Source organism: Mixophyes fleayi, chromosome 10 (genome assembly GCF_038048845.1).
Source record: "Mixophyes fleayi isolate aMixFle1 chromosome 10, aMixFle1.hap1, whole genome shotgun sequence".
Taxonomy (NCBI): domain Eukaryota; kingdom Metazoa; phylum Chordata; class Amphibia; order Anura; family Limnodynastidae; genus Mixophyes; species Mixophyes fleayi.
Genome location: NC_134411.1, coordinates 34,219,554 through 34,360,189, shown reverse-complemented (window position 1 = coordinate 34,360,189; position 140,636 = coordinate 34,219,554). Strand labels below are relative to the sequence as shown.

The 140,636-nt window shown below is 42.9% G+C and overlaps 4 protein-coding genes and 2 long non-coding RNA genes across 11 annotated transcripts in view; 3 read left to right on the top strand and 3 right to left on the bottom strand.

The window, feature by feature from the left end:
• Positions 1-5,612: 5,612 nt before the first annotated feature.
• CDKN1C (cyclin dependent kinase inhibitor 1C) lies at positions 5,613-12,281 on the bottom strand. The gene is made up of 3 exons (XM_075188378.1): positions 11,792-12,281; positions 9,253-9,367; positions 5,613-7,475 (listed from the first exon to the last, which is right to left on the bottom strand). Exons 1-2 carry the CDS (start codon positions 12,171-12,173, stop codon positions 9,258-9,260), a joined length of 492 nt encoding a protein of 163 aa, XP_075044479.1. The 5' UTR covers positions 12,174-12,281; the 3' UTR covers positions 5,613-7,475; positions 9,253-9,257.
• A 15,778-nt stretch (positions 12,282-28,059) lies between these two features.
• On the bottom strand, positions 28,060-62,060 carry LOC142103967 (embryonic protein UVS.2-like). 5 transcript variants are annotated; one of them, XM_075188375.1, is made up of 14 exons: positions 42,819-42,834; positions 42,628-42,716; positions 39,026-39,050; positions 38,108-38,179; positions 37,887-38,021; positions 36,755-36,872; positions 34,068-34,246; positions 32,785-32,866; positions 31,446-31,573; positions 31,067-31,182; positions 29,933-30,158; positions 28,943-29,061; positions 28,638-28,860; positions 28,060-28,341 (listed from the first exon to the last, which is right to left on the bottom strand). In XM_075188375.1, exons 5-14 carry the CDS (start codon positions 37,984-37,986, stop codon positions 28,328-28,330), a joined length of 1,305 nt encoding a protein of 434 aa, XP_075044476.1. In that variant the 5' UTR covers positions 37,987-38,021; positions 38,108-38,179; positions 39,026-39,050; positions 42,628-42,716; positions 42,819-42,834; the 3' UTR covers positions 28,060-28,327. The 5 variants fall into 5 exon arrangements, with proteins under 5 accessions (XP_075044476.1, XP_075044478.1, XP_075044477.1 ...); XM_075188377.1 differs by lacking the exons at positions 42,628-42,716; positions 42,819-42,834 and adding an exon at positions 62,005-62,060; XM_075188376.1 differs by lacking the exons at positions 42,628-42,716; positions 42,819-42,834 and adding an exon at positions 45,778-45,939.
• Positions 45,913-56,906, top strand: API5 (apoptosis inhibitor 5). Its single transcript, XM_075188372.1, has 14 exons — positions 45,913-46,109; positions 49,520-49,681; positions 51,334-51,427; positions 51,997-52,062; positions 52,634-52,785; positions 52,933-53,139; positions 53,231-53,335; positions 53,481-53,570; positions 53,833-54,014; positions 54,211-54,304; positions 54,808-54,864; positions 55,284-55,360; positions 55,517-55,653; positions 56,011-56,906. The coding sequence occupies exons 1-14, from the start codon at positions 46,041-46,043 to the stop codon at positions 56,088-56,090; spliced, it is 1,572 nt and encodes a 523-aa protein (XP_075044473.1). The 5' UTR covers positions 45,913-46,040; the 3' UTR covers positions 56,091-56,906.
• On the top strand, positions 62,040-108,482 carry TTC17 (tetratricopeptide repeat domain 17). The gene is given in 28 exon segments (XM_075188370.1): positions 62,040-62,238; positions 65,112-65,146; positions 65,148-65,169; positions 65,171-65,200; positions 65,289-65,441; positions 65,443-65,459; positions 71,905-72,016; positions 72,127-72,258; positions 72,402-72,511; positions 74,172-74,337; positions 75,056-75,195; positions 75,290-75,450; positions 76,178-76,290; positions 76,576-76,713; positions 77,645-77,760; positions 79,848-80,016; positions 80,100-80,177; positions 82,758-82,982; positions 85,516-85,702; positions 100,008-100,142; positions 100,792-101,036; positions 101,170-101,326; positions 102,351-102,471; positions 102,577-102,736; positions 102,813-102,896; positions 105,444-105,563; positions 106,286-106,429; positions 107,998-108,482. Coding segments are annotated over 28 exon segments (3,561 nt in total). The 5' UTR covers positions 62,040-62,079; the 3' UTR covers positions 108,130-108,482.
• Positions 108,483-136,041: 27,559 nt separating this feature from the next.
• On the bottom strand, positions 136,042-137,675 carry LOC142103964 (uncharacterized). Its single transcript, XR_012679476.1, has 2 exons — positions 137,257-137,675; positions 136,042-137,179 (listed from the first exon to the last, which is right to left on the bottom strand). It is a non-coding gene; the product is annotated as an uncharacterized LOC142103964 (long non-coding RNA).
• LOC142103963 (uncharacterized) overlaps positions 137,589-140,636 on the top strand; it is a 55,665-nt gene continuing 52,617 nt past the window's right edge. Inside the window, exon 1 of one of the 2 annotated variants that reach the window (XR_012679475.1) lies at positions 137,589-138,419. This is a non-coding gene — a long non-coding RNA (uncharacterized LOC142103963). Of the gene's footprint in view, positions 138,424-140,636 lie in introns of both variants that reach the window. The other variant, XR_012679474.1, reaches the window with a different exon arrangement.

Here is a 140,636-nt window from a genome sequence, read left to right as displayed (position 1 = left end):
GGAGTTTATACACTCTGCCTTCCGTCATGAGACAGCTTTGTCCCGCCCATTATCCAGCCCGTTCCCCAAGTTGGGGAACGGGCATTCCCCAAGTTGGGTGGGTATCTCATGTTCACAGCGGTGAGCGGATGTCGTTTGCTCCGCCCACTTGTGAGCATGGCAATGAATGGTTGTTTGGAGGGGAGGAGAGTATAGGCAGACATGCCCACAGGAGGTGTGGCTACATCACCATTGAAGCGTGACCACGCCCCCACTGTGACATGGCCACGCCCTCTGACCTGACTGAAGAGAGGCAAGGTGGGAAGTTATGCTTGTGTATATTATACATTGGGGCATATTCAATTGTTGGCATTACTGCCTAAAGTAATGCGGCGCGCGCACTATTACCGTCATTACGGTAATAGTGCGCGTAAATACTGTTATTATGGTACCTTTCGCGCTGGATTTCAGCTCGCGGCTCAGGGAACTGCGAGTTGAAATCCGGCTTTGTATTACCGTAATAACGGTAATACTTTATCCGCGGTGGAAAACGGGAACAATTGAATATGCCCCATACAGTCAGATCCCTGTTGCAAATCTCCAACGTATTTTAAGAGCTATCCCCTCTCACCTGTACATTTCTCTGCAGTTTAATGTAATTACATAGAAATGGTTCAGGTTACTGGTCTAGGGACACAGGCAGCTTTTTTCATGAATATTGATTCAACTTTAACATGACTGACAGCACCTTACAGAGTGTATCTTTCAGAAGTGTTACATTGTTAGAACCCTGTAGCTGTCTTCTGAATAGGTGTCATTTGCCAATAAGACTACAGTGTAGACAGTGATATATTTATAAAAATCTCCTAGAAAATAAATTATAGAACAGAAATATCTCTACAGGTTGAAACAATCTTTCAGGGTATATTTGCCATCACACTGGTGTGGATACAGCACCAGCACAATACACAGACAGCATCGTTCTGCTTTCAAAGATCTGTTTCCAATTGATTTAGGGTGAATGAGTCACATGCAAAACACCTGCTGTCATTTACACTAATTTATAGCAGACCTGGCTCAGCTCTCGGTATTGTGCATCAGGCACCATAAACAAAGTAGGTTTGGAACCGACCCCACCCATAGCATCAATATGGAATGTAGGTGTGATGAGGTCACTACAAGCTGCCCCCTAATTCCTGAATGTTTTGTAGGTCTCTACTGGCTCTGTGATAACCCTGGTAAGCAGGACCCCCTCTCCCTGCCCCCTCCAGCATCTTGGGACTTGTAGTCCCACAATGACAGAAGAGCCACAGGTTTACTCTGTCCTATGCAATGCTGCCTGGTTGTCGTCGTCCCCCCCAGACTATTTATAGTGTTATATTTGTAATCTTACTGATGCACTGTAATGTAGAGAACCTCTTCCAGACACTATAGTAGTGGTGGGCAACAGACAACCGCGCCCCCCCCCCAGCCATCTGCTGCCGATCTTATTCTCTGCATTGACGCAGGGAGGTCACGCTGGGTAACGGGGGAGGAGAGAGTGCTCCACCTCCTTCCTCACTGTGGCCCTTGGGAAGCTTGGAGGGCCGCAGATGCCCATCACGGCCCTGTTGTCTGTGGGGGTGATGAAGAAACATGTGGGGGACCTGCAGTCGCAAAAAAAAAAAAAGCCTACTTTAGTTACACAAAATACAGCCTCCCCCAAATAGTAGAAAATAAAAGTCTGGTCTTCTGTTATCCAACACAGTCTGATGCTGACCCACAAAAAAAAAGCAACCAATGAACAAATGGCACAATATATTATTATCAGATATTTATATAGCGCCACTGATTCCGCAGCGCTGTACAGAGAACTCACTCACATCAGTCCCTGCCCCATTGGAGCTTACAGTCTAAATTCCCTAATATACACACACACACAGAGAGAGAGACTAAGGTCAATTTGATAGCAGCCAATTAACCTACCAGTATGTTTTTTGAGTGTGGGAGGAAACCAGAGCACCCGGAGGAAACTCATGCAAACATGGGGAGAACATATATACTTATCCGTGAGGAGTTTGTATGTGTAATAAAGGACACATTGATCTCCAATAGAGCTCTGTTTCAGCTGGTGTAGATTGGTCTCTTTCTTTCACTGCTATCAGCTGCTGATTGTTCCTCCCTGACAGCTGTCAGACACCTATAACCGAAAGTAAACAACAGGGGGACTAATTGTAACTGTTTTACAGCAGCTCTGAAGTCAGACTCTGCTCCAGGAAACTAGGGATAGCCGGTGCTCCAGGCCTAGGAGCCAGTTCCAGACTTCCAGGCAGATTAACATCAGTTAGACATAGAAATTTACTCCAGTTACTTAAAATGGCCACAAAAAAAATCTCAAAACCATAAAAACCCCCAAACAACCTATTGATATCCGTTGAGCTGGAACTTCTGGAAAGTTACCTGGAGCAGCACTGCCAAACCACAGGGAACTAAAGAAGAATATATGTCGCATAGACAGCCATACCTAGCTATCACATGCAAGAGTCCATGCAAAGAATATACAGGTCTTGCTGTGTATATATCAACCTGTTATGGGCAGGGCAGTCATTAATTTTTGGACCTTGAAGGTGAGGAGCTTGCATGGGAGTGGGTGAAGCTCCCCCCCCCCCCCCCCAAAAAAAAAGGGAATGTGATTGGCTGTAATGCAGGTGTGCATAGGCGACGTCCGGGAGATAGGCATGACTAGAGGGTGTGAGGGGGCGGGGCACCTTGAATTGCGACATTAAGGCCCCACCCCCACGAGTAAAATGACGTTTTCCCACAGGGGGCGGGGCCAAAATGACGTGATTCGCTGAATTTCGGGAGTCTCCCGGACTTCCGGGAGAGTTGGCAAGTATGCTATATATAGAAAAGAAAAATGTATCTCTGGAAAGTATTTATTTCGGTGATAATAACACAAATGTCTGTTAAAGAGACATTAATATGATGTACTATGTTCATGTATTTTAACTGGGTTGAGTGCTGTAAGATTTTTGCCTTTTATAACATATACTAGCAAAAGCGACCTGACTTTAGGTGTGTACAGGAAGGCGGGAGTGAGGCGTTAACACAGAAGTGCCACAGACGTTATGTATGGCATAGAGCGGCTGCTGAGGACCATATGGGCAGTGATATATCAGAACATTGACGCTTGACCTCTCAAGTACGTGTGGGCAAATGGCCATTCAAATTTTGTGTGCAAAGGAAAATAAAATGATTAATGAGCATACCATACATAGCTCCCTATATTTTAAAAGCACAATTGGAGCAAAATAGCCCTTTTCCCATGATAACGTATAATATTCTCTGTGAAAATAATTTTTGGGGACATGGTAAAGGTGACAAACTAGCTATTATATGGTCTGAAATAATATCCACGAGAATTAAGCCAATCAATTCACTAGGAACCTGTAGTGTCATCAAGTCATGAGCCACTGTGATGTCACTGGTTCCTAGTAAACTCACAGGCCGCAGCCTTATGTATTGGTTCAGTAAACAAAATGGCCGCCGCCCCTGTGAGCTGGTGACACGTACACTGTAACGGGTGATATTCTGCGCTCCTGTTTCCAAAACACTGTCATTTTCTCTGTATTGTTCAGATATTATGAAAGCGCATGTCGGACAGTCCCGGCTGTGGTTACGACTTTGCATGCCACAAGAGTATTAAGCTAAAAATACCTCATAACAGGCTTGCGAGCGATACCTAAAAACCACAATGGTGCAGCGGAAGAACACACTGAGGGAAAATCATACCCTCAACATTATGACTTATTTTTCAACTCAGCATTAAAAATGTTATCTATTGCAATCATTCAGAATCGGGAGGGGGAGCGATAACAGTTACTATTATAAGATAACAAACTTTTTTTTTTTTAAAGATTTTTTTTTTTATACATAATATAAACATAGTGGTAGATATAATATATAACTTATATCTACACTTATGTGGTAGATTATATCCAGTTGTACTCCTTTCATTTAATAAATCATTTTTCTCAGCGCTGTTCTGTTATCAGCATCCAGAGATTGCTGCTGTAAGTTGCATTGTGTTTATGTGAAAGTTTATATCCCACAAAGAGAGTATTTTTTAAATTGAATATAGTTTAATTATAATTGAAAATAACTTTATTACCTCCACCCCAGCAAAATATTATCATCTATTATTAACCTTGGCTTCTCTATTAAGAGGGTTGCATCACATGAAGTCTGCAGTACTTATTTAAAAATCACCCCCGTCCCCATCTTTTTTTTTAATAAAAATACAGACATTTGAGTCTCTCTCTGTATGTTCTCCCTGTGTTTGCTTGGGTTTCCTCCGGGTGCTCCGGTTTCCTCCCACACTCCAAAAACATACTGGTAGGTTAATTGGCTGCTATTGACACACGTGTGTGTGTGTGTCTCTATATTAGGGAATTTAGACTGTAAGCTCCAATGGGGCAGGGACTGATGTGAATGAGTTCTCTGTACAGCGCTGTGGTATTAGTGGTGCTATATATAAATAAATGGTGATGATTGCTGCGGATAACACCACCTTTCTCCTCTGCGCCAGGTACATCCCTGATGTTTTGTGCTTCATTTTATTGGGTGCCCATAGCCACTGTGATTACAGGCCATAAATAAGACTTTGATCACGAACAACATCTTACAGGAAGCCATTCCTTGATGTTGGGGTGGAGAAAATTCAGTGGGACAGTGCCCGTAATTATGTCTATTATTATCGTACTACCACCCTGATGGTGCACTTGATCCAGCCATTTCCACGCTTGGGTGATTTTTTTTTTTTTAATCCATAAGGCATGTTACTTGCATTCAATAAACTTTAGTTTTTTTATGAGCTAATAATAACAAGAATTCAGCCTTTCAATTGGCCATAAAACCAGTGACATGATCTCAAAGACAGTCTGTCACTGGTTTCCAGTGAAGTGATTGGCTGCATTCTCACCAATCCTGGTACAGCTGAAAATGACCGTACTAGCCCCATGTGACAGCCATAATTTAAACTGTAAAGGTCCAACAACCTTCTGAACACTTTAGTTTGTTTGGTATTTGACATCTTGCAACTTTTTTTCTAAACAATTTGCTGTATATTTCTGCCTTCATTCCAGGCAATTAGCTTAGTGGTCAGCACTTCTGCTTTACAGCACTGGAGTCATGAGTTCAATTCCCGACCATGGCCTTATCTGTGTGGAGTTTGTATGATCTCCCCGTGTTTGCGTGAGTTTCCTCCCACACTCCAAAAACATACTGGTAGGTAAATTGGCGGCTCACAAAATTGACCAGTGTCTCTGTCTGTATATATATTAGGGAATTTAGACCGTAAGCTCCAATGGGGCAGGGACTGACGTGAGTGAGTGAGTTCTCTGTACAGCGCTGCAGAATCAGTGGCGCTATATAAATAAATGGTGATGATGATATCTATGTCGGATCCCACGGAAAAATAAAATGCAACGGTTTGCAAGAGTATACAAGGCATGGAAAAACAAGACCCAAAGGAAGACAGAAACATAATCCTATGCATTCAGGAAAAATTTCAGGGGGGCGCACACATGCCAGTAAACTAACAATATATGGACTGTGAAAAAGATGCGTCAGAAATCAGAAAGTCGAAAACACCAGACATTGTAACTGCTCAGATTTATTCTAACTTGTAGGATGTTGAGGCAGCGATAACCCGGCATGAACAATTGTAAAAACATGAAATATACATATTATTGAAATGTTGACATGTGCGGAAGAAAAGCTCTTTTGTGTGGGGACTTTGCTGATGACACAGCCCGCAGTGTAGCCCGCACGGTTCCTGCAGATTCAGCAAACTATAATGACATCATGCATTAGCATTGAATAGGTCCTTTGTCCTTTTTAATCATTATTTTATTCCATCCCCCCTGCACATAAAGACTTGCTTAATCATATGGCTGAGTTAGAGCAAATGTCCATCGCAACCAATCAGCTATTTGCATTCCTGATGACTCAAACAAGGGTACTGCCATATATTCAAAAAGATGCTCACTTATCTGCAGTCCCTTGATATGACCTACAGGTGTCACTCTTCCCACCTCAACCTATGGATAAATTTGTTACTGGTCAACACAGACAGCGATAGGAAACTGTATATAAAGATAATGCAAACATCTCTTATACCCGATTAGTGAACAATTGCTTAAGGTGTACCCAATACCTACACACAAATGGCGGCAGATGGATTTGGGCCCATTCTTAAGAATGATGATTGATTTAACTATAAAAATGTCTGTCTCCCTTGTGTGTGGGTAATGAGTACGCTTTAATTCTGCAAGTGTGTCAGCCATGTCTGATCTTACAAATCACACCCTTGTTTAACTTAAACAAAGGCCCAGTCAATAAGAGCAGCCCCTTGAATTGCTGAAAAGCTGGACCATTTGTAGGGTACTTCGCTGGTCAATTGGTTGAAATCGGCAGTAACGTCATTTATCAGAAAAACATTGAGCCTCATTGGTTCACTCCAAATACCCAGCTCAGTGATCATTTGTCCATTATGTGTATAGTTCGCTTACTTCCAAACCATCCACCAATTGGTACAGCCCATTGCCTCCTCTTGAGTTCTGAATGCTATACGGCCGTTCCCAGCCTTAGTGATCCCGTGACCTTTCATCTTGACAGGTTTAAGAGAAAAATGTGATATTTTGGAGACATGAACGTAAAAGTGATGGTGAAAATATTTATCCTTCACTAACAAATTAACATAATATAAACCAGACAATAGATTTAAATTTGGTAACAACATTCTTTTCTTCGACAGCAAAAAAGTATTGTAACGATCTCTCACTTGTTGTCTGGAGAGAGGCCAGTAGGCTCAGAACCTATCTACTACCCAAGTCATTAGCATATACTACAAATGGTTTTTGATTTATAGTACGGGTGCAAATTTTAAGTTTATAGCATGATTAATGCTTAGCAAATGTAAAGAAGTTTGCTATAAACAGAGTTTCACGGAGACTAAACATAGCAAAAAAAAAAAAAAAATGCACAACAGTTTTGCAGATAAAAGAAAGTTCAATGTTTTCATAAAATAAAGTCAAACTTTGCCAATAGGTAAATATAGTGCCTTTCCTGTGTAGGAGAAATATAAACAGGCTCATTCACACTTATATAAATAGATAATATAAGTTAGTAAACTTTTCAAACATAAAAAAATTAAACAAACAGAAAAACCCACACTAACGTGTATTCATGCACACCTCTGAACACAATACACATATTAAATGGGGATACAGAAAACGATCATTAAAAAAAAGCAAACAAAAACACTTCAATTAACCGCAAGCTTGGCGCCACAAACTGCCCACTGGCCACTTCTTATACACGGTCCACGTTTTTTTACTCCTCTCATTTTGTCCGCAGAATAAACAAAATAAAATAAAAGTTTTTATTTTCACGGCTCAGTGGAAATATTTGGCTTGTCCCAGTGTCCTTGTTTGGGCAGCTCCGGAAGTGCAAATCTGCAGAGATCAAGAGAAAAGGAAATTATTGGTCAGGGTTGGAAACGTTGAGATCATAGGGCATCAACGGAGCTCTGCTACAATGGAAAATGTGAAATCCTTGTGATGTTCCTCGCACTGCGTGAGGGGACCAAAGCATCATTTCTAAGAGCTCATCACACCCCCAAGTCTCCAACGGTGGGTAGGTTGTCCACCCCAAATGATGTGTTCAGAAGATTGGAGATTTCAAAATGTTTCAGGAGCGAGTTATGACAGAAGATACTGAAGTTAAAATATGATAAAATTCAGGTAGTAAATTTATCAAACTTGGGGTTTGAAAAAGTGGAGATGTTGCCTATAGCAACCAATCAAGTTCTAGCTGTCAGTATAGAATGTACTAAATAACTAGAATCTGATTGGTTGCTATAGGCAACATCTTCCATTTTCAAACCCGCAGCTTGACAAGTTTACCTGCAGGTTTCATGAGAGTTGTTTGTACCTTGATCATAGAACAAACAAAAAAAGCTACCTTCAATTACAGAGATATTGAGGGACATTTATAAAAACAAACAAAAAAAAAAACGGATGCAAAGAAAGATGGGATTAGCCATAACACAACCAATCAAACTGCTTTAGAAAATTGATAGAATTTGATCAGTTGAAATTGGTAACAACCCAATTGTCATAAATGCCCCCCAAAGTGTATTGACAAAGTAGTAAATGTCAGTATCGCACACAGCTAAACATATATATTGCTACCAGTCTATAACAGCATCTTCCAAAAGTGTAGATTAGTTGATCATTACTGCACTATTACAATTAATTACTGCATGCTTCCCATAGGCCTGATCTGCATATATTAACCTTAATCTATTACTCTGAAATGACAAAATAAATGAAAAACTCGGACTTATACGTAACTTTCTCTTGCCAGAAAATCCATCCCAAAATTCCCATTGGGTACCAAATAAAATAAAGGAGTCGGATGAACCTTTTATCCTGGGAATTTGAGGGGGCGGGAGTGGGAATTATGGAACAAATGATGGCAGGGTTACCTGTACGGTAACAGTGGAGATGGACAGTGCATTTGCCATCACCTCCGCTATTAGTGCCCAATCTAGACCTCCAAGTGCTCAACAAGTAGGTGTGAATTAGTCTGCAATATACAGCTACTAAAGGAGACCTACCTGCGATATATGGGCAGAAGTGTGGGCAATATAGGATAGACACGGGAAGATTTCAGATTTCTCTGTTCAGACCTGATAATTATGGGGGCAATTTGGATGATGTATGGTTGTCAACAGGGATAGGGGAAGGGGTGTGCACCCCTATAGTGATAAGAGTGCAATAGTAAAATATGCTGGTGATACTTCCAAATCTCAGCGAGTCTTCCCGGGTCCCGCCATGACGACAATTGCACTTTTGCACTGAGCAGCTGTGATGCTGCAAATCAGCACTTGTACCTTGGAAGATCCTAAATGGGACGTCCAAAAAATAGTCAAGTACGATTTGCTAGGAATCTAAGACATCACGGAGGCACTGCCTGACTAACATGAGACATTCATGGGGTACCGATCCCCAGTGAATTGCAAAGTTAGTTACAGTGACATTACTATTTGTACAGCCAGTAAAATAAAAAAAGATGCCTCCTTTGTTCATAGTCAATAAGTCCACATTTTTTTTTGTAGATACAAATGGAACAAATAACCAAATAGGGTAAAACAAAACGAAAACACAGCGATGCAATAACAATGCAGCAAAACTTCTGTGGAGTCGGGTTAGATCTCCGTATCCGTACCTTGATCACCGACACATCTTGTGCGGCGTGTGCTCTGTGGGGATGGGAGACGTGGAGCGGAACTTGTCACAAAGTGCTTTGGCCACTTTTGTCTTTTTTCGCACTGGGAAAAAGTCTGCACAAAAAAAATAATTTTTGCTGTTAAATTGTTGATGTACAAACATGCACAAGTCACGCTCGTGTGTTCAATCAAAAGCTGACTGTAATAACTTGGTACTAAATTAAACAAGCAAAAATAAACAAAAAGCACACAACACATGCCAATATAAAACACAACTCTGCAGACTGATATAATTATATAAATACACGGCTAATACAATTTGCAAGAGGACATGTAGACAACCAAAAAATGAAAGGCAACTGAGAATGCAAAAACCCCATTTGGGAACAATAGCATTGGAGATGTAGATGCATTTTAATATATTATAGGAAGTGCTGAAGTTATACCTCTAATCATTCAGGACCATCACTGCAGGAAAATATGTGTACAAATTAAAATATAAGCACAATGAGGTATAGGCATTACTGCAACTACCGCTCAGCTATAAAGTCAGTCTGGAATAAGAGTGGGGGATTGTGGGTAATGGAGATATCCATCCGCTCCAGTCATGCACCTACGTGATGCATCTCAGATGACTGTGAGCACATACCCTCACACACATCAACATTTTTGTTTTGCTTTTTAAAATTAATTTTGCGTGTTTTATTCATGAAAAGACATTTATTAGTGGTTAGCACTTCTGCCTCTCAGCACTGGGGTCATGAGCTCGATTCACAACCATAGCCTTATCTGTGCGGAGTTTGTATGTTCTCCCTGTGTTTGCGTGGGTTTCCTCTGGGTGCTCTGGTTTCCTCCCACACTCCAAAAAACATACTAGTAGGTTAATTGGCTGCTATTAAATTGACCCTAGTCTCTCTTTGTCTGTCTGTGTGTGTGTGTATGTATGTTAGGGAACTTAGACTAAGCTCCAATGGGGCAGGGACTGATGCGAGAGAGTTCTCTGTACAGTGCTGCGGAACTAGTGACGCATATATATATATATATATATATATATATATATATATATAATATGATGGTAGACACTGCATTAAAGTAAATACATCCTAGGGTTTTTTCCTTTGTCTGGGAGCCTTTTGTCTTTAGTGTTTTTTTTTTGTTATACTAGTATGTGCGTATGTAATGCAGATATTTTTTTTCTTTTATTGCCTAAAGAGTGCAACAACCCACCCTCCAAAGGGGAAAAAACCCCAAAAAAAAGGCCACACACAAACCACAAAACACAGGGAAACTGTACAAATAGCAGAGTGATGAGAAAAAAAACCCCCCAAAAAAACAAACAAGAAACAACCAAAATAAACCACATGTAATAACATTGTTGCAGTGTTTTCAAATACTATCGAGTCAAATGGTTACAATTATTTTTGCTTAATCTTTTATAACCTGTAGGTGTCAGTTGAAGCAGGATTTCACTGTTATGAATGATATGATTTAAGCAGAGATTAGGAGACCTCTTAAGTTACTGTATTCACCTTCCCTTCCAAACTTAGCAAACAAATTACCAAAAAATTAAAATTAAAAGGATTAATGTACCAAACATGCTTAAAAAATGCAGGCCAGCTGAGATGGAGGAATTATATAAGGGAGCTTTAATGCATTTGCTGATGTTCTAATAAAACATTTCGCCTGCAGGTACCAAAAAAAAAGAAAGTTAATTAAATGTGATTTTTTTTTTTTGTGCTCCAGCCCCACTAAATCTTCCCTCCTGACTTGACAGCTCCTCTCACAGCATTGAAATGCTGCCTGGCTCAGCTGAGATCAGCAGCACAAACTGCTGTGCCAGCGTTTCTATTGTACTAGAGAAAAGGCAGCCTGAGGAAGGGGGGCTGAGAGTCAGAGGACAAGTAATAGATCTGAAACCACTGCAGCCAGGATACAAAATGTAACACACAGCAGCTTCCCTAGCTGGGGTTCATGGTTTGAAACTAAAATATATTGTTTATTGCATTTACAACCAATGCTGATTAGATCCTGTCATTAACCCCTCACCTGCTGCCTGGACTAGATGTGAAGGGGGGGGGGGGGGGGTAATACTCTTAAGGATTTATAACACAATATAGCAGAAAAATATATAATTATCTAAAAATGTATATTCTGGTCTCTGAAAACAGGTTGTTTTTTTCTTGAGGGCTGGTCCTAAGAAACCAGGTGATGCAATAAGCAGCCAGAGAGTGCAATCCGGGTGACTAGACTGGTGTAGCAACATAGTGACTAACAGCAACACAACAAATCAGTGTGACAACAGCAACGTATCAGAGTGACAGGGAGATTTGTAACAAAGGAAGAAGCGATCAGAGAGTGAGACCGTACTCGGTGCAATCTGGTTGGCCAATCAGGGCACACCGCAACTAGCCAGGGCACACCGCAACTAGCCAGGGCACACCGCAACTAGCCAGGGCACACCGCAACTAGCCAGGGCACACCGCAACTAGCCAGGATACAATGTAACAGTAGAACTACAGGGGGAGGACAGGACCCTACCTGTGATCTGGGCTGCACCCTGGGACCTCTTAGCCCCGGTGCTGGCAGTCAGTGCAGTCTGGGACCTCTTAGCCCCGGTGCTGGCAGTCAGCGCACCCTGGGGGAGCTCTGGGGGGCTCAGCTTGGGGTGCACACATTGGGGGGTCCTGTAGAAGGCCGGTACAGTCTCCACACCGCTCTCCTCCCAGACGTAGCGGCTGCTGGGTAGGGGGACCCCTCTCTGGAAGTCGAAGTCCCACCTGCGGCTGCTCTCCTCCTGCATCTCCCGCAGCCTGCAGCGCAGCTCCCGGCTCAGCTCCGCGTGATCCACCGGCCCGAAGAGGTTCCTACAGACCGGAGGGCCCGGCCTGGGGGCCCCCTCTGCCCGCTGCACATTGCACATGATCCCCCTGGGACACAGAGCAGCGCTCCCGGCTCCTCTCGGCTCTGCCCGGCGGCCGCGGACAATCGATGTTTTTCTTACACACGTTTAGGCCCCGCCCCTCAGCCCCCGCCCACAACAACGTGCGGGAGCCGCCCACCCAGCCAGGCGATTGGAAGACCGAGCGTGTGTGACAGCGGAGCGCTCTGATTGGACCCGCCGGCTGTCAATCCTCCTTGTGTGTTTGGGTGCTCGCGCTGGCGTACTAAGGAAAGGACCACACCCTGAGTGTAAGAACGTTGTCGTCAGAGGGGGGCGTGGCTACAGCGCTCGCTGCTGCAGGCTGCTGGGTCCTAGAGGATGTTATGTTTGTGCTCGGTCTGTGTCTACAGCTGCCAGAAATATAGGAGCTCATGTAATAAAATGCTGCAATGCAGAGGGGGCTGGGGGGGACTCAGCAGCCTATTAGGAACATTTTAAAATAAACAAAGGCTGGTAGCCCGTGATTGGATCAGCCATGTAGGCAAATAATAATAATTATTTATTATTATTATTATTATTATTATTATTTATAATTATTATTATTATTATTATTATTATTATTATTATTATTAATTTCATTATTTATCAATTATTATTTATTTATAATTATTATTATTTATTTAATTATTTATTAATTATTAATTATTTATAATTATAATTATTATTATATAATAATTATAATAATAATAATAATTCTCATATAGGGGCCTATTTATCTATCATTTTTTTTCCTGTCAATTTTCGGGAATAGCTGCAAATCTAAGTACACTGCAAATTTATTATTGGTGCATTTGCATGTTTTTCTCTATACATAGCAGTCCCCATAGATGTCTATGGGGACTGCTATGTAACGCAATTCAGCAACTTTCGAAAAAACTTTTACACATGGGGTAATGTGCACCAGCTCAGGCTGGCGTACATGACCGTTTCTGATCGTTTTCAGTACTGTTAAGCTCTGCTCCGAAGGACAGAGCGCTACAGCGTATGTGCAGCCTGTCACATGACCTAGGTCCTTCGGGTCAGTGCTGTTTGGATGCCCGGGTTATCAATCATCGCATGCGCACAGGATTTGAAAGGAGGAACGAAGAAGTCACCCAGGATCGCATTACGAAGATGGAGCAGTAAGTTTTTTTTCCCACAGGAACAGCAGTTTATCGGAACTACTGTTCCTGTGTTGTTTTTTTCATAAATATGAGAAATAGTTCAATCCTTACCAATGCGATAAGGGTTGAAATCTATTTTTCATATTTTGCGGTCCTTGTGTAAATATGCCCCTTATTAAGGTGCCTAATTCTTTTTTGCAAGCTATTGCTATTTATTGAAAAGGGATTCTGGACATGCCTATTCTGATCTCCACATTAAATTAGAATGGCTTAATCTATTGGCAACTCCTGTATCCCTGTTTAGTGCTTTCTTACATGTATGGATCCACTTAATCAGCGCTGACCCTGTTCTTACATATTGTGAGACTTTTCATTCAGCAGCTCTAATAATGACACTCCAGCATATCCGCACTAGCCCCCAATTCTGCCATGATGTGTGGAGTTTGTATGTTCTCCCCGTGTTTGCGTGGGTTTCCTCCGGGTGCTCTGGTTTCCTCCCACACTCCAAAAACATACTGGTAGGTTAATTGGCTGCTATCAAAATTGACCCTAGTCTCTCTCTATCTGTGTGTGTGTGTGTGTGTGTGTGTGTGTGTGTGTGTGTGTGTGTGTGTGTGTGTGTGTTAGGGAATTTAGACTGTAAGCTCCAATGGGGCAGGGACTGATGTGAATGAGTTCTCTATACAGCGCTGTGGAATCAGTGGCGCTATATAAATAAATTGTGATGATGATGATAACCATTTAGTCTAAGCGTAGGCACCAGCTACACACTGTACAGCAGTGGGCTGTAAGAGCTAGAGAAACAGGGATACTTTCTAAGCACTCGTGGAACTACAAGTCACAGCATGTCTTTGCAAGCAGTGCAGGAACAAAGGTTGACCTGGGACTTGTAGTTTCACAAACCCTGGCGAACCAATTGCCATTAGTCTCTAACCTGAGATGAAAAATATTTTGCTCTATCCTATAAATACACTGACAAGGGAACCAAATCACAGTTCTAAAGAGAAATAATCTCAAGAAGGACAGTCTGTTAAAATATTTTTATAATAATAATAATAATAATAATAATAATATAAACTACAAGTAGACTTGTATAACTTACAGGTACCTTATACAGGGTAATATAGATGGGTCCTCTAGGACCCAGCAGTCTATGTTACTGGCTGTAGTGAGGTAGCCACACCCCCAAAGCCTGATGTGTGATTTATGGGCGGAGCCTACACAGTCCTATGAGCCCTGTTGAGTGATGATAGATTTACAATACTCTACAGACACACATGTCCTTTGTTTGCTATGTAGTATGTTGCTGACAGCCCTGTGTGCAGTGACTGAGGGAGGTGGAGCTGGTACTGGGCAGAGCAGGAAGCTGAATCTGACACTTTGTATTCAGCTCTGCAGTGATCTGACATTTACATAACATCACACTTCTCAATGTGTGCAAGATCACAGCAAAGCTACATATGGGTAAGGTGCCTACTACACCCTTTCCAAAGTTGCATTTAGTATAAGGGTTTTAACTTTTTTTGCTGCACATTTTTGTTTTATACACATAAAAAAGTTAACTTCACTATTTACTAACTTTTAGAATCCTGCTCTAATATACCTAACACCTAAACCTGTCAGTTTAAATCATTCTCTTTGTCATGGCCAACCAGTGAGAAGCCCATTCCAACGGCACTACCTCTCCCTCTTTATATTGAAAAGTGGAGTTTTGGGGAATAAATGAAAAGCTTCTGTTAAGGATATTATTTATATCTTATGCCATCAATACTGTACCGATGCTGAATAGCATATACTGCGTATGGTGCAAAGTGGGACGTACGCCAGTTTGCGTAGCGCATCTCGTGTGAAATCGCTCTGTGCTTGCTCAGCTAAACCAGCTGTTGGAGAGACGGACGCATCTCGAGACGTGTACGATTCTGCATATGGGCCGAGATACGTTTATTCTCCATGCTCTTTTTTTTAAGAGTAAGTTACTCCCGTTTTGCATCCAACTTTGCATCAGTCCCATTGTTAATAAACTCAATGTAACTCCTGTCCCTCTGTCAATTGTTGTTATTACTTCCCACAACAACCTCATTTGTTTAAAGATACAACAAAATAAAAAAAAATAAAAAACAGTTTTGGCTAGAGAGATGTCTTTGTTATGAGAGATAATGGCCAACTGTATACAGTGAGACTGGAAAAAATAAAGTAGAACTTTATTGCGGCTACATCTGGGGGTAAATGTATCAAGCTGAGAGTTTTTCGGCGGGTTTGAAAAACCAATAAGATTCTAGTTATCATTTATTCAGTACATTCTACAAAATGATAGCTAGAATCTGATTGGTTGCTATAGGCAACATCTCCACTTTTCAAACCCGCCGGAAAACTCTCAGGTTAATACATTTACCCCCTGGTGCGTCCTTGACCTCCAAACCTTCTATCAGTTGGGATCCTTCAAGGCTCTGTTTTCAGCTCTCTGCTTCTCTCTCTTTATACCTCTGTTGGTTTATATGCAGATGACACACAAACCTACCTCTCCTCAAATACCTTACTCTTCTTTGATCCCGTGTTTCCAACGGACTCTGCCATCTCCACTTGGATGTCCCAATACCTAAAGCTCAATATGTCCAAAATGGAGCTCATCATCTTCTCCTCTCCTAGGGGTAAATGTATCAAGCTGAGAGTTTTCCGGCGGGTTTGAAAAGTGGAGATGTTGCCCATAGCAACCAATCAGATTCTAGCTATCATTTTGTAGAATGTACTAAATAAATGACAGCTAGAATCTGATTGGTTTTTCAAACCCGCCGGGAAAACTCTCAGCTTGATAGATACATTTACCCCCTACTGTCACTACCCCTCTCTAGACACCCTCACTGTTGATATCTTGCTCTCCCCAATCCCCCATGCTTACTGCCTGGGGTCATCCTTCACTCCACCCTCCACCCTCCGCTTCACTCCACACATCCAGTCCCTTGCACTGTCATGTCACCTCCTCCTTCGAAACATAGCCAGAATTCACCCCTTTCTCACTCTGGACATTATCAAAATCCTTATTCATTCTCTCATTATCTACTGCCTCATAGGCAAACCGAGAAGGGGTTTCCTAGTGCCTGGAAACCCCCCTCCAAGCCTGGGGCACTGTATAATTGAGGTGGCTGGAACCTGCCCCCGCTTCACACGGCTCTGCTTGAAAAGGGAGAGCTGTGTGCACCTAACAGTAGTGCACGCAGCATTTCCCATATATATATATGGGGATAGGAAGAGTTGGAGAGCAGCCAAGTACTGTCTAAAATTATAGCCACGCCCCATTGCATGTTGGTCACGAGCACTGGTGGCGTGGTGTGGAAACCCCCCTCTACAAATCCTGCCTTTGCCCCTGCGCCTAGAAAACAGCAACCTCCTCCTATAAGCCCTTCTCCTCACCTGTCTATTAATATATCCTAGATGCTGCAGTGAGACTGATCTTCTTCTCTTGTTTGTAGTTCTATATCTGCGGAAGCACTCTGCAAATCCCTATACTAGCTCCCTGTAACCTCCAGATTCAAATTTAAACTACTCATCCTTGTCTTCAAAGTCCTCACCTCTGTCTCATATATCTCTGAACTTGTCACAAGACTCTCTTCCTGCCTCCTCTCTGATTAGCACCTCTCACTACAGCCTCCAAGACTTCTCCTATGCTGCACCCTAATTATGGAACTCTACTGTGCTTAACCAGACTCTCCCACGATCTTCAATCTTTCAAGCTCCCTCTTAAAACCAACCTATAACTTAAACCTTCACTATAACTTATCCTGTACTACCAGCTACAGTTTCAAGCTCACTCTGAGTTTCACTAGCTCCTATTCTTTCAGCTTTTCCCTCTCCCTTTAGATTGCCAGCTCTAAGGAACAGAATCCTTTTAATCCTATGTTTCATGTCTGCACCTTTTACATTAATTTTGTATGTCTTTGTTCTGTTTCTATGTATGACTTGTTTTTTTTGTGTTATTTTGTCACAGTGCTGGTTGCTCCCAGGAGAGAAGCAGTTGGCTGGAGTAGCCTTCAGTGCAAATGGCCAAGCTGCTTAGTCCTGAGGGACTATGCCAAACAGGCAAATATAAAAAGGAAATGAAATTCCAAAGATTGGTAGGAGTGGGGGCCTTATAAAGGCTTTAAGTTCAAATTGACTTGAGTGCAGTAAGTGAAAAAGAATGTGCACTTGTCAGTATTGACACTGTCACTTGTTGTCTGCAGAAAAAATTGCTCCCAGAAGAGCTGAGCGGGATGGCTCTACTGAACATGCGTCGGTCAGAAGGGTCTACTGCTCTTTTGAGAGCACAGCGGGGAGAACTAAGCCATGTTGCGGGGGTGTCAGGTGGGGAGCAGTGGTCTCAGACCAGGAGGGCGACCTGGCATTTGCTGTGCCAAATAACATCTGCACTCCTTGCACCCACGATAGTTCAACCACTGTCTCCAGATCCGTACACATCACTTGATGTGAGACACATGGAACATAGACATAACGCAGATATATATTTCTTTCCTGTAAGATGGACTGACAGCGACTGAATAGCTCCTGCACTGCCGTTTGCAATTGGGTAAATGTACACAATGCACAACCAGCCCATGTCATATACTATTTCTCTATACTGTTTCATAATGACATATGGAATACATATAGAGAGGTTTGTCTCCATCTAGTGTTGAACAATGCTGAGCTTTAATCACAGATCCTAAAAGGCTCGCGTTGCAGTGCAATGATAGTCTTTGGTGACATTGTCTGCCTTGATTTTCCCTGGTGCACCGAGGTTTCTGCTAAAGTGCATTGTTTTCTGGCGCACGGTGGCAGACTTTCCAGAGTGAGTTTATTCAAAAGATGAAAGGGTGGAGAGCATGCATTTTTAGTGGCTATTGTACACTGCAAAACGACTTGGATTTTGCACCAGCTGTTGGAGATCAGTTCTTGTCCTAGACTTATAATTGGACCCGTATTTCACCTTCATGTTGCACAATGGAGTCCAATCCAAGGTGCACTATAAGCAACGTTATGAAAAGCTTTACACAGACACACAAAAGTGCCTAGAGAGTTATTTTGTTTCTATGAGTTTCCCAGTCTTCTCTGTAGATGTCAGTGTGCAAATCAAGCTTGGTTTGCGCCATCTGTATAATTAGTAGTTTGTTTGTCTCAGTTGGAAATGTTGTCTCTGGCTGCTGGTCCCATCATTTACTGTGTAGCCTCATACTAAACCACTGTCTGGCTTCTTAAGCTCTGATTATTTTTCTGTTAGACAGCAATAACATTAACCAAGGCTCTTAACCATCACTCAAGGTTCTTCTTTCTGACCTACTTTTACACATGCAAAGAAAAAAAATCCCACTTCTAATACCACTTGTGTTGTGAGCCACCTGTATGGAGAGTGATGTAATAGGTTGACAGGTAGTTCCTATATATACTGGCTTTCCTGATGCTCTCAGACACCATCCACCCAAAAATTACAGTCTCCCTTTCCTTTTTGTTATACTTAGGAATTTGCAGTCCTATCTCCCCTGGTCACGCCTTGTTTGTTGAGGAGCCACTTAAACCCAGTGAAGCTACAATGCTACCTGGAGGGGAGGAGGGGGGGGGGAGTGCCCTCGGTATCCCCAGGCAGATGTCCCTTCCATATACTGTTGAGTAGTCACTTAGCCCAGATAGGCCCATCACTAGAGACTGGAAAATAGCTGACTTAGGTTCCGCTGTACAGGTAAGTACTCACAGCTCAGGAAGAAGCCAAGCCAAAATAACTGTGTACTATTGCAGTAACTGTCCGGAACACAATTAGAGAAGTAAAACACTAGCTGTAAACAACTTCAGCGGATAAAACACAGATTAATTAGCAGGATAACATACAAGGGGCTTTTCTGTTCTGCAATGAGGGGGAGGCTGCCTGCGCGGTTGGATGGTTTAATACCATAATGTGTAATGTAGAGGCTTTAAAAAACTGTCATCAGGACCCTACAAGTTTTGTGTACTCTAGTGATCAACTTTGAAATCAGTCTCCTTTGTTATCTCCCATGTTGAAGATTATGAAAATATTTCTGCATCATCTGTTGGTTGCACTTAAAACATCATTAAACAAAATACCATCTGCATATGTGCATAAAGTGTTACAATCCGATTGCTTCATCCGTTTCAAATGGGACTTTTTGACAGACACTGACATTCCTGATGTGTAACGTGATCAGGATATATTCATGCTTCACTACTAAGCGGAAAGAAGATATCTAAGGATCCTACAAAGGTACTAAAGAGCTTGCGGGGGTGCTGGTAACACCATTAACAGAATTATTCAATCAGTCAGTAGCTACAGGAGTAATTCCAGAGGACTGGAAAAAAGGAAAATGTAGTCCCACTGCACAAAAGTGGAAGCAAGGAAGAGACAACTACAGACCTGTGAGTCTTACATCAGTAGTAGGGAAATTGGTAAAAACACTCTTAAAAGAAAGAGTCGTAGAATATCTCAAATCCAGTAACCTACAGGATCCTAAACAGCATAGATTTACTGGGGGGAGATCATGTCAAACAAATCTTATTGACATTTTTGACTGGGTGACTAAATTACAAGATCAAGGGGGGGGGGGCGTAGATGTAGCTTATCTGGATTTTAGTAAGGTTTTTGACACTGTCCTACAACGCAGACTGTTAAATAAACTTGAAAGCTTGGGATTGGATTAAAAGATGGTGGAATGGATAAGATCTTGGTTGCAGGATAGAAAACAGAGAGTTATAGTAAATGGAGAACATTCACAGGAGGGAAAGGTTACCAGTGGAGTACCCCAAGGATCTGTACTTGGACCAGTGCTTTTTAATACCTTTATTAGAGACATTGCAAATAGTATTGAAGGGAAAGTATTCCTTTCTGCAAATGACACAAAGATATGCAACAGGGTCAGAGGAAATGTGAGGAAAAACTACTTCACAGAAAGGGTAGTGGATAAGTGGAATATCCTCCCATCAGAAGTGGTAGAGGATAATACAGTAGAGCAGTTTAAACATGCTTGGGACAGACATAAGGATATCCTTACAAAGAATAAAGGATCAAATAGGGTTTAAGGTACCATAGGTTAATAAAAAATATGGGCAGACTAGATGGGCCAAGCGGTTCGTATCTGCCGTCAAATTCTATGTTTCTATTTTACTAAGAGAGACAGAGTTCCCTGAAAACTCTACACACAATACCCCATAATGATAACATGAAAAAAGATTTTGGGGAGATTTTTGTAAATTTATTAAAAATAAAAAACGAATTGCTCTTAATTGCAAACACATGTTCTAGCATCATACTTGCCAACTTTTCCTCGTTGGCTTTTAGGAGGTCGGCGTGCGGGGCGGGGCTTGAGGAATCACATCATTTTGGCCACGCCCCCTAAACGATTGTCACAATTTTGGCAAATTACAGCAGGGGGTGGGGCAAAGATGATGTAATATTTGCGTCATTAAGCCCCTCCTCCACCACTTATCTATTGCGGGGGCGAGAACCGAAAGGTTGCCCTGCAATCCTGGGAGGTCTCCCAGAAATGCGGGAGTCTCCCGAACATTCCGGGAGAGTAGGCAATTGTGCGTTAAAGAAAAGAAGCTAATGAATCTATAGAGACTGAAGTGTCTTTTACATTTCTGTCTCCATTACTGAAGTCATGTTGTCTTACCTGTCAGTCTTTCAGATTAAATCTTGGTCTCCATGAAAATGGCCACCTCCATAGGCATCAATACATGGACATAGGACACAATTTCTGAGCTGTGTCATCATGCCACAGATGGCGAAGCCAAACATGTCTTGTACTGGCTCAGCATCAGGGAGAATGCCAGACTCTTCAGGGAGTGAGGGAGATCACCCCTATTTCAGGGAGTCTCCCTGACATTCAGGGACAGTTGGCAAGTATGTCTAGCATGTATACACAGCCATCATCACTATCACTCGGCACTTACACCCGACCTGTAGCTGGTGCACGTGATACAGCTAAAAGTCATGTACCTGAGAGATGCCCAGAGCTTGAATTGGACGGATGTGCGTGCTTCTCGAGCTTGGCTGTACATTAACTGCGTTTATACGCCCTTTCCTTCCCCTATAGGCAGTCAGAGGTCTCCTTTGCATTCGAAGATGAACTGCATGCGCTTGTGTTCATTGGCGCATAGTCAGGCGCGGGCTGGGAGAGGGAAGCCCGGGGGCACACAGGCGGCCGCATCACATGAAAAGGGATGCGGCCGCGTCATTGATGACGCGGCCGCATCCCCTGTCATGTGATGTGGCCGCCCGTGCGCTGACACGGCCGCATCTGATGTAATCAGATGCGGCCGCGGGGGAAAGCATAGTATTTTGCAGCCGGGGGGCGGCCGGCCGGCCTACCCCCCGGCCCTAATAGCGGCCTGACCGAGCGGCCCGGGGGGCCGATGCCCCCCTGCCCCCCGGGCCACCCCACCCCTGCGTATAGTCCTTATATGAGCATGCGCAAAGCAATTTTACAGCACGTAACTGGACTTATGTTCCTTAATGAATCAGGCCCTGTATCGCTTATGAGTTCATTATATCACTTTCTAAGGTGGTAGAGAGGAGTTAGTATAAAAAAATCAGAATACATATATAAATATATAAAAATGCAATAAAGGGCTCACCGTGTATGTTACCACAAACTTCACATCAAGCTAAAACTCTAAACATTTGCATGCAAGTAAAGATACGTAGACCTGGATAAGTTATTAAAAAATGGCAGAACTTTTATTGTAAGGATTTTATATTAACTAAACCTATGGTGGCGGAGAAAGGGCACTGCGGAACAGCTCACGAGCTGATAACACAAGATCACTTAGTGGACTGGCGCAAACCGCCGTAAGTCCGCAAACCACGGGGAACAAATCCCTACATACATAGCGCTGAGTTGGCGTCAGAGTGACTGCCCCTTACAAACTCACGCTGCCCTCCCTCACCGAGCCGGACAGGGACCCTCCTCACCGAAGGACCAAAAGGAGTTACTGTTGCTTCAAAGGGGGTCGTGACCTACGATCAACTACCTGTGCGCCCACTAATCAGCCGCTGAACGCAGTGCCTTCCTACCCCCATTTGAAAACCAAACTAAATTGAGGAGTGGGTGGGTGGGATCTCGTGCTGAAAATGAGGCAAAGCAGGAAGTACAGCCAGCTATATTCTATCAAGGTCCCTCCCACGTGAGCCACCATTGGTCGGTCCCCACCCTATGTTAAACCACTTAAGGTAATTATTCAGCTTGTTACAAACCCTGTCGCCCTTTAAGTGCGTTCATCCTAAAAGCCTCACTTGTCATTAGATTACAGGTGCAGTTTTGTAAAGAGAGGAATTCATTTATTCTCACTGCTGTTATATACTCCTTGCTCAGAAATGTAATGAAGTGATAGTGCTGTGAAATATATAGGATTAAGTGACAATTTGCAGAGAACATGTATCAACAGAGGGGTTTTCCTTCGTTACTACCGGTAGAGGGAGCCTTGCATCTTTTCCCCCAAATATTTTCATGTTTACATATATTTTTGTTTAATATTTTGCAAACATCATTGAAGAATAAGGTTCTAGAATCCCAACTCCTTCCTGTTTATTGTCAGATGTTTCTTATAGTGTGTGACATTTGTGTAACGTGCCTGCAGACATGTTATTACAGATAGGGGGCTGTTTCTTTGAATAAATGTATTGTTTGAATTTATTACTGAGATTAAGGGTAATGTTCGGCCCTTTTGAAAGTTAGAGGACCACACCGGACCCCTGAAGTATATCAGGTTGTCTATCACTGGCCTACGCTCTAATAGTAACTTTTTGTACAATGAATTTTCTCTTTTCCAGTTGGAGCACAGAGATACAGTATGTCTGAATGTTGCAAGCAGCCTTTTCATATGGGTAGATTTGTATTTCAGTATCAGTGGTTCTTTATAGACATTTAAAGGAGTTGAGCAGATGCTTTTTTTTGGGGTGTTCCTTGCTGCATGCAGGGTGCAAGGCCAAATCTACTCTGCTACAGGGCTTGATTTTTGTAATAGCTCAGGGCTGGCAATCTTTGGGTCACCTCCTATACCTTTAATGGGACCTATACGTCCTCCGAGTAATGTAATAATATATTCAAACACACAAAAATGTCACATTTAATAGCAACAGTCGTCATACCCCGTCACGCTCATGATTACTGGAAGCCATTAATTAATAGTACGAGGTTGGATTTCCATGTGACATTCATGTGCATTGTTGCACAGTGCGCCTATTTAAATTTGTCTGCCTCTCTCGAGCACATAGGTGCACTTCTATATTGCGAAGGCATCAACCGGGAGCGGAGCGTTAATGCGCAATTTGATGTGCGATGTGCGGCTCGTGGCATTCTGCAGTGCGCTGCAGAAATGAGACTCTTTGGGCTCGATTCCTCAAGGCACGTATCTGCCGATTTAACGTACGCAAAATTACTCTGCGCAGGCCCAGAACCGGACCATACGCCAGTGAAGCAGACCTGTCTGCTTCGTCTTCGAGCGCAAAGGACACTTACTACAGCCTACAAATTTGGGGAGTGAACAGGGCGGGAAAGGGGCGTTTTACCAAATTCAAGCTCCGGGAATCTCAAAGTTACTTGTTTATTTGCCGTATCTCTTGCTCCAGATAAAGGGCTCATCTAAGTCCTGAGTACCAGTGATGACGGCTGTGTATGCATGCTATAACATGTGTTTGCAATCAGGAGCAACTGTAATTATGTATTTTATGCTCAGTACACATTAAGAACATCCTAATAAATGTATTTCATGGGGTGAAAAAACTGTTGGATCATTAATGCCTATATTAACTGGTTGAATTAATTCTATTTGTTTTTGTTTTTTCTGTGCGTTCTGTTGCGAATTTATATTCTACAGCGGACCTACACCCGTAGTCATCAGCGCACGTATCTTCAGATCTGTTCTTTGTTGAACTCAAGAGTACGCAGCGCCGATTTACGTGCCGCTTTAAAACAAACGCACGTTGCGCTCAGTGTGCGGCCCTTGATTAAATTTAGGCTCCTCAAATTTATTTGTCATTGTCTGACTTTATTTTGGATATATAACAAGAAGGGGCCCCAAGCTGTTTCACACCAGCCCCCCCCCCCTCCCAGATATATTGGATTCTCCTAGGCAGCGTAACACTTACTAATCTTCCACCATAAATCCAGGACTAAGGCTGCCTCGCAGCAGGAAGAACAAACAGAACAGCCTTGTTCTCTATTATAAAACCGGCCTGACAAAAGGAACACGTTCAGTCATCCACGAAGTAGCAATGAGGCAACGGTTTTATAGACATTTATCTGTCTCCTACACATGTACCTCTCAAACACTGCCGCCTATTGAAAACCCTAATTAATTAAATAAACTGGGGGGACAATGGCCTGTGCTCCGCAGACATAATACTCGCATGTATCTCCGGTCTCTGAGTAACCATGTTGTAAAAGACAACAAGGAGACAATACGAGGACAAATAACCAAGACAGCGAGGGGGCTGAGGCCTAGTAAAACGCTCTAACGCCTGTTCCCAGGGAAACCAGATTTTCCTTTACCGGGGTAAATTGGAATTGTATGGGGCACAGCAGATGTGTCATTCACCAGATAGACGTTTGCTTTATAACTCATTTATCTGACCTGTCAGACTAGAGGAATGTAGTGGCGAATGAGTCTGGCACCATCTGCTCACTCAGTCTTGAGGGCGCTGTTGAAGGAGGAACAGGAGTACATATTAAAACAAAGGGATTTTTCATAAGTAGTGATGTCCCAATCGCTGTAATAGATTGCTGGATAATTAGCAGCCTTTGTGGTTTTCAAGTTTATGTAAAAGCTCTTAATGTTATTTAAGAGAAACATGTATTCTACAAGACCTTACACATAGAAACACATGTTCACCAATATATTCATATGTGCTGTGTATACATGTTATACGAATACTACATATAGTGCAGTACATATCAAACAGTATATATACGTCTTGCTCAGGAGAATAGTCCAAGGTATAAGTGGCAGTGTAAGTGCCTGTGTATGTTATAAGTAGCAGTGTAAGTGCCTGTGTATGTTATAAGTAGCAGTGTAAGTGCCTGTGTGTGTTATAAGTGGCAGTGTAAGTATGTGTGTGTGCTGTAAGTAGCAGTGTAAGTATGTGTGTGTGCTGTAAGTAGCATTCTGAGTGCTTGTGTGCGGTATAAGTGGCAGTGTAAGTGCCTGTGTGTGGTATAAATGGCAGTGTAAGTATCTGTGTGTGGTATAAGTGGCAGTGTAAGTATGTGTGTGTGTTATAAGTAGCAGTGTAAGTATGTGTGTGCTGTAAGTAGCAGTGTAAGTATGTGTGTGTGCTGTAAGTAGCATTCTGAGTGCTTGTGTGCGGTATAAGTGGCAGTGTAAGTATGTGTGTGTGTGTTATAAGTGGCAGTGTAAGTATGTGTGTGTGCTGTAAGTAGCAGTGTAAGTATGTGTGTGTGCTGTAAGTAGCATTCTGAGTGCTTGTGTGCGGTATAAGTGGCAGTGTAAGTGCCTGTGTGTGGTATAAATGGCAGTGTAAGTATCTGTGTGTGGTATAAGTGGCAGTGTAAGTATGTGTGTGTGTTATAAGTAGCAGTGTAAGTATGTGTGTGCTGTAAGTAGCATTGTGAGTGCTTGTGTGCGGTATAAGTGGCAGTGTAAGGGCCTGTGCCTGTTATAAGTGGCAGTGTAAGTGTCTGTGTGGCTACTGTAAGGCACCAGCATCATCAGTCGCCAATAATAAAGCAGTAATTGGCATCTGGCATTTCTGTGCCGTTACGGGAGCAGCGGTACGTTTGGAATGAGAGGCCGGGTGAGAGGGTGGAGACACAATAAATGTATTAGTCATTGTAGAAATCTTAAGACAGTCTGCGGTTGGCACCATAACTGTCCTTCACCATTTACATTGTGTGAACCTCCGTCCTCCGACTGTAGAGAAGGCTGTTCATGCTGTGCGGGCACTCCTGTGGGTCTCTGCCAGCTTGGAGTAGCTGTGTGCCTGGAGGTTATGTTAGTATCACGCTTTCTGCTGGACACAGAGCAGTCAGCTGTTCCCCATGTCAGGCGGCAGCTGCCGACACCACGGAGGCCGCGGAGGTCACCACAGAAGGAACAGAGACGACAACAGCTATGACATCTGAACTCACTGGGTCCAGCAGCTGAACATCGATGGTATTTAGCTCATTTATTGCCTACCCTGACTTTCATCATGGGCTAGCTAGGTAAATACCCTCACACTGCTTAATTTGTAGAGTATCACAATAAAACACACTTTTACATTCACCACATCTCTCATTACAGACTGCAAGTTATAGCAGGTGTGATCCTCAATGGGGAATGGGGCCCGCAAAACAATGCGGCCCCCTCCCTCCTAGGAGAAGCCAGAAAACAGTGTTTCTTCTGGTGAACTACAGGTACTTGTAAATGATCCACCTACGGACAGGTGTATCTGAGGTACGTATAACCCACATATGTGCTAACACGCCCTTGCTGAAATCAGGCTGCATGCGCATGCTCCTCCCATCCCCGATCCGTCTCATGAGGCGTAAGGACCCGTTGATTCAAGACGCTCTGCATTCCTGCATATAATTTACGCTACAAAAATGGGTGTAATCCCAAACTAGCATTAGGTCCATTATGCGGAAGTGTAAACATTACTTTGGAAATGCGACCTCCGACTACTTTACTATTTAAGTTTTTCCTCCTAAAATACTGCCCGGATGATCCTCATTGATCATCATCATCATCACCATTTATTTATATAGCGCCACTGATTCCGCAGCGCTGTACAGAGAACTCATTCACATCAGTCCCTGCCCCATTGAAGCTTACAGTCTAAATCCCCTAACATACAAAGAGAGACAGAAAGAGAGAGAGACTAGGGTCAATTTTTGATGGCAGCCAATTGATGTCCCTAAAATCATTAGAGGGGACATTAGGACTGGTATTATTACGGTTGTGAATCTTTTTATTACATGGCTCGGAGTGAACTTAGAAATGCGCTTCTCTGCCAAAGGACAACATGAAGGTGGAAAATGGGCCCCATTAAAAGTATAGGAGGTGACGCCAGAACTGAGCTGGGCACATTTCTCCATCGAATTTCAATAATCTCACTTCTCAAAAATAAACCTCATTTTTGCACTGCTCCACAAAAGTAGTAGAGGCACCAGATCACTTAATCCATAAAGAGCAACTACCCCTGTAGTCTATGCAAACTTCTACTCCTATGCACTTTGCACTTTGGTAGAAATTTAGGCTCACTCTGGAAAATTGATGCACACAGTAAAACCTAACAAAACACCAGTTTGCTCTTTGAAAATTACCTCCACTGTGACATCACCATCCAATCACACACTAACCTGCTAGATAGACTGTGTGACTGTGCTGTGACATCACCATCCAATCACACACTAACCTGCTAGATAGACTGTGTGACTGCGCTGTGACATCACCATCCAATCACACACTAACCTGCTAGATAGACTGTGTGACTGCGCTGTGACATCACCATCCAATCACACACTAACCTGCTAGATAGACTGTGTGACTGCGCTGTGACATCACCATCCAATCACACACTAACCTGCTAGATAGACTGTGTGACTGCGCTGTGACATCACCATCCAATCACACACTAACCTGCTACATAGACTGTGTGACTGCGCTGTGACATCACCATCCAATCACACACTAACCTGCTACATAGACTGTGTGACTGCACTGTGACATCACCATCCAATCACACACTAACCTGCTACATAGACTGTGTGACTGAGCTGCGCTCACACTTGCCAGTTTAATTAAAGTCCTTTAAGCACTACAATTGTTTTCGTATTAATTCCTTGTTTATCGTGCACAAGTACTTTCCAAATTAATTACAAATTGTTACTTTATAGCTTCAGATGCATTTGATATAACTGAATTGCTCTGCAGATCTGCAAATGAGTTCAGGAGAAAATCCACATTTTTGCATTAGATTTCATCTGGGTATTGAACGGCACCAGGGTAAGGATGGTGTAGAAACGACAATCTTCCTTCAAAAGATCTGTGTGCTCACGATGATTGCACTGTAAAAAAATAATTCATAGAATGTCTAGATCACAAAATAATCTGGCCTAGACAATAGAAGAGACATATAGACAGTCAGCACGTAGATACCACTCCCTGGTAGATGAATCACACCGGAAAGTGAATCTTGGAGCTTAGTAAACTATATGAACTAATGTAAGACATATACTAATTTGTATTTTAATTATCTACTTTAGCTTTCATCCTCTTAGTCATAGTCTACATCTATCATAGCAAGTTATCCCACACCAAACAAGGCAGACGAGGGTGGTCAGAAATAAATATAGCTTCTTACCAAAATAGTAGTCAGCTGTGTAACCAGCTCTGTTGAACCAGCTGTCGCTGTGGAACTCTAACAGAAGAGCGTTACTGGTGGAGGTGATGGTTGGTATGCGGACATCCCTGCAGTATCTGCCCAGCAGTGGTGAATCTCTTCTACCCCCATCATTGATAATAAGGTAATCATAGAGACATGTGCTGGAATACTCCAGATCGAAGGCTGTGAAGTTCAGGACAATCTGAAGAAGACATCGGGGGAAGTTATGTTTCCTGCAGCAGTTGCCCTATGACGAGAGCATTGCAAAAATCAAAGTTCCTTACCTGATACCCCTCAGGAGCCCATATGGTCGAGATACAATCGGACAGGTTCGGGTAGAGATTAGGGTAACCAGGAGAAGTGATCGTGCCTTTGTCACTTGTGTACGTCCCTCCACAGTCCACTAGCGAAAGTTACATAAAGTCAGAAACAGTTTTTATCATCCAATTATCTCCAGATTCTATGTGGGGCATTAACGTAGAGTGTGGTTTACATGAATAAGTAGGTGGTAGTGCTGCTCGATCATGAGATGTCAACTTATATTGCAAAAAGAATGGAATTGACCAATAAGACAGTAATAAAACAACACCTATCTAAAGTGCAGCAGTGACCAGAAAGTAACTATCTCTAATGCTATGTAGAAAATCACTTTTTAATCAGGCTATTGCTTCCTACCTCTCCTGCTGATATTTTCTCTTTATTGCCAGTGGCTTAGGTATGCAAATTAGGGGTCAGATTAAGCAGAAATCTAGTAGTGAAAAAGGAAGACTCGTTCCACAACGTATGGATGAGGCTTGTAAGTATTATACAGTAGGTGGGCTATAGGCCCAGTTATACCGCCTATACTGCATACACTGATGTCTAATATCCAATCTGAGCCACATCTCTTGTCTCAACTGTGTCCTCTTCCAGGGGCGGGCTGGGCCGGGGGGCATCGGCCCCCGGGGCCGCTCAGTCTGACCGCTGTTTGGACCGGCCGCCTTCCCCCGTGGATGCAATATTACCTTAATATTACCGGCGGCCGCATCACATGACACGCGATGTGGCCGCGTCATCAATGACACGGCCGCATCGCATGTCATGTGATGCGGCCACTTGTGGCCCCCCCGGGCTGAAATTTGGCAGCCCGCGCCTGTCCTCTTCCCATCTCAATGTAAACAGAGATCGCCCTACCCCTTGTTTTCACCTCTGCATTTACTTTGTCTCTACTGCTGGCGCATTACAAATCAAGGACAATATAAATCTATATTAATGGATTTAATTGTGCTCAGTACCTAAACCGTAAGAAGCCTTTAATTCATTGGATGCAAAGGTCATATCGTGAACAAATTCCACCAGCATGGTGCTTCCAGTTGCTACCAGAAGGGGGAGCTCATGACTGCCACAAACTCTGTCTAATAACAAGGGGGACTTCCGGCTTGGTCCATCATATACTGTGATGTAATTAGAGGTACATCCAGCCGAGGGCGAGACATCAAATTTATCAAACTGCAAGAGAACCTGAAAAACATAATACTAATACTCTAATACTCTGATTGATTACAGGTTGGTTCTAAAAGGTTGCTTACATAAAGATGGTCTAAGGCTCTGATTGGCTACAGGTTGATCTAGTCCTGTGAATGTTCTAATGCTCTGATTGGCTACAGGTTTGTGTAGTCCTGTGAACATTCTAATGTTCTGAGTGGCTACAGGTTGGTGTAGACCTCTGAACATTCTAATGCTTGGATTGGCCACAGGTTTGAATAGTCCTATGAACATTCTAATGCTCGGATTGGACACAGGTTTGAGTAGTCCTATGAACATTCTAATGCTCGGATTGGACACAGGTTTGAATAGTCGTATGAACATTCTAATGCTCAGATTGGCCACAGGTTTGAGTAGTCCTATGAACATTCTAATGCTCGGATTGGACACAGGTTGGTGTAGTCCTATGAACATTCTAATACTAGAATTGGCTACAGGTTGGTCTAGTCCTAGGAACATTCTAATACTTGGATTGGCCATAGGTTTGTGTAGTCCTATGAACATTTTAATGCTTGAATTGGCCATAGGTTTGTGTAGTCCAATGAACCTTTTAATACTCGGATTGGCTACAGGTTGGTGTAGTCCTATGAACATTCTAATACTCGGATTGGCTACAGGTTGGTTCTATACCACACACAAAGACACAGAACAGATGTATACCAGTAATTACAATTAGAACCAGCAAAACCCATCTGAAAAGTAGTTTCTTTAATTTAGTGGAATGGAATAATTTCCTTGAGCTACTTTATACGTCATCCATTCTTTTAACACCACATATTTTACCTGGATTATCACAGCCATAATACATGCAATGTTTTGCAACATCACTCTTACCTGATTGATGAGTAACCGTTTGTTTAGCTTTTTACCAGACCTGCAGTTACCTTATTTCGGTTGACCCTCACAAGCCAAACGCAGTCGGTTGCATATGAATATGATGACATGGAAGTCTGAAAATCCAGCGATCCATTGGTCCCTGTTAGCAAGAAACTGCACAGATCTGAAAGAAGAACATTGAGCAGTAAATGAATGAGGAACAACAGAGACAAACACTACACAACGTAGATCTTTGAAGGTCATTACATTATACATTTTAAGCTGCTTAGTTGATTAACAAATAAATAGGAATTGTGAATGAATAACTGTGTTTAATATTATAATTCAATAACTACTGTTTCTTCTAGTAGCATAGATTGATTTGTACATATACGATTTGAAACCGTTGGAACCCCGTTATAGATTAATGTATATTTAATCACATACCGCATTCGTAGAGCTTCTTAATCTTCGACACATCTAATGAACTCAGTCCATATCTTTGCCCAATTTCTACCGATTGGTCCGGCTTGGGTGTGAGACTTGGTTGTCCAGAAGTGTTGGAGTAAGCGTACCTGCAAAAATAGTTGTGTGTAGAGTTCACTAAAATTAGCTAAAATACAAAGTTCTACTTATCTTCAGGCAGCGGTTACCCTAAATTGACGGGTCCACCCAAATGCTCCAATGGTCCAGCACTGTGATCCTCGATCCTTCTAGGCAAACCTTTTCAAACTAATTTGCACGTATGGGACAAACATTGGGGAGGGGCCTCGATAACACCCAGGGGTAAATGTATCAAGCTGAGTTTTTCGGCGGGTTTGAAACAGGGGCGGACCCAGACGTTTGCCTTACCCGGGGCGATTTTAGGGGGGGCGATCTAGGCCCCACCCCCTTTATGTGTCCTAAGGCTGCCGGCGGCTGCACAGTATGTGCAGGTCCGTTCAGCAGTGAAAGTGTGCTGTCCCGCTGCTCTAATTGTGTTTAAAACACAATCAGAGCATTCGGGCAGCATACTGTCACTGCTGAACGGACCTGCACAGTGTGCAGCTGTCGGCAGCAAGCCCTTAGTGGGGGGGGGGGGGCGATCGCCCCGATCGCCCCCCCCCCCCCTGGATCCGCCACTGGTTTGAAAAGTGGAGATGTTGCCTATAGCAACCAATCAGATTCCCAGCTATCATTTTGTAGAATGTACTAAATAAATGATAGCTAGAATCTGATTGGTTTTTCAAACCCGCTGGAAAACTCTCAGCTTGATACATTTACCCCCCGATGTCTATTTGAATCGGGGAAAAAAACTCTGGATCATTGGTAATGCCAAACAGAAATTTTTGGGGGGTTTTAGAGAGTTTCTTCAGTGAAATTTTCCATTAATGGTATGTGCAGTAGGAAACTCGAGGACAGTTGGGTTGAATTTCATATATGAAAGGCAATGGGGTCACCACTTAAATAATTGTCTATAAAATCTGACTTTTAGCGCTCTTTTGGGCATTTTTTCAAAACTTTTACTGGATTGCCAATCCTGGGTACTGGGGGACGCCCTCTGTCACTCTATGACATCACTACTGTGATAAATGACATCAGTAACGTGTAGGTCACTATGGGATAGATGTATCAAACCTTCTAACCTTTAGGGTTTCTGTGCCATCCCCAGGCTTCTCTGTTAACCCTACAGAAGGTTAATGCAAAAACTGATACAACATTGATCTTGGAAAAAAAAAACTGTTATAGGACTAAAAATTGCCCAGGTGAGTAAGAAGCCTCTACAGGCCCCAGGAATTCATCTTACCTTCCATAATGCATGACTGAGGAGTAGTCGTACGGTAGATTCATGTTGTCTGTGTCAGCTAACTCAAATTGACCCCAATTAGCTGCATTTAAAGATACGATAAAGGATTTTCTTTATAATTCTAACAATAATTATTATGTTTTATCTGTAAGGCTCCACGGAGGTTCCGCAGCGCGGTACAGACAGCATACAGTAAAACAGTAGAACATAACAAGAGAGGACAATACAATAGAAAGCAATGATTAGCCAGACCAGCACCAATGAGGAGCTAGGCGGGGTACTGCCCCTGACTATAGTGTTAAGAGAGAGGGGGACATAAGATAGAGAGCAGATAAGCGTAAGGAGAGAAGGACAGAGGGTATTAACGGGGACACAAGGGAATAGGGCCCTATAACAGTAATCTTTCATCTCATTAGCCCTCCCCCTCCTCCTCACCGGTTATTGTCCGTGGCTGTAAGAGTAACAGGGAATCCCCAGGAAAAATTAATGGCTAGTGGGAGGGGGATCTTAGTGAAATGTTTTTTAGCTGGTAATGCAGCTTTATACTGCACCTATTAAAAAAAAAATAATTATAGGTCAAAAGGGCAAATTTATTAAGCTGTGGGTTTGAAAAAGTGGAGATGTTGCCTGTAGCAACCAATCAGATTCTAGCTGTCATTTTGTAGAATGTACTAAATAAATGATAACTAGAATCTATAGGCAACATCTCCATGTTTTCAAACCTGCAGTTTGATACATTGTCCCCTAAGCCTTAAATATGTTAATTTTAACTTTAAGTCATATAAATGTCTATAAAGTAATTGTCAAAATACTAACTAGCACTATAACCACTGAGCTATTCATTAAATGTCCCAAGAGAAAGTAGCAGATGTATATATGTATATATCCTTAATTTCAGTGGCTGTCTTCACCATGATACCTGCTGGGCAATCAGGTGACAAGATATATTTTATAAATGCACACGCCCCAGGAAAAAACGGCTGCATGGAAGAATCTCCGGAGGCTAAGGGGAGGGTCACCTGAGTGAAATATTTTTCTAGCTGGTAGTGCAGCTTTATACCGTCCCACAATTCAATAAAAATGACTTATGTTTGTCTATTTGGCTCATTTAAATGTCTTTAAACTAATGCACATGTAAATTCACCTTTACTCCTTCATCATTGCTCTAGAACAACCCCTGCAGACTTTGATGGAATGGCTGTAATATATATATATATATATTATATATATATATATATATATATTATATATATATATATATATATATATATATATATCTGTACCTTCAGCTATGTGCTGCCACTGGACGTCCAGATGTTGATCTCGGTCGCTACGGCTCTGCTCATGATAAAAGCCCAGAGCGTGTGTGATCTCATGTTGTATCACTCCTCTCCCCAGGCATCCTGTACTCATCAATGATATATCCTGAGAACCTCCAGTCTTCCCAATAGAAGACCAGCACCTGGATACAGAGATGGTAACAGGGGTCATATACAAGGAATAGTGAGAGCTATTCATGTTACTGTGTTGTCTGATCCTTGTCTGCCTCTATCGAGCTTTGTAGTTTGCAATTTGTTTGTGTGGGTATCCAACAATATCCAGGGAGTTTTCAGTGACTCCTAGGGGTACATTTATCAAGCTGCAGGTTTGGAAAAAAGTGGAGATGTTGCCTATAGCAACCAGATTCTAGCTGTAATTTTATAGAATGTACTAAATAAATGATAACTAGAATCTGATCGGTTGCCATAGGCAACATCTCCACTTTTTTCAAACCCGCAGCTTGATAAATTTACCCCCTGAGGTGGGATGGATAAAATATAGCAGCCAGCAAGATTTATAGTGAGCAAAACTGTTCTGACGTCCTCTCCTACCAGGTATCAGAATGTCTATTGGAGTTTTGTTTAATTTTAATCGCTTATGTATTAACCTTTATCTCAAGTAGGCCAAAAATGAGCCACATTACCGGTTACCAGATGTCCCAATTTACCATAGACAGAGCCCATTTTTGTGGATTACGAACCTAGCAAGATTATGGGGTAGATTCATCAAACTATCTAGAAAGTAAAAGTGGAGGTGTTGCCCATAGCAACCAATCAGATTCCAGCTATCATTTTATAGACTGTACTAGACAAATGGTAGTTAGAATGTGATTGGTTGCTATGGGCAACACCTCCACTTTTCCTTTTTACATTGTTTGATAAACCAACCCCTATGTCCCTCATGGCTCAATCTTCATGGATGTCGTTGTCCATTGTCTCTTATAATGACTATATGGAAGTTAGGTATTAAAATATGTACTTCTTGCAATACACAGCACTATAGCTCATTATATGTATTACTCAGTATATGTTCTTAATCTGAGAACATTTTCTCCTGGCTGGACATAATGCATACGCTGGTTAGTAATGCGAATAACGCCCAAAATAGTATATTTAAGGTGCAGTTATTTCAAAACATATATATATATATATATATATATATATAGAAAACCAACAAGTTGATATAAATGGCGCTAGTAACCACAGCGTGACAGAATTATCAATGTAAATCAAATACAGTATAAAATGGAACAGTTCCAGATATATAGTTGGCTCAAGTGTGAGCGGCAGCCACGATAACCTGTAGCCAGATGGTCAATCCGGAAATGGAAACACTGCAACAGAAGACAGGCACGGCGCCTCAATGTGTATTATCAATTGAATAAATATATAGGCGAATGTAATAAGCTGCGTACCATAAGGTTTTAGTAGGTCGTCTTAATCCTATATGGGAGACCCTCCTTCCAGGCTGTCCTCCCAATAAATCACAGCTCGGACAATGCAGGAAAAACAAAAGTAACATAGAGTGGTACGGTCATGGTATACATCACACTTCTTGTGAGCATGCACACCACCTATTTAGGTTTCCTTATTGTGAGAAAAAACCATATATACCCAAAGTGGAGAATCATATACAGTATATTAGACACCCACGTGATGTATAATAATAAACTGCGTACCAGATGTTTTCTAGGTATAAGCATAGATAAATTCCTCGGATATTTACATTCAAACCAGCGGAATACACGAGCTGACAGTGTGGCGACTGCAGACACCAGAGACCCGTCGCTGTAACCAGCAGAACTGTGACTAAGGAAGCAACGTGTTTTATGGTTTTTGCTTTTATTCATATCTTAAAATTATGACTCAACCCCCTGGAGCAATCAAATCCCGCAGGAAGTCGACTCATCCGCGGAAGGTGCCCCCCGTGGCCTCAAACACATCCCCTGCAACCAATGAATGAGGTTGAGATGGAGAGAATATATATTTGATCATCCAAGGAATTTATCTATGCTTATACCTAGAAAACATCTGGTACGCAGTTTATTATTATACATCACGTGGGTGTCTAATATACTGTATATGATTCTCCACTTTGGGTATATATGGTTTTTTCTCACAATAAGGAAACCTAAATAGGTGGTGTGCATGCTCACAAGAAGTGTGATGTATACCATGACCGTACCACTCTATGTTACTTTTGTTTTTCCTGCATTGTCCGAGCTGTGATTTATTGGGAGGACAGCCTGGAAGGAGGGTCTCCCATATAGGATTAAGACGACCTACTAAAACCTTATGGTACGCAGCTTATTACATTCGCCTATATATATATTCAATTGATAATACACATTGAGGCGCCGTGCCTGTCTTTTGTTGCAATATATATATATATATATAGATAGATAGATAGATAGATAGATAGATAGATAGATATATAGCTAGGACATGCTACAAGTGTGTTTAATGTTTTTGGGTTGCAATGAATGCCTGTGAAATGCTTAGATACACTCGGTCCTTGGTAAAATGTCCTTAGAATTGAGCGTACCGCTCATTTCAGTTGCCGTCTTGGGCACCAGAACGGCTAGGCGCAGCCCTAACAACTACATAACCGTGCTCTCTGAACCAATGGCTAGGTTTGCGTTGTAACATACCCACTTCCAGACTGGATATTCAGATAGTCCTTCTCTGTGGATCGTTCCACAAGCCGGATACAGGTCAGTGATGTGATGGTCTGAATGGCCTCAATAATCAGCCCCTTCTCTACGTCAGCTGGGAGAGGAGAGAATTCATCTAGATTATTACAGCAATGACTGGAGCAGACCAGGAAACTTGTTTTAGACAGTTTCACATAATATACACCTATTGCTGGCTAGTGGGGTACAAATTAGTTGTAACATTGTGTCGTTCTGACAAAACAAAAACCTTAAAATAATTGTGTGCAACAATTAATATTGTTATCATTTTGATATTGCTGATATTTCATGTTTGTAGATAGGTTTCAGGTCCTATTTGATTCATATTAGTAACTTTGAATCAAATAGGACAGGGTCCAGCCACCTCAATTATACAGTGCCCCAGGCTTGGAGGGGGGTTTCCAGGCACTAGAACCCCCCCTCCTCAGTTTGCCTATGAAACATATAAAGAAAACTATAAAATATTTTACTAAAACTACAAGTCTGCATTGGAGGTGTCTCCTAGTTTCCTTTCCCCAAAGTACGCTTGTTACTCAAATGCAGTGGAGGTGGGGTCAACTTATGGGCTAAATCAATATTCATGAGATTGCAGCCTATCGGTTTACTGGGAACAAGTGACATCCCTGAGTCATGATACAGCCTATAAATACATGGAACCTGTTTCAGATATCACCCGTGTTTAGTGAACTGATCGGCTGGATTGCCATGAACTTGGATCAGCCCAGAGAATGGCCTCTTGTCCATAAGAGATAAGTGCACTTTAAATTTATTTTAGTCAATAATTGAAAAATAATATATAATGGTTTATAGCAGTGACTTTGCGACGAGCTGGCCCTTAAAATTATTTCAGTAGAGAAAAAAAAATAATAATTAGGTCACCGCTAATTAGATGTTATTCTTAGTTTTATTCTGAACTTTAGAGATAACCAATCATGTCGTCCTAAAAATTATCTTTAAATGACCTACTTTGTCCATGAATTGTGACAGTGTCACCTGACTGCGTTAGGTCCAGGTTCCAAGTTCCTGTCACTCTACAGGTTTCGGCCTTGGAGGGCCGAACACAGACACCTGTTCCTGCTTCCACACTCACTGTAACTGGACGACAGGCTGTAAGGGATCTTTACTGTCCCGTCCTTAGACTTGGTCCAGAGGCAGTTAGTGCACTTTGTAGCACTGTAGCTTCTGTCCATGACAATGTCTCCGTGGTGCAACTTCACGGTGGCGTCTGAAAGACGAACAGGGATGTATGACAGGAAATAGTGCAATTATCTTCCATGTTTTATATGCTTTGAAGATAGAAAAAATTGTTACCCTTGTTCGACCTTAGGATTTGGGTGAAAACGTCCTCAGTTTCCTCATCCTCCGAGTTGACCAGTAGTGGATCTGTAATTAATGCAAATAACATTTATAAAACCCTTAACAGCACAAGATGGCAGCTACGGCAGCAAATAAATGTTCTCCTTCAGAGCGATATGGATGGATCAGCGCCTCACATTGCTGTTCACACGAGCTTGTTTCCAAATAGGTTCCTATCTGTGTGGCGTTTGTATGTTCTCCCCGTGTTTGCGTGGGTTTCCTCTGGGTGCTTGGGTTTCCTCCCACACTCCAAAAAACCATACTTACCTACTTTCAATAGGCGACGTCCGGGAGAGGGGCGTGACGCATTGAATCGCAACATTTTGGCCCCGCACCCACGAGTAAAGTTACGTTTTGCTGCGCTGGGCAGGGCCAAAATGACGCGATTCACAGAGAATCGCGTCATTTTGTCAAGGGAATTTTGGGACGCGGGAGAAATGCCAGCTCTCCAGGGAGTCCAGGATACCGACCTGAATTTCGGGAGTCTCCTGGACTTTCCGGGAGAGTTGGCAAGTATGAGAAAAACATACTGGTGGGTTAATTGGTTTCTTACAAAATGGATCCTAGTGTGTGTTTGTGTGTGTGGTAGGGAAATTAGAGTGTAAGCTCCAGTGGGAGAGGAATTGATGTGAGTGATTACATACTCCCTGTACAGCGCTGGGCATATGATTGGCGCTATATACAATAATACACGCCCAAAAACTATATCCACATGTAAAAGTGTTTTTCAAATTAGATATTTAAATATTTAAATTAGCTTTAAGAGACCGGGAATTTAGAGGCGTGTATAAATGTATGTATATATATATATATATATATATATTTATATATATATATATAAAACATATATAGAAAACAACGTAAAGTACTCACCCTCATTGGGAACTCTGCCTGGGAACTGCAAAAACAAAACAGACCATTTAAAACTTTAATGATAATTACATTTGCTCCTAAGCACAATAATTCATTTAGATCAAATATTTCTGGATAGTCTGACGTCTTGACGTATGCTTTTAGAAACGTGGAATTCGTTGCATAACGTAATAATTATCTGTATATGTGACTTTAATGCCTGTGATGTGGGCAGAGTGGCAATTCCTTCCTACACAGAGCAGAAAATAGAATTTCAACCACAGCTTACTGAAATTAACTTGGTCACTGAAGCTCCTAGGATATAAATACCAAAAGTCACCTATTTTAAAGGCCCTTTATTTGTAACATAATTATAGGAAACCAAATGTATCCAGAATTTATATACAAAACACTGAAAAAAAACCGCATTATATAAAATCTCCTCTACGTTTCCAAGGTTGCAATTGGACGTGAGTTTTGAAGGATCCTTTATGTTCTGGCTGTACTTACTATTGTGAAAAGCAAAATAATGTATTGCTAAGGTACAATAATAAAATGCTGAACGATTCTGTGTACTTACAGGACGAGCAGCAGCCAATGAGATAAAGAATAGCCAGATGAAGAATCTATTAAGACTGTGCATCGTCTTCGAGTACCTACAAGAGCTAAACTGAGCCTACTGCACTCGCTGAGAGTCAAAACTACCTACCACTTTGTGTGCTCCTCCACTATATACCAATATCAGGCTCCCCTGCCAGGTGCCAAGGTCCCTTATTGATAAGGATAATGGCATTCATTCCCAAATATCGGGTAATTATGTGACAGCTACCTAGCAGACCTTGGTTTAAAAATATACTTGTATCAAGTCCAGAGGCTGCTCAGCTCTGCTGCAGGATTTTGCAGAATATTTCCTTGACATATTCCCTTTCGAGCAGCTAGGACTTCATCACCAGGCTGCAATCTTGATGCCATTAAAGGCCTGGCTTCCTTATTGTCTCAGGCTTTGCATATACAAGGTGTCAGTGCTTCATATGGATGCAGATCATATGTCTGTCTTGGTTGGTGGTGTTGACCTCTACGTCAGCTAGTCCTATTCAACAGTGATATTTACTTCTGTAAAAGTGTTAACCCTTTTTGCTGATGATGAATGGCATTGTCTAAACCAGCGATGGACAACGAGTGGCCCAAGGGCTGTATGCGGCCCTTCGAGCTTTCAACTGTGGCCCCCAGGGTCCTTTCTGCTTTATTGTCAAATTTGTTTGTTATAGCGTTAACACTTGTATAAAATGCCTGCTGATATGTTATTATTATAAGTGTCTCTTTGATTTAATGTATTGTTTTAACTTTCTACTAAGATGAAGGGTAACGTGCGGCCCTATTGAAGGTGAGAGGACTGCCCATGTAGCCCCGGAAGTGTATCCGGTTGCCCATTACCGTTCTAGACGGATCTCAGGGAATTACAATCCTCATCATGACCTATTCGCTGAATTTTGTTATAAAGTAATATATTTTCTTTTCAATTAATGTACAGTAGCTCGATTTAGAAAAACAGGGACGACCATCGTCCCACTCTACGGGATCACCTATTGACTGAAATGTTTTAATGTCTCCTGATTCTACAAATGAAGTGATTTTATCCTTAGGGGGGTATTCAATTGTCAGCGAGTTGTTTTTTTTTGTAGCGTGTTAAGTCATTTTAACGCTGTTTTTTATCCTTTTCAAGCGGGTTAACTTTACCAGCAATTCAATTCCATTTTTAACGCTACGTTTTTTTTTCCATCAAACGGTCCTCTCGCGGTCCAGTAGAAGGTCTATTGAAAGTATAGGGTGGGCGAGAGCCCACCGCGTTAAAAGCTATTCAATTTTTTATTAACGCGGCGGGTAAAACAGGCCAATACCCTGTTTTATCTCGCACCTCTTTGGGGTGTGCTAAAAATAAAAAACCTAAGAAAACTATTTGAAATCATGTAATAATTAAAAAAAAAAAAGATAAACTATGTTTATCAGTAATGTATAACATGAAAAGTTGATTTTATTTTAAAATAATAATGAAAAAAAAACCCTTAAAAATAAACAAAAACAAAAATCACTAATTTATTATATTTATGTATGTTAATTGTACTAATATGTATGTACTAATGTGTTTTGACATGGTATCGATGATTCTTTAGTAAAAAAACAGTGAAATAAAAGAAATATGCTAAAAGAAAGTACTGTATGTAGATATTATCAAATAGAAAGGTTGTGTAATGCAATCTAATGTATGCAAATGTATGCCAATCCTTTTTTTTGTATACATAACCGCGTTAAACCCTCCCATTCACTCCCCTAAAAATTTGCAAGCACCAATGATTAACGCGCAGGGGGAGCAGCGTGACCTCTTTTTCAATTGAATTGCACAAGTTTTAACGCTGTGTTAACTAAAAGTGGTCGCTATAGCAGTTAAAAACCTGCAGGGGTTTTTTTTGTTTTTTTTAAGGCTGCGGGGGGAGACTTGCGGTCAATTGAAGTCCCCCCTTATACTTCATTGTACTGTGTACACTGTTTATGACTATGTCGCCATCTAATGGTCACGATTATAATTTTTGTATGAGAATTGTTTTGCTAATGTCCATAATGACTTCAGAAAGGTGCCACATTTTATTTGGATTGTGGGTTATGTAAGGAATAGTTGTGCATCATTGTATTTACTTTGTAAAATATCCCAATAGGGACCGAAAAGTGAAGATATTGGTGTAAATGCCAGAATAAATCGATTTTTTTATGACAATTAACCATTGAAGTGCAGACTCTTGTATTAAATACTATAATAGTATATCAACCAGGCACCCACTTACAGCACATGAGTTGCTTTTATTTTCAGTAATTTCATTAGATAAAATACACGTGCATTTATAATATTATCATTGTACATAAACAGCTGCTTCATGTTAAAAAAAATGCTAATACTTATCCCTTTACCAGACTGACAACTAGGGACTCATAAAGATCCATTATTGCAGCGTTTCCCAAGCTCAGTCCTCAAGTACCCCTAACAGTGGATGTTCTTTATATCTCCTTGCTGGAGCACAGGTGTATTCATTACTGACTGACACATTATAATTATACCACCTGTGGATCTGTTACAATGTGTCAGCCAGTGATGAATACACCTGTGCTCCAGCAAGGAGATCTGGAAAACATCCACTGTTAGGGGTACTTGACAGCTTAGTTTGGGAAACACTGCATTATTGGATGGGATTTAGCACTGTCTATATGCATGCCTTCCAACTGTCCTGATTTCTGTGGGACAGTCCTGATTTTAGGGCAAAACACAGGAGCAGTGAACGGGGTCACACGTTCCAGCTACTGGTGCATGCAGCACTGTGTGGGTATTTGGAGGGTAGGTTGCTAAGGGGCAGCTTAGCATTACACAGAGCTAAGCATGCCCCCATTGTGACACGGTCATGCCCCTATCGAGATGTATCAATGCCCCCTGTCCTGATTCCAGAATCTCAAATGTTGGGAGTTATGTATATAAGGTGACTTCCTAGGCACTACCCTGTGTCAATAAGCCATCAAGTTAAAAGGATACAAAACAAATACTCCCTATAACCAATTTCTGGGATCTCTGTACTGGGTACCGTCTGGTAGCACTGAGGCTCCTCTCCCTCTCACAGTGGACCTGTTTCAATGTCACCCGGCTTTCGGTGGGCACACACATCCACATGACCTGCACAAGAACGAAGGAATAGGAAGATCTCTGGTCCTCGCAGCAGCCTCCAATTCTTCCTGATCATTCTAGCAGGATCCGTGATCTCTAATCAGTCCTGACCTCGAGCCTCCTCGATTTGTTCAAAGCCGAATCTCCCTTCTGGTCTTCTGACTCTGTGTCCCACGCTCGTGGCTTCTGGGGACAGGGAAGGAGCTATCTTTGCCGGCTACCCAATTGGAAGCCTATATCTCCCGAGGCTAGTCAGGGACGGAGGGACTGCCCATCTCACTCCTGGAGGCCCGTTACTGCTGGATCTACAGAGTCTGTAGATAGGATGCTTGCACAGTGTGTCCAAAATAAGGAGCCAAATCACTGATGATTGATTTTGCTGTGGCATCCTCCCTGAATTAGCCCCTTCTACTCCTTTCCATGAGACCCGGAAGAGGGGTATAATTAAGGCAGTCTTTGTAGTCCAAGATACCCCAGCAGAGCCTGATTATTCAATAGGCTGCAGCCTAGTGTGCAAGGTTTTGTTTTGTACTTTTTTTTTGGGTGGGGGCATATTGTTTTTTTTTGCAATATTGTTGTATTTCCATGGTAAAGGCTAAAGACAATGGGGTATATTTATTAAACTGCGAGTTTGAAAATGTGGGGATGTTGCCTATAGCAACCAATCAGATTCTAGCTTTCATTTATTTAGTGCATTCTACAAAATGACAGCTAGAATCTGATTGGTTGCTATAGGCAACATCTCCACTTTTTCAAACTCGCACTTTAGTAAATATACCCCAATGTGTCATCCTCAATAATATAAGAGAGTAGGAGAGACAAGGACAGTACCAGCCCCCTCTCCCTTCTCCAGGTAGGCCAGCCGGCGTACCTGTGTTTATTGAGGATACAATGTCAGGTATAAATATATCAATAAACACTATTCCAAATAGTGTACAAATGCAGATGGAAGGTAAATAAACGCAAAGTCTTGAGAAGACAAAGTCTTAAATCAACAGTAAATCTCCTGTTGCTAAAGCCAGCCGGCTATTCAGTAGTGATCATGCATAATGCGCATGAGAGAAAGGAATCCACCTCGTAGATAGTGATGCTGTTGTAGAATATGGTGCAGGAAATACAAGTGCAGACAACCTTCCCTGAAGAAGCCCCTACTGGGGTGAAACGCGTAGGGTTGCACTCGCGGATATCGATATCTGTCATATTGCTACAAAGCATCTCACTCTCAACTACAATTCTGCGGGGCTCCGTAACTGCCACCTAGCGCGCATGCGCCACCTACCCGGCATTTCTACTTTCACACTTCCGGTGGTCTACTTCGTGGACGGCTTGTACCAGGAGGAACAGCTAAGGACCCGGACACCGGAGGATGCATCCTCAAGAAGGGTAAGTGCACTGCCCTCACCCACTACCGCTCAGCTTTTAGATCTGGATTACCAGCTATCAGCCGACTTTCTGACTGGTAGGTCCGGTTCACGGACCTACTACATACATTATTTTCTGCTGGACTGAAACCTCCGAATACTTGGGGATCAGCCCACAGTTATTTTTTTGTTTCACTAGTCCGGTTTAAGGACCTGCTGTTTATTCTACTGATATGTATGAGCACTAGCCTCTGTCACTACATTCTGTTCTTATTGCACGGGACTTTGCAAGGTCTCCGTGTTTATCATTTGTGTTTGGACTTTTCCTTTGTTTTCATTTATTCACCTCAGCAAAGACGCTCTATGGAACAGAGGATTTATTTCCTGCACCATATTCTACAACAGCTGCTTTGCATCACTATCTACAAGGTGGATTCCTTTCTCTCATGCGCATTATGCGTGATCACTACCAGGCCCTGCGCTCCCATTAGGCAACCTTAGGCAGTTGCCTAGGGCGCCGGGACCTGCAGGGCGCCGCTGACTCAGGAGAGGGTTGCAGCGGCGGCAGGGTGCCGCCGCTATTTTTCAGTGTCCGCGGCGCATTGGTGAAGTTTTGCCTAGGGCGCCGTGAACCCTGGCACCGGCGCTGATCACTACTGAATAGCCGGCTGGCTTTAGCAACAGGAGATTTACTGTTTATTTAAGACTTTGTCTTCTCAAGACTTTTACCTTCCATCTGCATTTGTACACTATTTGGAATAGTGTTTATTGATATATTTATACCTGACATTGTATCCTCAATAATCACAGGTACGCCGGCTGGCCTACCTGGTGAATACCATCATTGTTTTACAGCTACATGTTGGTTTGTTCCCTCCCTCCTTCCCCTTCCCGCGCCGGGGAAATTGATCATTGCTATATAAAGGGGTTGGGACTTTTTCCCCCACACCTATTCCCCTTGGCTGCATTCACACTCCCTTGGGAGCGCAGAATTTCCATCTCTGTTTATAGGGAGAAACATAATTTGGATATCTGAAAGAGAAAGGGTCCCAGGCATAGCGAGCATTGCCACAGCCCATTTAATGTGGAAAGTGAGGTACAGTAATAGAAGGGCAAGTTTAACCCTTTGTACACCCCACTTGCCCCATTCACGCCTCCAAAAAGCTGATAATCGCTACCATCCAGGAGAGGGCTGGTAAATTTTAGCTACCAGGAGGGGAGGGGGGGGGGGGGGGGGTTAAACTTGACTCGGCAGCCTATTAGGAACATTTTAATGAAAAAAATGCAGGTGACCCAGCCCAAGGTAGCCCACTATGGGACCATATAACCCCCCCTGGCCTAGCCGCCCCTGCTACTGCCCCTTTGCCCCGTGAACAACCAGATTTCGACACTTGGGGACAAATCAGACATTGGTTATTTTGCTCAAAATTAATGTAGCAGCGTCGGCTCCTCTGCAGCCATGTTACCATGTGCCCTAAAATTCCAGGGTCAGTCCCATTTTTAAAGGTTAATCCCTGGAAATTTAGGGGCACTGAAAATGTCAGTTCTGACCATCTGCATCCCTCTTTATCATGTTAGGAGTCATTTCTACCGTCTATTCTTACTCTAATCTTTATGACATAACTTTTATCGGACAGCAGGTGAATGTAACAAGTTCACTATTATCCCACTCAGAGAACATGAGCAGATGGGATTGTATTTCTCCATACACCAATGTGCTGCGAGGAGCCGCCAGCTGGCGCTGTGACCTCCGCTCTGCTCTCTGGACTCTCCTCTTTCCCGTCTCCTCTCGTTGGCAGTTGGGCGCTACGCACACACTGAGCTGGGAGAGCCGCTGAGCGCCGGAGCCGCCAGGTGGCGCTGTGACCTCCGCTCTGCTCCCTGTACTCTCCTGTTTCCCGCCTCCTCTCGCTGGCTGTTGGTCGCTACGCACACACTGAGCCGCTGATCACCGGAGCCGCCAGAGCAGACAATGCCGACCGTGGAGGAGCTGTACCGGAACTACGGGATCCTGGCCGACGCCAAGGACGACGTTAGCCAGGTAAGAGCGTCTCTCCCGGGGTCACCTCCGGGTCCCGGACAGCGGTGTCCGGGCCGCCTCTCCTCGGGCCCCGTAACCTCCTCCCGGCGGGTCTTCTAACTTACCGAGACCATTAAAGACACAGAGTACCCTCCCCCCAGACCTCCGGGACATTTATCCCCTCCACCATTTTATTTAGCCCCCAGCGCTCTATTTGTCCCCTCCTCATCTACCTCTAACCCCCTGTGCTATCCTCTAACCCCCCCTCATCCCTCCTGCCGCTATACCATCATACCCCCCTTCTCCCCACCGCTATACTATTGTCTCCCCGCCACTACTATTGTGATACCCCCGGCCCCTCTTTCCCTGCAGCTACAATACTGCCCCCTCCTTGTCCCCGTCCCCCCCCTGCGCTTTGCTATTGCTCCCCTCTTTGTTCATCCCATGGTACTATACTATTCCACCCCCCCCCCCTTAGTGCTATAATATTACCCCCTCCTTGCCCCCCCCCCCGACGCCGTACCTTTACCCCCTTCCTTGTCCCGCCCCCCCTTCCCCCAGCACTACACCAGTGGATCCCGAACCTTCACAGGTTGAGGCACCCTTAGGGTCTCCATAATTTTTTCAAGGCACCCCCAAGCCAAAATAATTACAAAGTAGTCCCCTGCCTTGCTTACCTCCAGCCCTGGCCGCAGCACCCCTTTGAGATCACGGCACCCCAGGGAGCCGTGGCGCAGAGTTTGGGAGCCACTGCACTTTACTATTATCCCTTCTCCTTGTCCCCCCACCCCGAGTGATATGCTTGTTCAACCCCTCATTCTGTAATATTACCCCCTCCTTGCCCCCCTAGCGCTATACTATTCCCCCCCCAGTGCTGTATTAGCCCCCACCTTGTGTGTCCCCCTTCCAGTGCTATACTATTACCCCCTTCCGGTGCTATACTATTACCCCCTTCTTGCTCCCTCCCTATACTATTACCATTCTTTTTATTTTCCCCAGCTTCTGTAGTACTACTTACAATTGTATAGTCTCATCTTCTTCCCTTTACTGTATTTATGAACCCTTCCATATTCTGTTAACCCCCAACCCACCTGCTTTCCCACTATCCTTACAACATTCTCTTTACCCCCTCCTGCACAATCACCTGTTCTATTACCTTCCCTTGTCTCACTGCTGCTATACTATTACATTACCTAGTCTCTCCTCAGCTATACTTTTACCCCCCTCATCCAAGCCCCCCTCCCATCCCCCCTTCTTTGTCCTTGCTTGTAAATGTGGTGCCCTTATTCGTTAATTAGTTTCTCACTCCATGTATTGAGTGTGAGCTGGAGAAAAGTCATTTGTATAGCACGGAGCTCATTGTAATGCTTTGCTTTCTAAAGTGACTTTTTTAGTTTTAAAAATTGATTTGTAATAATTGTACTTGGGTGGTGGTCCCTCGACTGGGGCCCCACCATTCACAGACTTTAGCAGCGTCCTGGCATTTACATATAACTGTGATTTCTACTGTTCACCATCATCACCATTTATTTCTATAGCACCACTTATTCCGCAGCGCTGTACAGAGAACTCACTCGCATCAGTCCCTGCCCCATTGGGGCTTACAGTCTAAATTCCCTAACATATACACACACACACACACACTAGGATCAATATTGATTGCAGCCAATTAACCTACCAGTATGTTTTTGGAGTGTGGGAGGAAACCGGAGCACCCGGAGGAAACCCACGCAAACACGGGGAGAACATACAAACTCCACACAGATAAGGACACGGTCGGGAATTGAACTCATGACCCCCCCAGCACTGTGAGACAGAAGTGCTAACAACTAAGCCACCGTGCTGCCCCCACCTTCAGTGCTTTTGGGCTCGCTCTGCCATTGGGAACTTCCCATAGCCGCTGTAAGGCTTTCAGTTCCAGATGTTGTCAGATCTTTCTACTATGGAGAGAGAATAAAAAGAAGCAGTGAAGGTAAAGTTAGAAGCCATTGCTAAATGTAAGTGCTGGGAAACTGTTTGATTACTGGTTTCCTGTAAAACCCTCTTCACTCAATATTTAGCAATATTTATAAATTATTGATGGCACAAGTAACCCTTATATAACAATTACAATACACCACCTGCTGAAATTGACCTAGTTTGTTCATTGATTCATTGTTATCTCCAGTATGAATTCTCAGTGATAACTAAGTAATTTAGGATTGCTTACATGGAAGCACATGCCTGAAGACAAAATACTAGATGGAAGTGGTATTAAAGGACAGTTATTATTTTCACCATAGATTTGTAAGGTGTCACAGTGCTCCACAACACCGTACAGTAGGGAAAACAGGACATACATAAAACAGGGACATGCAAGATAGACAAAATAAGTACAGACATGAAAACAAAGGGTATGTGGGACCCTACTCATTAGAGAGCTTACATTCTAAGTGGAAGAAGGCACAGCTGAAACAAGATGTGCGAGTGTTGGTGATATTGAAACCTTTACACCTTGTACCCACTAGTGTTGGTTATGTGTGTGTTTAATACTTGTAAAACACATTTAAACCGAGACGGGTATAACACTACAAAGCTACTTTTCTATCCACATGCAATTACCTGTGGATAAATGTGTTGTAGGAGCCTAGGGGGAGCTCCAAATGAGCTTACCAAGCCAGTAGTAACGCTAGTGACAAATGCATGTCCTATGGTTTGGGTGTCTATATTGATTTAATTGCCCTAGCTTATACTTAAATAGTCCAAACAAGCCTGGGACAAACTGAGTTATGTTCTAAATTCAGGTATTTATTTGAGCATTCAAAATGAGCATCCGTATAAATGAAGCCAGGGCTACCCAGACTTTTGTGACATGGGGTCTACTTTTTGTACAGTCTGCATGTTGATCTGGATCCATATCCTCAATTAAATTGATTTAATTGAGGATATGGATCCAGAGGCTTTTGCCCGTTACCAACCCCACATAACCCAGTTATGGGAATACAGCCTTCTTTGTCCCCGTTCCTGCAGATGTGCACACTTTGCAGACACTGAGCTGCACTTGTGGCCTCATTGTCTACTGGTCACTACCTTCTAATGGACCACTAAGTCAGCACTAAGTTAAGCTCTATATACAGTACCCGAGCCTTTAGTTTTGCCCTTGTTGCAGCAGTAAATGTTAATCTATCCCTGGTTTTGTTAGACTCTGGTCTGATGTCAGTAAATCTGGTCCCACCACTCTTATTGCTGGTCCTGGGTGAGGCACCTGAACATGACACAGCGGACGACCTGCAGCCTTTCCAAGTGTAAATCTAACGCTTGTCAATACAGGATTGTTTATTTTTCAGTTTAGGCACAATATTTATTACAGAAGAGAGTAAAGGACAAGTATTTTTTAAGAAGCAAAATTGACATTTTAAATTGTTATAGTAACACCCCCTTGTTTTCTGCAGCACAAAGCCGCATATCAAGTAATCCTGGATGGCGTGAAAGGGGGAGCGAAAGAAAAGAGATTGGCAGCTCAGTTTATACCCAAATTTTTCAAGCATTTCCCAGAGCTGTCCGACGCTGCCCTCAATGCTCAGCTGGATCTATGTGAAGACGAAGATGTTTCGGTATGATATTGTATTCAGTCTTCTGTTATTTTGTGGGTAATTTGTAGTCCTCACCAATCTTGTCATTTATTACGTGAAGAGTATTCCTGCCAGAATAGTGTATGTGTGTATATATTGTGTGTGTATATATATATATATATATATATATTAATTAACCCGTGCATGATACTCATGCATTCTAGTCAAATCAAGCTACTTAAGGTGTTAAAAAGGTTCTTGTCATGCATTTGGGCCTAGCCCAGGCCTCCTCAGGGGAAGAGCGTTACTTCCCGACTCAAGTGCCCTTTTTTAACGTGGTTTTGTCCACATGTCACCACCTCATCATTTTTCTCCATCACCTCATCCTTCATCTTTATCGCCACATCTATCCAGATGTCTATCCAGACACAGGGATCTCTCTCAGCGGTCCTGAGTATCACACTCCTCTCGCTCTGTCACCCCCGGCAACCACCAGCCACTCCCAACTGTCACCCCCGGCAACCACCAGCCACTCCCAACTGTCACCCCCGGCAACCACCAGCCACTCCCAACTGTCACCCCCGGCAACCACCAGCCACTCCCAACTGTCACCCCCGGCAACCACCAGCCACTCCCAACTGTCACCCCCGGCAACCACCAGCCACTCCCAACTGTCACCCCCGGCAACCACCAGCCACTCCCAACTGTCACCCCCGGCAACCACCAGCCACTCCCAACTGTCACCCCCGGCAGCCACTCCCAACTGTCACCCCCGGCAGCCACTCCCAACTGTCACCCCCGGCAGCCACTCCCAACTGTCACCCCCGGCAGCCACTCCCAACTGTCACCCCCGGCAACCACCAGCCACTCCCAACTGTCACTTCTCCTTCAAGAAATATATATATATTTTTAAAATCTTTATAAACACTTAACAATTAACAAATTAAAAACATCTTAGTATACCAAATTTCAGCCCTTTCTGAGTTCCCCCCCCCCCACACACTAAGAATTTAGTAGGTCAGTGTATAACTCCACCCAGTAGGTGGCGCTGCAGCTTGGTTTTTTTTTTTTTCAAACGCACAGACTAACACACGCCACTAGACTTTTATTATAATATATATATATATATATTACACACACACACACACATACACATACTTTTCCTTTTTGGTCATGTCGGTCCATGCCATAGATCGTGTGTTATCTGATGTGCATATTGCATTGACTTACTTACCTTGCATTTACACCTATGCTCTTTGTGACCATTTGTCCTGCTTTTAGGCTAATTATATGAACAGTTTGGAAATGGTATCTTTATTGTACCTATCATACCTTTGTTTAGAACGGTGCAGTCTCTGCTTAGACTGACGGTTCTAACAATTCTCAAAACTGTTCTTTTTATGGAAGCTCCCGATCGTTTTCAGGATCTCATGCAATGCGGATTTCATGACACAGTACATTAATGTTTTGTGTTTACCGATTTGGGTACATTTGTTCGGTATGCAGAGTAATGCTTTTTTTGGGGGGTGGATTAGAGAGACGTGTTTCTTATTGTTATGCATGGATAGGGTGTCTGTGTGTAAGGGTTTGTTGAGGGATTTGTGGAGCTCCCCACTTTTCCCTCCTACACTGACTGTAATCCACATTGTGAGTGCTGAGATGAGTCACCCCGTTAATTTTCTGTTCTTTATTAGATTCGCCGGCAAGCAATTAAAGAACTGTCACAGTTTGCAGCAGGAGACAACCTCCCCCGTGTGGCAGACATTCTCACTCAGCTTCTGCAGTCAGGTACGGTATGAAGCGTATAATATTTATTTTTATATTACAAACTATCACGTCCCAAACTATTTTTCTTCCTTCCATCTTACTCGTGAGTTGAGTATTATATCTCTCTCCTTCATTAAACCACAATAGAATCGTCACAACCTCTAGTAGGGGCTGCAGTTACCCGTAAAGCTGGGTACACACTGATGTAATTATCGTACAGATCACATAATAAATGACTAATATCGCATTGGTTTGTATGCTCCCACTATTTTGTTTTATCATACCAAAGCACATTGTATCTGTTGATTTGATTTTATAAACGTAAAAAAAAAATCACAATCAACGATGGAACAATGTTGGACAAATGTGGCAGTGTGTACACACTCAACACCAGCAGTGTAGGCAGATATCTGTACAGAGTCACATCTTTTCAGCAGATGGTTATGAGAGATGAAGAGCACAGATCTGAAGGTAAATCGTGTCAGTGTGTACACATGAATGTACATGCTCACCGGGACGGAGTTTATCAGTTTTGCTCATTGCGTGTTCAAAGCTTCATTGTGACGATCTGTAATCTGTTTCTGTTTTAGATGATTCCGCTGAATTCAACTTGGTGAACAATGCTTTGTTGAGCATATTCAAAATGGATGCGAAAGGTAACTGCAGAGATGATGGGCTATAGTCACAGTATTTATATTGTAATATGCACACACTGCGCAGTGCGGGGTTCATCTAATTGAATATTTCTTAAGCAGCCTTGACAAATAAGGTTGCAGTGTTTGTCTCAAGAGTGTAACACAGGGAAATGGTTCAATGATATTAAACCAAAAGTACAGTACAGCCATCCAGATTATATGGTGATATGACCAGAGGTTACAACACTCAACATCCTTAATAGAGAGGATAATATATAAGAAAGCAATGGTCAAATTCTATGCAAAGATATTACGTTCAGTAGGTTATTTATTCCCAAATTGTGACGCCACTTAATTCAGAATAATTTAACCCCTACATTCATTTTGAGATTCACTCACATTTCCTATTAATTGTTAATTGTTGATCTTAGGGACTGTATATATTTTTCAGTAGTTTGCAGAATATATCTGTGTAGCAGTTTGTTTTCTTTAAAACTGTAGTAGTTATAGCAGTGTCAGAGGCCCATTAACATGGCGCTAGCTCTTGTACGGTTGAGAAGTTTTGTTTCTAATCGGGGACTGTTTTTCGCAGGTACACTGGGGGGCTTGTTCAGCCAGATTCTTCAAGGTGAAGATATTGTCCGCGAGAGAGCCATTAAATTCCTCTCTGCCAAGATGAAGACGCTTCCCGAAGACGTTCTGACGAAGGAGGTGGAAGATTTAATATTCTCTGAATCCAAAAAGGTAATTTATATACACTGGTCGATATATTGGCTAATAGCTTTGGGTTAAAGAAATAAATTGTAGGTTCCATGTTTTAATAACTACTATAAATCCTTATCTTAAGGTTTATTTCTCAGGATGAATTTAATTTCCTTTTGTGCTTGTAAGGTTCTGTATGATGTCACCGGAGAGGAGTTTGTCCTGTTCATGAAGATCCTGTCCTCACTGAAGACCTTGCAGACAGTCAGCGGGAGACAGCTACTGGTGGATCTAGTGACCGAGCAAGCAGGACTGCATCAAACCCTAAACCCAGCAGACCCTGACTCTGTAGACCGCCTGCTCCAGTGCATGCGCCAGGCAGTGCCCCTCTTCTCAGTAAGTGTAACTAGGGGACGTGTAATAACTCCTATTTCATAGCCTCAGATATTCTTCAGGCATCTCAATGCGGTTTGCTCTTCATTTGCAGAAAAACGTCCACTCCACTAAATTCGTCACCTATTTCTGTGAGCACGTTCTTCCCATCCTGAGCTCTCTGACCAGCCCAGCTGAAGGCATTGATGTGCAGCTGGAGGTAAGTATCTGCTGGGGATGTTGGTGATTCTTGTGTCTGAGTACATCAAGTAATAAACCTGCACTGTTCTAGTAAACGGCGACTTGCCTCTTATAATCGGTGAAGTAATTGGCCTTGAATGTAACTGTGGAATGTCGTCTTTCAGGTATTGAAGTTGTTGGCGGAGATGAGCTCGTTCTGCGGTGACATGGACAAGCTAGAATCCAACTTGAACAAACTGTTCGATAAGTTACTGGTATGTTATGTTACAACACTAAATATTCACTGCTTGTCAGGGATATGTGTGCAGGCATGACAAATATTAAATGCATTTATAATGGTGTGTGTGGCATTAAGATACCCATAATTATAAATATCCAAAGTTAACTTATGAGCTAAAGAAGAGTTTTGGGGAGTTCTACCTCTCGAATGGTTCCTGTCGGACTCTCCATCCTGAATTAATGTAACTATTTCCGTTATGCTCAGCCGGTGTCTACATAACTGTTGTGTACTAACAGGAATACATGCCACTCCCACCGGAGGAAGTGGAGAACGGGGAGAACTCTGCCAACGAGGAGCCCAAACTTCAGTTTAGCTACGTCGAATGTTTACTCTTCAGTTTCCACCAACTTGGGAGGAAATTGCCGGATTTTCTCATTGGTAAAGTGAATGCTGAGAAGCTGAAAGATTTCAAAATCAGGTGAGCCACGCAAAGCAGCCACGTGAGATGTGAGCAGGTTGTGTTAGAATGGGAAGGTCTGTGAGATCGAGCTCAGGAGCAGGAGTCCAGTATAAGTCTTTCATGGTCCCAGCATTTTGGTTCTTCTATGACGATTATTGTGGTGTAAATCGCTGAAACGGTGACTTTACGGATTGCGTCTTATTATATCCTGCAGGTTACAGTACTTTGCCAGAGGACTTCAGGTCTACATCAGACAGCTTCGCCTGGCCCTGCAGGGCAAAACCGGGGACTCGCTTAAAACAGAAGAGGTAATGCCAGGGGTTGTGGTTGGCTTCAGACTCTGTATGATGAGATGTAAATGTTTAGTGACACAGATACCAGATCTATAGAACTCATCAGCTGATTGGATATTGGTATTAATTAGCACACTGAAAGTTGGACCATGGCTTTCTGCCCAATAAACCAACCTATCTTGTGGACTCTGGTGGTGATTTATGTACCATAGGTTCCCCCAAGTGTCAGAGATAAGCTGACCTGTGAATCCTTGTCCGTTTTTAATGCGAACCATTGCAGATTGTATCAGGTTGTTTGGTAGTAAGTATTCCTAGTAGTGGCAATTATCTTCCCAAGGTTTTAGTGACAAGTGAGTTTATTCCTATAAAGTCCATAATTAATTTCCATGTTCGGTTATATTTGACATTTTGTATAATATATAGCGATATAGATATTAAACATCCACCCCTTGATGTGATATCCACACCGTATTTTGCTTGTAATTAACTTGTTTTCTTTATTTTTGTTTTTCTTGCAGAACAAAATCAAAGTGGTAGCTTTGAAAATAACCAACAATATTAATGTTTTAATCAAGGTAAGAATTGTTTGTTTTTTTTGGTTTTTTTTGTCATTTTGAGGGATGACATGGGCTGCTATGTAGTTGTAATGATGAGGTGAAGAGACTGGCATTTTTGGAGGCATCAGCTGTGTTAATATAATGTTTGTGTCGCCCACAAATTTGACTAAAGTTGTTGGTTCTTAACTGTTTGCCTTGGCTGTGTTGGTATATAGAGGTTTCTCTACCGCCCAACCCTTCATGGTGAAGCTTTGTTGCTGGCAGCCTGTTATGTGTTAATTCTTTTTATTGCGCTTTCAGAGAGTAGATCTTGTCGTGAAATATCAATGGTTCAGTTTTTGTATTTTTCTTAGAATGTTCTCCTTACGGGCTGTTTTATATTTGGGTTTTCAGAACTATTTCATCCTCTTACATGTTATTCTTTTGCTAATTTTTAGGATTTGTTTCACAATCCTCCATCCTACAAAAGCACTGTGACGCTGTCTTGGAAGCCGGTCCAGAAAACAGAGGTTGCGTGAGTGAGACTTTGTTACATGTAATATGTGTTCTGTGATACTAGGCTGCTGTCATGGCAGGGGGGGGGGGGGGGGAGATTATATTATACATTATATGCAGTTACGTTTTTACATTCAAGTGAATTAACACTATATTACAATACGTTTTCTTTCAGACAAAAGAGATCAAGTGAAGACACTACATCTAGTTCCCCTCCCAAAAAACCTATAGGTGGACCAAAAAGGGACTCAAGACAGATCTATAACCCACCCAGCGGCAAGTACAGTGGAGGCCTTGGACCCTTCTCTTATGGTGGGTACACGTCAAATGTCATGATTCCAGCATTTGAGAGTACCACCCCTACTGTGTAACTGGTTTCTATATATATCATACAGACCTCCAAGTGTTCGGTATAGACGAACACTATCTGCCCAAAGGAAATGTCACAATTTATGTGTAACCTGACAAACATAGAACTATGGGAAGAAACTTTGATGTTAGTGGCCCTTGATGGGATAACTGTAGACAAATTAGTATTTGCAAATCATTTGGGGTATTTTAAAAGTGGAAATGCCCCTTAAAACCTTAATAAGAAATTTCGATTTCATCATATAAATTTGTCCTTTTGACTCTGCTTTATAACAAAACGTTTCCTTGTTTTCCTTACAGACCAGAGAGGAGGATTCCGCGGCGGCAGAGGAAGAGGTTGGGGCGGCCGTGGGAACCGCAGTCGGGGGAGAGTTTACTAAGAAGGGGGAGACTGACAACGGGCACAGACCTGCAGCGATGACTGCACTAAGACTGGACTGCTTGTCACCTCCTCAGTCACCAGTGGCCACAGACTTGACATGAAAAGCGTTCTTTCTACCTTTGTATGTACCTCGTGTTTTCTATTCCAACGTTGTGCAGCCTCACGCCCGCTGCGTCTCCAGGACTCCGAGCTGCTTCCATGTTTGTCTCGCGGGTCCCAGTTATAACCACAACTGTAGGATTTACTGTTTTGATTCTAATATGAAGAGTTTCCCAGTTGGTGTTGTCTTCCTTAGTTAATGAAACTCCCCAAGGACACACGGCTGCTTTCAGCTCAATGTTGGATTAATGGTTTTAATTTTTGAGTTCATTTGACAGCTTTTTTTGGTTCTTTTGTCATGCCAAAGTACACCTTTGTCACAAGGACCTCCGTCTGCATGTTTGTGGGGTGCATGGGATACAGCTAAACGTTTTTTTTTTTTCTTATTTTTATCATTTTCTCTCCCTGTCTGCCGACTTCTTTTCCTAAACGACTTTTGTTGTAATTAAAGAACTTTGTTTTTGTTTTTTTTAAATTTTTCTCTTGTAATTTATTCATTTACAACAAAGCTGTGGCACTGCAACAACCGCTCTTTCATTATGTTTATTTTATTTTTTACTTTAAACTGGCTGTTCAGTTTTTCATATTTTGCCCAGGTTCGTGCATAAGACCTGGAATTTAAATTTTTTTCCCATATGTTCCTGCTGTGGAAACCCTTTCGATATATCAAACTGCCGTGTGCTGTTCTTGTTATATAAAAGAAACAAAAATATTATTTTGGGGTCTGACTCTCCTTTTTTTTTTTTTTCCACGTTTCCAGACAAGTCACAGTTAGTGTAAACCATGTAAGATGCTTTTCGTTTTGTAAAAATTAAAGTTGATCAGCTATCAAGTCATTGTGTAACATTTATAAATATGTATGCAAGTCCTCATTCCAAGTTGAAAGGGCTCGTGTCCATAACTAGACTCAGACAGGAAGTCTATATGTGAGGTAAAAAAAAGTGTTCTTTTGTTTTGTTTGTTTTTTAAGAAATCCCCTGGTATATTTGTAGTATGACCAATGAGTGCGCTCAAACCTGCAACTTGTCTGGTCATTCAATGAGTGATCTTAAAGGCCAGATATGGCCACATTTCGGCATGGCAGTGGTCTGCTGCAGACTTCAAAACATCATTGACTGCAAACCTCGGTACCCTCAAATGAAGCCTAATAAGGCATGGCCCTTATTGAACAGTCCACGAAAATATAATGTTCATAATAGGTGTCGCATACAAATGCTATATGTCCATCAATGTAAAGCAGTGCCTGTGTAATCTGATTCAAAATCGTTCCTAACGTTAAAGGAATGCAATGTCTCCAAAAATAATTCAAAGGACAGTATCTATAAAACTATGATATATAATATACACATAATGTAATTTGGTTCCCAGCATGAACTTCATTGAAAAATCCGTTTGAGTATTTCTCCAATACCAGTAGTGGAGTCCTGCTGAGCATCATGGGAAATACAGTTCAGGCGCCTATCTTTTAACTGACTATACAATAAATATTTCAGAATGTACCGTCCCTTTAAGCCATCATCTGAATCGTCCTAAAATGAAAATGTTGACAAATGTTGGTATTGGGTGTGACTATTTGCGGACAGTCGCTTCCGTTGTCCTGCATCCACCAGGAGCGCCCCAATATTCTGTGTTCTTGCCAGAGCAAAGGGTGTTAGAAATGTTGTGTTTTCCTCTTCACATTATTTTGTTTGATATAGCGCCAGAGGCGGCAGCCTCTTTGTATCTGAAATTTATTCTGCAAATGGACAGCCTCAAAGTTATTTGCCTTGAAATAAAAATGTGAAGCTGTTAATAGCAGTCTGTTATTACCCTGGTTTGTTTTCATTTTGCAATTTAGCATTAAAGTGTGACGCGATGGCAAAATGTTATATTCTCAGGCACAGGATTAAACGGTCAGGTTCTGGAGATGTTATGTAATATTCTGGTTTGAGATGCAATTATAATTTTTGCTCATTTTTTAGTTGGACTTTCCTATTTATCCCAAGTAATGTTTTTTTTTCTTGAGCTTTTAAAGAGAAGTGGTCAGCAGGGCATTGTAGTATTTACTATAGAGTAGTAATATTAGTATACAGTATTGAGGACAAACTGTCCTTTTGTGTCCCTTTCAGCCTGGAGCCAGCCTGTAAATAGTCCTCTATGCTAATTGCTTGACTTTTGCTCTTATATCAAGCCTTGTTCTATGTCTGCTTCTATGAATTGGAGACACCTTAACCCTCTGTTGACTGGTTCTCTTTAATTACTCTATAGGTTCAGATTTCTCTTTATATTTTCCATAGAAAACGGGAGTTTTACAAGCCCTGTTCACGTCCCAGAGTGGAATCTGGAATTACATTCTGTTGAAAACAGCTGCAGTATTGGAGAGTTCCATTTTCTGATCCGTCACAGGTTCCTTGTGCCAGAATAAATTGGTTTTATGACATGTATAGTGCTTAATATGTTAGCACATATGTCATGAATAAATGTTTTCGTATTCTATAGCATGTATACACTATATGTATACAATATATTATACGTGTGTATATAGAACACGTGATTGGTTGCTATGGTAACCACCTTCACTTTACCTTTATAGAAGTGTGAAAAGAAAAATATCTAACTGCCATTGATCTTTGTGAAATGGACGTAAGTATTGCTCTTGTTTATGGGTTAAATTGACTTAATTCTGTCACCAGAACACTCCTCTAATAGCGGAGAGAAACATTTCTATTAGTTTTATAAAACAAAATTGTTTCATGCCAGTTCAGCACCAATGATGGATATCACCTACCTGCAATACTACACGTAGTGTTCACATTATAGGAGAACAGAATCTCTACATTGCTCATGAGTTTTATAGTTTAACAACAGAATGCAATTGTAGCGTAATGGTTTTAATCAAAGTGACACAATCTGGGGTCTTCATGTCTTTTGTATAATATGACTAAACCTGAAGGCAGTGACTTGTCATCACAAGTATTATAAACATGGAAATGTCTGCTTATATGCAATAAAACATGCAAGTGTTCGATTTAGTCCTCCTGCAACATTTTCTTATTCATGGTTAGATATCCCAAATGACGAATCTATAATATAAATGTCTAGTGGCGTGTGTTAGTCTGTGTGTGTGGAAAAAAATAAAACCAAGCTGCAGCGCCACCTGCTGGGGGGAGTTATACACTGACTGGGGGGGGGGGAACTCAGAAAGGGCTGAAATTTGGTATACTAAGATGTTTTTAATTTGTTAATTTAATTTGTTAATTGTTAAAAGTGTTTATAAAGATTTTAAAAATATATATATATATATTTCTTGAAGGAGAAGTGTCAGTTGGGAGTGGTTGGTGGTTGCAGGGGGTGACAGTGGGGAGTGGTTGGTGGTTGAGGCCTGGGCTATAGCCCAAATGCATGACAAGAACCTTTTTAACACCTTAAGTAGCCTGATTTGACTAGAATGCATGAGTATCATGCATGGGTTAACTTTGTGTGTGTGTATATATATATATATATATATATATATATATATATATATATATATTTTTAGTTAAAATGTGTCAAATATATTGCCAATACTTTGTTTTCAACAATTTTTGCACTTTTGTAAACATGTAAAAAAAAAAAAAAAAATTATTAGTTATGGGTTTTTGCCCCCCCCCCCCACCCCCTCTTTTCGTTATGGTGTAAAATTGATGTGCATGAGTGGTTTAAAAAAAAAAAAAAACACAAAAAAATGAAATTAGAATGGCAATTTAGATTAGAGAAAACAAATTGTTTTACATTTTATTGCTTGTAAACTAGCTGTGAGATACTCAAATGTTTCCTGCCAGATGTCTGCAAATATTCCATTTTGCTGTTTTTCTGAAACTACTGACACCACTTCTATTAATGTACAAAATGTTAGACAAGGAATGCACCCTCCCACATATCTTGCTTGATCAACAAGTGATATGCTACGGTCATAGGTGTCCAATAACATTGTTGTGACATCCACATAGCATACATACATATTTTGCAGCAAACAGTTTCAAGTATTCTGTATTCACACCTAACAATACTGTAAATGTAGCTAAAGATACCTTTTGAACACTGATATTTTGACAGCCAATCAGCTCATTTTAGATCTATCTGGACACAAGTTTCAAATTGAATAGTCGGTCCAAAAAAAACCTCATCAATCCAATCCACTTAAGCTCAGAAACTATCAGATGATGTTCAGGATCCATGTTAAAGCCAGTCGGCCGATGATGTATGCGGTAATCGACCTACTGCGCGATTGCTGCCCTGATTTAATCTTTCATAGCTGTTTAGGTACATGTGAATGGATTTATGCAGTTGCAATGCATTGTGTTTATATTGTAAATATCCCATTCTGAACAATGTTATTTCTGGTAGTAGCCCCTTTAATCTAGTCATGATGCAATAACTAGCCTCAATGCCTGTAAAAACATCAGTTGTGCTGGCAATTTTGGCCTCTGTCTCACTCAGAATGGTCAGTGAATAACTCTGTACTTGAGATATGGGGAAACTACTCGTGAGTTTATGCAGTGTGGACAGAGAAGTGTTTAGGTGCCCAGTATGCGGGAGAAGATGGTGTCACGACAAGTGTGGACAGCATGGTGGCACAATGGTTAACATTGCTTAGTCAGCGCTGGGGCCATGGGTTTGATTTCAACCGAGGCACTATCTGTGGAGTTTGTGTTTGCGTGGGTTTCCTCCGGGTGCTCTAGTTTTCTCCCACACACCAAAACCATACTGGTCGCTTAATTGGCTTCAGACAAAACTAACTGGAGTCTCTGGGGGGACTTTAAATCCCACTGAAACAGCCGCGCTAAGTCTATTACTGTTAATACGGTGATTTTAGCACAGATTTCGGTTCGCGGCTGAGGGAGCCACAAGCAAAAGCCGAAGTTGAAATTACTGTATTAACAGTAATACAGTAATTACTGTTAATACAGTCTGTATTAACAGTAATTACGCACACTATTACCGTAATATCAGTAATAGTGTTACTTTTTACAGTAACGCGGCCAATTGAATTCCCCCCCTTTGTCTGACAGAACTCGGACTATATTCTCCACTGCGACAGGGACTGATTACATATTCTTTGTAAAGTGCTGTGTAATATGTAGGTGGTACAAAAATAAAGGATGAGAGGTTAGAGGCAAGAGCCAGGACGGCAGCCCCATCATGCAAGAATGTCAGCTCCTCTGCCCAGTGATGTGACATGCTGGACATTGCCAAGGGACCAAGAACTGTTTTGGAAGTTAGATTATTTGGAGACGTAACTAAAAACGACTTAGTTTGTTTCCATTAAATGACCTGGTGCCTGGTATTACATCACCTGGTACCTGTACCCTCCTGCACCTGCCTTACACAGACTTATCACTGCTACATATGCAGGGGCTGCTGTCTGCCCACTTACAGGGACTGGCACCTGAGATTGTACAGGTGAGCAGGGGGCATATTGGGAACCGATCTGAATTCATTTCACAAACAAAAATCAGAACATTTCTTATTACAGACATGTGAGACGGGTTTTTGTGACATTTCATTTATCACCGATTACAATTAAAAGGAACCTGAAGACGATACAAGTCATTTCTACCTGTCACCCTGACTGCTCACAGTAAGATCATACTCTACTGCTTTTCACACTTCTTTTCCAGCTGCAATAACCTGGACAGACTGCACTGGGGACATTTATATCATCAGATAACTGAATCCGGGTTATTGTAGAAGGAGAACAAGTGTGAGAAGCAGAAGAGGGGGCAGGACTATGATAAGCTGACTGTGAGATGCTGGGACCTGTAGTTCCACAACCCCCCTCTGCACTGTCTCACCTGAGCTGTGACTCCACTAAGATGGCGGCGTTTCCTCTTCCGGTCTGGTCGGTGTCCGTGACGTCAGCAGGAAAGATGGCGGAGAGCGGACAGCGCTGCACCCCGGGGACAGGGCTACAGGCTGGGGCCGCACGGGTCTGTCTGCTGGGGGCCCTGGCCCTGCTGTGCGCCGCCTGTCCCTCCGGGGCCACCACACACTGGGTGGTGACAGAGGACGGCAAGATCCAGCAGCAGGTGAGGGGGGCTCAGGTGTCTGGCCGGCAGGGGGGGAGGGGCCACAGGTGTCTGCCCGGCAGGTGGAGGGGGCTCAGGTGTCTGCCCGGCAGGGGGAGGGGCCACAGGGAGTGTGAGGGTGTCACAGGGTCACCTGTCAGAGGGGAGGTGTGAGGGTGTCACAGGGTCACCTGTCAGGAGGGGGTGTGTGAGGGGGTCACCTGTCAGAGGGGAGGTGTGAGGGTGTCACAGGGTCACCTGTCAGGAGGGGGTGTGTGAGGGTGTCACAGGGTCACTTGTCAGGAGGGGGTGTGTGAGGGTGTCACAGGGTCACTTGTCAGAAGGGGGTGTGTGAGGGTGTCACAGGGCCACCTGTCAGAGGGGAGGTGTGAGGGTGTCACAGGGTCACCTGTCAGAGGGGAGGTGTGAGGGTGTCACAGGGTCACCTGTCAGAGGGGGGGGGGGTGAGGGTGTCACAGGGTCACCTGTCAGGAGGGGGTGTGTGAGGGTGTCACAGGGTCACTTGTCAGGAGGGGGTGTGTGAGGGTGTCACAGGGTCACCTGTCAGGAGGGGGTGTGTGAGGGTGTCACAGGGTCACCTGTCAGAGGGGGGTGTGTGAGGGTGTCACAGGGTCATCTGTCAGGAGGGGGTGTGTGAGGGTGTCACAGGGTCACCTGTCAGGAGGGGGTGTGTGAGGGTGTCACAGGGTCACCTGTCAGGAGGGGGTGTGTGAGGGTGTCACAGGGTCACCTGTCAGGAGGGGGTGTGTGAGGGTGTCACAGGGTCACCTGTCAGAAGGGGTGTGTGAGGGTGTCATAGGGTCCCCTGTTGGGGGGGGGGGGGGAGTTTTTCTTTTAAAATGTTTCCAGGAGACTGCTGCGTCGAGTGTTGCTCCCCTGGGCTAAAATTTACCAGCCCTTCCATATCACAGGGTTCACCTGTTAGGAGTTGTGTGAGGGTGTCACAGGGTTCACCTGTTAGGGGGTTGTGTGAGGGTGTCACGTTAGGCTGCTCTGGGGATCCTGCTACAGGGTTTTGTGGGTATTTGAATGCTGCAAGGAAATATGTTTTAAGTGTTTTTGGAGATTCTTAAAGGAGACTAACACCATATGTCCAATATTATCAGTCACAACATAAAACCACTGTCAAGTGAAGTGAATAACATTGATTATCTTGTTACAATGGCACCTGTCAAGGGGTGGGATATATTAGGCAGTAAGTGAACAGTCAGTTCTTGAAGTTGATGTGTTGGAAGCAGGAAAAATAGGCAAGTGTAAGGATCTGAGCGACTTTGACAAGGGTCAATTGTGATGGCTAGATAACTGGGTCAGAGCATCTCCAATAAGGCTGGTGTGGGGTGTTCCTGGTATGCAGTGGTTAGTACCTAACAAAAGTGGTCCAAGGAAGGACAACCGGTGACAGGGTCATGGATACCGAAAGCGGCTACAATGACCACGTGAGCGCCAGGACTGGACCATGGATCAATAGAACAAGGTGGCCAGGTCTGATGAATCACGTTTTGTTTTACACCATGTAGGCGGCCTGATGCGTGTGCGTGGTTTATCTGGGGAAGAGATGTCACCAGAATGCACTCTGGGAAGGAAAAAAGATGGTAGAGGCAGTGTGATTCTCTGGGCAATGTTCTGCTGGGAAATCTTGGGTCCTGGCATTCATGTGGATGTTACTTTGACATTACCACCTACCTGAACATTGTTGCAGACCAAGTACACCCCTTCATGACAACGGTATTCCCTGATGGCAGTGGCCTCTTTCAGCAGGATAATGCTCCCTGCCACACTGCAAATATTATTCAGGAATGGTTTGAGGAACATGACAAAGAGTTCAAGGTGTTGACTTGGCCTCCAAATTCCCCAGATCTCAATCTGATTGAGCATCTGTGGGATGTGCTGGAAAAACAAGTCCGAGCCCTGGAGGCCTCCACCTCACAACTTACAGGACTTAAAGGATCAGCTGCTAACGTCTCGGTGCCAGATACCACAGGACACCTTCACAGGTCTTGTGGAGTCCATACTTTGACAGGTTAGAGCTGTTTTGTTGGCACTAGGGGAGCCTACTCAATATTAGGCAGGTGGCTTTATTGTTGTGACGATCGATATATATATTATATATAATATTTTTTTATTAGAGATTTCTAAAACGGAACCTGAGATCTGTGTCATCCACCCCAGTGCATTGGTCTTTCTAGTGAAGAATAATATTTGCCTAGTTAATAAACAGATATATAGTCATCATTTCTCCATTCTATAAAACAAACAAGCAGTTTGGGTTCCACGGAATTTGGCAATGGGAGGAGAAAAAAATGTAACTACTATTCCCCAGTATCTTTTATAGTTTGGGTGTAATGAACATACAAAGCTGAACTAGTTTGTTGGTTAGCAGCATGCTGCAGGCATCTAACCATCATATGGGCCGCATATTACCCTCAATCTCAGTAATAAGCTAAAACAATACATTTAATCAAAGAGAAACCTATCTGTAATAACAAATCAGCAGGCACGAATCTGAAAATAAGATGCATTGTAGGCTCTGAGAACCCCGTTGTAGGCTCTGAGAACCCCGTTGTAGGCTCTGAGAACCGCATGCAGCCCTAGTTTCGCCTGTTGCCCATCACTGCATTATACTATATAAAAATATATTTTTTTATAACTAATTTCCCATTGCAGACCCTTCATTTGAGAGGTTTGATCTTCATATCTAGATTTTCTTCTGTACAATTACTCTTAACTAAATTAAAACCTTGTGCAAAGATACCCTGATGACTTCCATTACTTAGTATTGAAAATAAAGTTATTACTCTTATGCTTATAATGTTCTGAACGCATCGGATCTCGGCTATTGAAGCTGTGAAGTTGACAGCGCTTGTGTCTTTCAGGTGGATTCACCAATGAACTTGAAGCATCCTCACGATAGTGATTTTGATGAGACAGGAGGACCACCGTTGGCTACCTCAAGGAACTAGAGGTGACTGTTGCGTTAGAGAGCCCCGTAATCCATCGCCCTGCGCTGGTCTTCAAGTGTCTCTTAAACTTTCTTTTTCTTATTCCTGCAGAAGCACCTGGTTGCTCAGAAGATTCATATAGAGGAGAATGAAGACCGGGACACGGGGCTGGAGCAGAGACACTACAAAGATGATCCAGACTGTGTTCTAGCCAAATTACCGTTGGGAGACATGGATTTATACGATGGAACGTACATACCCCTGGGAGAACAAAAATATCAAGTACTGTGTCGATCACTCCTGTTATTCCATAGCTGTTTTACTGTATTGCATAGTTGAGAAATAATTTAAATGGACCTGCAAATGTTCTAGAGGGTTTAAAAAGAATCTGTCCCACCCAACTTATTTGCATACTACTGGTGGCTAAAGCAATCATGGGCAATGTATTTTTACAGTGGCCTCGCAACTGGCTGTTGGTCTCACTAGGGGACAATATCCTAGTGGATGATCATTGAGATCAGAGGACTGAGCAGTCCAAGCAAGGGGAGGAGAGAGCCATATAGAATCGAGGAGCCAATCAGTCAAGTGTCTTCTAAGAATTTGTCCACCAATTGATGTAATTACAGATGTCATCCTAAAGTTAGGACCTGCGCTCATTTAGGTGCATTGGCTACGTGGATCCTGGGATTTGCCAACCTGCTACAGAGACTATGAATTCACGGATCTCATTCTGCAATATTAGATCGCTGGCCCTGAATATCAGTCAAAAAAAAATAATCAGCAAAATAAGTGTAAAAACTAATTTACAAGCTAATTGTCATCTTGAAACATTGTTCTCTAATTGAAGACTTCACTATAGCTTAGAGCATTTTTTTTTTTTTTATAATAGAGAGACCATTCTTACCCATTGTAAATTATATCATTCTTATATTGTAGTTTGCACTATGGACTATAGATTTTTTTGTAGCCTGAGATAGGAGCTTCTAATTGAAATAAAACACCTATGTTCTTGAGCAGTTTGTTTGTCGATATGATGGTAAAATACTCTCTCTGACCATGAGTGAGCCTAGTAAGATCCATCTCTAGTGCGGTTATAGTGTAAAGCACTTAGTTATGTCACCTATACACCACATCCTCTTATCAATATCACTTCTAATTACAATAGTAAGGTGGCAGCCAGCGGTTTTATTAGATTTACATAGTGGGCATGATTCATTAAGGAAAGTAAAGCAAAAAAAAGAAAAATTAGTAACTTTGCACCTTGGCAAAACCATGTTGCATTGTAGGGGGGGCTAAATTTTAACTGCGGGAAACAGATTCATAGTTTGGGCAGAGCATGTCCTTGATCAACTTTAGATATCAATGTGAAGATTAAGCTATCAAGTATTTGTGTGCTACATGAAAAAGCAGCCAGTATTTAACTTATGTGCAAAATAATAAACGAATATGCACCCCTTGCATTGTAACATGGTTTTGTCCAGGAGACTACTTACTCATTTTTTTGCCTTACTTTCTTTAATGTATCAGGCCCAGTATCTTCACCATTGTATTACACAGTGACATTGCTTTTTGTTTAATTGTTTGTGTTACTATTTGTATCCAGCCAATCCAACCTCAGGTTTTAGTACAAAGTCTTTCCATTCTATTTATAGCTGTACATTTATTTACCTGAGAACACCCTACTTAATGCTGGCAGTGTCATTGATTTTCCTGACCTTTTATACAGCAATTAACTTATCCATAGGCAGTATCGAGTAACACAAGATTATACTCTTGGTAAGTGCATAGTTTACAGCAAAGGTGTAGCTGAACCCAGGGAAGCCGGAAAGCAAGTTTCTGATTGGCTTTTGTTCTCTTATTGATTGAAAATATTTCTTTAGATGCAAGTAGTCTGCTAATCCTCTTAACACGGCACTATTACTTCTCTGTAGTAGTCATCACATTGCTTTAATTAGGTAACTAATATTCAGTGGTTCAGTTTGAGTATTCCCATCTAGTTTAAGTAAATTGCAGTCAGTGTGTGTTTCATGATTGTTAATGCCATGTACGTAGTGGGCGATGAATGCATTTCTGGACAGGCAGTTCGAGGGTGCAGGGTTTGAGTGAGCTGCACACATAGAATCCCAGATTCTGGATCTGAATGAGCAGCTGGCAATAATCAGGTCCATGGACAATATGGAGAGGAGTCTACTGGACAGTGAGCAGCAGTGGTAGAGGCCAGTGGAGATTTGGGGGAATCGCATCCTGATTTAGGTAGCTGGGGAATAGTTGGAAGATAGGGGTAGAAGGAATTTCGTCAGGGAGGTTAGTCCACAGTAAATATGCCAGACTGACATATGGTGTCAATTCAGGAGTAACAGTGCTGAAGCAGGATAATTATTGCTTCCAAGTACGGAATATTGCTGGCATCTGGCCCTTCCTTTCTCAAGATGCCGCCAAAACTATTATCCATGCTCTTATTAATTTCTGTCTAGATTACTGTAACCTTCTCATCGGGCACCCCCACTCCCATCTCGCCTCCCTTCGCTCTATTCTCAATGCGGCTGCGAGACTTATCTTTCTTTCACTCCGCTCTTCTTCTGCCCCTCCTCTCCCCTCTCTGCCTTACCTTACACTGGCTCCCTTTCCCCTACAGAATCCTCTTCAAACTTCTCGCCATCACCTGCTAGGCCCTCTCCCATTCCACTGCCCCTTCTACCTCTAACCTCCTCTCCATCCACACTCTATCCCGTTCCCTGGGTTCGGCCAATGACCGTCGCCTTTCCTCCGCACTGATGACCTTATCCCATGCCAGAATTCAAGACTTCTCCCGTGCTGCCCCCTTCCACTGGAACGACCTCCCTTCATCTGTCTGTTCCCTAATCTTGGCACCTTCAAACGGGCTCTCAGAACCCATCTGTTCCTCAAGGCCTACCAGCAATCCACATAACCTTCTGCAGCCTTGTTCTCACCTCCCACTTCCCTGTCTCCTCTTATGCTTGATCCCCTCCACTGACTCCTCTCGTGCCTGTCGTCTGTTCCCCCTCCCTTTAGTATGTAAGCTCTTACGAGCTGGGCCCTCTTCCATTCTGTCTCAATACCATTTCTTCTTCTCCTTCGTTACTGTATTTGCTACGCTTGGAGCTATTGAAATCTTGGTTATACTTGTTTTACTGTGTACTGTTGTATCCTGTTAGGTCTACCATTTGCACTGTATTTTGTATTCTGTATTATGTACAGTGCTGTTGAAACCTTGTGGCCCCAATGTAAATAAAACATAATAATAATTGCGCTAGAATTCAAGGCAATGACTGCTCTAGTACACTTAGGAACAGGAGTGTAATGAAGGCCATATGAATGGTGGTTGTAGGGCATTATTAGGACAGATAGGGTAATCCATCATCCGGACTGAATGCTGAACAGTTTGCTGTCTGTTGGTCATTTCGGCATATTTTGGCTTGGTCCGATAGATTATTGGGAAGGGCTGAGAATGACTCAGAGGTTATTGTACATATCTGTACCAATGACCAAGATAGAGGTACATTGATGATCCACAAAAACAGGTTTAGATGAGCTAGACTGGGAACTTGAGGCAAGGACCTCTCGGACGCATCTTGAAGACATCAGGAGAGTTGGCAGGTTAATAAGTGGTGGGGTCTTTGGTATACGAAGGAGGGTTAGTGGAGAACTATGATGATTTCTGTCTCTGCTCTACAGTAGGGGTGGGCTGTACTGAAGGAGAAGTTAGTTAGGGGGCTGGAGATTATCGTAAACTAGGAACAAAGGTGTAGGATGAAGACACAAGTAGTGTGCAATATAGTGAAGTCTGGGAACAAGACTAAGTGAAATGGGAATGAGTGTGATATAGACTTGGAAGAGACGATAGGGAGCTGCATAAAATTGAATGTGGCAATAAAAATATCAATTGTATGGTGACGTGCTAGGAGCCTTCCTAACAAAATAGGGCAACTACAATTACTGGTGATGGAAGATACATTATAATGTAGGGTTGGTGATGAAAGTGGAGTATGTCTAGGAAGGTGGAGGGCGGGATGTATTTCTAAAAACTTGGAGTCCTTATTGTTAGATACACATGGAGAAAAAGACACCAGCAAAATACTAATTGGGGTTTGCTATATAGCATAAGCGATTGTAACACAGGAGTAGGGGCAGTTACACCTAAACACGATTAAGACTGATACAGTACTCTATGAAGGGATCCTGAGGGATGTGATTCTGAAACCTATTGTAAAAATAAATTCAAGAAGTCAGTATGGTTTCATGAAGGATCGGCCCTTCCTAACTAATAGACTTGCTATTCTCAACTGGACCTTAGTGGTGCAAATGATGAGATGTGTTTGGCTTTTTGTGAGTGTGTTCAGTATTGTTCCCGTAAGTCTGGTACGTAAGGTGAAAGTGTGTACATCGGTAAAGAACTGGCTGAAGGATAGACCAAGGCTAGTTGTAAATAGAACAGATATTTAGTCTAGGGTCTAGGCTACTAGATACTCTTGGAGTGTTAGTATTAGGCCCTGTCTAGTTAGACCAGTTGACAGAAAGCTGAGTGCACAGTGTCAGGTAGCTGCTGCAAAGGCCATAAAATTGTGGGATACTCCTGGTTAGACCACAGCTTGAATATGGGTTTGGACTCCTCACAGTAAAGCTGGGTACACACTACAGAAATTTCGACCAACTTTTTATGCCGATCGATTTTACATGCGACCGATGGCCCGATCGCTCGGTCCATGAACTGCATACACACTAGCCTTGTTTAGGACGATAAAGGGAAGAGCGGACGTCCCTTTAGCGACTTTTTACAGCCATGTTGTCGTGAGCAATGACTGTAATTTCGTACTCACTGTTGTGGATCGGTCGGAAGTTTATACACACTGCACAGCGGAAACAAGATTGAAACGAAAATATTAAACGGTACGACCAACCAAATGAGGCGACGATCGTCCACTTGTGCAGACTTTCGACCATCGTGTCACAGCACACACTGACCTGACTTTTGAACGAGCGGTCGTATGTCAGCTGATTGAGCCGATTATTGGATGGAAACAGTGTAGTGTGTACCCAGCTTAAGAAGGACATAAGAGAAATCAAGAGGGTTCACAGGCAGGCAAAATCATTAATGAAGAGATTGGGCAAGTTAAATTATAAAGCTTGGTTAGGAAAACTAGTTTTGTTGACTTTGGGGGGCCTCGGAGGTGATCTAATTATATATTATATCAGAGGTTATGGAGGGTATTCAATTGTTAGCAAGTTTTTTGTTTTTTTTTCCCCGGCGTGTAAAAAAAAAATATATATTTCCCGCGGGTTTTTGACGGCAATAGTGATCTGTTTGAGTTAACGCAGCGGGAAAACTCGTGCAATTCAATTGAAAAAGAGGGAACGCTGCCCCCCGTGCGTTCAAATTTGTGTTTGCGAGATTTTAGGGGAGTTTTAACGCGGTCATGTATGACACCAGAAGAAGGTTTTGCATACATTTCCATATATTAGATTGCATTACACATTGATAATATCTATATTACAGTACTTTCTTTAGCATACTTTTTAATTGAACTATTTTTTACCATACAATCATCTATACCATGTCAAAACACATTACTACATTCATATTTGTACCAAAAACATACATAAATATAATTAATTTAGTGTTTTTTTTTTTGTTGTTTTTTTTTAATGTTTATTTTATTTCATTATTTTTTCACAAGAAAATCAACTTACACAAGTTAGGCATTAGAGATAAACATAATTTAATTTTTTTTTCCACATTATTACATGATTTCAAATACTTTTCAGAGGTTTTTTATTTTTAACACACCCCAAGGAGGTGCGAGATAAAACAGCATATTTTCCTGTTTAACGCGCCGCGTTAAAAAACAATTGAATAGCTTTTAACGCGGCTGCCTCTCACACTCCCTATACTTTCAATAGACCTTCTACTGGAGCGCGAGAGGACTGTTTCATGAAAAAAAAGTAGCGTTAAAAAAGGAATTGGATTGTGGGTTAAACCGCTCGAAAATTATAAAAAAAACAGCGTTAAAATGACTTTTACGCGGTCAAAAAAAATTTTTTTGCTGACAATTGAATACACCCCTATTTGTCTAATTAACTTTACGTACCATACAGAGGGGAGGGGTTCTTTACTGTGAGTGCAGTAAAGCTGTGGATTCCTTGCCATATGAGATGGTGAGAGGAAATTTACTAATGCTATATATAAAAATGGATCGGGTGCCTTTTTTTCAAGAAACAGTATCTGTAGTTAAACTTAGTATTGGACTATTTAGGGGTTATTGGTCCTGGGAATTGATCTTTCTGTTGTAATGGGAAGGAAACACCACCACCTCTACCCCCTGTGAGGCTAAATTGGCAACTATCTTGCTGGAATTTTGTTTTGTATCCTCTGAATCAACACGATTAGAATTTAGGAAGGATTGAACTTTGAGCTTGTTTGTGTCCTTTACGTATGTATGTATGAGCTTGATGGTTTTTTTGTTTTTTTTCTATTAACTATATAACTGCTGCATCATTGAAAACATCTTTACATTGTAATCTCTCCATATTCCACTGGCAAAATATTATTGTATTGTATTTTATAGTGTTTAGAACGACATACTCGGAACCTTTAGAACAATGACATATAGAAGTCTGTAATCTTGGTCTCCACTGGGCTGGAAACTGTTTGATTTTTAGACGCGTTGGGTAGAACCATTTGTTGATCATACTGTTTTGGGATTTGCAGCCCAGAAGATTATGTAGATGTACATAGTCCACTGCCTCCGGACCTGATGCAGCCAGACTGCACCAGCATCGTACAGCTTCCATTCAGCATCCACGCTTTTCAGCACCTTCGGGTACGAACCTTTAAACCCTGACGTTTGAACGCTAGAAACAATATTCAGTGTTTTTTCCCCTATTGCTGCTAAAGTTACATGTGTAAGTAATATGTGCTGAATCTTCCCAGGGCATCCAAGAAAGGAAGAACCTTTCCGCTCCTCTGCTGTCCAAAGAGGATCCCGTCTTCACTTCCCTGTCCCAGAAGTTAGGGAAAAACGTGGACGACATTGGTCACAGAATATATGAAAGTCTCCTGAAGGTATTAAACAGAAGATCACAACATTTAGTGTGTGAAAATCGGGTCCCCTTATTGTTTTTCTTTCACAAGTGAAAATTGTGTCTCTTGCAAAATGCCCAAAGAGAACTAGGAGGAGAGATTCTATGTCATTGTCTGTCTTACAGAATACCACTTCCTGGGTCCTCTACAACATGGCGTCCTTCTATTGGAGAGTAAAGAACGAGCCGTTCCATGTGGTGGAATGCGCCATGCGGGCGTTGCATTTCTCTTCCAGGTAAAGCAGATTTCATACAGCCTGATTGTAAGGCACTTCCAGCGACGTTGATGCAAAAAACGTTTTCTTTTCTGTATGTTTAGTGAAGGTCGTCGTAAGGCGTTATTTTTTTCGGAACATAGTAAATAACTGTAAATTAACTACTTATTCCACGATTATGCCGCTTGTTGTTTTCTGTCCCCATTGGAAAGTGACTGCAGAATATCGCACAGTCATATTGAAAATGATTCAGACATTTTCTTGTGGAAAAAAAACAATGAGTGATCAACGATTCTTTTTATTATAAGCATAATACAAATAAATTCATGCCATTTAAATGCCCCTCCCTCAGAACGTATAATGTTGGAGTTATATATTGCAAAGAAATATAGGCATACATAGTGCATTCCTAAGCTTTAGCCTACATTGTAAAAACATACGCAGTGTGTGGTTAAATGACCTTGCTCAGCATATACAAACTAGAATTAAACAAACACATGGCTGTATTGAGAACAAAGCCCCTGTGTGTTTCCTATTTCTCAGACATTAGACATTTGTATAGATAGCACAACTCTGCTCTTGAGAGCCAAGGTCAGTCCACTGTATAACTGTAACATATATTCACACACGTTACTATTGTACCTTTATAACGAAACGTCTTTGTTTAATTGAACTCTTACAATTGTTTAAGTTTTACAGCCCACGTTACATAATTCATTATTGTCTGCGTGTACAGCGCAGACGGCACAGGATATGATAAGTTGATCACTAGACGGAAGTATTTCACTGCTGGTTCAAGGATGTTCTTCAGAGAATAAATCTAGGTGCGTTCAGTGAGATCGGTGTCCACATCCAGAGCGGAGGGACTGGGATGTTTAGTGGACAAGACAGCACAGAGTTTGGCTTATAAGTTAATAAAACAGTGTCCTAGATTGTGAGCCAGTTGTATTTGGCCGGTTGAGTCTGGCATGCAGTGGTCTAACCTCACCAATGTTTGGCCTTTAAATGTCTCGGGTGTCTATTAAGGAATAAATATTGTTTTGACCTGGAGACTTCCTTTGCTTTAGTCTTCAGAGACTGCACGCTTAAGATGACTTACAGTCAAGAAGAAAGATGATATTTTCTTTTTGATTAGAACTATTATTATCTTGAGTGCTTCCAGTGGTCCTGTGCTGCTCTCCTCTGTGCTGCGGGCACGGTCCTGTGCTGCTCTCCTCTGTGCTGCTGGTACTGTACTGTGCTGCTCTCCTCTGTGCTGCTGGTACTGTACTGTGCTGCTCTCCTCTGTGCTGCGGGTACTGTACTGTGCTGCTCTCCTCTGTGCTGCGGGCACGGTCCTGTGCTGCTCTCCTCTGTGCTGCGGGTACTGTACTGTGCTGCTCTCCTCTGTGCTGCGGGCACGGTCCTGTGCTGCTCTCCTCTGTGCTGCTGGTACTGTACTGTGCTGCTCTCCTCTGTGCTGCTGGCACGGTACAGTTTCAGTAAGGATGAGAATGGACAGCTCACAGTGGGAGGGGCATTGACAACCACATCCTATCTGGGATAGGCCAGCCCTTAGCAGCACAGAGGAAATCAGCTCTGGACTATTGGAGGCCTCAGTGTACCTGAAGGATTAGATTACCACCACAGCCTTGGTTCTGCTTCTATTGGACAAGCTCTTTTGATAATCTCTTCCTTGCAGACACAACAAGGATGTCGCACTACTGAACATGGCGAACGTCCTGCACCGAACGCATTTCTCGGCAGATGCTGCTATTCTCGTTCACGCTGCACTCGATGTGTCTCCCGGGCTGGACGTGTCTTCGGACTCCTTGGTTAGCCACTACACCCTCGGCAACATATATGCAGTGAGTGTTGAATGCTCTGTTGTTGTGCAGATGCAGTGGTACTCTGTGCTGCCCTCTAGGGGTGTTTTATATGCATGAAGTGCAGTCCTCTAGTAACTTAAACAATGGAGAACATTTGGTTTACTTGGCAAACCACTGCAACACCAGCAATGAGGCTTTATTGAGGATTATTTTTTAACGCCATATTAACTCTTAGTGGAGTTTTTCTGTATTTTTCACTTAAAAACGAAAGCCGATATCGTTTAATATGATCCGCAATCTCCCTCAGAGCGTTGGTCAATTCATCATGAAATTGTAGTGGCCGTGGATTTTCAAAGCCGTAATTATCAAAGCATTATCTTGGATACAGGAGAATTATTGTTTTATTTACCAAAATGTACCCAATAGCTAAACATATGGATTTTAGAGGTCTTTTTGCAACGCATTAGCCAACATTACAGAGTCTAATAGTCATTTTGCAGCTTGCGACCGATAATGGTGACCGATTTGGTTAGAGGCAAAGAGCTAAAATCTCTGGGTGCTGCCAAGTGACTTCACTCCAGAGCAGGATCTACACCAGGCTGAGAGAACTCGTTAGTGGTGTGTTCCAGCTCTGCTACCTGGGACCTGTAGTTCTACATCAGCCACAGGTTGCCTACCTCTGGTCTACAAATAAAAAGATGCTGGTAATTTGAACACTGTCGACTCACCGGCGCCTCTCTCCTTCATGGTGTTGTAGATGCTGGGGGAATATAATCACTCTGTGTTGTGCTACGAGCGAGTCCTGGAGTCCAGGCCTTTCCTCTATGAGGCCGAGAAGAGGAGGAAGGCTGTGTTATGCCAGCAGAAACTAGAGCAGAAGCTGGAAGCCCAGCATAGGTGAGTCTCTGCCGTAATGTTCCAGTGTGGGTCTGATTAACAAGGCTCGGTTATATAACAGTGTGCTTGTTGCTTCCCATGTTTCTGTCGCTAGGTCTCTCCAGAGGACTCTGAACGAGCTGAAAGAGTATCAGAAGCAGCATGACCATTACCTCCGACAACAGGAGGTTCTGGAGAAGCATAAGCTGATCCAGGAGGAGCAGATCCTGAGGAATATTATCCATGAAACGCAAATGGCCAAAGAAGCTCAGCTGGGTAAAATAGTGTTTATCTGTGCGGAATGTAAAGGCAAATCTACCTTCGTTGCGGGTTTGTGAAGGTGCAAGGCAGTGATTTTCTGAAAGGGCAAAGCGGTGTTCTGGAACGGGGTCGGGAGCTGGGGGGCAATGGTCTCTGGAAGGGCACTGGGGGGGCCAATGCCAGCTCTGATTATTTTTATAGGTGTGATCAGGCTCGATAAGTAAAAGAAGCAGGGGAAGTTATAGTGGTCTCTAGAAAATGAGGAAGATGGGGGTGATCACGTGAAGGAAGGGAAGCAGTTGTGATCCCCGGAGTATTTATAGTATTCAATAAAATATAGTTATTATTTATATAGCTCCACTAATTCCGCGGCGCTGTACAGAGAACTCACTCACATCAGTCTCTGCCTTATTAGGGCTTACAGTCTAAATTCCCCAACACACAGACAAACATACACAGATTAGGGTCAATTTATTAGCAGTCAATTAACCTACTAGTATGTTTTTGGAGTGTGGGAGGAAACCGGAGCAACCCGGAGGAAACCCACGCAAACACAGGGAGAACATACAAACTCCTCACAGATAAGGCCATGGTCGGGAATTGAACTCATGACCCCAGTGCTGTGAGGCAGAAGTGCTAACCACTGAGCCACCTTGCTGCCCGTTCCTTCCACTATTTCTGTGTATGTATTGTTTCTTTTTTCTTACGTTTTTAAGGCACTTTTACATTTTTATTGTCCTAGGAAACCATCAGATTTGTCAGGTCAGCAGCCAGAAGCACAGCCTGCACTGTGCGTGGGATCTCCCTGTGCGTTACCACAGGGGGGACATCTTTGAAAACGTGGAGCACGTATTGGTAAGATTCTGCAAACAAACAATAATTTAACTTTGCACTCCCGAGTATCACAACACGGTTTGTTCAAGTGCAAATTTTAACCCTTTAGCTGGATTTTCTCCAAACACTGAAGGGGACACTAAGTATCTTGAATATTTGTTTTAGCTGGAGATTAAGCAAGTACATTTTAGATGAAAATTGCTAAACAAATTGCAGAACTACTTTGTTTAGAACACTTATGTATTTCATTGTTTTCAGTTGATTCAATTTAGTTGGTCTTAGACATTGATATTCTTTTGTTTTCAGTTTGGTGATGATACTTCATCTGCATACATGACCTCCGTGAATCTAGATCTGCAAGCTAACCAGAGCATTCTGCTGCAGCGCCCCCCGGTGTCACGTTCTGCAATAAGAGTGTGGGGCCTGGATGCTGCCACTTATGATGTAAGTAAATTCTTAGCTATTATGCAAAGTTTTACATGGAGTCTGTCATCAGGACACTGCTATAGTGTTCATAGTGCAGTGGCAACGCTGCAGGACCACACACTACCCATTTGTGGGCATGACCTACAAAGACCTCAACAGCAGCACCCTTTCACACATCCCAAACCTCCTCTAGAAATACTCTCCTAACACTCTCTGGTAAATTTCTAGCAGTGACCCAGTCAGGATGGTCTATTAATTACTAATCTTAGTTCCTTTAGCTCACATGGGTGGGTGACCATCTTGTCCAGGTTCTTTATCTGTTTTACTCTTGTTTACATGATTTAATGCTTCTCTGAATTGATTTAAAGTTTACCCTTCTAAAATGAATAGTTTTTGTAGCACCCTTACAAAACATTTTATTGAAACTCAGGTTGTCATGTTCATTGTAATAATAGCAGGGGGTGCAGTTTCTGGAAGTATTAAAGCTGGTTATACATCTATGCAGTTATCTTGCAGATCACACGATAAATGATATGGCAACAGTGTGTACACTCGACCATGTTTTATCGCATCAAAGTGCATTGTATCGTTTGATTTAGTTTTATAAACTTCCTGAAAATCACGATCAATGATGTCGGTCAAATGTGGCAGTGTGTACGCACTCACAACCAGCAGCCTAGGCAGATATCTGTAGTGTGTCCAGAGTTATGATCTTTTCAGCCGATGGTTATGAGATGTGAAGAGGAGCTCACAGGACATTTGTTCTCAGAATAAATGCTTTTACATAGTATGCTCTTTTTATTTGTGCTTCGCTTGCTGGGCCATGTAGTGAAATAGTCTGCAAACAGATCAGAAATGAATGCATATCAGCCATTAATAGACACCTGTGCTTTTATGTCCTGGAAATGGGAATCTGGGAGCTCCAATAACTGGTGTTCTATTTTTTTAGGAAGAAATGGACCAGCTATGGCCTAAGAAAGCAGATTGTTCCAAGAGGTTCCCCAAGGTTCCTCCCGCTGAAGAGCTTCCCACATACCACCTACCTCTTGTGCAGTCCGGTCTGAGGTGAGTCTCTGCAGATTATATACTGGTCCACCAATATACTGTATATCTCGTTTAGCACATACGTTGGGATATGTTTTACGTCTGGGAAGGAAATATTCCTCGTCTCTATAAATCCGTATTCCTCTGCTTCTCCTCCTTTATTTTTCCAGTACTTTGCATAGGAAGTGAGCATAGTGCTTTCTGCCCTTATTTGAAGGGACAGTTTACCCCCTTCCATCCACCTGCTACCATCGCAGGAGACCACAAACCCCACCTCTGCCCTGGCCTCAGCCGTTGTTCGAGTGGACCCATGGCCAACTAGGGTGAGGAAGGATCAGTTACTGCTGTCCACTCCAGTAGCATCACCAGCCCTCCAGGCCTCAGTGGTGGCCGATCTCTGCCCCACAGTCCAGGGGACCCCTGGATGTGCGAATTGTAGCTCGGACCCCCTCACACGGGCACACATGAAAGTAGAAACTGTTTGCGGATTGGGTACAGTATGGCACCTTATATACATGCGTATCCCTCTGCTTACACTTAAACGGTGGTTTAGTGAGGCTTGCTGGCATTAGGCTGTTGCTCCTCTGTAGCCCAGAACACCCTAGATCAGGCTTGGCTAACCTGTGACACTCCAGGTGTTGTGAAACTACAGGTCCCAGCATACCCTTCTGGCAGTAAGCTGCTATACATTGGCAAAGCATGCTGGGGCTTGTAGTTTCACAACACCTGGAGTGCCACAGGTTAGCCAAGCCTGCCCTAGATCCTCTCTGCTGCCCCATCATAGTTTTGTGAACACAGGGTGACCCGTGTGGATAAGATAACGGTGATGGCATGGATTGGTTAAGAGGGCTGGGCTGGTCTACTAACCTTCATAATAAAACCAGTGTAAACGGAGGGTTACCTGGCTGCACAGTTTTAGGATGTTTGTGTGCTTGTCGATGGAGAAAATTGCTTTTTTTTAATTTTATTTTATTTTTTGCAAAGTAGCGAACTGGGGTACATGAGCCGCGCCAACTTTGGAACAGTCAGGTTTTTTTGCCTTTTGTATACGTATGTGTTCTGGCAGCAGGAAAGGTTTAGCTGAACGGTGGAGCTAGATTGCCCTTTTGTAAAGTTCTCTATCATCTCTTTGGGCGGCTTCACCCCTTGATTAGTTCCCCTAATAACAAAGCAGTAGAAAATTTTATAAAAAAATAATCAGTGTACAGTTTTATAACTGAATCAAAATACAGAGATTATTGTTTCAGATGCTTAGCCTCTCATAAAGTGAACACTTCTAGGATGAAACTCAAGATACTTTAGGCAATGGACATGTTGTGTGGGAAACGAAGATGTCAAACAAATAGTAATGCTCTCTTTCAAAACAGGAAGTAAAATATCCTCGTTCTCTCTCCTGTGTAATCCTCATATTACTCTGCTCATTCCTCAGTGACAGCTGGATTCCACAAGGCTCTAGAATGTTGTCAATTTATACTCCAAGCAGATGTACAGCTAGAAGTAGGATGGGTGAGGAGATGGAACGGTGTCAATCTCAGAGGAGGCATTGTGTCCTGGAACAGAGGGCAATTAAATCACTGTAGTAAATGACTATATTTGAAGGGCTGTGCATTACTCAGCTGATTTTTATCAGGTGATAACTAGAGTGTTTATACTTCACTAAATACTTTCACTTCTCTGCATTAGGTTTCCATGTTAGGAGGGAGGGTCTTCTCTATATTAGCAGGCAGAGAGTGACTGACAGTTTTGCAGACTTGTCCACAAATGCACTATGTGGGTTGATTCATACACAGGGTCAGGAGCAGTGTTGTCACAGTAACTCTGACAGCTGCATTCTCAGATTTTGACCTATATGAAATTTCACCTGTGGAGCCTCATCTGTCTGTAGTGGAGTAAGGGGCGAGGTGGGGAGCGGTTATAATTTACTTTTTAACACAGCTGCAGTGACAAAGCCATATTAGCACTGGAATATGTATTTTACCTCCATGGTCATTCCTGACCATCTCCGTTGTAGAGTTTAATGGTCCTTAAAGACCTCGAATAAGTACAAATCTGCCTTTTTGTGTGTCAGCCCCGAAATACTTGGATTTGTGTCCTCCTTCCCCTTTCAGTGTCAGTCCGGCTGTATTGAAACAGATAGATGGCGGGAGCGACCCGCACACACCAGACTGCACTTCCGTTCCCGACGTGCGTAAGAACGAGTCCTTGCACAGGCTGCTGGTGGAACTGGAGGGGAAGATGGACCTACAGCAGCTGAAGCCCGACAGACACGCACAGCGGGTATGCGAACCGCAGTTCTCATTGTCTCACCGTTACTTAGAAGGCAAAGCACAAATGGTAAAATCTTTTTATTGTCTGTTTAGGCTTTACTCTCCCTGATCAATAACCTCAGTATTTCAGAAGAGGACATGAGATTTTCTCTTCATCACTCTCTTGCTCAGGTCAGTATCATTCCCCTGCTCTGCACTTATTTCAATTGTCACTGTGTCCAGTCTTGTCTTTGGTCTGGCTCGCTCTCGTTTTACACTAAAGATCATTCACGCCGTCTCTCGATCTATCCGTGATTTAAATCCATTCCTCTGTAAACGTCTCTGCCACTTATGGTGTTTCTCCTCGGGGTTATCGCCAGAACCCAGAACCCGAACAATAAAATTAGACTTAGCAGTAACAAACAGACAAGAGGTAATCTATAGGAAATGGGTATAAATTGCAAAATAGCTCAGGCAGAAAGTAATGGGAGCAAGTGCTGAGTGGGTGATCCAGTCACCCCAAAATCATCATCCTCACCATTTATTTATATAGCGCCACTTATTCCGCACAGAGAACTCACTCACATCAGTCCTTGCCCCATTGGAACTTGCAGTCTAAATCCCCTAACATACACACACACAGACAGACTAGAGTCAATTTGTTAGCAGCCAATTAACCTACCAGTATGTTTTTGGAGTGTGGGAGGAAACCCACGCAAACACGGGGAGAACATACAAACTCCACACAGATAAGGCCATGTTCAGGAATCAAACTCATGACCCCAGTGCTGTGAGGCAGAAGTGCTAACCACTGAGCCACCATGCTGCCCCACAATGTTGGTTTGGGGTTCTGTGGGTCTTTTAAGTATAAAAAAGAGAATAAATGAGTTTTATTTGAACCGTGTAGAGGTTGGTAATTAGGTCTAATTGCCCAGGGAGCATAAGAAAGTGGATCAGGATATTGATCAGCCTTCCTGAAGGGGGTGAGTATTTGGGGAAGGTTTAGAGACCAAGGCAATGTCTTGTCGTCTAAGAGGCAGGAATTCCACAGTCTGGGTGCAGTCTGACAGGGATAAAAGTCCTGTACTCGGTAATGGATCAAGTACCGAGATTAGACGGGAGGAACAGAGCGGAGCGATGGAATCTGGAGACATTCTGAGACTAGATTATCAGCTCATGTGGACAGGGGCTGTTCTACTTCATGTACTGGTAATGTTTATGTTATTCATCTGTTTATATTGCTAATGCACTTATATTGTGCACTGTGACGTAAAAGTAGAGCAAGCCCAGCATATAATAACACTGAATATTATACAGTCCATGAACAAGGGCAGGATCTCTGAGGGGGACGCCAACTATTTAAGATTTAGTGAAACATTTGAATAGGATGGGACATGGATCGTCGTGGCTTCCATTTCACCCTTTTTGTCAAATTACGTATTTTATATATAGTACGCTTAGCACGAACATTCGCATAAGGACACGCAAACATCGATGCCGCCGTCCTTCTCCGAACTTAAAGAAACAAACCTGGCATATAGTGACCATGTAGGATATAACCTACTACCGCCATGATAGAGGCCATGCGTTTAATCAGTTCTGGGCTCCTTCATTGGTCAGAGAGTAGAACTTTATCCTCGTTAGACCCCTGACTCCACCCTGGACCAATGCGCTATGAGACGAAACCCAGTAATAAGACTTTCCGCTAGCTCCGCACAACACAACTTACCCAGCACCTAGCGGCACCTTACTAATTATAATATCCAGAGGGCTAGGACCCTACTTACTACTCTACTGCCGTCACACATCTCCCCCCGCTCGTCTCCCTTATCTTCTACCTGCCCCACTCCGAAAATTCTCTTGATCCTAGAAATATGGTCGTCATAAGTTTTCAACGTGGTTCTCATCTGTCCTGCTCTTGTTTACTGTTTTCTATCCACTGTTCATTTGTATTGACTGACCAACTAAAATAAAGAATAAAAAAGTAATAACGGCATACACGCTTAGCAATTGTATGGTATGTATTAATGCTGCTTGTGTATAGTTGCCAAGTTATTTAGTTTGTTTGGGTGTTTTTTGTTTTTGTTAAGCAAGTATTGTGAGCAGATTTCAGGCACCTTTTTATACAGAAAGGATGGGCACCAGTATCTAGCCCTGGCAACTCGACTTAAACCTTTCAATGGAGAGATGGTTAAGGCCCCATGTAGACTTGTTGTGGCTCCTTAGCTATTGGAGCACCGTAAGTCCCATACTAACCTGACACAGCGTGATAGGAAATAAACTGATCTTCATCTCACAAGAGCTGGTGAAACTTAGGGTGCTCTACTTATAGGAGTAGTCAATCCGTAGTTACTAAAAGTGGGAATAAAAGATCTGATGCAGCAGCTGTAAGTAAAAGCTGGCTGCTGATTGGAGGGGAGCTCAAAGTACTAATCCAGAGAAGGGAAAGCAGTTAAAAATATGTATTTTAATGAGGGAAATTCCTTTAAAGACCAAGTGAGCTCATTCTGGCTCTTCATTGGCTAATATCAATGAGGCACGAGTTGAGGGTACGGCTGCCTACACTGTGTGTATAGATAAAGTGCACTTTAAGTTGCATTTCTGTGGATGGAATTTTATTGTAAGCTTTATGTTGAAATTAATCTGCGTGCAGAAAAATACATTTACTGTTTGTGTTAATGGACATATATAAAAATTAAAAACAATCCATGCATGATAAATAAGAGTTTATTTTCTTTTTTAAATTGGCTTAACGTGGTGGTTTCCTTTCAGCCAGTTGGGCCTTTGTGGTCGGTGTTGAACGAGGCAGCGTTGTACTGGCGAGCCATAGGTAACTGTACCGAAGCCATGGCTTGCCTGCGCAGAGCGTTGAACCTGGCTCCGGCTTCGCAGCAGCACGTTCTGTTTTTTAATCTGGCCAACCTACTAATGCATCAAGGACTTCATCTGGATGCCAGTAAACTGTTGTTGCAAGCGATGACCATAGACCGCTCAGAGGTGAGTCGTTGTCACCCGATGGCGAATTGTTAACAAATCCTTGTGTAAAATATTTTGTTAAATCACGATCCCTGTGGGAAGTTTTTTGTTTTATAATGCACACATCTGATTTATGTTGTTGCTGTGTTGTGTCTTTAGTGCTTTGGATATCTGGGCTGACAGTTGATTGGCATAACAGCATTGCTCCCAGATTACCGTATTTCCCCATGTATAAGACGCACCTTTTTTCCCCAAATCTTGGGTTTAAAAAAAAGGTGCGTCTTATACACTGCAAGCGCTTACTTACCTTATTGAAGAACTCGGCATCTGGTGTGAGGAGTCCCCGCTAATCGGCTCCAGTGTGTCCAGCGTTTCCCCGGTACTTTGCAGAAGGATCTTCAGGTTCTTCAGGCGCCTCCCACAGTCTCGGCGCTGTCAGTCACGTGACTGACAGTTCCGATGATCGCCGATGACTACCGGTGTTTGTCTGTCTGATTAAAGCTGCACAGTGTTGATGACATTAGACGCTTGGGGGCGTGTCTACGTGACTTGTCTCTTGTCAACAAGACTGTGCAGTAGCGCTCATGTGGGACTGAATGTGTGACCATTGTAATCTGACAACAAATTTAAAGCTCCTGTAGTGAATCCTGGACAACAAATTGCAGGCTCTAGTAAATCTGGGACAACAAACTTATATATCTTTTTTTTCATTTTGGGCCCCAAAATTAAGGTGCGTCTTATACATGGGGAAATACGGTAAATATAATCAGAAAACGTCCTTGAGAATCCCTCAGCCCCAAACTACCAAAAATGTAGTTTTATATTCTGTTTGTATTTCTTGAATAGATCTATTGTATTTGAGTCTCTCCCTCTCTATCCCAAAATTCCCTTGTGTCTTCCGGGAAACCTTCCTGTCAGTCTTATTGATGTTTAATAATCCTCCAGGAGCCACGGCCTGTTGGCAGGAGGGGATTAGACGTCACTGAGGGTGTGGTATGATGTAATTGGGAGCGTGGCCTGGACTGCAAATTTGTAAGTAGACAGCAGGGGATCTGAATCCTGCAAATAATTACCTCCGTTACACTCTCGGCCACGCTCCTGTGGATATCTGGAACTGTCCCTTTCGGGGGGACAGCTGATGCTGCCCCTTAGCGGAATCTGTCGAGCGCTAAGAATAAATTTATTAAATAAATAAAGCAAACCCATAGACCGGACAACAGGAAGCGAGGAGGATCAGGAGGTGTATAGAGGAGAGGGGGCTTTTAGTCCCACTACCCTGGAGGATGTGTGGAGTCAATAGTGGAAAAATTATGCAAAAATATGTCCTAGTTTGTGCACTGAATTGAAGACCTCTCAGTTCTTTGGCAGCATTTTTTTGAAGTCTTGATCCCTTTAAGACGTGATGGAAGAAAAGCATTACAATGGGCTTGGTTTTACTTTCAATCTGTTTTTGTTATTCTGTATATATTTATGTAATAATGTATTAGAGCATATGTGGGCATGCAGCGGCCCATGCCTCTTAGACCACCGACCTCTCATGCCCCTCGTCCCCTCACGCTATCGTCCGCCAGGGTCGTAATCCAGTGATAGCAAGAGGTATTTCAGCTTGTTCCTGCGTCATACTGCACCACTTCCTGCGTTAGTGCACAGCGCAGTGACGGGGGCTGAGCCGTTATAAGTGCCAACTCAGGCGTCATATTGCTGTAATGCGCCCCTCCGTGGGGAACTACAAGTCACATCAAACCCTACCAGAAAGTTTTAATGCGGAAGGTGTATTGTGATTACCTCTGTGCTATTTACATATCTGTCATTGGTAGCTCTTTCCTTAAAGAGAATGTTTTTATTAAAAATAAATATTTGGGGTCTAGTGCAATAAGAATTTCTATACTATTATTGAGTCCTTATCTGACATATAAAAGCCTAGCGGCATGTGTTAGTGTGTGTGTGTGTGTGGGGAAACAACTACCAGGTGACAGAGTGCTCAAGCTGCAGCGCCACCTGCTGGGCGGAGTTATATACTACACTGACCTACTAAATTCTTAGCATTATCTAATATATAAAAGCCTAGCGGGGTGTGTTAGTGTGTGTGTGGAAAAAACTATTTTCTCAAAAAGGGCTCATCCAATTGACCTGAAATTTGGTATACTGACATTATTTGACAAAAAAATGATAATAGTGAAGTCAGTTAACTTCCATCATCCCCCCTTCCCCCCGTGGGAGGGGTAGTAAAGGCTAAATTTACGAGTTGAGGGCTCAAACTCATTTTCGTGAGGTAATTTTACCTCATGAACACACATGCTGTGTTAGTGTGTGTGTGTGTGGAAAAAACTACCGGGTGACAGAGTGCTCAAGCTGCAGCGCCACCTGCTGGGCGGAGTTATAAACTACACTGATCTACTAAATTCTTAGCATTATCTAATATATAAAAGCCTAGCGGCGTGTGTGTGGCGATGAAGATGACAAGAACCTTTTTAACACCTTAAGTAGCTTGATTTGAGTTGAATGCATGAGTATCATGCACTGGTTAACTTGTATAACATATATATTTTTTCAGCCTCTTACTCTGCTGAGCCTGGGCAACGCTTACCTGTCACTCAAGAACCTGTCGGGTGCGCTTCAAGTCTTCCGAGCTGCTCTGGACCTGAGCCGGGAATGTCCAGCGTGCGAGGGCAGCCTGCAGATGATCCGGTGCCTGCAGCTTTATCCACTGCTGTACAACGTCACCACCACCGTATGCAGCGGTAAGCTTGCGCTCCCCACCGCTGATGTTTGCATTTAGCTCATGGACTTGATTTCTTGGTTTTGTTTTTGTTTTGTTTTTTTACTTTTTTTTATTTTATTTTTTGTTTTTTTTGTTTTACGTCTTTTGGTGCTTTATAGATGCATAATCTTAAGGAATCGTTCAAATAAATATGTCAGAAATAACCAGCTCCGGCTTCATGACTTTAAAAAGTGGTTTTGGTTTTGTGGATTTGCCCTTATTTCCCCCCAGGCTAATCCCGGGTTGCCATTTTGTTACCCTACAGCTCCACTTTCACACCTGACCCTTCAACGGGATAAACAAACAACTTTCGTAGTTACACAGGAGCCAGAGAAGAGTAGAATTGAGTAGAAAATACTTTGCTTCTGCAGTGTTATTGTTGAAATATAGTAACCATGGAGCTGCAGTTGTAATTTCAGTTGCTTGAGAGGGAGATTCTATGAAAGGGGAAGAGGAGGAGTTGATGTGTCCTTAAAATGTTTTAATTGAAGGACACGTTTTATATAAAATAGCACAACTTATCTACACTTTAGTACAATGAACTCAATATCTTCGGCAAGTTAGCCAGGATGGGGCCTCAGATTACTCCAAAAATAACACAACTTTTCGGGAATTATCTTAATACCCAAAAAAAAAAAAAAAAAAGAAAAACTGAACTTGAAAACTTCTTCTGCATAAAGGAAGTGGTTAAAACTGGTTTGTTGATATTTTATTCCCCATATAACGTACTAAACCTTTGACATAAAAACAACATTTTAAATCTCCCTTTCAATTCAAAGTCAACTTCCTGAAACAGTTTCATTATCCATAATTTGAACATTACTTTTAAGAATAAACCAGGGAAAAAATGTAATAGTGAATCTATAACCGCAAAAAAACAGTGTACTACAGATCAACAATCAATCTATTCACTTTTCAAAAGCTTCACATGTAATACAAATAAATATATATAAAAAAACAACCTTATAAATTAATGGTATATATATTTTTTCAAAGCCTCATAGGGTATCATAAAGTATCAGATAACATTAAGAAGCATCTAATACTGGAGATTAGATACCAGTGTGCTGGGATACATTATAAATGGACATGTCTTGTTTGGTTAGGCATGAATGCCAATATATCCCCAGAACATTGATATCTAATCTCCAGATCTACAGCCATATCCATATCACGTGCCAGAGGTCCAATATTTATTTAATAAGTACTAATTTATGAAAGAACAATACGAGTATTAGTATTTTTTAATATGTTGCTTTTATCCTTCGTTAATATTTGATTATATTTTACTCCAGTTTGTTTTCCTCCACTTACATAAGGATCCCTAATTAATTGTGACTTCTTAATTATCTGACAGTGTTGTCCGTAATATATGTATCCAGAGCCAGGCTATCAGTGTACATATCATTAAGTAAGACATGACTGCTGTGCAGGGCTCTTGTAGAGACGCTTGCGACCTCTACAAACAGCAAGTTAATTGTAAATGTCTCTACTCCCTCATAGGACCCCTGTATAATGCCACCCTCACCACCAGGAATAGAGGGAAGAGAACGTTTTGCTACGCTTGATGTTCTCTTATTACACAGCAATTTATGTTCTATATAATCAAAAACAAATACGGTTTCTGCGTCCCGGGTAGAGCATCTAATATGGTCTTGGCATCTGGTATAAGGGGTGCTGACTGGCCCATATGGTCACACATTAGATTGTTTAAAAAAAAAAATAGAAACAGAGATCAGGATTACAGGTCAGTAAAAATTTGCGAAGTTGCATGCTTCACTCCTCTTGGAAAACTAAGAAGTTCCTTTTGGATTTCAGTATCATTCCTATGCGGATGATACATAAATTTATCTATCCTCTCCTGATCTCTCACAACCTCTGTTGTCTCGCGTTACTGACGATCTTTCTGCCATTTCATCTTGGATGTCTTCTCACCAAATCAAACTCAATCTTTCAAAAATAAAATGAATAATATTCCCACCCAACAATAGAAGTTTCCTGCCTGACATTTATATTTCTGTTGACAACACGACCATAAATCCCACCCCACAAGCTCACTGTCTAGGTGTAATCCTTGACTCACTACTATCCTTTGTTCCCCACATCGACTCTATATCTAAATCATGTTACATACATCTAAAAAACATTTCCAGAATACACACATATCTCACACAAGACACCGCAAAACATTAATTCATGCACTCATCATCTCCCGCATCGACTATTGCAATTCCCTCCTTACTGGTCTTCCCAAAATCAGACTCAAGCACCTACAATCTATTTTGCACGCAGCAGCTAGACTGATTTTCCTTGTAAACCGTTCTTCCTCTGCTGAGCCGCTCTGTCAGTCTCTACATTGGCTGCCTGTTTTACAAAGAATCCAATATCAAATTCTTCTCCTAACATGCAAGGCCATCAACAAAATTGCACCAACATAATCACTTGTTTCTCCCAAATCGACATCTCCATTCTGCACAAGATCTGCGTCTCTCTTCCTCTCTCATCACATCCTCCCACTCTCGGTTACAGGACTTTTTTCGGGCTGCACCCACTTTGTGGATTTCCCTCTCACGCACAGTAAGATTATCCTCTAGTCTTCAAACCTTCAAGAGTTCTCTGAAAACCTACCTCTTCAGACAAGCTTATAATATTCCTCTACCATCCTCTGAATCTCTCTAGGTTACCCTATTACCACCCTCTACACTGCTAACACAAGACAACAAGTCTGACCAACATTACTGTGTGACTGATCATACAGCCCACTAAGCACTTTTTTCTTTGAATTTTGTCTGGAGCAATATGTAGCACTTACCCCTCATGTATCAAACTCCCATTGTCCTATAGATTGTAAGCTGTGCGCAGGGCCCTCTTACCTCTCTGTCTGTATGTATTACCCAGTATTGTTTTATTACTGTTTGTTCCCAATTGTAAAGCGCTACGGAATCTGCTGGCGCTATAGAAATGATGATGATTCTGATGTTAAACACACTAAAAGACACAAAGAATTTCATAAGTCTTCCTTTCACCGAAGTTTTCAAAAAAGTCTTTATGTAACAAAGTTAGCGATATGAACCAATTTGCTTTCAGTCTTCACATGTTGGTTATTATGAAAAGCTCTTACTGGTGGACTCTGCCACCAGTAAGAGTAAGGTGATCATGCTGGGAGTGGTATTTCAACAGCAGCCGCCACAGTGTGGATAACCTTTGTTTTACATTTTATATATACTGAGATATAAAGTTCTAAAACGTTGAGCTGTTGCTGGATTACAGTGAGGATTGTGGCTTTACTGTATTAGCATAAAGCTCTGTATTCCAGTGGCCTAATATACTTCTGTTCGTCCATTATCTGCTAAATTAATTTTACAAATAGCAGCAAAAATTGTCAATCACAAAGCAAAATTTGCAGTCGTTAAATCCCAGTCACACGTAAGCAGATGACAGGCCGTGTCTGTGTCCTGTTGGCAACACGTGTACTGTATGGGTGTATCATATGTAAACACAACTGGTGCTGTCGGGTAAAGGCTGCACACCTGGTGAGAGAATGACCATCATCTAGCCAAACTTTCTGCCAGACCTCATTAACCTTTGAATGTTCCCCATCTGACAGAGTTTAGGATCCATAGTTTTGAGCCCAAACTCATGGTAGATTTTTTAAATGGGTCTTATCTGATTACCCATCAAACCTGCATTGTGTGTGTTGGTGCACTGTAGTTTGCATAGTTATTTTTTTAATTTTTTTTTTTAAATACGTTTTATTAGTAACATCTTATCTTGAACAATATTACAGAATAGTAAAATTCTTGAAAGGTACATTAGTGAGATAATATATGCACATATAAATTGAACAATATATATATGACATTCTCTCACAGTGCCTTTACAGTGTAAACTCAGCTTCATGTCAATATGGTACCATGAAGATGTTATTTTATTTTGAGTTGTATAAACAAAGTGGGAAAAGAAATAGTAGAGGGGGGGGGGCGGGACTGGTACAAGGTAAGATGGGGGGGGGGGGGGGGAAACAGGTTGGGAGGACTGGGGGAAGGGAGAAGGAATTCACGCTTTCAGCAGGAGAGAGCAGTCTAATCTGGTGTTTCCAGAAATGAGTCGGATTCAACTAGAATTGAAGCAGGGGTTGATTACAAAATGAAGCCCAGGGAGACCAAACTTTGTTAAAGGACACGGAGGAGCCCCTGAGCACACTGGTGATATGTTCCATCTGATAGGTTTGCCAGACCCGACCACATACCATTTGGAGAGTTGGGGGTATAGGATTCTTCCAGTAGGCAGCAATTTGACAGGTAGCTGCACTGATTATGTGCCGGAGAAGCTTATGAGTGTGTGTGTTGGGAGGTCTGTAAGAGGTAGGGGCAATAACACATGCTTAGGATCGGAGGGTACGGGAGTGTCAAGAACAGCTGCTGCTAGTGTGAGAACCTCTATCCAGAACAGGCGTAGCCTGGGGCAGTCCCACCAAGTGTGCATGAAAGTACCGATGTGGCCACAGTTTCTCCAGCATGTTGGGCTTGTTTGAGGATATATAGTGTGGAGCCTAGAAGGAACATAGTACCATCTATGGAGCAATTTATTGGCGTTTTCTTTAATACGGACATTTATGGAACAACGTGCTGTCCATTCTGCATAGTTATTTTTAATGTGGAATATGGCACCAATCCCTCCTTTTGAACTTGAATGTATGCTCAAAAGTTACACATTGAACAGTCCTTCTTTAGATTCGTCTCCTTCCCTTTCCTTCCTCTACTTCATTTTAAGGTCTAATTCTCATCAGTAAAGCTGGGAGAAGACAGACATTAATATAATTTGATAGCAGGTAAGTATTGCCTTTATTGATCAAAGTCCTCAAATTCTTTTAAGGGCAAGCATTCTCTCTCCAGATTAATTGGACTCCAGTTGGAGTGTTTTGGATGAATATGTAGTGGACCCTTCCTTGGGCAAGGAGGAAGGTGAAACCAAGGATGAGGATGCAGACTAAGACAATTGGGTCACTCGGTTGGAATCAGACAAATCTGTCTTTGATGCTGTTGACCACTTGTTAAAGAGTTTTTCTGAATATTCCAGAATCCAGTGAGTAGAGCCACTATGTGTTCCATTTTTAGGAGACAGACCCACCAATCTTTCCCCCAAACCAGCTTTTTAACTGATTAGTGTTAAGGGAATGGACAAACCTTGGCATTTTAGTGCCTTGTAGCCTTTCGCACCTTCTCCCATGGTGACCTGGAGATGTGGGAACTTTTCCAGTAGTCAATATTCCGATCATGAAACTCCAAGAGGATGCGGTTGGTCAACAGACAATAAATCTATAGAAGAAACTCCCTGTCTGTCCTAATATGATCAGGAAAGAGGCCCTATTTGGGACGAAGCTGAAAAAGATAATCAAGGAAACCACGGATGGAAAGAGTTTCATCCTTTCACACAATAATTTGACACAAGTCTGTTTCCACCACAACTGCTCCTCTCATCTCTGTGGGAAAAGTCTTGAGACTAATGTTCAAAGTCCCAACCCATTAGAAGTGCTCAAGCCTTTTGGAATCTGGTTCTCAAACCATTTTATTAATTTAATGGAACTGTTACAGCATCTGTGTAGCTGGTACCAAAAAGGTCAACATCATTCTCCTGCATTTTGTTTGTTTTGTTACTGTTGAAGCTGCATTACCACCTAGGCGGCTCCTTTCCCGAGCTAATGCTCCGGGAACTTGTGATTGGTCCTCCCACGCGTACATCCCTTTGCGACCATTTAATTTTGGTTTTCTGGTTTTGTTTTACAGAACCGGCACTGCACCATAAAAACGGCTGCACGTCGCACCCAGCCCTCAAACCCGATTATTCCTTTCTTAGTTTTCTTATGACCAGGTTTGCAAAAAGGGCTTTTGCAGCACTGTCTTGGGTTTTTTAAATGCAGCACTCATCTACCTGGTCCCAGAGGGTCAGGATTCTATTCCAATTTCTTTCTGGCGCCTCAGAGTGACCGTGACTTGGAGTAGTGTTGACCAGTGATCCAGGCCACAAGAGAGATGGACTTTCTTGTGCCCTTGGACATCAAGGACGACCATCTCCATATCTTGGAGGATCCATCTGTGCTTCCTCCGTTTTCACCTTCCATGGGACCCACTTTCGATTTCAGGTACTAGCTGTGGTTTGTCCTCTGTGCAGCTGATCTTCTCCAAGGTCATGGCCTCTATGGAAGTTCTCTTGCAGTGTCCAGAGTTCATAATCATTGTGTATATAGACAAAATTCCAGTGATGGTCAATTTCCGGGAAGTAGTGTGTCAACATCCTGAGCCGATGCACAAAACTCTGAAGGCCTATGGTTGGGTTACTTACAGGCTCAAGTCTTCTTTTTGGTGTTGTCAACCTTCACTGATAAGATTTGCTCATTTCTACAGCTAATTTCTCCCCTTCCGACCAAACCATGCTTGGCCATGTGGTACTGCATGTGGGTTTGTAAGAACAATGGTCTCCAACCTGGAGTGTTCCATTACGTACAATTCCACAGCCCCCCCACCCCCCCCTTCAGACCATGCAGATCATTATCAGTCCTTATCTAGCAGGTGGTAGCTACAGATTGCAGCCTTCAGGGCCAGGAAAGTGGGCAGTACGCAGTCATCAGGGGGACATGGTCTCCTCACAAGTCCACTGTTTCTGTTAACATCTTTGAGCGCAGTAAAATGGGTAGGTACGGGTCATTTTAATCTGATACGTTGACCAAACTTGTCACAGAGTAAGCATTTTTTACTACTGACGGTATCTAGTTTTAATGCATTTCCCCAGCTTTGCACTATACACACCCATTGATCTTGGAGCACAGTTTTCTTAGCCAAGACCACCTAGACATAGCTACGTCAGGATCAGCTTGTCGGAGTACAGACGAACAATGGTGCTTTAGTGCCTTAACCTTTAGTGTTGGCACCTGTTGCTTTAGACAGCTTGCAGTTTGCAATGAGCAGAGACAATTGTTCCAACCATTTGTAAAATTGTCAAAGCCTAGCCCCCTCCGAATGGTCCCAAAAATGCATTTAGCATAAAATATTCAAAACACACTTGTTACAGGAGACACAGAGACGGATGCAGGGAAAAAAATAAATGTTTTTGTCACCATTAAGTGATGGATGGTAAGTTCGGGGGGGGCATTGATAACGTGAAGGTAACCGCGCCCTTTAGAGCTTAGAGCAGAGCAGCGCCGGATCGACACATTGGAGGCCGGCTGAGGCGAAGGACATTCAAACCAAACTCTGAACCAAACTCCATTATATGTGTATCTGCAGATATTTTTTTTTTAGATAATTATGCAAAATGTGATTCTCCATCTGGAACTACAAGTTGCAGCCTTTGCCACGCTGGGACTTGTAGTTCTACAGCAGCTGCCGCAGGTTGCCTACTCTATACAGAGTATACTCTTCTGCCTGCACTGCACTGTTCATCCTCTTCCCCCTCGCTGTCTGGCTCGTGTTCTCCGCTGGAAGCCAAGCTATCTCAGGCCATCATTAGTATTCCAGGCACGGCCCTGCCTCTATATGTAGCAGCCAAACACCCTGCGTGAGAGGCATCAGTAATCACATTTTCTAGTCTCTCTTATCTGCACACGGGGTTGGAGAGTTAAATTTAGCTCAGTGTTTGGGCCCAGAGAGCGGAGGGGAAGTCACTCCTGGCTCTCACGTCACAGATTGAGCCCCCAGCCTGTGACAGAAGGGGGGATAGGAGAGGAACGGCACATGGGGGAGTTGCAGTCATTTTGTATAAAATAAGCAGAACCCCATTAATTATTGAGCAGGCTATTTTTAGCCCAGCTGCCTTTGTGTTGCGAGATGTAAGTCGTATGCAGTATCCCTGCCCCCCGCATGCACGCTCACCTTGGTGCGTTAGAAATGGATAGTCGGATCAGTATTCAGCCAAACGTGTGACAGGCCGGGGTACTAGTAAAGGTTTAGTAAGACTGTAAACCCCAGGGGGCACCTGAGGACACAGACTGAAGTATATGTCTTTCATAGTCCTAGTTCATTCTCTTTTCTTTTTCTTTTTTCTCTTAATTCGTCGGTACAATAGGCAGCCATGTTTTAAAGATGGCAGTGGTTTTATTAAAATAAAATACCAGTGGTCCTTCATTTTCTGGCGATCTTGTAGCAGCCGTTAAAATCTGACGGTATCGCAGCTCCAAGATTAATTGCGTCTTTTTATGTGAGATTTACTTCTGATAAAAAGTTCACTCAGACACAGTGGAGGCAGCCATTTTATTGTCTTCAGGGCGGTGCAGGCAGCCATTTTGTGAGCCGAACCAATATTCAGGATTATAGCATTTCATTTAAAGTAGGACTAGTGCCTCAATAAAGTTAGTCATTATGTCGCTGGTTCCTAGTGAATGTATTGACTGTGGTCTCGTGACTCGCTTCAGACAACAAAATGGCTGCTTCCGCTCTATGTGGGCCACGAGTGCTCCTGGATTTCCGGCTTTAATTGTTTCCATGAAATCTTGAGACTCGTGTACAAAACGCTGCGCCATTCTACTGCGAACAACGGCCACCATCGTGATAAATTGCGCACTCTGATTTACTCTCCGTACCTCATCTCCTTCATGTCAGTAAACAGTTATCTGCTATTGGAAGGTTTAAAGGTTTATTACGTTCACACAGCATCACATTCAGCCTTTTGGCCACCATATATAGGTTGAAGGGGGGGGGGGGTGTTTGTTTCTCATTTATTATAAAAACATATTTTTCTTTTTCACTTGGGGCTAGATTTACCTAAACTGCGGGTTTGGAAAAGTGTAGATGTTGCCTATAGCAACCAATCAGATTCTAGCTGTCATTTATTTAGTACAATCTACAAAATGACAGCTAGAATCTGATTGGTTGCTATAGGCAACATCTCCACTTTTTCAAACCCGCAGTTTAGTAAATATACCCCTTAGTGTCTTCCCGTTTCCAGAAGTATTTTCTTTGCTGCCTGTGAAACAGCGAATACTTGTGTTATGCGTTTTTCAGGTTTCTAACGTTAATTTTAGTCTACTGAGTGGGTAAAACAAATTCCACGAGAATATAGAATGCACCATTCTAGAAAGCCATTGTAAACGTGCCAACACTCCCAAATTTTTCATACTTATTTATTTTGTAACCTTAAATTCCCTTCTGCAGATTTACCTTCCTGGTACAGTAGCAATCTTCTGTGGTATCTTGTTTCCTTTATATTGTTTTGTGTTGTTTTAATGATGTCATTTCTGCTTTTCTAACAATAAAACGGTGGCATGTGTTTAATTTGAGGGCTATAGGACCATACATACACAGACAGCTAGCAGTATATAAGGGCCACAGTGTAATCCGACAGACATCCGGGCACCGGTTTGGCGGCGGTCCAAAGATCGTTACCTACGGGGGCATTCCTTATCTAGATACAGTAACGTAGAATTTCGTAGTGTCTTATTAATAAGAGTGATACACTGAAGAGGTCGGCTGGTTGGACAACTTTCATTCACCCTTCCACAGATTTTCAGAACCCAAAAATATTGCGCTTGCTCAAGCAGGTGTAGTGCAGGCTGTCCCACGTTACCCACAAAAATATTTTGAGCTAACGTGATAAATTGTTTTTAATCTTCTGAAATCACCTTCGAGCAGGTGTGACCTCAGGCAAGGATATACCAGGTTGAATTAAATACAAGGTAAAGAATTTTGAACATTTTCAAAACGTCATAAAGGAAAAAGTTGTCCTAGTGAAATTTATTGGGCGATGGTGAAAGACATGTAATTTTGTCATGAAAAAAAAAGCTTTGGTGCCTTAAAAGTTTGAATTTGCTTGATACCAACTAATGGGCTAATTTTAGCTTTAAAGATGAGAGTAGAAATTGCACGTCAGCTCTCTCATGAATTACACATTATTGCTTCGTTGCGTGATGCTGGTTATTTCAAATAAGTGTAAAACAGATTGTCTTTAATGGGGGAATGAAGGCTTCGCTGTGCTGAACTAGTTTGTAAGTGACGATTCTCTCTCTCTCTCTCTCTCTCTCCTCGCGCGGAGTTGATTTAATGGCATCAGATCAAAAGGCTCTTTTAATTCACAATTTATTATTCAGCTCATCAGAAGCTGAACGATTCCAGCGCCGTTCAGCTGTGACGTTGATGTGATTGATAAATGTGCAGATTTTCCCATAATTCTTTCCTAGATGCAATAAGGTGACTAATGTACAAATAAAAAACATATTTTTTTTCTCTTAACTTAACAGCATTAAAAAAAAACCAAAAAAAAAAACAGCCTCTGAAATATTTTCCAATTGATGTTACAAAACATTTGAGGTTAAAATAGGCACCCATATTTAAATATCTCTGTAAAATGATATATGGTTTGTTTTCGCTTAGGTCTGCCGAAGGAGTTTTACACCTTAAAACTTTCAGATATGAACCGTTATGGTAAAATCAATGGTTTAGTGTTAACCTGATACCACAGCTATGTTGAACAGCTAAATATTGCCTGTCCGCTCCGTTACAGGTGCAATTACTCTCACTTATTTAGAACAGTGTTCTGTTGGGAGCTGATTCAGGTTAAAAAAGCTGGGAATGCAGTCATTTGAGCTACTGTGACATCACAGGCCCCGCCCCTGTGTATGCGTAAACCACGATGCACAGTTTATTCCTGCAATGCAAGACTGCCAAACTGCCCTGTTAGAGAAACTCCTCCCTCCAGATATGGTAACCTTTGAAGATTAGTAAAAGAGAGCGTTGGACATATTTATTTGTAAACAGTCCTGTTATGTCATGTATGTTATTCCACTCTGTATTACACAGTCTATAATATATGTTAATGACAAATATTACCTTTACTTGCTCTTTTATGGCTATTGCAGCGAACAATTTACTTTTAACTAACAATCCCCCATTCAGCGAAAGCTGCCTGGGGACTCGTCCCCAATAGTGCTAGAATAATTTCTTCCTTGGAAACGAACGCAGCGCCACTTGGATTTTAACTGCTCCTAGCTGTCAACATTAACACCGTTGCTTGTTACACAGTGCCGCGTCTCCGCACAATCCGCGTCTATGTTGGTAACTGACGCAGTGCTGCTTTTTAGGTTTGCAATTCCTTTCAGTTGTCCGTGCTGGAACTGAAGCCACAACGGTGCTGGCCGGGGTGAAGTCTTCCAAACTGGGGGCGGTGCTGACATGGAAACCCACCAATTCTTTAAATAGGGTGGTGAAAAAAAAAGGGTGGGGGTTTAGCGGCATTATCCTTTAAGTTACACTGATATCTTAAGCCAGTGAGGGGCAACATAAAAGAGGTGAAGGGCTGCATAGAGGATAGATGGAGTGCACAGCGCGCTCCCTCCTCCACCAAGTATGTCATGTGAACTCCATGCACTGTGCAGAGAAGGTCACATGACTCGGAAGTCAGCTGACCCCGTTCTGATAAGTGGTTTCCAGGTGATGGCTCAGTGGTCACCTGTTGCTCTCCGCTGTCATAAGCTATCCACACACTTGCGTCTTCAATAGTCCCAAGTCTAGTTGTCCATATGTCCTTCGTTGGGATCAGCTAACGACCAGTAGAATTAAGCATGACGGTTAAAGTCACCAAGTTGGTTATCTGACCATTCGGTTTTGTCGGGCGCCATCGGCGACCTAAGTTGGAGCTTGTTGCTTTTACATTTGGTTACATCAAAAAAATTTCTCACGTACGTTTTAATCTAAGTCGCACTAAATGTGGTCCTTTAAGTGGACGATGTTTGCTGGCTAGAAGACTGTTTGCTTTATTCTCTAAGAAATGATCGCATCTATGGTTGTGTGACTAGTATTGGGCGTTTTTTAATCATGTCGGGTTATTTCAGGTGTTGCAGTAGTTTACCTGTGTCAAAAGGTAACAAAACATAAAACTATGACAGTCACAACATCTAAATAAACCAAAAAAAATATACTGTATGCAGACACTGAATTTGATTGAAAAAAAATTAGCCTAGAGGTCCACATAATCTAAAAAAAACCCAAAAACTTCCCTTGTAAACCACAAGTAATATCGCCAATGAATACGTTAAACGGAAATTCTTGTGGTGGTCACATGACCCGTACGGACTTCGGGTTCCGCCCCCCTCGGTTTGGTTTTGGAGACCATTCATGATGTTGGACCAATAGTTTGATTTTCAATTCCGCTCCAAAGTCTTTTATTGCTGGCTCATTAAAAAAAAAAAAAAAAGATTTTTAAAGGTTTTATAAAGTTTTATTTCATAAAGATAGATTTTATGTTTTAATTTAATCTTCATGCTATTTGTTCTTCAGAAAGGAAATTGTAATAAAGAATTTTGTTCCTAAACTTTCATCAGCTCAACTTCGTCAATAGCGAAACACTGGCGTTTGGAGAAACGTAAACATTGAATAATTATCTTGCACATCTCTATCCCTACTGTGTTTACCAGATCACCAGATTAGTCAATGCACATATTAAAGCTCTATACAGCGGGGGATATGTGATAGTATGTGCAGTTTAAATGCATCCGGTGAAACCATGCAAGATGTATTTTGTGTGGCTTTCTCTGGTTGTTTAGGTCTGGTAACTTTAACCCCTAAGCAATCCTATACGTAATCTTGTGTCACCAGCTCTCTCTGCTGCCAAACGTGGCTAATTATGCTGCTGAAATTATATATGTGGGTGTGAGTCGCGCTGTAGTGTGTGGACTGTGTCATTTTGCTTATTGACATAAGTGCTAAAAAGAAATTGTAAGATGTGGAAAATTAAGTAATTTGTGCATCAGAGTTGGGTTGATTTGCCCGTTTCAGTGAATAGTCTGTTTTTCTCAGTCCTGTTGCCCGTGAGGTGTGTTTTTCCATATTGCGTAGAGCGAGAAGAGGCTGTTTCTGTTTTGACGTAGCACAGTTGCTGATGGTGTTTGGGATAATGCTGGTCACATGCACTGTAGTATACGGCTGTAATTGAGCACTGAGTCATTTAAGGGCACATAATTACCTCTTGGCTTTCAGTTGCTTGTCAAGAGTGCTTTAGTCATCTGAGTGACTGGTGCCGTACGTACCGCGGAGCGTCACAACAAGACCTGTGAGCACGTTGTCTCTCTCTATTGACGAACTTCCAGCTTTCTTTTTCGTGCCTCTTGCTAAACTAGCTGGCGCCTTTCCTGACTCAGATATCTGACCTGTACGCTACTGTCGAAAACTTTAGTCATAGTACAAGGTGCTGCTGTTTGAATGGGAGGAATGATGGCACCAGATCAACTTAAAGGGCCTCTAAATTTAAAATGCAAATTGTTTACTAGGATCTGCAAATAAGATTCACAAAGCTGTAAACATTTTGATGTTTGAGATAAATCTGTTTTTGGAGAAAGTATTTTCGTTCTGTCCACTCCAGACTTCCTTTCTGGAATTGTTCAGCCCCGGGCTAGCGAGGCCCTTTAGGTCAGACTTCTAGATAAAAGTCAAAAATGGGTATGAAAAGGACATAGACCAAGCACCTAGGCATAGTTGGCAGAAAACTATCACTCGCAGGATAAAAGAAAAAAACTCTTCATAATGCTTTTGTTCAAAAGAAATTCATTCATAAGGTCAAGGTTTTTTTTGTTTTTTTTGTAGTTTCATTGTCCATTCTATTGCAGCTTTTTGGTTGTGTTCTATTTATGCTCTGTTGGTAACGTAATATTGCGGTTATCGCTCCTTTCTACATATGCTTAGAATTAAGTTTGTGGGAGGAATGATTTTTGTCTTAGTGTTTGCCATTTATTTATAAAAACCAAGACCTTTCATAGCCCTGTACATGAATAAAAACAAAATGACAATAAACTCTACCTATAGTTTCCAGTTTATTGTGTTAACCGATCGTTAGTTTGAAAGGGGGCAGAACATTGGCTAACCAGTAAGGTTTATGGTGGCCAAGATGGTCCTTGAGGCTCAACTACAACCCTTATAGTACACCACCACTTGGAAGCAGAATATTCAGTCTGCCTTGATTTCTTTGCCCCTTTGTGGGGCTAAGAGCTGCCTCTTCTATACAGCAAACGTGTCCTGTTCGGGCCTTCAGGAGGGCTGTTCGATTACATCACCCAGCAGCAAGAAGTTAGTAGCTTCTTATAAGTACTCAGTAGGTTGTGTTAGTACTCTACAGAAGAGGCAGCTACCAAGGACTCAAGCCGGTGGGCTTGAGTGGATGAAGGTAGGAGTGTTGTTTATGGGTGGCTATGTGATAGAGGACGCTTTTCTACTGAACTCTTAGCAATGTCGCAGTACGTAAAACATTTATTTCCTTGGCATATTAATAATGTTAGAACTTAGCAGTCTCTTGCCTCGTCTTTTCAGGCCATTGTCACTCAAGCATCAGCGAAGGCGGCCACAGCTCACAGACATACTTCCATAGTTACTCCAAACCCGAGGACCAAAGTACCCCTGAGGAGGTCACAGAGTCTAGAACTGGTTCCTCACTGCATGTTGAGAGTAAGTATTTATCCGAATTAATGGGACCAATGACGGTGCCTACATACCGTATAATGACTGGGCCTTGTTTAGACTCCTAAGGCAGTAAAAATATTCACAGCTTTCAGGTAAATTTAATGTTAATGACATTATGGGGGGTATTCAATTGTTGCTTTTAACGCACTAAAACAAAAAAAAACGAGCGCTCTAAAAATATTAGCGTTAATACGGTAATATGCGCGTAAATACCGTTAATACGGTAGTTTACTCGCTGAATTTCATCTCGCAGCTCGGGGAGCTGCGAGATGAAATTTAGCGAGTAATTACCGTATTAGCGCTAATATTTTTAGAGCGCTCGTTTTTTTTTGTTTTAGCGTGTTAACGGCAACAATTGAATACCCCCCATGTGGTCATATTCTTATCTCAAATATCTTATGTTATCCTAAGATTCTGAGCCTTTGATGCGTAGACACATATGTATATTGATACGTAGCTGTCTACTACTTTTGTACTGTACAAGTCAACTTACGATTTAGTGTTAGTGTTCCGTTTAATATGTTCTAAAGCCTGCAGCTCTCCTTGATACATTGACATTGTATGGAGTCGTTGATGGGATATATTTGGGTCACCCTTTGTGTTTCTCATGGCACTCCTTTGCCCCCTCACCAAGATGTCGTCTTGGCCGAAACCAATAGCTCAGAGGAATCTGCTGCGGAGTCTCCAATATCGGAGGAGATGCTGGCTCTTGTGGATGAGTTTGAGAACTCCTGGCCCCTTGAAGCCTTCGAGGGTGCTCTGGAGCTGAAAGGTCGACGTATGGACCTCCAAGGAATCCGAGTGCTAAAGAAGGGGGCCCAGGATGGTCAGTCGGGGTCCTGCTTTGGAGACTGTAACGATGATGATGAGGCTGAATGGGTAAATTTTTTAATAAATTACTAGAAAGAGATTTTTATTTTGTTTAAACATTTCTGTTTTTTTTAAATGTTTTTGTTTCACCTCCACTCACCCAGTAATGTGTCCTCGTCCTCCCACCCACCCTCCTTTACAGATTACGTTTCAGGTAAAACGTCTGAAGAAGCCAAAACCAGATAGCGTGGCAGACCTATCCAATGCGTTCGGAGAAGATGTCATTGATGGGGATAATGAGGACTTTCAAGCTGCCCTTGAAATCAGCGGGCCAAAAATACCCTCACCTGATCCTGAAGGTACACCCCGCAGTCTGGTTAATCACTCTGCGAATCGTAGTGTGTGTCTGGCGGCCTTTGTAAGAGGAGTATCCACCCTACTCATAAGTCAGGGTTCTCTGTGTTGTAGTGTACACACCGCAGTCTAGTCTATCACTCTGACCCGTAGTGTGTGTCTGGCGGCCTTAGTAAGAGGAGTATCCACCCTACTCATAAGTCAGGGTTCTCTTTGTTGTAGTGTACACAAGTGATGGTAATATATGTATAACCGTCTGTAATAATATATCTGCGAACGATGAGTTGTGATGTCATCACTTCACCTTTCATTATGAAAACTTGGGTCTTATAAGTAAGCCCCCCTTTTATATTTTACAGTAGATTATTATGAATGTTATGTGTCACTTCGGACTCCTGTGATGTGTATAAAAGCACTAGACCTACAGCTTTGTTTTTATATGCTCACAGTAGTCCTCTATGACTTCTAATATCCTTATTAAATTACAGCAGGGGGCACGTCAACACATATGTTATACTTTATATTAAATTTGGACATAAGATGACCGCATGAATTCCCTTCAATGAGCCCACGGACATCACCGTGATGTCGGGTTGCGATCATCTCTGGGTACTACGGTATCCGAACATTACGGGTTTTCCTGCTCACCTCTGTATTTGTAATGTTACAATCCCACTGAGTGCATTTCGGGGGCACTCAGCTGTACAACGTGGGGGACTGAATTTCTCCCTCTAGGAGGTGGTACAGGGACATCTGTAGGAAGAGTTGTATTTGGTATTTTCCACAGACCCATTGATCAAATTATAGTGTAATATAGTATATTGCATTTTAATTATAGCTCAATTCTACATTTTTGTGCCTGGAAGTTTGTTTGTCTTCGTTTAACCCGTCTATGTATGATGATATCAATGAAGAGGGGGGCAGTGTCTTGATGCCTGTAGGGGGACTACAGGCTAAAGGAAGGCGCGCACAGACTCTGAGAAGCGCTTTATTATCCCGCTATATTTGATTTTCACGGCTCTTGTGCAGGGAGACGGCCTGATTACCGTAGCCTTGGATGGCCGAGTCCGGACGATTGCCTGAAATTACGCCGGGTTGAGCTGTCCACAGTGGCCAGTACTTGGTTGGCAGTGTCTGCTAAAAATATAGAGTAAGTATAGACTATATGTCCATATATCTTATCAAAAGTTACCGGGTAAACTATTTAATAGATCTCTATGGAACATACCCCCTTCTCACAGTCTGTCCCTGTTAGTATTACAGAGCACGTGGACTTTGCCACGCAGTTCCAGGAACCCGGGGCCGAGCCTCTCTGCAATGCCAACCTACCAGCCAGCATGCATACTCTTGACCACCTCTACGGCATAGCCAACCGAGCTGCCATACACTACACTGGAGAGAGCCAGCTAAAAGAGGTAGGTGCTATAAGGTGTCACAAACCTGCAGGGTTTCTCCAGAGAGACCGGTGTAACTCTGTATCCTCTCCCCCAGGTATTACAGAACCTTGGCAAAGACAAGTACCCACCACAGTCCCTCGAGGAGGTGGGCACAAGAATTATGAAGGTGCTGGAGAAGGTGAGGAAATTGTATAGAATGTGTCTTATTGTCAACACTTAATTTTCGTGATTATGTATTAGAACTTCTCAGGCTAATTGTTATAAAGGACAACAAAACTTCAAATATAAGTTGTTGCCACTAAATTAAAAAACTAACAAGATCCACGATTATGTACGTAAACGTTTCAGGGCTTATCAAAAATGAAACTATTTGAGAGAAGGATTTGATCACTTGGAGGATATTTTTTTCCAGTGCACCCCACACTTCCTGTTAATAACCCTGGAGAGGCAGCGTAGCCTAGCGGTTAAGTGAACCATTGTGTTTTCTGCTTGAATAGGTTTCAAACCTGTTTGCAGATGGGCATGCATGTGGTCACCTTTACGTACTATGCGTGCCTTAAGAATAGGGAACGGCCTTCATTTAAACAAATTCGAGTACTGTTGGATACTGTCTAATAGAGTGCAGCCAACCATTGGTTGAAGATATCGAGGAAGTTCGCAGAATACCCTACAGGGTTATTATATTTGATTATAAACAGAAAATGTCCTGAATGGTTGACTGTTCATTTAAATAGGTTTGACATTGATCGTTATCCACATAGGAGATAATCCCTATTGAGGATAGTGTTCATTTTGCAATTATGGATGAGACGGTGTGAGGGTATGACAGAATATATGGAACTGTGCTGTGTAAGCACCAAGCGTTCACTATTAAGCACTGACAAGTTATACACAGTCCCTATCATACATACTCTGCTTAACCAACACAACAAGAGACCGTTTCTGTCCGATCTGTGGTGCCGCAGGTCCATCAGTCCGTACATATCTAGTGAACAGTACTCTTGCGTTAATCACTATGTTATCAGTTTTCCACCTGCAAAATGCTGCCCATAATTCATAAAGCAACTTCCCCCACTTACAGGGCCTTAGAGAAATACTTTACGAATGACACAATTGGGTAAAGTTATTAGATTGTGTAATATACTGTATATCCATAGACATAGAAGAACATTTTCAGGCCATGCCTTCCCTTTAAGTCGTGCTGCACATCTCTTAGTAACTAGATTTCTTTTGTAGTTACCACTTGAGCGTGGGTTTCAGCACAATCCTCAGCAAACCTAACCCTTTAGTAACAATAAACAGATGTAATATACAGATTTTAAAAGCTAATTCTGTATTTAAAGATAGTAATGTAATAATGTACTTTTCACTCCTCTTACCTGAAACATGTGGTTCCACCTCGATGACCTTTGTCCAGGGAGCGGGGTACCATAGATTTATTTGTGCCTCCGCTTATAAGAACTGGATCTGCAGAGCAGCTACCAGATGGGTGTAACTTTGTTCCTGTCTCCCGCTACATCGTTCACCCGTATATAGTGACCACTGGCACTTTGTTGGCACAGCCAGGCAGCAGGCACGAGGTTACACCCTCTAGCACCTACTCTGCAGATCAGGGGGTGAATGTATCAACCTGAGAGTTTTCTGGCGGGTTTGAAAAGTGGAGATGTTGCCTATAGCAACCAATCAGAACTCCCAGCTTGATACATTTACCCCCAGGTCTTTATTTGTTCAGCCCTCATGATCATCAGGGGGGACCCCTCTCCTAGCACAGGGAAAAAAGAGGAGACCTCCACCATTCAGTCCGGGAAGTGGGAAATTCATTTTTAAGACCATTTTTGGAAAGTGGCATTAACCCTTTAGATTGTCGCGACTTTACTTTAGAGTAGAAATGGCAAAGTGATGAGTTCGTTGTTGTATTGCGAGTAAAGGGACCGAATGGAAACAATAAAACATAAAGTAACTGTACAAAATAAAAGTTATCTCGCTCTCCAGCGCGCCAACTGTTCTCCAACATACCTTTTTATTTTTTTTTATCATTTTCCTGCTTTACCCAACTAGAACAAATGTTGCCCTGACAATGTACTCGTAGATTTGCTCAGATGACCTCCCATAGTTCACATATCATCAGTCCACTGTTTTAATTTGTTCCATGGCAATGTTTGCCACCTCCTTCTGGTTACACCACATTTCTATTAGATCACTTGTCCCCAAAATCAGCCCCCTCTTCTGTAAATCTATCACTGTTTACTTAATTCTGTCTGTTTGATAACTGCAGTTTTCAATATTTCATCATAATCCATTTCCTCATTGAAGCTTTACATTTAGCTAGTGACACTATATTCCTCCGCAAGAGTTATGTCACCTGACACTGAGCACATGACCTCCCCGAGACCTCCTAATTGGCCTAGAGGCTGCTGTCACCTTATTGGAACCATGCAGCCATTGTATCATACTTTCTGTTCACTGGCACTGAAACTATTGTAGTTATTAGCAAGCATGGATTTTATTAATATTTTTTGTTTGTTTTCTAAAAAATAAATAACATTGCTCAGTCCTTACTCCCATGACGATAAAAAAAAATGTGGACTGACTCAGGAAAAACGGGGACCAATAGCAACCAGCACTTGTATGCCCCTTGATGTAACCAGCAGGTGGAGTCTACAAAGTTTGAATGATTAAAATAAGAGATTTTTTTTTCCTTTGTCCTCTTCGTGTTCTACTCCAGAACCAGACGTCGTGGGTATTATCCAGCATGGCAGCTTTATATTGGAGAGTGAAAGGACAAGGGAAGAAGGCCGTAGACTGCCTACGCCAGGCCCTACACTACGCACCGCATCACATGAAGGTTCGTTATCGCTCCCGGTTCTTCCCCTTTTTTTATTTGTTATCTGAAAAATCACTTCTACTTCAGTCAGGGATAAAGTATGTGCGGTAATCTGGCTGCTCTGCGGCAATAGCAGAACAACCCACTCAGTTGGAAAATTTGACATCACTTGGCCGAGTGTCAGTGATCCTGGTGGTCTGTGCAGCCAGATTACAGGGAAAACTATGAGCCTGCGCTTGAGGGCGAAATGGTAAAACCGCACACCGGACAATGGGGTTACTGTCCATGTGGGGCCCAAATTTCTCCAAGTCCAACTTGTCAGTGAAACGCGTGGGGTCACCTGTAGGTGTGGCCTGTGGAGGAAGAACAAGACAAAACTCCTCCCCTCTCTCCATATATGGTAATCTCCACCCCTTCAATTTTTTTACCTTACTGTGAGGGGGTGTAAGGTATCTCATCCTACTGGTCCTAGAGGTGTAAGGTGTCTCATCCTACTGGTCCTAGAGGTGTAAGGTGTCTCATCCTACTGTTCCTAGAGGTGTAAGGTGTCTCATCCTACTGGTCCTAGAGGTGTAAGGTGTCTCATCCTACTGGTCCTAGAGGTGTAAGGTGTCTCATCCTACTGGTCCTAGAGGTGTAAGGTGTCTCATCCTACTGGTCCTAGAGGTGTAAGGTGTCTCATCCTACTGGTTCTAGAGGTATAAAAGTGCTGCTGTCTAATTCTTCTCCTTTCGTCTTTTCAGGACGTGCCCCTCATCAGTTTAGCAAATATCTTCCACAATGCCAAGCTATGGAACGACGCCATCATTGTGGCTACGATGGCTGTAGAGATTGCCCCCCGCTTTGTAGTGAATCATTTCACATTGGCCAATGTGTATGTAGCCATGGTGAGTTACACTGTTTATATTCAAGGCATATATCATGTATTTATTTTACCTTCCATTGGACCCATCGCCTGTTCACATTGAGGTTTTTTTTTTGTAGATCTTTATCTGCATGTTACAATTTTTATGCAATATGATGCTAACATTAGTCACGTAGTGTTTCACTAGACAACTGATGGTGCTGCCTATGGCCTACAGAGCCCAGTCCTGGCTCCGTGAGTGAATATAGCAAGAGAGATCCCAATGTGAGACCTGGTTGCTCTTATAGAAGCGCAGGGGACCTACATGCTCAGCAACATCTAATCAATGAAACAGAGAAACCTTAACGTGAAATGTTATAGTTGTATCACTGATATCCGAATATGTTTCACCTTTCATTATAATTTGTCCTTTTAAGTTGTTTTCTGAAGTGTGTATATGTGTTACTGCTTGTGGAACGGTCTCATCTCATCATACTGTACTTGTCCTGAGAAACTTTTCTTGCTGTGTACGTCGAATGTAATTTCACCAACTATGTTCTTTCTCTTTCTTGCTCTCTCTCTCTCTCTTTCTTGCCCTCTCTCTTTCTTGCCCTCTCTCTCTTTCTTGCTCTCTCTCTCTTTCTTGCTCTCTCCTTCTCTCGCGCTCTCTCTCTCGCGCTCTTTCTCCTGCTCTCTCCCTCTCTTTCTCCTGCTCTCTCCCTCTCTTTCTCCTGCTCTCTCCCTCTCTTTCTCCTGCTCTCTCCCTCTCTTTCTCCTGCTCTCTCCCTCTCTTTCTCCTGCTCTCTTTCTCTTGCTCTCCCTCTCTCTATCCCCCCTTCCCCCCCCGCTCTCTCCTCCTTCCCCCCGCTCTCTCCTCCTTCCCCCCGCTCTCTCCTCCTTCCCCCCGCTCTCTCCTCCTTCCCCCCGCTCTCTCCTCCTTCCCCCCGCTCTCTCCTCCTTCCCCCCGCTCTCTCCTCCTCCTTCTCTCCGCTCTCTCCTCCTCCTTCTCTCCGCACTCTCCTCCTCCTTCCCTCCGCACTCTCCTCCTCCTTCCCTCCGCACTCTCCTCCTCCTTCTCTCCGCACTCTCCTCCTCCTTCCCTCCGCACTCTCCTCCTCCTTCCCTCCGCACTCTCCTCCTCCTTCCCTCCGCACTCTCCTCCTCCTTCCCTCCGCTCTCTCCTCCTCCTTCCCTCCGCTCTCTCCTCCTCCTTCCCTCCGCTCTCTCCTCCTCCTTCCCTCCGCTCTCTCCTCCACCTCCACCTTCCCTCCGCTCTCTCCTCCACCTTCCCTCCGCTCTCTCCTCCACCTCCTCCTTCCCTCCGCTCTCTCCTCCACCTCCTCCTTCCCTCCGCTCTCTCCTCCTCCTCCTCCTCCTCCTTCCCTCCGCTCTCTCCTCCTCCTCCTCCTTCCTTCCCTCCGCTCTCTCCTCCTCCTTCCTTCCCTCCGCACTCTCCTCCTCCTTCCCTCCGTACTCTCCTCCTCCTTCCCTCCGCTCTCTCCTCCTCCTTACCTCCGCTCTCTCCTCCTCCTTACCTCCGCTCTCTCCTCCTCCTCCTCCTCCTTCCCTCCGCTCTCTCCTCCTCCTTCCCTCCGCTCTTTGCCCCTCCAGGAGGAATTTGAGAAGGCAATGCAGTGGTACGAGTCTACTCTCGAACTTCAACCAAAATTTGCCCCTGCCAAGGACAGAGTTCGTGCCATTCAGTGTCACCTGCTAATGAAGAAGGGGAGACGTACCCCATAGCCCCTCTTCACATATAACCCAAACCTATTTGTTTTTTTCATTTTATTTGACCTCACGGTAAACGTTCCGCTATACAGTGTGGATTGCTGGCCTTGGAAAAAGGTTAAATTGCTTATTGTTACCTTCACAGGAAAACATGGGTTGCTGATCGATGCTAAGTGCGGTCTGTTGTAGGGACAGGGGTAGGTAGGGTGGGGGGTTTAATCCATGCGGATACTTGCTGCATCCTTCTTCTGGGCTGGACACATACAATCTGCCCCATCACTATTTCCCTTCGTCTTTCTGACATTCTAAACATCATTATTTTGGGTTTTTCTAACCAGAAGTTAATTGTCATTGATTCTTTTTTTTTTTTTTAATAATAATTTTGTTTTCTTATTTAATTTCCCCCAAACTGTCACAACATGAGAACATCCCGCGATGCGTTGGCCATGGCTACATTATAAGCTGCTATAAGTTACACAATGCAAATGAAAGCGAAATGTACATTTTTCTTTTAACCAGGGATAACGTCGGGTTCTGGGGTACAAGATGCTCCGACTAACACTGCACTTTAATTTTATTGTATGGCTGGACGGCTCATCGCAGCGTTATAATATAAAGCAGTGGTAGGGTCTGCGGATTACTCTTATCAATGGTTGCAGAACACATCAGTCTCCTACATACAGAAGCGGGTTTGCAGTTTCATAGCGCTATAGTCTTGTAAATCACCACCAATCTTTAATCGGACAATTGCAGAGACATTTTTTTATATTATTTTAAATCTCATTTTACTAAAGATCTGCAGTTAGTATGAGAATGTTACAGGGTGTTAGTTTTGTTGGGTGGAAGCCGAAATTGCTGTTCTGCTTTTCCTGTTGAACAGAACAAATGACCCCCATACATAGTCTCTCTTTCAGTGAGTAGCTTGGATAATCCTGTTGGGACCACAGTAGCCACCAATGTCATACCTCTCTTTCTAGACATTCGGCCTATTGCACCTTACAGAAAACACACAGCGGGTGTGTGTAGAACATTTTAGTTTTTGGGTCACATTACCGCGATCATTTCTGCATATACCAGAGGGATCCATTACACTGGTAATGTGATATTTTTTGTTAAACAGCATTTTTGTTGTGCAGAGATTGCAATTAACAATGATTTAGGTTTTTATTTTTTTAAGAATAAAGTTCTCTCTGTGTCGATTGGCTATGGAATACTGGCTGTACATCTCGTAGGTCTTACAGGCGATTGCGTTCCTGAGTTATTCAATGGAAATATAGGGCAAAAGTCTGTCCTTTAATTTGATGCATAACTTTCAGGATTGCAGATCTTTTAAACACTTCCCAATGTGACAAATCCGATAACATATCTGAATAATATCTCGTTAGACCATCCCAATGGGAGAGTGGCCTCTCTGGAGCTTAATTTCTGTAGAGAGTTGCGCACAGGGATTTAAATGACATAAAATTAAGTGAGTCTGGGGTAATAAATAATTGATCCGTGTTAGTAATGCAAAGAATGATCTTACATACCGGCTCTGCCTATGGCATTGAAGTGCAGTGACTGTATATAAAATGTCCAATTTGAAGATTTGTTTTATTTCCGAGTGGAGTGAGAAATGGGGGCTGCTGCAAAGTACGGAGACAAATAGTTATTTTAACTGACCCAATCAGGTTTTAAAGCGCTCGTATACACACTGGGGAAGGGGTGGGGGGGTTTCATTTTCTGTTTGCACTGGTAAATAGAGAAGGAGGAACCATTCTCTGTTTTGGGAACTGTTGTGATAAAGCCCCATGATTTTCATTTATTTTAGTAAAAAAACAAAATGGATTTTTTTTTTTTGATTTTTTTTTTTTTAATCGCAATGTTGAAATCTTTTTCCAATGATTTGAAGTGTCCCGACGCCTCTCCACTACCCCGGCGCTGATGAGCCAGTATCGCAATAAGGCGGGAGAGTTGTTTCTGCCAAACCTGCTCGTGAATCTGGGTTCTTAGCATTTCGGCAGTGAAATCTGTACAGGGCACATAATTATTCAAATAAAAATTCCTCTTATAAAATCTGTTGGAGTCCTGTCTGTATATGGAAATGACGTGCGCTGGGGATGTGACCGAGATCATCTCGTAAAAATTTATTTGAGGACATGATATCACAGCCTAAAACCACATTGACGCCTTGAAACATCAAATATAAAATGGGCTAGTGCACGGTTATAGAACCAAGAATAACTTTTGCAATGAGCTTTTACTTCTTTTCTCCAATATATACTATAGCATAGACAATCATTATTTTGACACTACTAGAATACTTGATGGATCCTTCTCCTTCCTCCCAATAGGAGGCGCTTCATTGTTCTTAGCGTAAAGAAGAACAGCTGTTGCCTACACGCAACGGTTACTATGTGACCAACGCATTTCAGTGCTTAGGAGGGGTAAAACGCGTCGGTAGAAATGCCTATGTGACACCAGCCTAAGCAACAAGAATGAAGGCGAGAACCAGGCGAGAGCGGATCCACAGTTGCCAGTTACTCACAAAGTGGTCTCTGTTTTATTTTATTCAGTTAAATGATAGTTTTCTATAGGTCCCAGCTGTTTTCTTGTAATTGTACAAAAGTTTGAAATCCAGACGTGAAAAAGTATCAAAACTACTAAACAAAAACACACAAAGTTGACATCCAAGGTTAACGATGCTGAACTAGAAAATATTTAGAAATCTCATCTCTTATCATGTATCATTGACGAAAACATCAACATTGAATAATAATTTGCAATAGCTCCATACTAGCTGTGCTGAGATTTAAACACACAAACACGTATTATCTCTCTCGCTGCTAAAAAATCTTATTTACACGTAAGTTAGGGACCTGTAAGCGGAGCGATTCCTGAACTTGTGTTCTATACACAGTTTCAAAACAAGCTATAAAAGCTTCATATGATTCTAAACCTTCATTTGTGTCAGATTAAATTCTGCTTCTTCACTCTCCGTGATCATTGTTCTACAATAGTGCCAGACTGGCACTTTCTGCACCTTGTAAGCCACTGGAAGCCAGCACCTAATCCTTAGGCCATTGCAGGTAGCGTAAACTTCGGGTCCCTCTGCTAGTCGGCCACTTCTCCTTGTGTTCATCACTTGCCCTTTAGCTACTGTCACATGAGCAATTTGAGCAGTACATTTTTTCCCCCCATGTCAGAGGCCCATGGACTTTTTAATTGACCGGCGCTGCCGAGTTTTCCGGCATTTTTCAACTTTATTTTAAAGCAGGGGTTTAGTATATTGCTGTTTAATCACAGTTGGGAAAATAACGTGCTTGGCTCATTGATTAGCAGCGCTAAGCTGTGGATATCGGGGACAAATTTTTTTCGTTGTTGTTCCTTTTGTCTGCAGTGGAATGAAGGATGCAGTTCCCCATTGTGCCCTGAAGGGGGCAGACAAGTCCTAAATATATTCCACATTTTCAGTTGCTATTGCTGGTGGGATATCCTCTGTGTTTGCATTTTGTGTGGTTAAAAATAGCTCTCACGTTGTGTGAGGTGAGCAGACTAGTTAAGGGTACGCTGATGAGAAGTGACTAGTACCTCTGCATTTTACCTTAGATCTTTCCATATAAAGCACACGCACAGTCAATGTTGACCCGTGTAAAGCAGCGTACTGGAGAGAACACAGGTCCTTCCTATATGAATGAACATTTTGTAGCATTCAGAAATATCCAGAACATATCTAGACTGTTGAGTGGTCTTCTTGAGAATTGGTTCAATCTTTATTTTAATAATGTAAAGTAATGGTTGAAAGATTACATTATCCGAGAATTTTATGTATAAAATCCCCCAATCTAGAGTAAATGCAACATTTTAGAATTGAAATGATCTGTAACAATCTGTTCCTGTAGCACATCGAAAACACGGAAAGTTCAGCAACAATTATTCAATAATTATGGATGTTTAGCAAATGACCTTGCTGGGCTCCAATGTAGAAGGTAGAAGTTTTGAACCACGTACACACTGCCCCCAAAACGGTGAATGTATCATTGTAATAATTTGGGAAAAGGACTATTGGTCCCTATTGAGAGCCTATGCAAAATACACAAGGTGTTCTCAGCGCGCCCTGCAATAGATGATCAATAAGCAAAAAAGAAGTGATTATTAGCCGTGCGTTTTTCGCTATGACCCCTGGGTGCCGGGAATGTGTTAACCATAGGGATCAAATGTCCCTGTTGCAAATTACATTGATGCTGTGAAAGGTGCAAAGGTGATTGTTAGATACCTCTAACAATCACCCACCAATATGATGCATAGAGTGCGGGCCGTTAACCGTGGTACGGTAACTAAAGTATAGTCAAAATCTATCCCACTTATTGTTTTCTTTCAAGAAAGCAGACATCTGGTTCTTGGGAGGGTGAAGCGTCTTTATTTTCAATCACTGTGGAAAGAGGATGGAGATGGGGAAGGTGAAAAGTGTTCTAATAACAGTATTTTATTTTTCAGGTAAGTATATTGTATAGGCTCTAGAGGCCTGTGATCCTGCTGTCAACGTCACCCCTCCAGCCCTGACCCAGTGCACTGTAAGATGAAGGTACTGAATATATCTATCCTGCTCTGTATGTAACTACAGGAGGAGAGGGGGAATCCACATATAATATACAGGAGGACCTCAGGCATAACTGGTGGAGAGTTTTTGAAAAGCTAATAAAAAAAATTGGGCAATTTTATATTTCTCCAAAGAGGTGCAGGGTAGACGATGTAATATAGATCTATTTATATTTAGGATTGAAATAATCTAGACCTTCTGGTGCGAAGTTAACACAGGTCCTACACATCCTTTATGGGGTGCATTATCTACGGGAGGGGGGGGGGGGGTTAAGGTTATGCTAGTGGCGTGTACCCGAATCCTGCTACCACCCACCTTATCTCTAGGAGGAGGCACAAACAGGCAGACAGACAAGACCTTCCTACTCTATCCCTTGTTCCTTAAAACCTATTTAGCTTACTGAAGAAGTTATGTAGGATCGCCTGCAGCTCAAGATACGTCCTACTCAAGTTCTATCCCCTGAAGGGTCAATGCGCAAACAGACAGTCCGAAGCGGCTAGATAGTGTAGAGTCATTGTCATCGTCACTCATCTTCATACTAGGCCTACACTGCACAGAAGCATGCTTTGCTGCCTACTAGTTAAACTACCAGGTTACGTATCCAATGCAACATTTTCTGCGGCTCCCATCCAATTGCCTGTGTCGGTGTTTTGTGGTTATTGCAGCCACCGTTAATGGAGCAGATCGTAGAAATCATCGATCTCTATGTTCCTGAAAGCCTCACGTTAGAAGACCTAAGAAAATTTTGTATTGGATGAATACACCGTCTACAGGTAGTGGACAAAAATGGACATATCTGGGTAGAAGAAGGGCAGCAAGTATATTGGAGGCAAAGTCTTTCATACAGTGGCTCGTGCATTAATAAACACTCAGTATTGGTTAGAGTTGTGTATAGAATTGCTGGACTGCCGAGGCTGCTGATAATTGTGGCTACTAGAGAAGTCCTCGGTGATGTTGAAAGAGGGGTGATTGTTGGTGCGATTGACAGATGGTTTAGTAACCAAGACAGCTTAACTTGCTAATGCGATAAAAAAAAATTGGTGTCTAAGATGATGTCCGCATGGACGATGAATAGAACATTAAGTCCACAATTGTGATATTTGTGCATTAATTCAAAGTACAAGGTTAAAGAGGGGAACAAGTGCAGATCAATTGACTGGTGGTTTGCACCACAGGTCGATCTTTGCAGTTTCATAATAGAAAAGGTCCAACGAAAATTCCTCAGAACAAGATTTCTCAGTCGGGTTTCAGTGTATAAGCCACTAGTCAAACCTGGCAATGCAGGTTTGTAAGTTCAGTACTGAGTAGAGGACACTTTATGGACGGCCGAGCAGAGCAGGGAGGTGACCTGTCCAGGTGGAACGACCTTCACCATGTTCTTCAACAGATGATTGGAGACAACCTCAAGAGTTGTACAACCCTTAAGTGATGATTTCCTCCAGGAAAGGGTCACATTTCTCTGGCATCTTTGGGTGTATTCATTTATTTAGAAGGCTAAGTCAATGGTAATCGCTACTTAATGGTATTGATTGATAATATTCGCCCAATGTTTGTTTGTCTTCAAGGATAATCCATCCCATGAATAGAACATTTGGTGTTTGGCCAGTGGTTCGAGGAGCATTACACCGATGTTATCTATATGTCAAGGTCTTCTCGGTCACCAGGGCTGAACCCAATCAAGCATTTGATGGGTATTTTGGGAAGTGTTTTGTTGTGACCCGAGTGTTTGTTTGTTTTTCACCAACCTCAACTACATGTATTTTTTTAAAAAAAGGTCCTGTACACCTCCAGAGATTAGTCAACTCAATGCCACGGCACGTTCATGACTTTCTGCCCACAGGTCGCACCCCAACTCCCCCTTAAGTGACTATATTGGTGTTTTTTTGCCCACTACCTATATTTCTTCAGAACTAATAATATTACAACTCTTTGTAGACCGCAAACACAATTGAAAGTGAGGAGGTCACGATACCAGGCTTCCTACTGACTGCTTACCTTCATCATAGTGCACCCAGCCTTACCAGGAACACCTCCAGCACCAAATCAGCACTGCCGGGCTTATACTGCAGCCTTATTCCTTAAATACTATTACCTTGGCTACAAATTGTTCCACCTAGGCAAATATTTAACACAAGTAAGGTGTTTTTTATTTATTAAATGACCAAATTGATCTAGCACTTGCATGATTAGTTCAATTACTCTGCACAGTATCATACAACATAAATGTGGATACTCAACAGCACAGAGACCATATTTAACAAACCACCACGGATATATTTTCTTGGGTACGTGCCGTTAGATGATTGGACGGCTCCTGCTGGCAAGGCAAAGATCCCGTCTGAACGTCACTTTGATTTCAGACTACCGCAAGGATCATCAGTAAGTTGAGGGTCTGGCTGACGTGCTCTTGAGCTTGTAGATTGGCCTTGTCAATGCCATTGGTCATTCTTGGACAGTCCAGTGGGAACTGTAATCCACAGCCAGTCCTGCCAATCCTAGTCTCTTGATGACTTCCAGGCACCACTCTTTGTGTCTTCTCTACTTCCCACAAATATGTGTTTTGGGTGTCGGGACAAATCCATCGTCCTTGGCTTCCCTGATTAGTGACCCTTATGTACTGGGAGTGGTTTAGGGCCAAGACTCTTGTCCTTTCAGATCTCTTGCTGCAGATGGCTCCTCAAAGTCTGGAGATAAGGGTCACCCACGTGGGCACTAACCTTGTCCAACAGAGGGACATTGTTTTGAGAGATCTGGTAGTAAGGTGATTCCTTTCTAGAGTTAATTCCTCAGACTCTTTTAGGGCTATTTAGAGCTCTGGTCCAACCTGGTTTAGAGTTAACCGGTACCAAAGCACAAAATTCTGATAACTATAGTTGCAGCAGTTGGTGTCTGCCGTATTTGGGGTGAATGAGGCTCGGTGAAGTGATTGGTGACGAGGCTCAGTCCTAGGTCCTCTGCTATTCTTTATCTACACCACTTTTCTTGGAAAACGGAAAAGCTCTTTTGGATTTCAGTATCATCTCTATGCGGATGATACACATATCTATCTATCATCTCCTGATCTTTCACCATATGTGTTGTCTCAAGTTACTGACTGTCTTTCTGCCATTTCATCTTGGATGTCTTCTTGCCAACTCAAATTCAATCTTTCAAAAACAGAATTAATAATATTCCCATCCAACAATAGAAGCTTCCTGGTTGACATTTCTATTTCTGTTAACAACCTGACCATAAATCCCACCCCGCAAGCTGCCTAGGTGTGATCCTTGACTCGCAACTATCCTTTGTTCCCCACATCAACTCATACATTATGCTGCATACATCTAAAGAACATTTCCAGAATACGCCCATATCTCACACAAGACACTGCAAAAACATTAATTCATGCACTTATCATCTCCCGCATCGACTGTTGCAATTCCCTCCTTACTGGTCTTCCCAAAATCAGACTCGAGCCCCTACACTCTATTATGAACGCAGCGGCTAGATTGATTTTCCTTGCAAATCGTTGTCTGTCTGCGAAAAACGATCTAAGTCACTCTGTCAGTCTCTAGATTGGTGTTATGAGCCTCGGCGGTGTCCAGAGCCGCGGCGGCTCTCTCCCCTCACTGTCTGCCGTCCCGGGCGTCTTCTTGACGACCGGGACGTCACTTCCGGTTCTCGGGCTGACCGTTGCTAGGCCAACGGCCGGACGCCAAGACTTAGAGCTCTGCATCCTGGCAATACAGGGCAGCTGGGTGCGTGTGCATAACTCAATACAGCCTGCGGGATAATAATTGTGTATTTCATTTATTAGGCAGTGCCTGGGGATGGTTTCAGAGCAAGGCCCTGTTTGGCTACCTTCTGTATTTAAGGCAAGGAGGGCTTAGCCTCCCTGCCGGTTATAGTGTTCCAGTCCTGTGCTGTGCTGACCTGCTGTTGAATTTCTATTTGCCTGATCTGCTGTTGTGACCCTTGCCTGTACCTTGGACCTTGCCTGTTTGCCCGTGACCCTGACCTTTTGGCTTGTATTCTGGACTTCGCTGTTTGCTGTGACCCTGACCTCGGCCTGCCTCTGACCACCTGCTCCAGTCTGGGCCTAGCGCCCCTGGTTCCGTCTGCTTGGATGAGCTTTTACTACTCTAAGCCTAAGACTTGGGGGCATCTGAGTACCTGCGAGCATATAAAGCTCTACGGGAAAGGCGGCTGCTAAAGGTGAAGATCTCTAAACTACTGTTCTAAAAGCTCATCCTGGTGGTCCTAACAATTGGTTGCCTGTTTTTCAACTAATCCAATATAAAATTCTTCTTCTAACATACAAGGCCATCAACAAAATTGCACCAACATACATCTCCTCACTTGTCTCAAAATATCTCCCAACTCGACAACTCCGTTCTGCACAAGATCTGCATCTCTCTTCCACTCTCATCACATCCTCCCATTCTCGGTTACAGGACTTTTTTCGGGCTGCACCCACTTTGTGGAATTCCCTCCTTCGCACCACAAGACTATCCTCTAGTCTTCAAACCTTCAAGCGTTCTATGAAAACCCACCTCTTCAGACAAGCTTATAGTATTCCTCTACCATCCTCTTAATCTCCCTAGATTACTCTATTACCACCCTCTACACAGCTAACACAAGACAACAACCCTCTGACCAACATAGTTGTGTGACTGATCACACAGCCCACTAAATACTTGTAACCTTTGCATTCTAGCCATTATTCAATATGATGTAGCACTTACCCTTGTGTATCAAACCATTGTCCCATAGATTGTAAGCCTGCGAGCAGGGCCCTCTTACCTCTATGTATGTATGTATTACCCAGTATTGTATTGTATTATTACTGTTTGTTCCCATTAGTAAAGCGCTATATAAATAAATGTTGATGATGGTGGTACAAAGTACCCAGGCTGCTATCACTTTTGTCGTCAATACATATACATTTCAACAAAACCTTCAAGTGTATCAAACAACAGTGTCATATGGTGACATTTAGGGGTACAAGAGAAAGTTCCACCATCATTCTTTCTAACGAGAGTGGGTCTCAGGGGGGCTTAACCTTTATTAACCACACCTCGTGCCCCAGCTTGTCACAAGGGAAGAACAGAACCATTTCCGTTGCCAAAATTTCTCTAACACATGCTTAATCATCAAATATTTTGCTGCTCGATAAGGAAAACTTGGTTTAGTTGGGTTTGTATTGAAAAGATAAAAAAAAAATAGTCAAAACAAACTGCACAAATATAGACAACGTTGGAAATTTCAGGTCAATCTCGTTTCATTCAAAAATATTTGTTTAAAAATCTCATCTCTTATCGTGCAGGTGAGGAACGCATCATGGATGGACAAAAACATCAACACGGTATAATTTGTTATAGCACTTCAATGGCTCGATATTCTGCTGTTGTTAATGGTGATTCGGGCCACTAACTCCTGGAAACACACCCCTATCTCTCAAAATCATTCAATGTGTGTATTTAGGGAGTGCACGAGAACCATAATATTTACAGGCAAGTTGGTGTTCATAATTTGTTTGGATCCTGGGGATGTTGACCTAGACATATATGTAAACTCAACAACTACACGCCTATTTTCCTTTCAACTCTTCGGAAAAATTGCGCTCTTGTTTAGCAGAAGTAATGAGAACGTTTGAGTGGGTGTTTCGGATGGAGTTTTCCTGTGTTTGTTTTTCCACTATCTCGTCCTAATGGTGACAATGGGAACTGAGTTTCGTGGCTATTTTTAGCCTCACGTGACTGAACCTTCAGCAACATTCTTGAAAATAACCTGGTATCTGAATGTACCTGCAGCTGGGCAGGCTGGATTCCTGGGCGACCGGTCACTTGTTTGTGACATTGTAGAAAGTTATCTGTATACTGCAAAGTACGGGTTATAGTCTGTCCAGCCAGTAACCATAGGATTGTTTTTGAGCGGTCTCCTTGACTCTGTGTTAGATTGTACCCCTCCCTGGACAATCGGTGTAGAAATTAGGAATGCACTGAAAACATATTTAGAATTCTACAGGATCCTGTTACTAAAGGTTCTGACAAATGTAATTAATTCTAGTTGGATGTACTCATATCTCTTATATACGTTATATTGTTTAATATAAAGATGAGTTTACCTAAAACCTCCATGTATGTACGAATCAAGGAGGATAGATACAAATTGTATTATAGGTGATACCTTGTCCCATCCAGGATCCGCTTCTTCTCTCTGCCTTCATCTGCTTTGTGTTGGCATCAGTGTTCAGAGACTGGTTCTTTTGCCCACACTGGGTGGTGATGTCGAAAGTTGGTTGGCACTCTGGGCAAAAGTTAAGGAACTGGTACCAACCCTCAGTGATGTCCATGTTTCTCCCTATGGAATTTTTACGCTGGAACCTACCGATCCCATGAGGTCCACAAGCACACCAATGTGCTTGTCCGACATGCTGTGACTTATCAAATCGCTGTGTCTTGGAAATCACCCATCCCTGTAACTTACAGCAGTAATATAATATAGAGCATATAATGGTATATTATAGGATCATGAGTGTACTAAATAATTCAAAGAAGTTTGAGAAAGTGTGCACCCATGGATTTGTACCGTAGCACTGACAATACATTTCACGTTGACCCCTAGATGGTGGGTGCCGTCCTTGGCAATATTGCCAAGCTCTCCGCATGTGGCTGTCACTAAATTTCACTGGGTTTATTTGTTGTGGACCCTGCTCCTTCCACTATATAACTCTCAGTCTGTGGCTTCCTGCTGCCTCCATTCCCCTCCTCACATCATGTCACTGCCCCTGTCACATGCAGCCCTGTCCTCACTAATACATCACTCATCTCCTGGTATACTCTGTGCTGCTGGGGGACCCTGGTCCTTCCACTATATAACTCTCAGTCTGTGGCTTCCTGCTGCCTCCATTCCCCTCCTCACATCATGTCACTGCCCCTGTCACATACAGCCCTGCCCTCACTAACACATCACTCCTCTCCTGATATACTCTGTGCTGCTGGGAGACCCTGGTCCTTCCACTATATAACTCTCAGTCTATGAATAAATTATTATATATTCACATTTCCACCTTAATACATTAATAGTTTCCCCTTAACATAATGAAGAAAAAAAAATAGAAAATAATTTTGCCCATTAATCAATATATAATGATTGCCCCCATAATTTATAAGTCATTGAGGCCATCTCTTATGTTCCTAATGGCAATATACAGTAGCTCAAACAACATGCAGTTTCAGCAATCTCGCCTCTCGCTGCCACCTCTGTTTTCTGGCAGTTTACCAAACGGCAGCTTAGTAAATCTGGCTATTTTATTTTGATCATGATTGGATGGTGATTTGTTAAGTGGTTGATAGTAAAACCGTGCCTCTCAGCCTTTTAACTGGCGGTTTGGCATTTAGTAAATTTCATCTAAAATTGGGTTCATCCTTTGTACAAAGCCAGCTCACCTAAAAACATGTCCTGTACTTTGGACAATGTCAAAATGTCATGTTCTAATATAAACTTGGCTTCATTTCCTCGGATGAGTCTATGAATGCAGGGAACATTTTTAGAATGTGACGATCATCTACAAAAATGTGCCCAGTTATTGGTAGCGGTCAGAGAATGACTGAGGACCAATGTGTGACAGCGAGACGCACTCGTACATCCAGAAAGAAAATCAGTTATTTTAAAAAGGAATTAATTGGTTTGATGTGATGTAGTAGAACCGGATCCGGCTGTGTTTCTTTGGGAAAGTTCTTGTTAACCTGGTGACCCGTGGGCTAGAGGTGTCTGGCTAACGTTTCTGTGTGGCCACTCTTTTCCTTGTCGGTCACAAAGAAAAATTGTCAGTTCTCATATTTTCTGAGTAGTGTGGTCCCTATTCAGTATTTTCAGACATAAGGTCTATATTATACCAGAAATGTGGCCCTTGTGCTGATATATTTCTTAGTCCAGTGTTGGCCAACCTGTGACACTCCAGGTGTTGAGAAACTACAAGTCCCAGCATAACCTTCCAGCAATAAGCTGCTATATATTGGCAAAGCATGCTGGGACTTGTAGTTTCACAACACCTGGAGTGTCACAGGTTAGCCAACACTGCCTTAGTCTGAGACGTGTCATTGATTTGGATGAGTAAAGAAACTGCTATAAACTGTAATTTTATTTTTATTATTATCATTACAATCATCATGTTCTAGCATATACCACCCACTGTAAGAGAATTAATCATGGCAGTCTGTAGCCCACATCCATCACCCATTTACTGCATCAAGAACATTGGTGACTTCTTCTATATATTGTGCTTTAAATATTTACATTTCTGTGCTGACTTCCATGAACAGCTACAGCTCAAAGTACCAGCTGATCCGATCTGAAAATACACCTTGCAACCTGCACAGATAGAAATGAAAACGTTCAATACCATTTAAGAGGCTGTTTAGGCCGGCTGGGACTTGTAGTTCCACAACAGCCGCGAGAGGGGAGCCACAGGTTGCTTTAGACCATGAGATTGCTTCTGTCTATTGTTCAGCGCTGCTTAGTATGTCGGAGACCGTGTACATCAGTATATACACAGTCCATGCAGGGTGCTGAGGACGGTGTACATGAGAATTATCTGCAGTCACTCTCCAGGGTGCTTAAATAACCCCTCATTCATTTCAGGACCCTGGACAGCGTGCAGAGTCCCCTGCAGGTCACAACGACAAGCCTGTATTATCCCGATGTTTCAGTACACATAGATTATATAACTTTACATTGTCCCTATCGAATGCAGAGGGGAAGGTACAGTTATATAAGGTTGTTGTCTGTTACAGAAATGTTGGCGCTAATTAATGCAGAATAATATGATGCATAGACCTTAATATGGGATATGCAGTAAGTTGGGTTCTTACTGTCCACATAATCCCCAGAACTCATCTAGTTATATTATGTCTGTCCCTTGCACACCTCATACCTCTGAAGTGCAGTCTACTATCTGTTCATAGGTGGTTGATTCCCTTATCACTATCATGCTCAGCGCTGGCTGTGGATGATGGACGTTGTAGTAGGAACATATAGAGAGCTCACTAAGTGCAGCACAGCCAGAATGCCACCAATAATGGGATTTCTGGTCAAAGCAGTTAACTATCTGCAAAGGGAGGTTCCATATGCCCCATAAACTAATAAACATTATTATTAATAAACATTGTTCAACACTTCAAATGACTGAATTCAGCATCTCTCTAGCACCAGCTTGCTCAGGCATTGCACATTCATCAGATAACCCCTCATCACCCCGTCCCCCGCCCACCCTCTTTCTATATGGGCACCCACACCCCCAGAACCCAAACCATAGCTGCAGGTAGAGTTTATAAGCACACTAGTCACGTGTATCCTGCATATCACGATCTCATCTCATCCTCTCAGCTCCCCAATCCCTCCCAGTCTGGTTTCATTTAGAGGAAAGCTGGGGGGGCGTCCTCCTTGTCTAAAAATAGATCTGAGACTTCATATCTCCCAGAAATAATACACAGAGTGTGCAAGTTCTGCAGCCCCTGCACCAGAGTGCAGATAATTGCCCCCTTCCCCTGGCTGGGCTCTGCTCCCCTGTTTATGAATGTGAGCTTGTGCAAATTATTAATGGTTTTCTGCTTTGTGTTTCTGTCAATGGAGCAAAGATGGGAGGCTCTGGGGGCGGGCTATGAGGGGTTACACATGAATCAAGAAGTTGATAAAAAAAAAAACATGATGACGTATGCCTGTTAACTTCTTCAGTGCCAGAGGGGAGCAAGAGGTTTTGGGGTGCCCATGTTAGGGGGTGCTGATAAGTGCAATAGTCTTGAGGGTACCAAGTAAAAAGGATGAGCAGGGAGCATGCATGAACTGCCTTACCTCAGATGAACCCACTAACTCTGGTGCAATATACAGAGGTGCACTTTGCCATAACAAAGAGCGATCAAACTGCACCCCCACCCCCCTCCCCAACTATAAACTAATCAATATCTACTGAACTTGCTCCAATGTATCATACATTCCCAAAAACAGAAAATGCAACACAAAAGATCCACGCTCAACTAAAGTAGATGCTATTTTTAGAACAGTAGAGAGGATGGGGAGAGAGGGAGAGGGGAGAGGGAAGGGGGGGAGAGAGGGGATAAGCACACACACAGATTTGGGGGGACAGGGTGAGTAGAGGAGGGGTACAGGGGCAGCCTGTGACTGCAGCTGGAGGTGCCTGTTGTGTAATTGTGTCCTTTGTGTACAATACAACGGCAGTGTAGCTGCTGCAAGACAAGAGCAGGCTCCGCTCCAGCCTCAGATCCAGCCCGGAGCTTCTCTCTCTCCGCTGAATTAATTTGATACTATTTTTGAAAGTCAGTGTTTCTAAGGGAGACCTAATGACGCAATGACGTCAATGCAGGTCAATAGCACACTGGTGGAGAAGAGACAGCCAGAGACAGAGGACAGGGCTAAGAGACAGCCAGGGAGAGACAGAGCAAATGCAGACATAGAGGGAGACAGTCACAGAAGAGATTTAGCCAAGGAAGATACATGCAGAGGACACACAGACACAGGAAAGAGACAGCCAGGGAAAAAAATGACAGCCTAAGAGAGACACTTAAAATTCAGGGAACAGACAGAGAGGAGATTCAGCTAAGGAAGGGACAGATTAGACCAGAGATAGGACAGAGACATGCAAGCACAGATGATAGACAGCTAAGCAAGAGACAGTCTGAGACAGAAATGAGAGACAATCTTCAGACATTGCAGATGGTTTTTTTTTTGTGGTTTTTTTCTTTATGCCAGGGAAGAGGCGTCCAGGGAGATTGTCAGAGAGGGTAGAGATAGTCTGGCATATAGGGAGAGACTGTCTGAGACAGACATAGGCAAGAGGTATTTAAAAGTCTGTTTAGTGGGGAGAGAGATGATTGAAGAGACGGACAGGAGAGGTTATGGCTTGGGTGGGAGATATTGTGATGAGATAAGTGGCTTGATCCCAATTAAAGATTTACTGTCAGAACCAGGCTGACCTTTTAATAGGTATATCATGGGGGAAACTTGCCCCAATAGAGGGAGCATTGTGGCAAAAGTAGGAGACTGCTCCATAAGCCAGTAGACTGAAATACCAACACTACACTGAAAGCCGGGAGGGGGCGCTCTAACTCCAGCCCTCTTCTGGTGCAATCTCTAATGATTCTCTCAAAAACAGGAGACAACCTGTAGCTCTCTATCTAATGTAGAACCACAAGTCCCAGCACTCTGGCATGGTGAGACTTTTAGTTCCACAACAGCAGCAAAACCACATACACAAGTTGCCTAATTCTTATCCAGCTAATAATCAAACTTGCCCAAAAAAAACTGATACCAAGAATGGCTGCAGGGCTATATATAATTCTCACGCTCCCGACCTTTATACAGCAGCGGGTACAACTCTCATAACGTGGGTGACATAAAGTACTGGGCACTATTTATAGATCTCTCCTAGTAGGGGGGGGGGCGCTGTCATTGCATTTTGTGACTTGAGAATTGTGACCCTGGAGATGCCTTTATTTTCTTATCTGCAGCTTTCTGTGTCTTGCTATATATTCTATATTACTTCTTACACCACCTACCTTCATCTACTCTCTTCTTTGTTTTTTTGCACGCTCCCTCTGTTTACCCCCCACCCTAATACACACAGCTCCCTCCCCTCCACCCCTTCCAGTCTATCACACAACAGACACTGCCAGCTCCCAGCCCCCTTTATTATAAGCAGATTCATTTCAACCTTTACTTTCATCCCTGTGAATTCTCCTAACGTGTCCTGCGTGGACCTCCATCTCCCGTGTGCACCAGATGTCCCCTATCCCCGCCCCTCTCTTAAAGCCCCTCTCTCCGGCAGCCCACCCTGCCACCACTAATCTCAGGGCTCCGAGATGCGACAAGGACGGACTGACACAAAGTGCAGCAAGGTAGGAACTCCCCCCAATGTGGGTCTTGTTGTCTTGCAAAACTTATGTCCATTGCATCAAGTGCTTGTGTTTGCATGCCCCCCATCCACTAAGTCCTGTGCCCCCCATCCGTCCTGCATCACCTTACCCCCACTTATACAGACCTAAGATACCCCCGTGCAATAACCCTTTTCATTCATTCTTCAAAAGTCCAGGAAGCTCACACTGTCTGGTATCAGTATGAATCTAGGGAGCCCCCCCCCCCCCCCCCCCAAATAAGAGTATGGGTCTATACAAGTGAACCTTGGTAGGAGACCTCAGCATTAAAGGGTGTCACTGTCAAGCTATAATTAATGTTTATCCAATGTATGTGCACAGGTTCCTGCAGATTCCCCATTGCCATTCATTACAGTGAATGAACCAGGACATTCATGAAGTACATTCAGTTTTCTCTGTTCTGAAACCTAATGCAAATGGAGGCGTGATTTATCAACAGGTGTTCTGTGTGTTTTCGCTTTAAGGGGTAGGAGCTAGACAGCAAAAAAAAAATGTCTGCAATTTTTTTTTTCTCTCCAACTTGCACTTACAGCATGTGTACTCCAGGTGGCGGTATCTCTCAAAACAGAACTGCTTGTAAGACCAACGTAAACTGCAGTCACATTCTGCAAAACTTTATATCTTTGTTTTATCTATACATCATTTTGTAGTCGCAGCAGGGTGTATATGACCCTAGTTGTGTACTTATTTAGGGTGCCCCCTGCTGTACAACAAGGTAACAGGACAATAAATATACAACTGCAGGGATCCAGTAGGTGCTAGCAATTAGATATATATGTTCCAATACTCAATGACAGGATTTGTTTAATTGACTAAGTCACATATAAGTTGTAATCATGTGATTGGGGGCCAGATCTGCTTAAAATAAATGTTGTTAAGCGACAATAAGGTGCCTTTAACAGACATTTAGGGGTATATTTACTGAACTGCAGGTTGGAAAAGTGGAGATGTTGCCTATAGCAACCAATCAGATTCTAGTTATTTATTTACTACATTCTACAAAATGACAGCTAGAATCTGATTGGTTGCTATAGGCAACATCTCCACCTGCAGTTTAGTAAATATACCCCTAAGAGTTCTCATAGGGTATTTTGTAAAAAATGAAAGCATAATGACACTTTATGGCCTATGATCATTATAATTATATTTTGTACACTTCACTTAATACAGCACATATAAATATATTACAAAGAAGCGAGTTAAAATCGACCGTTTGTCTGAACATAAGAACACATTGATGTCACTGAAACATCAGCCAAGGGTTTAACTGTCCACGGAATTTTATTTTTAAACCACTAGAATGTTGCTGACTCTCTCTCCCTCCCTATCAATGAGATGGAATGTAACTGGCAATATGTAGATGCTGTCAGTATAGAAGAGGGAAGAGGAAGGGACGGAGTGTAAATCTCTAAAATAAGAATATCTAATAAAGGAGAGGCAGAGATAAGCAAATGCACTGTTGAATAGAAGGATATGAAAAATCACTGAGTGTTCTGTGGCCACATATAAGCGCTAGGCAGGGCCGTAACTAGGGTTGTGCAACAGGGGCGACCGCCCAGGACGCAACGCTGAAGGGGGGCGCAATTTAGTAATATTTTATGTTGATTTGGTTAAAATTGAGGGCTAGGGGGGCGGCATTTGTCTTTCTCGCCCCGGGCGCTAGAATTCTAAGTTACGGCTCTGGCGCTAGGCTGCAAGTTGGGTTATTGAAACACAAGATTCCCATCAGCCCCTGTCCCATTGGAGCTTACAGTCTAAATTCTCTACCACACACAACTGACTCAGAGTTATATCATAGAGATTTGGATTCATATACCGCTGTATATTATATTATTATTATCACATCGTAGGCTTCCCTCACTATCACATAAATTGGTATTAATCAAATGGTTTATGAATGCACAAGAACTGTTACCAGCATTGGTTATGTGGACCAGCAGAGTGTGTGAGGAGGGAATTATTAGTATTATTACTATTTACGGGAGAACCTTCGGTAAGAGATGAGTGAACCATGGTTACTCTCAGCTGGGAGTACCACCTCTGTTGGGGTATTAGTTGTCTTTTAAGTGTCACAGAGCTTTACTGAGAAGACACCAACAGGTCATTCAGATAAAAGGAGTGAGCAATTGTACAACACATAAGAACCTTTACGTTCTCAGCTGTCCAGGAACCTCTTGGCAAGGGGAGACGTCAATCACTGTTCTGCTTTTTCTTCTCTCTCCATAGGTTTCTAGCTTAGTCTGTTGAGATTCTCATCCAGGTAAGAACGGTTCACTATGCAGTTGAGGTTGGATTATTTTTTTCAACAGTGCTGTTCCGCAAAGGGTCAGCAGGTGGCAGTCTTTGCAAAGCAGAAACATTGAACACATCCTTAGATGGATTGATAACACCATCAGATAGTCAGGATTTTATTAATGCTATGTATTTACAGTACAGCAATAACTAAAGGGGTTACATATCTATTCTGGATACACATTACTATTGTTACTTTGGTTTTCTTGTTCTTCTGTTCCCTCTAAGCTGCATTTGTGCACTTTTAATAAAAGAGTTAATTTCACCCTTCAGAGCTGCATGGAAAACCTGCCGTTCAGTGCGACTCTGCGCAATTGGATGTTCTTAAAAAAAGTTCAGTTTTTAACAATAATATTTCCAGATCGTGCAGCTTCGAAGGAGCGGTTCCCTAAATAATCACTTATCAAATCTTGTTAATCTCACAGCTCTTAATTAATTCTCATTGTGGGACAAACAAGGGCTCCCACCACTGGGAGAGCAAAATATTGCACAGATAATTGCCAGCGTTCAAAATACTGGCTGCATTACCCTGGCTGTGTGCCACAGAGGATGCCCACCAGTCACCGGGTGCCATGTATTGACGAGATCAAGGTAACTATAGATACAATGTTGATATTCCTAAAGATGGGGGTCCAGCGCTCTGTATCCGTGGAGCATTAAGGGGTCTGTATTAATAATAACACCTGAAAAGGCTGCATCATAAAGACTTTTAGCATAAAGCCATCTAATTCGAGCTATCATCACAGATCCAGTGGGGGGAAACTGATGAAATTGGTGATGCCCACAGCAACCAATCAGATTCTGGCTGTCATTTTTCTAGTACAGTTTAGAGGGGGCGGGACTTCTGGTTGCTATGGGTTACAGCACACTTTCTGCACAATTACACATGGAACAGATTTTATAAATGTCTCTCATTATTCAGTTTCATAAGTGCAGAACTGTGCTAGAGATGAGCTGTGAATTCAGCACCTTGGAAAGTTCCCATATAACATATTACGTTGTCTGTGGTCCTACTGAAGCAAACATACTGTATATTACTATTGTTTATATAGCAATAATTCACATCGGTCCCTCACCTAGTAGCGCTTACAGTCTAAATCCCTACCTTACACACACACTAGGGTCCATTATATGAGGCAGCAATGCTAACCACTGTGCTACCCCACTGTCCTAACATCAATGAATCTATGCATCCTATTGGTAACATGATTTGGAATCATAAATTAGTTTTTTTAGTGTGTATTGAGTCTGCCTCTCACCTACAACACGACTGCAAGTTTTCACAGACCTATTGCCATATTTCTGTGTGTATTCTGACATTGATCAACCTGACCTGACTGAATTAAGATGGAGGTCACCTAATTCCATGTAGTGTATTATGCAGTGAGATCAGGTAAACACTGTGTTTAACATGGTCATGTTCTATTGAGAATAATAGTTATATGTTACATGTATGTCCAAATATCCAGTTATACATATTACCTGTAAAGTACCTCAAGTATGAACTGTAAAGAGCGTCACATGGCTGAAAATACTTCAATATAAATCAGCAAAGAGACGAGAATGTGGGATATGTGACATACTGACTAAAGCTGTGATAGCACAGTTATATTATACATCGTTTTTCAATGACATCAACCAGTTCGTTAACATTGAAGGATATCATATGACCTGTTCTGCAGGATATATATGTCCCAGGGGTGTATTTATGAAGGCTGTTCTACAGGTAACTGTATAACGAGTGGTGTTGCCCATAGCAACCATTCAGACCTTTGTTTAATAGTCAGGTGTGGCCGTCGTCCAACCGGATTTGCTGTCTGACCCAATTTATATCTGACAGATCTCAATCAGATGTTGTTTGGGATTAGTGATCTTTTTGTGCACACAAACCCTGCAATTTGCATCCAATTAGATCTGAAATGCCCTTTTATTTCATATTGTTGTACGGCAGAAGTGCCCAACTACTATGGTCAATAGATCAGACAGGAATCGTGACAAAAATTAAAGGAACCCAGGCAAACCTTAATACTTTCTTTATTGCTCTAATTAAAATAAATTTCACACGTTATTCTCATTTATTTACACTTTATTTGAAGACATTACATCTGTCCCAGCTCTGACACATCCAGCTTAGACGTGTGACGCACAAGTGTGCTTGGGAAACATTGCTATATTGAATTGTCTGATCAGTTCAGTTGGCATATCTGAGAGAACAGGCTACGTTTCCATAATAATGATGTCATGGACATAGTAACATTTGCAGGTCCTAATGTTGTATTTTTATTGCTTTTGAATGAATAAGTCGTTCTATTCAGGTCTGTATTATACCTGCAGTCAGCTAAGTAGATGTTTCAGATAGCTGAGAGCAGCTACATGATGAGATTGTTATATACAAGGCGTTCATGGTCCTGTTTAGTGGCTGGGTCCATCAAGTTCTGTCTAAGGTGTTTTGGTAATCAAGGATAATACACCATGTGGCAATATGTCATGGGCACGTTTGCCAGGAGAGAGGTTCTCTTCACACTTGTTTGCAGCAGGTGAGACGTGAAGTAAGATCAGGTCCTCTGTGCCGTTCTGGGCCCAGGTAACAGACACTTATGCTCAGCCCAGTCCTGGTCTTACGTCCATCTATCAGCTCCAAGGCATGGACCTAGGTCACACTCACAACAGGGGAATAAAAAAACTTTGTTACAAATAATCTTTATAATTAAGGAGCAACAGTTTCAGCTCTTTAAGCCCTCATCACCTTATAGATATATCCAAAAGTTCCCAAATGTATTTGTATTTATATGTGTGTTTATTAAAAATGGTGGCTGGGAGCTCAATGTTTCACCAAACTGTCTGGAAAACGTGGGACTAGATTACGTAGAACAGAAACAAAGACAGGAATTATTTACAGTATTTAGATAGAAAGGGTCTCAGCCCCTGATCCACAGACAGTGCTGCTCGGTCCCTTATACACTGATCAGTGCACACGGCACACAGTCCAGGCAGGTCCTGCACATCTATGTTGTAGTGGAGCTAATTGTAGCTTCTATATTAGTTACTATTAGATTTGCTGTCAAAATTAACTCTAGTCTGAGTGTTTGTGTGTGTGTGTCTATGTGTCTGTCTGTCAGTCTGTGTTTGTGTCACTAACTGTGTGTGTGCGTGTGCGCATGTCTACGTGTCTGTATATGTGTGTGTGTGTGTGTGTCTGCCTGTCAGTCTATGTGTGTGTGTATGTGTCTGTCAGTCTGTGTGTGAGTGAGTGTGTGTGTATGTGTCTGTGTGTGTGTCACTGTGTGTGTGTGTGTGTGTGTGTCTATGTGTCTGTCAGTCTGTGTGTGTGTGTGTGTGTGTGTGTGTCAGTCTGTGTGTGTGTATGTGTCTGCCTGTCAGTTTGTGTGTGTGTGTGTGTGTGTGTGTGCGTATCTATGTGTCTGTGTGTGTGTCACTGTGTTTGTGTCTGTGTGTGTGTGTGTGTCTATCAGTCTGTCTGTGTGTGTTTCAATAATTATATATGTGTGCTACTAACTGTCTATGTGTGTGTCTGTCAGCTTGTCTGTATGTGTGTGTCTGTGTGCCAATAACTGTGTGTGTGTGTGTGTGTGTGTGTGTGTCTGTCTGTCAATAACTGTATGTGTGTGTGTCTGTCTGTCTATATATGTGTGTGTGTCTCTGTTTGTCTCTGTGTGTGTGTGTTAGGGAATTTAGAGTGTAAGCTCCACTGGGGCAGGGACTGATATGAATAACATATATTCTCTGTACATCGCTGTGGAATTGTTGGCGCTATATAAATAAATAAATAATTATGTTGATCTATTCGTGCTGAACTTCGGGGACATCTAGGGGAATTTCCTCTGGAGAAAACACGTTTTTTAACCCATTTCAAAAAATAAAACCACAAAAAATGTTTCTTGTTTTTAGTGCTATAATGCATCTCATCAGCATTTATGTGGGATATATTGTTAATTAGGAAAACTAGATGATTACTTTCTCTTGTCTGTAGTTACACCAATGACATCAAATGAACTATATATTCTCTATACGTGTTTCTGCTGCTACCAATGCCAACATTTCTCTAATTACCACATGGATAGACTAAGAATTTTTTTTAACAGAATACCCCACCAAGACAATGACAAAACTCTGCAGATTGCTGTGAGCATTGGGGTATAAATCCCCTTTACTCATAGAGGGGTCATATAGAAACTCTGACGTCTCATCATAACTTCCAGTTGGATCTGATGAGTTCATGAAGTTTTATGTTTTAAGGATAACTATCGTTATTGTGTCGTCTTTAATTACTTACGTCGTCCTGTTTATGTCACAGCATCACCTGCGGTCTATTCACCCACCGCTAGTACAGAAAAACTTTCATCCTGACTGATACCTCTTTATAAAGCAAAATATTATCTCTGGGGAGGGTATATTGAGAGGCGATTCTTCATTAGGTGATAGCACCAATGTGACAGGTGTATAAAATGTCATTTATCTGTTCTATTCAGAGTGATCATTTACTTGGTTACTGTGGTTTGGTGCAATACAATGACATAGGGCGCAACTAGACCGCTCTGCAGGGTGACGTAGGGAGTACTAGACCGCTCTGCAGGGTGACGTAGGGAGTACTAGACCGCTCTGCAGGCTGACGTAGGGAGTACTAGACCGCTCTGCAGGGTGACATAGGGAGTACTAGACCGCTCTGCAGGGTGACGTAGGGAGTACTAGACCGCTCTGCAGGGTGACATAGGGAGTACTAGACCGCTCTGCTGGCTGACGTAGGGAGTACTAGACCGCTCTGCAGGGTGACATAGGGAGTACTAGACCGCTCTGCAGGGTGACGTAGGGAGTACTAGACCGCTCTGCACGGTGACGTAGAGCGGTACTAGACCGCTCTGCATGGTGGCGTAGGCCGATACTAGACCGTTCTGCACGGTGTAGTAGGGCGGTATTAGACCGCTCTGCATGATGATGTAGGGCGGTGCTAGACCGCTCTGCACAATGATGTAGGGCAGTACTAGACCGCTCTGCACGGTGACGTAGGGTGATACTAGACCGCTCTGCACGGTGGCGTAGGCCGATACTAGACCGCTCTGCACGGTGACGTAGACCGATACTAGACCGTTCTGCACAATGATGTAGGGCGGTACTAGACCGCTCTGCACGGTGACGTAGGGTGATACTAGACCGCTCTTCAGGGTGACGTAGGCTGATACTAGACAGCTCTGCACGGTGATGTAGGCTGATACTAGACCACTCTTCAGGGTGACGTAGGCTGATACTAGACAGCTCTGCACGGTGGCGTAGACCGATACTAGACCGTTCTGCACAATGATGTAGGGCGATACTAGACCGCTCTGCACGGTGACGTAGGGTGATACTAGACCGCTCTTCAGGGTGACGTAGGCTGATACTAGACAGCTCTGCACGGTGATGTAGGCTGATACTAGACCACTCTTCAGGGTGACGTAGGGTGATACTAGACCACTCTTCAGGGTGACGTAGGGCGGTACTAGACCACTCTTTAGGGTGACGTAGGGCGGTACTAGACCGCTCTGCACGGTGACGTAGGGTGATACTAGACCACTCTTCAGGGTGACGTAGGGCGGTACTAGACCACTCTTCAGGGTGATGTAGGGCGGTACTAGACCGCTCTGCACGGTGACGTAGGGTGATACTAGACTACTCTTCAGGGTGACGTAGGGTGATACTAGACCACTCTTCAGGGTGACGTAGGGTGATACTAGACCACTCTGCACGGTGATGTAGGGCGGTACTAGACCACTCTTCAGGGTGACGTAGGGCGATACTAGACCGCTCTGCAGGGTGACGTAGGGCGGTACTAGACCGCTCTGCACGGTGACGTAGGGCGATACTAGACCGCTCTGCACGGTGACGTAGGGTGATACTAGACCACTCTGCACTGTGACGTAGGGTGATACTAGACCACTCTTCAGGGTGACGTAGTGTGATACTAGACCGCTCTGCACGGTGACGTAGGGTGATACTAGACCGCTCTGCACGGTGGCGTAGGCCAATACTAGACCGCTCTGCGCGGTGACGTAGGGCGATACTAGACCGCTCTGCACAGTGGCGTAGAACGATACTAGACCGTTCTGCCCAATGATGTAGGGCGATACTAGACCGCTCTTCAGGGTGACGTAGGGTGATACTAGACCGCTCTTCAGGGTGACGTAGGGTGATACTAGACCGCTCTGCACGGTGACGTAGGGTGATACTAGACCACTCTTCAGGGTGATGTAGGGCGGTACTAGACCACTCTTCAGGGTAACGTAGGACGGTACTAGACCACTCTGCACGGTGACGTAGGGTGATACTAGACCGCTCTTCAGGGTGACGTAGGGTGATACTAGACCACTCTTCAGGGTGACGTAGGGTGGTACTAGACCACTCTTCAGGGTGATGTAGGGCGGTACTAGACCGCTCTGCACCGTGACGTAGGGTGATACTAGACTACTCTTCAGGGTGACGTAGGGTGATACTAGACCGCTCTTCAGGGTGACGTAAGGTGATACTAGACCGCTCAGCACGGTGATGTAGGGCGGTACTAGACCGCTCTTCAGGGTGACGTAGGGCGGTACTAGACCGCTCTGCAGGGTGACGTAGGGCGGTACTAGACCGCTCTGCAGGGTGACGTAGGGCGGTACTAGACCGCTCTGCACGGTGACGTAGGGCGATACTAGACCGCTCTGCACGGTGACGTAGGGTGATACTAGACCGCTCTGCACTGTGACGTAGGGTGATACTAGACCACTCTTCAGGGTGACGTAGGGTGATACTAGACCGCTCTGCAAGGTGACATAGGGTGATACTAGACCGCTCTGCACGGTGACATAGGGTGATACTAGACCGCTCTGCGCGGTGACGTAGGGTGATACTAGACCACTCTTCAGGGTGACGTAGGATGATACTAGACTGCTCTGCACGGTGACGTAGGGTGATACTAGACTGCTCTTCAGGGTGACATAGGGTGATACTAGACCGCTGTTCAGGGTGATGTAGGGCGATACTAGACCACTCTTCAGGGTGATGTAGTGCGGTACTAAACCACTCTGCAGGGTGATGTAGGGCGGTACTAGGACACTTTGCAGGGTGACGTGGGGCAGTACTAGACCGCTCTGCACGGTGACGTAGAGCGGTACTAGACCGCTCTGCACGGTGAAGAAGGGCGGTACTAGACCGCTCTGCACGGTGACGTAGGGTGATACTAGACCGCTCTGCACGGTGATGTAGGGTGATACTAGACCGCTCTTCAGGGTGATGTAGAGTGATACTAGACCGCTCTGCAGGGTGATGTAGGGTGATACTAGACCGCTCTTCAGGGTGACGCAGGGCGGTACTAGACCGCTCTGCAGAGTGATGTAGGGTGGTAATAGACTGTTAAAACCTTATATCTGCCAACATAAAGTGGGACCTGGCTTGTGCACTGCACTGCAATGCTTATATTACTAAACAGCTGATACTACACAATGCCATATACTGCGCATAGGCAGATGCTGCCTGGTGATATATAATACCTTGTCCTCAGCAATTGGTGGAGATGCTGTGACAGATATCACCTTGTACTAAGCATCTGGATGGAAGACTATGGTGTAATGTGTAACACCCTGCGCTGAGCACAACATGCTCTGAGAGTGATGGACACAGTGCTCTGTCTACACCTTTCTGCAACAAGACCTTATCCCTTACCCCTGCTGCCCCTTACCCCTGCTGCCCCTTACCCCGGCTGCCTGAGACAGCTGCCTCAGTTCCCTCCTCATTCCACCAGGTACCCCCATCAGCTAGGGACACTGCTGACCCCCCAGCCGTACTCAATATTCACTTGTGTTACAGTCAGTTCAATGACTGATCTTGGAGCAGAGAATGTTTGTTTGTGTGTGTTTTGGGAACAGGAAGGGAAATGGTATGTTCACAGTCTGGGAATCTGTGCTATGCTGATTCCGTGGGAGACAGTGAAGTGCGTGGGCACATAAAGCAGGAGGCAGCGCCATAGATTCTGTTATTTGCGTCACGCCGGGAGACAAGTCTGTTTTCTCTGACAAATCTAAAGGATAATAAAGCCCAGTCCTCTGGATATACTCCGGGCTCAGCTATTTGCTAAATCCCCGAGTGTTTATCTGCATAACGCACAAGAACAGTGCTCCAGTGGGGACAGCATCGCTCTATTCTGCAGAGCCATTTTGAGCTCAGTTCTAAGCTGATTCCTCTCCCTGGCAGCAGATCCTCCAAAGAGGGGACTCTGGACGTGACGTAAATAGCTACGAACTGACGCAGCTTCAAGAGAGAAGCAGGTTGGATGCGGGCAGCCTGCAAAGTCTACCGGTTATCCCCCCACACACACCCTGCATCCCTTGTGTAGTGGATTACTGGGACATCCCTCCCAAAATACCACATCTCACCCACCAGAAACAAGCGTACATTTATAGCATCTCTGGGCTGAAAATAAATGCTGGGGAGGTAGTAATAAAAAAAGAGTAAAAAAAAAAGACACACAGACACACACATAGACACACACACACACATAGACACACTCCTCTCACGCTGCAGAGAGGGAATTTCAGGACAGATGCTCTCAGCTATAGGCTGCAGAGCAACAATCCAAGAAACCCTGCGAGTGGGAATGGGTTAATATTGGTAAATAAACACATTGCAAAAAAAAAAAGCAAAACACCCAATAATTCCTTAGGCTGCAGCGGGCAGCCATGAAGAAGATAGATACAGAGGTAGGAATAGGGCACAGCAGCTTCGTGTGCATGGATTTAATTCAAATATATAATAATCTTGTAACCCTGCGTTAAAATGGTGCAATAAAGAAGCAGAGTTGTGTGGCGAGGGCGCAGCGTGCCAATGAAATACCTTTGTGTGTATGTGTGTGTCAGTGTGTGTGTGTGTGTGTGTGTGTGTGTGTCAGTGTGTGTGTATTTTTTTTTTTTTTACTAGCTAAAAATAGCATCAGGGTTTTGATTGTGCGCCAGAAATAGACTGAGGGTTTCACTGGTATTAAAAGACAGCGCGGTGACAAGAGCCCTTAACATCAGCGAAGGTTTTATTCTATTCTTTATTTAAAACTATAACATTAATTGTTGGATTTTTCCTTTTTTTTTCCTTTTCTCTCTATCTCCATCTCTCTCTCTCTCTCTCTCTCTCTCTCTCTTCCTTTCTCACTCAAACACTGTCAGTTTCCTTCTGTATTCACAGAATTCCCAGACATGGTAAGTAATGGAAATGTTTTTGCTATCGGAACGATGTTTTGTGTTGTTCTTCCTCTCTTTGTTTATGTATTCGCCGTTTCTTTTCAATATGTATTTATACATTTTTAAATATACTATAAATATTTCTATTTGAATATTGTTTTTTTTGTACTTGGGGTGGTGCTGATGTGACTTGTCTTTTGTGCTACGTACGGTAATAGTGTTGGGTTTTGGATGCATGCGTAAAATGTAGAGAGGGGGAATTCTATCAGGAAAACGGGGATCTCCCAGCATTAAATCTCTGAATCAATACAGGCTACAGCTTCTTTCTCACTGATTCTGGCTGCCGGCGCTGTGGAGTCTCCTAAATACTCCTATTTCTAAGGAATTTCGGTGTCCTTGCTGCTTGGGAAGGAAGCTCCGCTCACGCAATTGCAGCTTTTTTTGCGCTGCGCACTGAGGCGAGGCGGATTCTGGAGCTGTTCAGCAGTTTGGGTGCTGAAACCACTCTTCTCTAGGATCTCTGCTGCTTGTGTCTGCTGCGGCTGGGGGTCTCCTCCACCAAACACAAGGTTCTCTAGGAAGCCCAAAATAATGATTATGACCATGGCTGCCTGTTGAAGCACCCCCCCCCCCCATCTCTCTCTATCCCTTGTTCATAAGCTTTATCTTCCCGCCCTGTATTTGAATGACTTATGCCTGATGCTGAATCGTCTCTATGTTGCTTTATTTAGCCTTCATCTCCTCCCACCTCTTCTTCCCTATTCAAGTCTTTGGTCCCTGAAGATGTTGTGTGTGTGTGTTTTTCTCACAGCTTTCTCTTACTCATCCCCTCTCCAGATGAGTTGGTGGGAGATGGATTTAGAAAGTAAGTTAATTGAGTAGCTCTGTTCAGAGCAGGTTTGGGTACGAGGAAATATATGGAGTGGTAGGGAGGGGGCATTACAATAACATGACCGTGGTTTTGAAAATTAAAGACAAATAGGAGAAAAAGGAGAATTGTACAAACCTGGACTTGAGTTCCCGGGGCTTCTATTGCCAGAAACCAGAAGAAGAAGCAACTGGTAAGGCTAAAAAAAAAAACCCTTTTAGCACCGAGGCTTATTTCCAACTGCAGGATCCCCAAGATGGCATTTGCAATACTCACTGTAGCTAGACACCTGTTTATCAAGACCGCATGCGGTTCCTTACTCGTCTTCAAAAGGGTTAATAAACATTACTAAGACCTCCTGCTTCCCGGTGACCACCTTGACAAGACGAATGGAGATTTTAGAGGCAGGGAAAGAAAGGAAGAGAGAGATGCCTCCTATACACACACAGACCGTCCATCGTTTTGCACAGACAGGGAGTGGGTACAGGGAGAGCAGAGAAGGGAGATCACGTTATGTGGATAGGAATTTTCTACAAGGGAAAAAAAAAACACCCACTGATGTCACTATGTACAATGCAGAAATTCCAGGCTGCGTGGTCGTATTTACAAACGGATCACATTTTAACACAGCTAACAGCACGTGTAGTGAATTACTGCAACCCCTACAGAGAAAGAAAGTGAGTGGGCAGCCCCTGGTGGGGTCTTTGCAGCACATAAATAAGGCGATGGTTGGTTATAGTGACACTAAGGGGTTATGTGCCCCCCATTCACTCCCCCCCCCCCCCCCTTGGTGCAAGAAACAGGGCTCTGTGCCGTTCAGATCGCTCCTTCCTGCAACCAAGAGGTTAAAAGGCTCAGTCAGACAGACGCACAGACAGACACGAGTTTAGCCTGCCCGGGATTCTATTAAATAATTGAATGGTGGCAGCAGTAATGTTGTGGTAACAGCACGGATCTCCAAGTCGTGACTGTATAAGTGAGTGATGAGAGGTGTCTGCGTCACTGCTCCAGTCACAGTTCACCCAGTGAGCTGAAATCGTGACTTGCTAGATATCCAATGAGAGACATTTAATGGGGGGGTCTGGACCCAAGTATCACACAACACCCAATAAGATGTGATCCAGGGAGAGGGGCTCTGGACCGGGATAAAGTAGAGCACCCAATGAGAGGAGATCCAAGGGCGCCCAATAAGAAGAGATCCAAGGGGTACCTGCATCCAAATACCATTCTTCCCCTTTTATTTTTTATTTTTTTGTATTACCGTCCACAAGTTGGAGAAGGTAAAGAAGGAGTTAAGGAATGTAGCAGATCGTGACCCTCCCACTCAGTACAGTAACTTATATACATACCTGGAACAAGGGGCATTGTGGATTTTTCATGTTTTCGTGGCACCCAAACAGGGGATTGTCCAGATGTGAGGAGACCGTGACAGCTGCGAAGTAAGTAAGTGTTTAACTTGACTTTATAACCTCATTGAAGGCGGAAATAGTTTAGGTCATTGGTAACATATATTGTACTTAGTATCATGCAGGTGATGTGTGTGTAGTGTAAGCAATGGCTCAGGGCACCAAATATGTTAGAGACACTTTATTCCCGTCTATATTATGGGACGAGCAACCACATGTTAAATAAAATGATAGTCTGAGTATTTAGGTATTTGTGGTATATTGCACTAGCTACACATAGATGGGGCTGAGGGTGTATATGAGGGGGAAGGAGAGGAGCAGTATATGGAGCAGTATAAATTGGGGATTCTATGTACTTGACGTATACACGTGTGGAATTTGGCCAGATCACATCTTTGATAAGAGAAGGGATCCAGCGAATGATGACAATGTCAGTCTGTTAAAACATTATACGATGTTATATATATATATATATATATATATATATATATATATATATATATATATATATATATATATATATATCTATATCTATCTCTATCTCTATCTATCTATCTCTGTATATATATATATATATATATATATATATATATATATATATAAAAGCTCATAGAATAGCCATCCAGTCTATTTATAGACCAAACAGACAGAAATAGTCTCCTACACCCCTGTCTATAAAGGGGTGCACCTCCTCAGCCCCTTGCTGAGTATATATAAAGGAGGGGGGTGAATCTCCCTCCCTCTCACTATGACTTGTCTTGTGAAGGATTTGTTGAATAATTGGAAAATGGAAATGTTTTCTCTCTCTACCCCTTTCGAAAAGAAAATGGGATGTGATGCCGCCCCTGATTGGTGGATGACGATTTTAGTCCCAGCCAATGGGCAGCCCGGCTGCTGTGTATTTATTTAGCGCTCAGGGGGAGAGTTCCCTCTTTACGCAGCGCCTCCGCTCGGCGCTGGCTGCTCCGTCTCTGCTGTGTGTACAAAGCGGCGAGCGGGGAGCTGTCCGCGGACAGTAGGTGCTGAAGTGCCGGTGCTCAGCGCGCCCTGGATGAGAGAGCGCAGGGGGGATACAAGGAGAGGGGAGGGGGATTCATTGGAGCGAGAGGCAGGGTCTGGATTTGGGGATCGGCGCCACCGGAGCTGCTGGAAGCGGAGCTGGATCAGGTCCTTCTCGAATCTTTTTGCGGTCTGGGCTTGCTGTATGTGAATACCTAGCCGGGAAGCCCTTACCCCAAAAAGCATTTGCGGAGGGCGCACTCGCCGGCGGCAGCGAAGACACCACAGTGACCTCCCAATCTATCAATATCTTCGGCAACCTCTCAGTAGCCACCCGTCTTCATCCCCTGAATCCCGCTTCGACAGCCATCTGTGTACCCCCCAAAATCTCCTCCAAGACCACCAAACCCATATACAGGAGACCAAAAGCAATTCCTCAGTTACGCATCTTCAATATTAAAAATAAGTTTACAGAACATACATCAGGATACTGCACCCCAGGGCACCCCCAAAAGTTACACCCACTGTGTGTCCTTCCTGTGCGCCCCCAACAACAGAAGTTGTCTCAAAACACGGGTTCAAATCACACTATACTAACTTTACATCACTTCTCGCAACTTTTTGGGGGATTATCGTAGGAAGGGCGAGGGACTAGGTAGGTAGAGGGGGGGGGGGGGTTGATAAATAGAGTTGTTACCCCATGTGTGCCGCGCCCCATCCACACCAAATAAAAGTTCAGCAGAAAGTTGCTGCCCCTCTTCCTTCCGAGCCTGTAACACTGTGATTCCAACCCCGGGCATCGGCGTGATGTTCATTCACACAGCGATCAGGCTGCACGGAGAGACAGGCAGCTTTTTCTATTGCACTTTCTAACGTGTGGGGGGTCAAGAACGCAGCCGGGTGACCCGATAAATAATAGAAAAGAGTCTGACAGGCTAGAAAATAAGTCACTTACTTGGATAGAGCAACAAAATAATACCCAAATATTAAAACATAGCATCGGAGACCTCTAAGAGTCCACTTGCATTTCTGTAGGGAAATAAAACCAAGCCCAGCTTAATTGATATATTGGGAAACAATAGACAGACTACCAAAGAGAAAATAATTTTGGAGGATTGGTTGGTAACAGGGATGAGTCCACGCTGTGGACAGTAGTCATACACAGTCTAGTATTAGACATGGTTCCTGTACGCTATCACTGGTAGTCTACTCTTTAATTTGACCGCCTCTTTCCATAATTATAATATTTGC

Bases quoted from the DNA above. Each gene is read 5' to 3' on its own strand.
- CDKN1C (XM_075188378.1), bottom strand. From the start codon at position 12,173: ATGTGCAATGTGCAGCGGGCAGAGGGGGCCCCCAGGCCGGGCCCTCCG. The intron at 9,368-11,791 runs GTAGGGTCCTGT...TTTTTTGTGCAG, and splicing joins GGGTGCAGCCCAGATCACAG to ACTTTTTCCCAGTGCGAAAA.
- LOC142103967 (XM_075188373.1), bottom strand. From the start codon at position 39,647: ATGCACAGTCTTAATAGATTCTTCATCTGGCTATTCTTTATCTCATTG. The intron at 34,247-36,754 runs GTATGTTACAAC...CTCTGTATCCAG, and splicing joins AATATCCAGTCTGGAAGTGG to GTGCTGGTCTTCTATTGGGA. The intron at 30,159-31,066 runs GTAACTGCAGGT...TATGTTTTTCAG, and splicing joins TGAGGGTCAACCGAAATAAG to GTTCTCTTGCAGTTTGATAA.
- API5 (XM_075188372.1), top strand. From the start codon at position 46,041: ATGCCGACCGTGGAGGAGCTGTACCGGAACTACGGGATCCTGGCCGAC. The intron at 46,110-49,519 runs GTAAGAGCGTCT...TGTTTTCTGCAG, and splicing joins CCAAGGACGACGTTAGCCAG to CACAAAGCCGCATATCAAGT. The intron at 54,305-54,807 runs GTAATGCCAGGG...TTTTTCTTGCAG, and splicing joins ACTCGCTTAAAACAGAAGAG to AACAAAATCAAAGTGGTAGC.